The 144,179-nt window shown below is 41.9% G+C and overlaps 3 protein-coding genes across 3 annotated transcripts; all 3 read left to right on the top strand.

Moving 5' to 3' along the window:
• The first annotated feature begins 27,694 nt into the window (after nucleotides 1–27,694).
• On the top strand, nucleotides 27,695–73,045 carry CPEB4 (cytoplasmic polyadenylation element binding protein 4). Its single transcript, XM_075164382.1, has 8 exons — nucleotides 27,695–30,684; nucleotides 40,701–40,782; nucleotides 60,334–60,507; nucleotides 62,940–63,029; nucleotides 63,661–63,779; nucleotides 64,681–64,795; nucleotides 65,006–65,187; nucleotides 68,609–73,045. Exons 1-8 carry the CDS (start codon nucleotides 29,563–29,565, stop codon nucleotides 68,834–68,836), a joined length of 2,112 nt encoding a protein of 703 aa, XP_075020483.1. The 5' UTR covers nucleotides 27,695–29,562; the 3' UTR covers nucleotides 68,837–73,045.
• A 1,126-nt stretch (nucleotides 73,046–74,171) lies between these two features.
• Nucleotides 74,172–93,283, top strand: C15H5orf47 (chromosome 15 C5orf47 homolog). Its single transcript, XM_075164851.1, has 5 exons — nucleotides 74,172–81,514; nucleotides 83,134–83,235; nucleotides 84,701–84,803; nucleotides 87,359–87,408; nucleotides 87,782–93,283. The coding sequence occupies exons 1-5, from the start codon at nucleotides 81,053–81,055 to the stop codon at nucleotides 87,806–87,808; spliced, it is 744 nt and encodes a 247-aa protein (XP_075020952.1). The 5' UTR covers nucleotides 74,172–81,052; the 3' UTR covers nucleotides 87,809–93,283.
• A 4,930-nt stretch (nucleotides 93,284–98,213) lies between these two features.
• On the top strand, nucleotides 98,214–136,162 carry NSG2 (neuronal vesicle trafficking associated 2). The gene is made up of 5 exons (XM_075163909.1): nucleotides 98,214–98,448; nucleotides 99,009–99,159; nucleotides 112,669–112,788; nucleotides 132,491–132,601; nucleotides 134,183–136,162. Exons 2-5 carry the CDS (start codon nucleotides 99,031–99,033, stop codon nucleotides 134,372–134,374), a joined length of 552 nt encoding a protein of 183 aa, XP_075020010.1. The 5' UTR covers nucleotides 98,214–98,448; nucleotides 99,009–99,030; the 3' UTR covers nucleotides 134,375–136,162.
• Nucleotides 136,163–144,179: the final 8,017 nt, after the last annotated feature.

Raw genomic sequence — 144,179 nt, 5'->3', positions numbered from 1 at the left:
GCCATTTTTTTTTTGGCTTTGAGAAAATTATTTTTTTCCTTTTTCCATCCTTTTCCTTTAGCGTGTCTTCTTAAAGCAGTTTTCTTCTAGCTTCCTTGATTAAATATATTTTCAGACGTCCTGCTTTCTGGAGTTGCATCTGAACCAAGATTGTAGACCTGAGTGCTAAGCGTCAGGCTGAGACAAAACACTGCTTTGTCTTTGGCATTCACGTTTTCTGAGACTGTTTTGTTGAGACCACATCAAAATGTGAAACAGAGATCTGGACTTGTAAGTGTGAAAACTTGCTTACTTAATTGCAGGTGGTTTTGAAGGGCTGTTTATAAACACTTGAAAACTGAGTGTTACAAGAGTTGCTCTGATTTGCTGTGCCAAGTAACAGTTAAACTTTGAAAAGTCTCAGTGATTGAGAGAAACGAAGGGTTTTGGCATGGAAATCAAGCTTTAGTACCTCTAGGCAATTGTATAAGACCAAATCTGCTTGGCCTAAAGTTCACCCCCTTGGTTTTGGGGTTTCACACTACTCACACTGAAATGCTTGGTCTGCCAAAGCAGTGTCAAACCTTAAACATTCAAAGCACTTCACGGGGTGTTAACCACACCAGCCCATACCTTTAACGCAGCAGGAAATTCGCACAACCAACCCCAAATGCTCTACGCACAGATTTGAAAGCAGGAAAACTTGAGAGTCTAATTTGAACTGGGAGATGAGAGGAATCGACTGCAGAGAGCAATCGCACGTGCTCAAATGCTGCCTCTTAAGCGAGCGCAAGTCGGGCTGGAGCAAAGAAGTGCCAGTGTCAGGCAGGACTCTGCTCCCAGCTCTGCCAGTGACTCACTGGGTGACCGTGGGACAAGTCACTTCACCTCTTTGAGCTACAGCTTTTCTATCCATAATGTGCTAGCGTGAAGCTTAAATAATCAATGCCAACAAAGCTTTCCTAGAGCCTCAATGAAAAATGCTTCCCGAATGTGAAGCGTTATTACTGCTGTGCCAGAGCGGTGCAGTGGTTTTGTGCGTGGTCCAGGAGGCAGGAATAGCGAGCTGGGGTGTCTGGCCTGCCCGTGACCTTGCAGTTTCTCACTTTGGGCAATTTAGGTCAGGTCCCTCTTTTCCGCTTCTTCACATTATCTTCACACAGTTGTCTGTGAGTCTTACTACAATGGGCATTTATTTTATTCCACTAAGTAGCTCTAATTAAATTAAGCTGCCTCTATGACCAACAGGTCAAATTTCTCAACTACAATTGACATTTACATTCTTATTGTGTCTTCCTTATTGGATTAAGTCTTGATCAAGGAAAATCATTTACTGGGGCAGCATCCACAGAGGGACAAAACAACATTCTGTAGCCTGTTCTCTGCTTGTGTGGTTTGAGAGGCATTGCAAGCTGTAGGGTGATACAGGCCTGTTTTCTACAGCCATTTGCCAACTTGCTGGCCAGCGGTCAACACCAATTTTTCTTGACTGAAAGCTGTTAGCGTTCAGGTATATTTATTTCTAGGCTTGTATGTTCTGCCTGCGTCACGGATGTTTATGATTTTAGCTCCTCTGTTCTCTCCAAGAATTTCCTATTTCGTTGGCAGTTTTCACAGAGGCCAAGGAGAGACCATGTCTTGACAATAAATTCTCTTCACAAACTGGGAGGGACTTGTAAGGTCAGAGCTGAAATATATATTACATATATTGTATTATGTTTATTTTTATGTGTAATACTTATATATATTCTGAGTGTTGAAAAATCAAGACTTGATTCTGCAGCCCCCAACTTCTCTCTGCAAAAGAAAAAGTCTCCAGGTTAAAAAATGTCATGAGCTCTTGCTTCTCCCTCTTTTTTTTTCTTTTTTTTTTTTTTTAATAGGGATGTTTGGGCTGAGTTTAAAAAAGAAATTATTTAACTTCTGATTTATGAGGCTTAAGGGTCATGTTTTTAAGCTTTTCTTTGCAGTCATGAGACCTAGGAAAAAATGAAAGCTAAGACGTTCAGTTAATGAGAAGAGTGCAGGAGTTTAGACTTCATGAAAAATACCAAATTCCTCAAGGCTTGCAGGAAAATTGCTAGTGTTGTCAACCTCAGCCATCCCCCGGGGAGGGTTGTTAGGAAACACTGCCCCGGCTTCTACTCCTAATAAGTAAGGATCTTTTAGGGGATCAAAGAGAGCTGGCTGTGTCACTCCCAGGGCAGCAGTAGACCCCAAACCTTTCTGTCTCTCTGTAAACGAGGTTGCATTACTCATTGCAGTGTTACAATCCCATCCGAGGGAGAGCGCAGGTTCTCAACTAGATTATAGGCTGGCACCGGTCCAGAGACAAAACTTTCTGATCCCGAGGGAGGAATTTAAAGCTCTCGGCCCCGCTGTGCACATCCACTGCCTGACAAGGTGTTTATCTGTCGGTCTCCCGCAAGCCTTCTCCATCCCCCGACTTTGTGGCAGGAAGCAGGTCTGGTGCCCCAGCCGCAGCTCCGAAGCCTCCTTCCCGGCTGACACCCGAGATACCACTTTTGCTCCTTCACCAAAACTTTTCTGACCATTATCAGGGTTCAGTATCAGTTCTCCCAAGTGGCACCGGGAAGTAATTCTGAGCAGATGAACACCTGCACCCCCAAAGGCACTACCACCCTCATTACAGCTCACGGGCTGAAGCAGCACCCCGTGGCAGCGATGCTGATGTGACAAACGATGTCTGCCCAGGCAGCTCTTCATTTCTATGGTAACGCTGTTCCTCCTCCTGTTTATGTTCATCCGCATGTGCACACACACGTCTGGGTTGTTTATCCCTGTCCACACCAACAATTACACCATTCTCAGCCCTTCACCAGTTAGTCCAAGGAACTAAAAGTGTTCCTTCTCTTGCCACATTTTAAAGTCCTGTAACAAAGAGGAAACATGAACACTTGGGCCATGGGATTTCTCTGAATTATTAATCGTGGGAACAAAAGAGCAGGAGGTTTCCTCGCCAGGACTAGGGCAAGCGGAGCACAGCTTCTCCTTGGGACTCTGCAGGAGGAAAAGGTGATGGCTCTGCTACTAATGGACTGGTTTAGCCAGCTTTTGATTGTTTTGGATACACTCAGGGATGCTGCAATGACTCAGACAAAATTGCTGCTTTGTCTGAGAGACACGTTTACTTCTCAGGGTAATGAGTTGATCTCCGCTCTGATTAGATTTCACTGCAGTACTCTTACCAGTGGGTGTTGGCAGGAATGGGAGTGGTGGAAGGTTTAACTCAAAGGAGAGAACAGAGAGGAACCTGCTCTGCAAAGGCATATTTCAAACAAACAAACAAAAAAGCATTAATTGCGGCGAAGGCTGATCATACATAACAGCAACCTCTTTCCACCTTCGCTCAGACAGTTTCTTCAGCTCGAAGCAGGCTGCTCTCTGGCAGCTCTGGAGATCAGCAGGAAGCAAAGGTGATTTACAGCCCTACCAACACCTCCTTCTGCCCTCCCGCTCCAGCTGCGCCGGGCAGATGCATGGGTCCTACCGGGGGGGTGAAATTCCCAGCGCAGAGGGTGCAGAGAGGCTCCCCCCACGGCTCACGCCCTGCGAAGGCACCGTGTGGGGTTCCGGCCTGCCTCTGAGCACGAAAAGACCTCGGGAAGCTTGGGATGGGGTCAAGTTGAAGCACATCCAGCTGCAGCTGGGAGAGGAGCCTGGCGGAGCTCACCCCGAGCTCCAGCCGCCGAAAGCCCCGGTGAATGTCACTGCTGCTCTGTATTCATCTTAAATATTATGATTCATTACAGTACATGGGAGAACTTTGTCTCAGGCAAACATGACATAAGAGTACAGCTGGGTGAATAATACCGGTGACATTTTCTACGGCAATTAATTACAACTGAAATTCCAGTTTGATCCGGCCCTCTTCAAAGGCCCTCTCCAGGCATTCCCACACAGCTAAGTAGTCCTCGCACTGGTACGGGTGGAAATACTGAGCTCACGTACGCAAGTGCTTGCGGAGAAGCAAACTTTATATGGGCTCACCGTGAGCTTTCACGGTGGGAAAACTCCCCAGCAGTTTTATTTCTCACATTACAGAGCAGGAATGAATTCCAGCCGGATGCCTGAATATCAAATAATGATTAGAGGGCTTGTCAAATGATTTTGAATAATAGACAAAAACGCTGCCCACTCACGGGCTGTTTCAAATGGAGGGAGAAAAGAGCTTTGCTTGCCAAGGTCTCTCGCAGCCCGAGCGCGAGAAGCCAGCACTTCTGTGGGGTGCTCATAGATGGGTTTGCCAGCTCAGGGAGAAACCACGACAGCCCGATCAGACCCTAGCATCATCGGGGCCCAAATTGTTGGTCGGTGTCTCCTTGCTTCGCTCACCACCAACGGCCAGGTCAGCTCTCCACTTCTGTGCCAGTGCAATACTTCCCACACCAACCTCTGCGGCCTCCGAGCGGTCAGGTCTGCGCGTGAGTCACACAGCGCTGGCGGGTGCCATCGCTTCGGCTTGGAAACGATATTTAGTCTCTTGAGCTTTCTGATTCGCGTGTATTTTAGTCTCAAACCCTGCAAGACATGGGGATCTTTCCTGGCTCGTCACTTGAGCTGGAGCACCTCTCGCCCTGGGCTCCCCCTTCTCCGGGGTATCCCAGAGAAATGGCGGCCTTCGTACACTATCCCAGTCCTATCTGCCATGTCTGCTAGGCTGTAGAGTGCTTAGTTCCCTTCTATGTTTTGCCTTCTTCTTCCTTTTTAAAAAAATGTCTACCCTACACCCCCATCCTTTTTTTCCTAGAGCCTCTCTTGTGCTGGTAGGTACCTTCAAGGCTGTCCTCTACCCTTCCACTTTCTTCCTCAAAATCCTCCTCAGCCCAGAAGTGCACTGAAAACCTCAGCAGTGGTTTGGCAGCTGACGTGCTATCCAGAAAACCAGGCTTGTTTCCATGTGGTCTTTGCAGGGAGCGGCGTGAGATGGTTTGCCTCCAGCCCAGCTGTTCCTTCTGGCAAGAAGGGAAGATTTGGCAAAAAAAAAAAAAAAAAAAAAAAATCTGAAAACCAAATCGTTTTGAAAAAGGCACAGAAATGTCCAGACCATTTCACTTGACATTTCAAACAAGGCATTTTTTTTTTAATCCTTGTTTTGATTCAGGCTGACTCTTCATTTAAAAATGTTCTGGAGTTTGGTTATTACGAAGTCCAGCGGGAAACATTTTTGTCCAGTGCCAAGCTGCCTCTTTTTAACTTCTAAAATCTCAGACAAACAAAATTAATCATTCATGTTTACAGAATTGTCAGCAAACTGAAAACTCCTTTGCTCTCCTGCTCCCTTGCCTGGTCTCTCTGTACCCACTTGTTCTCTCATTCGTACCTCGCCACGTTTTTGTCGGGAAGTGCCGATACACCACTTAGCGCAAGAGAGCCTCTTTCATTGCTGAGGCCCATTGGGCACTGTTGTATTACAATAATAATATTAAATGGCTCGATCCACTTCCCTCTGAAGTCAGTAGATGTCCAGCGTAATGTTTCTTTCCCTTTCAAGTCACATGATAAAAGATCTCAGAAATCCTTCTTTACTGTGGCTTTTCTACACCTGTGCTGCCCAGCGCTTCAGCACAGAGCTCATTAGCTGCTACCAGAGAGATGAATGCTGACCGGGGAAAGGGCTGAGTGCCAACCTGTCAGATGGAAATGGTTTCCAATAATTCTCCAGAGGGTATTTGCTGGGAGCATGCAATTGGTTGCACGGCAGTACACTCATTTCAGCCTATATCTGGAATAGTACATTACTATACCAAGTCTTGCTACTGGCTCCTTGCGCCAACGGGAATTTCTTCTTTAGCATTTATTTAAGAGTGCACCTAGCAAGCTCTAGCTCTGAAGCCCAGTGAAAAAGAACACAAGAAGTTTTACTAGGGTCAGGGCAACAGAGATGATCCCTTTCTATCACAAAATGCATCCGAGTTAGGGTGTTCCCCCAAGCTCAGTGTTGCTGTGACTGGGTAAGCTGTATGAGCCCAAGATGGGAGAACCGTGCGTTTTGCTTTGGTGGGCAGGTTAGTTCATGTTGCAGTATTACCGGCTATTGCTGTTATGGCAAAGGTTGTAGCGAGGTGGGTGTCGGTCTCTTCTCCCAAGTAATTAGCAATAGGATGAGAGGAAATGGCCTCAAGTTGCGCCAAGGAAGGTTTAGGCTGGACATTAGGAGAAATTTCTTTACTGAAAGAGTGGTCAGGCCTTGGAACAGGCTGCCCAGGGAAGTGGTGGAGTCACCATCCCTGGAAGTATTTAAAAGACGTGTAGATGAGGCCCTTAGGAACATGGTGTAGTGGGCATGGTGGTGTTGGGTTGATGGTTGGACATGATGATCTTAGAGGTCTTTTCCAACCTTAATGATTCTATGATTCTATGCCTTCAGCTGAGGGCATGCTTCTCGTGTAGGGAAAGCGTTTTCTCCCTCTCCCCCTCTCTCTGCATGTTCTCCCTCAGCAGTGACAAACCCAACCGCCAGCCCTTCCCAAGCGAGTTCTGTGTGCGAGCACAGGGGATGTGTTTATTCGCCTGCGGAGTAACAAATCTGAGACTTAATCAGGCTTCTACTTCTTTCATTGCCCGAGGAAACCTGCAAACCTTAAATAGCTTTTCTGGTCTTGTTCTTTACATTCTAGAGGGGATTTTTACAAATCACGGAGCGTTTTGCTTTGGTGGGCAGGTTAGTTCATGTTGCAGTATTACCGGCTATTGCTGTTATGGCAAAGGATCAATAGCATTTTCCACTGTGAATGTGCCTCCCCTCTTTCTTCCCCGGCCCCCCCCAGCCTTTCTGACTTTGTGGACTTTGGCTGCAAGGCAAGCAGTTCCCTTCACTTTGGGAAGCTGCATCTTCTCCCACATAGAAAATGAGTTTAGCTTGGGATTTTCAGTGCAGCCTAAGATGTGTAGGTGCACAAACCCCAAAATTAGATTAATCTAAATCCCAAAGCAGCTTTGAAAAATTGAGGTCCCTTTTATCACTAAGGGACTTAAAAGCAAAATAAGTTGGTGATGACTTCAGATGCCTGATTTGATGTCCAGAATATTTTAGTTTGTTGGTTTTTTATGTATTTTGGTGGAGTGGATGGATGCCTCAGTAACAACTGGGTTAACCACCCAGTCTGCCAAGACGGCTGACAAAAGGGTTCAGACCTACGCTGACGTTTGGACAACACTGTAAGAATTTGGTGGCACTGAAGTTGATGTTAAGGCCTGGGTCTGAAAAAAGCAAAACTGGGGAAGAGCAGGCAAAGTGTATCACCTGGTCCTCTTTCGCATTACCGTGTCCACAGATGGACAGGAGACGTGTCAGAATCTGTCACTGACCCTCTTCTGCTGGACACAGACATGAGTGGGTCAGACCTCTGCCAGGCTGGGGCAGAGCAGGGTGCTCTTGTGGGCAGCCGAGTCGGATGCAGAAGTGCAAAGCAGCAGGAGATGTTCTAAGGACTAAAGCTAAAAGCCTATTACGTGGGTACGGCCAGAGGCAGGTGAGGGAGAGCATTACTTTCCCTGGCAGAAGTGTTTTGACAGCTGTGGGAGCTGGGAACTGGAAGAGCAGGTAGAGCCGTGTAGGAGCTCAGGGCTGGAGAGCTGGTACCTCGGCAGGGCTGAGCCAGCCCCTGCTGCCAGCAGTTCTGTGTTTCACTGCCCGAAACTTCCTACCCAACCCCCCGTCCTCACCCTGCATCTTCCACATTCTTTTCCATAAGCGCTGCGTGTGAAGGGCATGGACGTGAGGGTGTAATTGGTGGGAGGCTGTGGAGCAAGAGGAGGAACAGTCTGTATGGCTTTGAACAGGTAATACCGGCGGCGTTGTGGCGGAAAGGAGAAGTTTGCTACAGGCAAGTCACAAGGCGATTTGTGTTTGGGTTAGTTTTCTCAGTGTGGGAAGAGAGGAAAGGCTAAAATTGAACATACAGCAGAAGAAGTGACAAGCCTTCGACATAATGTTGAGTCAAAGACTGAGTCAAGGAGGAAGCCAAGGCTCAGACTGGTAGAGAAGGGACATCAGTACTTTCTGCAAAAGAAAACGTGAGAAGAGAAGGTTTGGGGGAAAAGACGGAGCACATACTTGGTTGCGTGGCATAGGAGGACAGATGTCCTGTGCTATGACTGTGTGTCACCAGTGAGTTACCCAAGCCCTGGTCTGTCTCACAGTAAGAGGTACATGTTGTTGTTGAGATGGGTAAAACCCACCACTGTCCTAACATGGAGCCCAGGGCTCAAAAGAGAGAGAGGCAAAAGCAGAATCTCACCACTAAACATCTCCAAACGCAGTCACTCACAAAGAGCTTTCCGAGTAGCTCGGAAAGTTATTCCCAGAGGCGATATTCCTCAGGGGACTGTCACAACACTCGCTCACTCGCCGGCTTCGCTTGTGCATAGTAACAGGTGAGGAATGCAGAGTAATGTTTTTTTCTGAAGATAACTGGGAAAAGGTGAGTTGTTTCAGTGGGGATCTGCAGTTTTTCACCCCAATCAACAAAACCAACAACAGGACCTGAATCAGGACCATCCTGTTTTGAAAGACGGGCCCTGGGAACAGGAACAGGTACACAACCAAACTGGAAATCATTACAGTACAGGCTTGCATGTGTATGGTTTAAAGAAGGCATTCAGGTCAGTCTCCACCCAGGAGGGATCCAAGCACACTCTGTACTGGGAAGGCAAAAGTCTGAGCCAACTATGTAATCATTCTCCACCTTATCATTGCCCCAACATGACTAATGAGCTAGGGACAGTCTGGAGGGAATGAGGAACATGGAAGCAGCAGCAAAAACAAAGTAGCTGTTTGCAACCCTTCTCGTTCTGAACAAGTGCACTGAAATTATGCAGCAATCCTTCCCACAAAGCGGAGGAAATGGCTCTAGATTAGGTGTTAGATGATTTTTTAATTTCTCCCCCCAATTAGCAGTTGTTTTTTTCCAATTTGGGGGGGGGGGGAGGTGAGAGTAGAAGCGTTGTTATTTTATATTTCAACTTTGATCTGATCTTGTCTCAAGACTCCATTTCAAATTCTTGTAGCAGACCCCCGAAGTCAAAAGGAGCTTAGTTTTATAACCAGAGTTGCTGGTTATGTACCTCATGTGCTTACTACATAACGCGGCCCCGTTGCTTAGTGCTTTGAAGGCCGGGTCTGAACTAGGGAGATTTGTGTGAGCAATCTGCAGGGCAGGGACGTGCTATGTCTGCCAGGCGTCAGCGCTCCTCATCTTTCTTTTCAAGTGGTAGATCCCACAGGTTAGGGGTGAAGATCCTCCTATCCAGTTATTTATAAAGTGTCTTTTGACAGAGCTGTGAGTGAGGGAGAACTTGGCTGTATTGTCAGTGACCAGAGCGAAAAAGCCCTTGCTTTCAGGAACACTAAATTAACTGCAAAATAAATAAATAAAATGAAGAGCGCTCTCTCGTTATTGTGCTGCAGGCATCATTTATTAGATGCTGCTGTACTGCGGAGTCCTTATCTCTCCCTCCAGATAGTGTAAATCAGAACTCCTGTTGCTGACACCCCGAGAGTGTTCTCATCTGTCAGAGATTTAGCCGCCCTTTTCTTGTATGTTTTCCTAGAGAGTGATTTTTTATTTCTACTTTAACCCTCAGCATACTCATCATTCATGGATTACACACTCAGGAAATAAAGGGCCAAGGAGGGATGCTCCAAGGTCTTTTGTTGCTGTTGATGAACGTTTCTTCCTGTCCTTAGTGAGAGGATCTCTGTCAAAGGCAGATGCTTCAGCCATGTGAAATAGGTGGTGCTTTATGCAGGCTCTTCCCGATCCAGCTGCAGTCATCAGCTTCACCCCCCCTGCATTGTGGCTTTCGATATTATTCCTTTAATGGGCTTAATGATTTTTCCACTTCTGAAACATGAATCAAATACACAAATTACTCTTGGACGTACTCGGAAAAAGCTGTGATTTTATTTCACTCCAGTGACTTCTCTCACTGAGAAGCAGTGGTACCTCAGCCAGAGGCAGGAGAAGCAGATCCATGTGGAGGGGTGATCCATCTCAGCAGGTAGTAGATTTGGTGATTCATCACTGCTTTACCTCGTTTAAATACACTTTCCATTCATCCTGATGACTTCCTGTGGAGATGGGACCAAAAAATCTATTTTTAATTAGTTAGTGGCTCTCAGACTTCAGTGGGACTCTAGGAAATACGTTATCTTCTCTGCCCAGTGGATCCCTCCCCGATAGAAACGGACTTTGTGCAAAGAACTCCCTTACTTATAGAGCATGGACTTTATGTGATAACTCTGCTTTTTGGTAATATTATTTAAATACTTGTGTGCGTACATACTTTTATGACCTTTCTCATCCTTCTTCCCTTGGGTCTCTCTTGTCAGTGGGTCTCTTGGCCTTATTAAACTTTATGTCTTTCTCTAAAGTCACCCCAGTGCTCTTCCCTCCCTTAGCCATCACGCTTATGTCATTCATAACTTATCTGTGAAAACTGTCAACAAGGAAACAGTTAGTTTTGAGGAAAAAAATGATAATGCCTTGTCTCCAGTAAGACTGTATGTTAACTATTTGGGTAAAAACCCCCAGATTTTGTTTGCAGCAAAGACGTGGGTTTAGTTTGATTCTTCCTTTCAGCAAAGGTCCTGAGTAAACCAAATTGCTGTATCTATTTTTATCCATTTTAAAAATGTCTGTGAAACAGAGATGTCCTCAGGTTCTACTGTCCAATGAGAAGAATAGAAAGAAACTTTATGAAGAGCTCAAACAAATTAAAATAAATGTAACATGTTGACAAACAATCTGAGTTGTGGTGTAGGCATTTAAAAGTGTAAATTGATCGTATGTTTTTGGGTTGGTGATCAAGGACTATGAAAAATTAAATGGTGCCTAGCTCTATTACAAGTGTTATGACAGCTAAATGACATACATGAATGCTAAAAGGAAATTGGTTTTTATACACTGTATATACATTCATATATATATACACATCACTTTAAATATGAGTAGAAGTGTATATTGTATGTGTGTGCTATATATATTCTGGACTGAGATATTCTGCTCCAATCTTAGTGCAAATGAACAGTGTCAAAAAATCTGTTTTTCATTCTTGGATCTTTCAGAGACAGATTCAAACAGCTGTTTTGTACCCAGAAAATATTAGTCTCGGGAAATGGAGGGTCACCAAATCCAATTCCCTTTTATGGTGATTTTGATCCAGCTGTATTTAGTTTTCAAAATTTCTTAAAAATCCAAACAAAGCACCCATCATTTTAGGAGAACTTCACAAGGCAGCTCTGAAGCCTCCTAGCAACAACTGCTTAATTATCTCTGCAGGTTGGTGTTCTTGTTTTAAGCGTCGGTAAAGCAATCTGTCACCAACCCGAACGCTCGGTGCCGTAATTCCTGGGCCACTTTCTGGTGCTCAACAGTTGCCTGTTGCAACACATTTTGCACAGAGAGCAGAGTTTGGCTTGAAGATCTGCAGAACCTTGGATGAATTTCAGCCCACAGCCTACAGTAGTAGTTGACTCTGGGACAAGCCACATACACCTCAGGTAAGCTGCCAGAATGAAGTCAAGGCTGCACAAGAAGAAATAAGCCGGTGGCTCGATAAGTCAAACGTACCACTTTTACTATCCTGAAGAACCATTTGCTGTGATGCCCAACCATAACAGCAGACAGATAGCTTATTATTTCAGGTGCTAGCAGATGACCTGGGGACACTTGAATTCCTTTGCTACAGATTTATTGGGCGAACTGTGTCCAAGTCAATTGGGTTGAGGTACTAAAAGACGTTTAGATGCTTGAATACTGTTGATACCAAGACAAATTAGATTCCCAGTTCTTGTTTAGGTGCCCACCTAGTCTGCCTCCACTCCTACTTGTCAAACGTGTCCTGCTCCATTTCCTTGCTTATTTTTCATAGGGTGCCAGGGATATAAGACTGCGAGGCACCTGCTTCAGTGGTAAGCAGCCATTTAGAAGATGTGTGTACTTTCCCTGATAGGTCTAAACTGATACAGCAGGAGATCACAAAACCGCAGGTTAAATTGGGCTGGCTTTTAGTAGATTGGGATGTAGCTACTTTTCCTTACTAATTTTGTCTTGTACTGTAGAATCTGTTTAGTGTTTTTTCTTTTCTTTTCCTTTTAAAATCATGCCTTTAATACTATGATTAAAAGATTGTTTTCAGAATGCAGATTAATTACATGCAGTGCAGTTGGCCTGGATATGGTAAGAATTTGAAAAACATCTCAGAGGCATGCTTATGCAATAGAGAGGATCCATACAAAAACTACCAGGACATCAACCTCAGGGATGGTGCAAGTACACTGCAACTGCGCTATTTAAACTGCACTGTATAGCGCAACTGCACTATATAAAACTGTGTTGACACTGAAGCTCAGCAAAGGTATTTGTAAACCTGTCAGCATGGTCTGGCTCGTGTGATTAAATACTAGTCAGTGTGTCCTGCTGTCACATTAAACTTTGGCATTTACTGATAATTGCTGATTTCCATATGTTGTTGAATTAGCGATATTCTGCAGCTGAAAACATGGATAAAAGTGGAGGAATGATTCAGATGCAAGAAGTCAGCAGAGTCAGCTGTCTGTAATATAACCTGGAAACACAATACGGCTTAGAAATGGGCTTGTGTGGCCCGAAAGATATAGATAGAATCTTTTATCTCCATCAGATATAGGCCAGAGCAGCAAAGTTCAGATCTAGTTTTGGATCACTGAACTAGTTCAATAATATCCAGCAGGAACCTGACCCCACCAGATACCCCGTCTGTTTTGGGGGTTTTGGAGATCTGCTTCTCTTGCACACTTCTACCCCCATTAGACCAAGTTACACCAGTGTAAAGTGTAGAACTGGGTCTAGATCTACCATCCACAGAACTGGGGGACGCAAACTGGAAAACCACAGAGAAATCTGCCTTTTTAGTAGGTGGAGTTTAGGCTGCAGCAATGGAAGACTCAGTTCTGTTACCGAAAGGTTTAATTATTGTATTTATTTTTATTACTAGTGGCTTTTAGGGCACCAATATGTTGTGGGGTACTGTACAAACATGGGAAGAAATGGTCTGAAGAAACCAGAGGGGAAAGAAGGGTTAGAATGAGCTGAAATATCCTCTAAGGTAGAGAGGACGCCGAGGTATGCAGTGATTTGGGTAAGGGAGCAATGCATGAGACTCTGGTGGAGGACACTTGACATTCCAAACTCTAGGACTGCAGATACTGGACTTTTCATGTTTCTGATGGGGTTTTTTTGCTCCTCTCCCTTTACATGGCACACCTTCCATTTCTTTTTCAGAATTTCAGCTGTAAACTTCAAATTCTCCTCCACATCCTGCCTTTATCTGATTTACATCCAGGAGATTCTGTGCATCTCGGAGGGCTGACGTGCCCTGGCTTAAACTGGAGCTGCCCTGAGGATCATTTTATATTTAGTAGCTCCTTATGAGCTGCTCTCATTTGAAGCAGCCCAGACTGCCTGATACAGTATTTACTGTGGAATTCTCTCTCTTGCCTCTCCCGATCGCAGTGTAATGACAAGGCTGAGCTTGAGAAGGGGCCAGGGCTTTACCCAAAGTGTGCCCAGGTAGCAGAGCCTTGTGGGGCACAGTTCCTAGCACCTTTATGCCATCAGAGTAACCCACAAGATCTGTGGTGAGGGATGAAATTCTGTCCCACAAAATCTGTTGCCAGGAGAGCACAGCTATCAGCTTGTATCATTCAGAATATACCTGTATAAAAGATGCAACCAAGTGCAACCTCCGATATTCTCCCCTCATATATGTTGGGGTTTTTTTTCTGCATTTATTACAAGTTGGCCCCTTCTTAGAGTGGCGTATTGATTTGGAGGGCTTAAGAGAAAGAGGTCTTCTGCAGGAGTGATACAAATGCAAAATCACCTGGCTTCTCCCATCCTTTGGGTGTCAGCTTTTTAACAGGGAGCTTTCAGAAATCCACTTCTCAGTTTTTATTCAAAGGTCCTGACTTTAGTATCGAGGTGCTCTGATATGACCTTTGCTCCCCATGCCGAGTCCTTGTGATAGCGATAGGGTGAAGCTCTGACCTGCAGCCTTCCTCTTTCCAAAGGAAAAGTCAGCAGTGAAGGTTCACGGGACTGTGAAAGACCCACAGCTCTCCCTCCAAACACCCCACTGGGCTCCAGTCTGCAGCAGACAGGCCAGTCCCTTTTAAAATGGTCCCTATTTCAATGCTGTGATGTTTTTAAGTATGACAGCGTGGGGGCGGGAAGCGGTGTATCAGATGGAGCAGTGTCTCAGCTCTCGGCATCGTGAGCCTGCAGAATAAAGAAATGGCACAATATTGCCTCCACGGAGAGCAGCCTTTCCTGGAACATTTGACTGAAGCAGCGACGTGGTAACACAGACTCTGGTCTCTCTAGATTGTGTTCCTGGAAAAGCCGTTCAATTATTGATAAGGGTCGCACTAACATCACCAAAAGACAACGAGGCTTTTGCTTGCCTTTAATAATTTCTTAGTCAGCAGATCTTTCACTTACAGCTCAGCAGAATCGGCATTGCAGACACATCAGCTGAAATACAATATGCATCTGGAAAGACAGACAGGCGACTGCCCAGCTTTTTCATCTGCAAACTAGAAAGGAATGTAGGGCCGGCACCGCAGGTCGATTCTGCTCTGCAAAATGCTAACTGCCGTTATGGAGTTGGCACTACCAGGTTTTCTTTCCTGCTGATAACGTTTGGTCCTTGTTCATTGTTCAGAGCTGCTCTTGAGTTCCTCCTCCCCTGCTTATCGCATATGCTGGAAAGGAGGATTTCCCAATAAAGGTAAAGAGAAGGGACTGATACTAATGCTCCAGATCTAATTCAATTTAACAAGCCCTACTCTAGCTGGTAAAGCTGCTGCTGTTTTGTTCAAAGCATTGTGCTGACAGCTTATGCAGGGAGGGGCATTAACCCCATCTGTTCCTTGTACAAGGTTTAGTATTCCAAGAGAACTTTTTTAATTAGAGAGAAAGCTTTAAGCCTCAATGTCCCTTTGAGACCTGGGACTGTCCTGGGTTTGTTTCTGTGAACATGCCCTACAGAATCGGCACCAAGTGGGAAGCAGGGTGAAGTTCTCGAAGACCCTCATGAGATTCTGGCACTCTTAAACCTGAATCTGTAGCGAGTTTGGACCAGAAGTTGAACTGCCACCTAAAATAAATGTCCCTTTTTTAACCTGTTTTATTCTTCATAGACATTTCTGAGTCTTCTGGTAGCGGCTGCCATTCACCTAACGAATGGGATCGCTAGCCGCCTGTGAAGTAAGGACACTAATGATTAAGACTCATTAGAAAATGGAAGAGAGAGACTCTCGTATCAGCAGATCTGAATGTCAGGCAGGGCTTCCATCGGCTTGAAAATGTGAGACCTGTAACTTCCCAGAAACTCAGGCGGTGCTGCAAAATCAAAACCGTGCACCCGTGGCACGCCTGGGGAAGGGTCAGCCTGGTCATGGAGGTTCACTTCAGCCCTTCCATTTTGTCTGAAGGCTCTGCAGCCTCAGAAGGTGTCAAACCAACTGCTTCTCCACTTCCACGCAGTTTTAACAGCAAGAGGTACGTGCGTGTTTAAGGAACCTGTTTACCGTGCAAAGGTAAACAGTCAGGTTCCATTTTCACAATTACTCCTGTGTTAGAGGTAGATGCAAACATTGGGTTGCCAGCGCTACTGCGTCACAGATGCAAACAATTTTCATCAGGGTGAAAGCCCGGATGATACCACCATGGCAACCAATTTTAAATAGAAACAATAGGCCAGCTCCGTCACTGAAATAAAGGCACAGGACCCGAGGATCTGGTTCCATATTCCTACAACAGACAATACATTTTTTGAGCATTCATATTTTCTGTGTTTTTATTGCTTCTTTCCTCAGAGCATCTCAACATGCTGTTTGCAATTTAAATGCAGTAAATACTACCAGAATGAAGCTAACTCTGTGGGGCTAGCAGCAGTCAGAAAACAGCATGGTGGATAAAGGAAGTTCTTGCCAACTTCTTTATCTTTCCAGCTACAGAATCTTTAAGTCCCATGCAGAGAAGTCAGTCCAGTTTTTCCCTTGAAAATCTCCAAAAAATAAACAACAAATCATTAACGTTGGAAAGATGAAGTGCTGAATCATGCCTCCCACGCTTTAGAACTTGTGTTCCACTGAGTCTAATTATTTAACACTTGCTACATAAATCTTTGAGCAGTCTCTTCCAAGAATATTCGTGGTGAGGGTTGAAAAAGAGAAAGTTCTAATGAGCAGTCTAGCATGGGGACAATAGTTGTGGTCAAGCTCACCGGAGCCTAATGTTGACTTATCTCATAGGAATGGGATCTTATTTGGCCCCAACTAACCTCAAGGAAACTTGAAATTGCCGTGATAACAGTGCAGTCAATATGCAGCTGTCTGAGCGTATAGAAACTGCAAGAAAATGTTGAACATGTTTTTAAGCATTTTAACTGGCGTCTCTTGTGTATCTGAAGCCAGGTGAAAATATGTTAAAATCCCACCAGATCTCTCTCTCCCTTGTTGTAGCCAGCATGCCCTTAACGGAGTCAGTGAGTATAGAAATAGGAAACTACTTTCTGCTTTTGCTTGGGTGTTGAGGATGGGGAGTTACTATTTAAAAAAAAAAAAAAAATTACTAACCTACAGCAAATTCAGGAAGGGCAGGTAGCAAGTACTCCACAGCTCTTAATTCTGAGAAGGAACTTCAATGCTTTGGCATTGTTTTCCCCTGTGCCATTCTTATCTGACAGGTACTATCAGTTGCCAGAAACGATGTGGGTTTATTCTGTACTTTGTATTCTAATACAAATGGAGCTGAATACTTGTCATAGTCCTTTGGGCAGGGCTCCTTACTGCTGCAGAGTTTAATATTGAGATTGGCAACGCTAAGTTAGCTGATGTAATCCATTCCATTACAGATATTTACGGCACACCATATTACAATACAAAGGCAGAGGTTTAAAGACTAGAAAGATGTGACAGCCAAAAAAGCCAACCCGTTCAAAACTGAGGCTGACACTGCAGGGGTCTATTCCCCTCACTGTACATTCACAAAAATTTCTTTTAATGCCATTAGGAGCATACATGATGCAAAATTCAGATCAGGCATAAAGCAAACGGCAACTCCGCCGACGGCAAACAAAGTCACTGTTACACACACCGCATCTGACTGTGGATCTGTCTTTAACATTAGCCAGTGACTCATGATCACCAGCATTTATTGTCCAAAGTCACTCCTAGGTTTCCCTATTCTTTGGCCAAACATCACAAGCCTTGGCTTATTGTAACGCAGGGGGAAGGAGCGGCATAGAGGAGTGTTTGTTCCTCTTTCTAGCAGCCTCTTTATGCTCCTGCAGTAGCCCAGGAGCTGATACAGTGATCTGTGAGTAATTACAAGTCAGAAAACTATGTGTAGCTTATTTATGCTTTCGAAGTCCTGGATATTTCCTTCTTGAATTTCTTGCTTACCTCTAAGCCTCATCAAGCCTCATCAAGCAGCTCTTTAGGATTCGAGGGTAGAAGCTGAGTGACTCCCTACCAGTTTAAGAGCCCATTTCTTTCCTACAGTTCTCCTGGAGGATCTGCGGCGTCTGTTGCGCAGAATCAGCACTTTCCTTAGTCTTAATGGAGCCTCTTCTTGTGGAAGACACTGGAGAGGCTTCGCATATAACTGAGGAATTTCTATGACAGACCATCGAGGAGATATACACCCCACACTGCCTGGTGCTTGTGATTTGAAGTGAAAAAAATACTGATAATGTGGTATGAATGCAGTGCTGTGTTTCCGATACAGATGGGCCCAACCCAAGAGCTTGTTTCCCTGAATTTCTTAGAGTTCAAGGGAGGTTGGAGCCAAAGTGCTTAACTGAACACTCTAATTTTGTGTTTAGTTTTATTTGTCATGGAAGTGGCAAAATTGGCTTTATGAAACAAACGTTGTTTGCCATACCATTAAATCAGTTTCTTGCCTTTTGCAATGGCTTCTCAGTGCTGTTGGTAAAAATAATGTTGCTTTTGCAGTATATCATGTAAAGTGATTTCAGCTGCATTTTTTCCATTCCTGACCTCTGCAATGCTTGCGTTTTAGACAGTTTTATACACTTATTGATTACCTGATGTACTGTTCTAATTTCTAGGAAGTAAGAACATAGCCCTTAAATCATCCAGACTCTTTGAAATGTTTTAATTTCCTCAAGTAAATAGAGCATATTTTGCCAGGAATCTTAAACGTATGATACATGGATCTGATTCCACTTTTACACAGGTCTTGTATAACTCCCTCCACTTCAGTGAAATTACTCCTGATTAGCATTGAGAATCAGGTCCAGAATATGGGGAGGAGAGTGGGTTAATGCAATTTTTTCTGACATTGAGTGCTTTAAAAGCACTCTGAGACTGTAACCCATTACCATTTCTCAGTAAGTGCCCTCTGAGAGGATTGGGAAGGATTGAAGAGTTTTCAACCAGTAAGTCACTTCAGGTCTTTCACAAAACAGTTCAGATTTAGCCATTTCTAGCTACTGGCTATTTGGTGATTATGTATAGCTGGTGGTCTCAGCCACCGGTGGACAAGTGTCCACACCACAACCGCTGCTATCGAATTAGCTCCCTTGCTGGCAATCTGGAACGAGGGCGAATGGAGCATGGGTCTGGTTCTCTTCCCAGGCTTTGCAAGTTTTCCTGTCAATCAGGAAGGAAAGTGTTTTACAAAAATGCTTTACAAAAGTGTATTATTTGCCTCATCCAGAATTGTCATGCTCCAGTGCCTAAATACGAAGGCTGATATTCTCTAACAACCCCGTCAAACTCCCACACCCTAGATGACTGCTACAAGTTATAAGCACTCCCAAAATAGGGCTGGATTTTCACAGTGATAATTGAGAGCCGTAACTTTCCACCAAGGAGGCTCTGTAGGTGGGAGCAACAGCAGAGACAGTAGTATCAACAGAGTTGAAGCTTTTTACCAGGATGTTATCTAATTTTATGATAGTATATATACTGTAATCCTATCAACGTATAGCCTTTCTTTAGTGGATGTCTCCTGTACACAGTTATGGACCCATCTTTTGCCAGTGTGAGAAGAACCCTAGGGGAGCTAAGAAAAAGACTTTGTCCTTGTGACTGCCCTGTGCCCTGGTTCGGGAAAATGTTCGTATTCAGGACTGTGCTTAAGCTTTACGGACATTGTTGAATCATACTGGCTTCAGTGGACTGATGACTAGAAAAAAATGTTCATGCAGGGTTTTGTTTTCCTTCAAAAGAACTGAAAAGGATACTTAGTGCCACCACTACTAAGGAAAACCTTAAACCACCACCAACCACTCATTAGCTCAGTTCTCATGTAAATATCAGAATATTTAAATGCAAGTTAAATAACAAGAAGCTAAACAGAGCAATATTCTCAGTCCCTGTAAGCAATAATTGTTGTTCTTTTGGGACTACATGATCAGAAAGACTGAATCAAAGAACACTTGTGGGTCACATTCTTATCTGGTACACCGCCACCTCCATCAAATAATGCCAGAGTTGCATTGCGACAATTGCTATTGAGATCAGAATCTGCATATAGATATTGTGTCTCTCAAGTTCTAAAAGTACTGTTATATTTCAAGTCAAAGAGAAAAGAGAGAACAAATAACACAATTTATTGCTGCAGATTATTTTTATGCCTGTGTGCTCCATTTAAGAGAATAATCTGTAAATGACTTATTATCAAGAAAAGTTATTTGTTTGCACTAATCAAGCCTTAAACTTGGAGGCATAATATGGAACTAATTATTTTTAACTAACTAATCAACATGTTTCATTCATAAGTTGGGATTTATCAATATAGCACATGAAAGGAGAGAACATATTATTATTTCAATTTAGATAATATGCAAAAAGCACTGTGTTTGTAATGACCTGCTTTCACTGAATATAATCAAGCTCCAAAGCTCTATTACAGGCTGGAAATAGCAGCAGCTTACTTTAATGAGATTTCTGGCTCTGGGCCCCAGCTGTTCTACGCAAGGCTCTCCCTTTGCTCTATGACCTACCAATATGTGCTGTCACCAGTAATGAGACAGGACCTATTTCCTAACATGGGGAAAAATTGGAAAGCATGAGTTCATTCTACTCTGTCGGTGGAAACACACCCTCTTTCCCCTGCAAGGCAGAAGGAGGGGAACACTGAATATGCAACATCCCCCCCCTCCCTTGCCAGTGGAAATATGACATGAAACCCATAAGGTAGAGAACTCAAAGGTAAGACCGACCCTCTCCTCCTAACTCGTCCCCTTAGCACGTAGAAAACCAATATTCATTAGGCACATACAGAGCATGTCTCTCCCCTGTGAAGTACCCCAGCAGAGGACTTTACATTATCCGCAAGGCATGGGGAAGGGGGAACGGTAGCAGTCTTAGGCTCTGAATTTTATGGATTTTGTGGAATTATGCTCATCTCAGAGCCGTGTTGGGAATGTGCCAGGAGCCAAAGAGCTGCACTTAATTTGCCTAAAATGGAGCAGATTACCACTGCTCTCCTTTTTAATAATGGAGATGCAGCCTGGAGACTACAGATTCCAGCAAGCAACGCTCCAAAACGAGCCGAGCAGCCCAGGCGCTGCGCTCGAGACGGAGCATCGCACACCGGGACCCAGCCGCGAGGGCGACGTCCTGAAACGCCGCAGTAAGGGGTACTGCGACTCCCGGCTGGAAAAAAAAGAGCAATCTCATTTTGGTCACTCTGAATTGGACTCAATGTTGTTCTCTTTGCTTTTTTATTATTGTATCCCACACGCCCCAGAAATTCTGGTCTTGAAAATGTATGATTAGCTAACATTTGGGGGGTTTGATGCTATTTTTATCCTTAAGCTCTCACTTGGATTCATTAACACTTCGCATGTGAATCTGGTTTTTTTTAGGACAAGAAGCCAGTGTTTTTTCCCCTGAATAGCATTGTTAAGTATTTCAGGAATCTAAAATCCAGAAACTATTTCTGTGCCCTGAATACAAACCTCTTTGGAAAAAACCGACGAACATTTTAGTCAGAAAATTGGAAGGTGTGTGCTTAATGCACTTTGAAATTAAATGATTTGGTGCTTTTCAATTTGTCTTTTTGCCCTTCCCAAATACCCAAAGGCACTAGCCCACTTTGTAAATGAATAGGCTATGAAATCTTATTTTGAGAAATGAAGGTGTCACCGAGTTGCAGTAAAAATTATACTTAGCACCAGTGCACTTCATAAGCCCTGACTAACTGGCCCTTGCAACAGCATTCCTGATGCATTCCTCCTTTATTAGTAGGAATTAAATAACCAGTTATTTTATTTTAGAAGCGGGGGAAAAAAAAAACCAAACCCCAAGAGATTGAGAAGCTAAGTCTCCATAGCATAAACAGCTTCTTTCCCATTAAACGCACTGAACGACTACTGCCTTCCAGATGCCTCTCGGACAACCGGTGGGTGCCTGTGGGCAGGCTATCCTGGCACGCCTGGGGCTGGCTCACCCACCGCGCTAGGCTCAGCCTCCCAAATATTTGGAAAAGGGCACGCGGGCTGTGCCCGAGGCTGTGGCTGCAGGGTAACTGCGTTCAGGGCAGACCAGCCTGTCCTGAAAGGGGTTTGGGGCAGCCCTTAGCGTACAGGCCAGGCGCCAGAGAGGTATCTCCCTCCTGCTTCCCCCACGGTCGCGATGCTGTGATGCAGTTGTGATCAAAATTTAGGAACTTTCAGCATCAGAAATCCCATCTTAGCAGAGAGATAGGCGAGGCTCTCTGCGAAAGCCTGCAGTGGGCAGAGAGATACCCCTCGTGCGCTTTTTTCCTTCTACAGTTTCAGAAATAAAATTATAAAGTTAGCTTTCAAATTTGCATTTTAAACCTCCATATCTGTGTGGAATTTTTTGTCCAGCTTGAGGAAGCTTAAATGAAAAAAGAAAAACGCATTTCCAAAGGCCGTATCACCAGGTTTTTAAGTACAGTGGTAAGAACACCACCACTGTTGCAACACTACTATTTCCTCATTTAAATTATTTATGTATTTATTGTATTTTACATGAGCCATGGAAGCTAGAGGCATTTTTGCAGTGTCGGGTCATTCTGAAGTACATTCCATACAAAGAACAGGGCTGGAAAATACAGTTGTACCTAATATTGTTCATTAATATTACATAATTACTGCACACAAAATAGTTCTCTGGGCAGTGATAAGGATTTTTTTCATAAAGACTAAAGACTCCAAGGCAGTGTGTTCCATTAGGGGGTTGCTTAACGTATGAGGGTATATCAATATACAGTACCTTCATCCAGTTGCAGAAAAATGACGAAGCCGGCTTAGCCAAATGAAGCCATTAGCATGTATAATGTGTTTTACACAAGAGTTAAATGGCTTACCGGGTTTATAAAATCACACTTTGATATTGCAATGACCAAGCTGAGATATGATCTAGCAAACAGCAGTTGCAGCCGCATCAGCACAAAAATGAACTGTTGGATTTTCTCTGCGGCCTAGAGAACATTTTCTGCAGTCTTTGAAAATTGCTCTGAAATAAAAAAAAATTCTCTGTGTGTAGGCTAATATTAGCTACTGACAGCTTGCCTAGAGTTTCTAGCTCAGCCTTCCTGGAGCAATTGTTTAGGATAAAATGTTGATGCAGCTTTTCAGGTCTGTTGGTTGCCTTTACTACCATTGAACGTGAGCAAGTCCTGTGTCTTATGCGATACATTAGACCTAAAGTAATGTGGAAGAACACCTGAGTGACTAATAATCCCGTAAATGATCCCTTTGAATTTTAGTACAGCCACTGCACCCCTCCTAAAGGCCTTACGATCCAAGTATAGCGTTAATTTTTACTTTTAATTTGATTTACTAAATTGTGTTAATATGCCGTAGACTGTTGTGTGGACAAGACACAACCACCATTATTACTATAAAAACGGAGATCTGGACAACCTGATAAGGCTTTTGACATTCAAGAAAACATTAGGCTGTGTTAAGTTTTTGATACATAAGATCCGGTTGATAATTTTGGTCCTAGAAAAGAGATTCTTATCCTCTTTCTGCTCCTTTTTTTTTTAAGGCAGAGGATGACTTTAAATGTACGGCAGTGAGACCTGAATTCTCAGTCTCCCCACCAACAGTGTTAAATAGGTGCATCAGTCTGATGTTTCTGTAATCGGCAACATGTGCAGTGTTATGTTTGAAGTTCGTGTGTTGAGTCACCGAGGGTTCACCTTCCCTTCCAGATGACACCGTGACAGCTGCAATCAGCAGATGCATGAGAGATGACAGTCCTTTGATTTTTAAAAAAGAGGGTTGCTGGCAAGGCATTTTCCATAAGGAGTTCCTTCTAAGCTCTGTAAGTCATTTCACTTCTTAGCTCAATAGGACCTTGATTTGATAACACTCAGGGTGTATCACAAACCGCACATCTGCTCTCCCGGAGTCTCCTAGGATGAGTGGTGTGACTAAGCTGCAGGGGCTGCGTCTTGGGGATTCCGTTTTTTTCAGGTTTAGTTTATCTGTGAGCTAATTCTGGTAGATTATCATTAATGAGACCACGTCTTATGGGTCATATGACCTTACCAAGGCTATGCGGTCCACCTGACAATATTGTTCTGTTTCGCCCTGAAGATTTTGACCTTTGTTGTGTTTCATTGGGTGTGTAACACTGAAAGGTGCTACACCAGACCCAAGAAAACCACAGATCTCAAGATTGTTTCTGACTGAGTAAAAGTGAGCAAACAGATTTCTCTACACCAGTTCAGCCGTCCTCAATTTTTCCTGTGACCTGAGTCACAGTCGAGCACTTATTGGGTGACGTGTTACGGTGAGGCTGTCAGAATAAAAGCAGGCTAAGAAATCTAATCCTCAGAGGAGAGCAATATGTTCCCACTTGTGATTTAGTCTCACAGTGGAGAGGTTGTCAAGGGGTTTGCGATCCTGGAGATTGATTCTGGGGGGAGCCTGCTTAGTGCACAGTGCTACTGGCAATCGTCAGCTAAAGCTGCCTAATGATGTCAGCCGGAGGGGCCAGGGGAATCCTCTCCTGTAAGGTAGCCAGAAGAGTTAAATTGCTTCCAGAAATGAATCCATTAGGTGCTGATAGTGATTAGTGTAAGGTACCATAATGACTAAAAGTACTTCAAGTGTAATTCAGTCTGAAATCCCTTTCGGGTGAAAGGTGTTGGATGCATCACGACTGAGCTGCAGGTACCGATTTGGTGGATTTGCAGCAAACCTGGGCACTGAATCTCACCGCTATAGGTGAGCAAATGCTACTGAGAAAACTCTCCCCCTTCCTTCCCAATGAAAGTATCCTCAGATATTTATTGTTGAGGTAAAGGGAAATTTAGGGTTAAATTTCTAAATTAGTTAGATTCACATTATTTAGATGCCCAAGGGTTGTGGTTTTTTTTTTTTTTAATTATTTCGATCTTATGTTTCAAGTTTCATCCAAAAGTTAGGTGATGGTATAAGCTACAGGAAAATCAGCATGTCACTTGCTACATGATAAAGGGTTGATTTGACTGTGCAAAGATTTGAGCTTATGGCTTGAGTGATTTAAAAAATCTTCTTATACCATTAGCTATACGTTGAATTACAGCAATAAGAAAGTTTTTAGGAATGCTTGTCACTATTTTAATGTGTCTGTAATGAAAAGCAACAACAATAATATCTTCATCACTCCATGGAAACTAGCTTGATTTTGCAGTGTTAGGCAGCTGGGGGAGGAAGATTCTCTCCTGTAAAAGAAGGTGGCAAATGAAATTCTATTGCTATTAAAAGTAATTAATTTTAAAATGTTTGACAAATTTTTAAGCTAATCATGTAGTTGATTTGATGGTTAGTTTCTGCAAAACTTACATGACAATTCACAAAAAATCCTGTGGGTTTTCACGCATTCCAAATAAAGCTCAGACACATTATTTGAGACTCTCTTTACGTCATCCAGTCATCAAAGTGGCAACTTCCTCACAGGTTGTTAAATGCACTTATTTATAGACATTACTCACTTTCTTTAGTGATTTATTCTTCTTTGCCACTAAATGTAGTGACTGCAATCCCTGTATATTGTTCAGGCATTTTTCCTCAAAGAGGCTGAATAAAATGACACAAATCCTGCTGGGCAACCGATACCATCAAAATGTCAGCCATTAAGAAACCTCCCGTGGTTTCAGCAAACCATGTTTGTCAAGCAAAGTGATTAAAGTCAGATTTTGGAAGTTCTGTTCATATCACTCTAGCTGATCAGCATCTACCCTAATGCATTGCAAGGGTGTGCCTGAAATTAAATTAGGGCCATCTACTCAGTCTTTCCCAAACTATTCATGTAATAGCAATCTACTGCTGGAGCCAGGTTCATAGCTTCTTGACAGAAGTGCTTGTTAACCCCGAATCTGATGATGATGATGATAACAACAACAGTATGACTAGAAAAACACAGAGGAAAATAATACTTAATATCAGATGGGTCCACATAGGTTGCAAACAGTAAACAAAAGGGGAAATTATACCCAGTAATTACACGTTCACAATGATGTTTTCACCATATGTAAACAGGTCTATTTTCACACACGGAAACAAGGTATATATGATTGCAAAGCAAAAAGTTTATTTAATACTGTTGAGAAATACTGGGTTTGGTAAAAATATCTGTATCATCCAAACTTACCATCAGGTGACTGAGTAGGTTGGAAAGAGTCTTGGAAGAAGCAGTAGTGGACATTCCACTACTAAATGAAAATTATTCAGGAAATGTTTCTGCATGTTTCCTTTTCCACTTGATTTTTCTACTGGTGTATCTACATGTAGCTATTTTAATTTCACTATTTTTTGTTATTTAATTTTGAACTATATTTTATTTGCATATTTTAATTTGTAGATGTGCAAAAAGGGTACTCATCCCAGAAATGAACTATTTTGCAAAACAGATCTGTAGTAGACAAAAGTTTTGATGCTTGCTTTTGAACAATCCACATTCCCATGCAAGAATAAATTTTAAAGCACATGTCAGTTTTGGTTATGTCCATAGACCACATAACTGTACATACAAAAAACCAATCAGATGCGCAATGCGTGGTGTTAGCCATCTGGTAACTGCACTAGAAATAAAACTGGAATTTCACTTTGTATGCCTGGCACCTGGGGACAACCAAGCCCATTGCTTTTACACAGATTTGCTATCCGTGATGAAGTAATAACCACTAAAAGTTTAATAAATAACAGAGCTATATAAAATACCTGCTGAATTAATATTTTATTGCTGTAATATGCATTCACTTTCAGTCCAGAACTTCCTAAAGTATACTAGAAACTAGTATTGGTTACTGGGACAGAATTTCTCCCTGGGGCAATCCCGTCCCCAGGTATCACGCGCTCGAGCCAGCTTTACACCAGGCCGAGGTGAAGGTGTGGTGGTCCAGGAGGCACCACACGAGTCATGCAGCTACACGAGTAACGCAACAAAGGTCCTCTCTTCCCACCACCACTCCAGCTCCGAGAGCTGCACTTCAGTGCGAACGCGTCTCTGTAATCCCTCTCCCCAAAAACACCTCCATTTATAGTGCTTAAAATGTTGTAATGGCCTCATCCATCATCCTGAAAGTCGAGACTCGCTGGCTGTCACAGCTCAAACCTCTTGTCCCTTCACGGACAAATATGTCTGAAAATCAGAAGAATGCCCCTTCAGCCCGTGCGATGGGTAGCCATTCCCTCGCGCTGGATGGGGAGGACGTGGCCGGTACGGTGCGGGCCCTGCAGCAGAAACCATCCCTGAATAACTCCAATTTACTGACCATTTATTTGCTTCTATATGTTCGTATCTTTCACTAATTAGTTTTTTGCCTTTTTGAAAACCAACGTAACACAAGTTATTTGGGAAAGCCTTTAAAACACCTAAGTGAGCTGGAGTTTCAAAGGACTTTCAGAATGACAATCTTGGAAAATTCCCGAAGTTTTTCACATTATCTTTAATGCGACCCCAAATTGTATCTGGTTTCCATGTTTCAGGAGCTAAAAAACAAGCAGAAGTCAGGTATTGCGGTATTTTCTCCACATAAGTTGCCCTCTGAACGTTTTGTTACATTATTTTGCTGACTTTCCGTTCCACGAGTGAGATCGCTCGAATGTGGTGGTGCAGGCCAGGGCAGTTTAGGGAGGGGATGATTCGCGCGAGGGGCCTCAGCCCCTGGGTGCCGAAGGGCGTTACAAACAGGCAGCTTCGGGTAGGATTTGATTTTTCGATATTAGCCCTGATACTACAGCAGGGAATGACTGTCAACAGGCGCCGGCTTGGGGTGCCCCCAACCAGCCCGGCCTGTCAGGGCCCGGCTCCGCCGCCAGCCCTGCGCCGAGGAGGACGACCTGCCCTGCACAAAGATGGCCGCTCGCGGCGGGAACTGCGCTCCTCAGTCCAAGATGGTCGCCCCGCCGGCATCCGTCTGACCTTTTGCCCTTACTTAGGATGGCTACCAAGCTGCGGGCGACATGCCCGAAACAAAGGTGGCGGCCCCAGCCAGGGTGTTCCCTGCCCCTACCAAAAATGGCGGCGCGAAGCGGCAGCCGGCGGGGGGGGCGGGGCGGGGCCTCCGCCCGGGGAGCCGGGCCCGGGGGCGGGGCGGGGGCGCGCCCGCCGCCGAACCGGAAGTGCCGCGCTGCCTCCTCCAGCTGGTTGTCATTTCGTGCGGCAGCTCGGTCCTGAGGAGACGGGGCTCGGCAGCGGCCGGGTGGGGAGGAGGGAGGCACCGGCTGCGGCACCGAGGCAGGAAGCGGCGGCCGCTGGGGGGGTGGGGGGAGGGGAAGGAGACAGAAAAAAAAGAAGAAAAAGAGTCAAAACAAGGCGGCAGCACCAGCAGCGGACGCTTCGCGCGGAGGACCCGTCGCGGCCAGGCTCGCCGGCTACCGAAGCGCCTCCCGACTCCCCGGAGCCGGTGTCGCGGCAGCCCCCCCCCCCCCGCCTGTCGCCCTCGCCCGCGGAGCCTCCCCCCTCCTTCCACCTCCCGGCAGCAGCGTCCTCCGCGGCGACCCTCCCGGTGCCCGGCCGGTTTACATGAGGGGGAAGGAAGCCCGCCTGGAGCCGAGAAGACGCGCAGCAGGGGAAGGACTGCTCCGAGGAGCCGCCGCCGCCGCCGCCGGACCCCGCGCCCCGGTTAGTCCGCCGGGCCCCCCCTCCGCTGCGCCCAGCGGCCGAGACCCTGTCCCGTAATCTCCGGGCGATTTGGGAGAACCGGTTAAACACCTTCCATGGGGGAGAGAGGAGCCCGGCCCCCTGCCGCCTGCACCTTCCCCTCCCTGCCGGAGGCTGCTCCTCTCCTGAGGTAAAAAAAACCCTCCTGCCTTCCCCGACACCAGGACTCTTGCGAGGGAGGGGGGACACCGCGGGGGGCACCCCACAGAAAGCCGGGGCCTGGCGAGCCGAGCCTGCCTGCGCCGCCCGCCCCTGCCCCGCTGGATGCCGAGTCCCTGAGGAGGAGAAACACATCTAACGCATATCCACCCGGCCTTTCAGGCAGGGGCCCGCTCGTCTGCAGGGAGCCCACGTATCTCGGTGGAAGCAGGCGAGCCCCGCACCAGAAACCACCCTCCCAGCAGCAGTGAGAGCAAGAAAATCTCCTTCCCCTTCCTCCTGCACAACTCGCTGTCCCCTCCCTTCCCTTTTCCCAAGCGCTGAATGCTGATTTCTGAGATGAAAATCTTCCTCTTCGGACAGCCAGGACTCATATGAAGGACTCGCAAATATTGGATCATAAATAAGAAGCGAGTCTGGCGAGCTCAGAAACCCAGCCCAAAAGGAGCAGCATCCAGCATCCACCCTTCTCCTGCACAACTCACTCCCCACCCAACACACATAGAATACTAATTTCCTGAGATAAGATCTTACCCCTTTAAACAACCACACACGCGCATACACACACACACACACAGAGTGTATATTATTACTAAATATAATAGGTTAAACCCAGCAGCACGGGAAAAAGCCTCATCTGTAACTCACTCCCCCTTTTCACCCTTCTGAATGCTGAGATCCTGAGGTAAATTTTTCCCTTACCCACAGCAAAGACTCTTTTTGAACAGGACACAAATATATATTAGATTATAGAGATGTATTAAATTATTCCAGATTTAAATCTATTTTTTGCTGCCAAGGGGTCGGGGGACCAGACATCATTGTATATTTTTTTTTTTCTTTCCTCTTAACTCATTTATGGGCGAGTCAAGGCTGCTGAGGAGGAAAAAAACAGGATAGTTAGAATCTCTTTATCCTTATTCCCCAGAAGCTTTTTCTCTCATTGCTGTGCTTTTCCTTTAGAAAAAGGAAACCTCTTATTTTGTGAACCAAAGATTTATTTTTCCCTTCCTCCTGGCCAAAGGAAGGAAACGGACACAAATTGACACATTTAAATAGTTGAAGAGATCTATCTTTTGCAAAAAACAAACATCTTTATCCAAATCTGAAATAAATAGGGTGGAGGGAGAAACTGGAATATCTAGCTAAAAACAGGATACTTGCTAATCTCGCCTCAGAAGAGGACAAGGTAAACACTAAACATCAACTTGTTCTTACAGGGAGGATTCAAACCCTAAATATAATAAATGGGGGATTACGGGTTTGGAGTGTTAGTGCAAAACAACACTGGAAATAAGTCAGCTTTTCCAGTCAGATTTCATCCACATCTGCAGCCTCCACACCATCATCAAAATGCAACCCCCAGCCCTGCTGCTTTTATAAATAATAACACAGCTGCCAATGGCAGTAGTGCTGGGTCAGCTTGGCTCTTTCCTGCTCCAGCTGCCCATAATATTCAGGATGAGATTCTGGGGTCAGAAAAATCTAAAACTCAGCAACAGGAAAAGCAAGAGTCCCTAGAAAAACAGCAGCTTTCCCCTGGTCAAAGTCAGGAAGCAGGCATGCTCTCTGAACCTGAGAAAGCTAAAACTGAAGAAAATCAGGGCGATAATTCTTCAGAGAACGGCAATGGAAAGGAGAAAATAAGAATAGAATCGCCGGTGTTAACAGGATTTGATTATCAAGAGGCTTCGGGGCTAGGTACTTCGACGCAGCCCTTGACATCCACTGCATCTTCTCTGACTGGTTTTAGTAACTGGTCTGCAGCTATAGCTCCTTCTTCTTCTACAATAATCAATGAAGATGCAAGTTTTTTTCACCAGGGAGGGGTCCCTACTGCCTCAGCTAATAATGGTGCTCTGCTGTTTCAGAATTTTCCACATCACGTCAGCCCTGGCTTTGGTGGTAGCTTTTCCCCCCAAATTGGACCCCTCTCTCAACACCACCCTCATCACCCCCATTTTCAGCATCATCACAATCAGCATCAGCAACAGAGAAGGTCTCCTGCAAGTCCTCATCCACCTCCATTCACACATAGAAATGCTGCTTTTAATCAATTGCCTCATTTGGCTAATAATCTTAACAAGCCACCTTCTCCATGGAGCAGCTACCAAAGTCCATCGCCTACACCATCTTCATGGAGCCCTGGTGGCGGCGGATACGGTGGGTGGGGTGGGTCCCAAGGCCGAGACCACCGCAGGGGACTGAACGGAGGGATAACACCCCTGAACTCCATCTCACCCTTAAAGAAGAATTTTGCAAGTAATCATATCCAGTTGCAGAAATATGCTCGACCCAGCTCGGCCTTTGCTCCAAAATCATGGATGGAAGACAGTTTGAATAGAGCTGACAACATTTTTCCTTTTCAGGTGAGCATACTCTGTTATATCCGTAAGAAAAATAACACGCAAGTGTATTAAAATGCCCTAGAAAGGGTCGGGGATTTGAACAGTACAGTCTGATTGTACGACTTCTGTGCTTGCAAGTAAAAAAAAATATATATATGTGGCTAACTTAAAATGCCATAGTGTGAATTTTGCTCTGAGCTGTGAATCCTGTTTTTTTTTTTAATAGTGGTGGTCATATAAATATCTGTTGCCCACCAGACATCTGTATTAACCAGTTTCCTTCAGCTTAATACTTACACACATTCAGAAATAGCTGATGAACAAATTAAAAGTAGCAAGTAGATCTACAAAAAAGAGTAAGGAAAAAAGTGCTGCCTGATGAAGTATGAAAGATCTGAGGCCTTCTGAAGTATTTGAGAATGTACCACATCTGAGGAAAAAGTATTGAGTGATTGTATTTTGTTTTACAGTATCATACGGACTTGTAGTGCAACATAATTTTTGTAGCATTTTTTGGAAACTTTGATTTTTTTTTTTTACATGATGGTAATCAACATAGTTTGCTTTCCTCAGTAATGGCAGCAAATTTTGGTTACTGGCCATTAAATCATCACCAAAAATAGATCTGGATGAGTTTCAGTTTGTGGTCTCCTATATTTTAATATGGCCTTATCCTGGCAGGAGGCAGGTTGTCTGGCAGTTCAACCTCTCCTTCTAGGCTGACTTTTTATGAATTAGAAAAGAACTGCATAATGTTGAACCTAATTTGCAGTAAAAATTAAAACACAAGTACTCTTCTCTTCATCTGACCACTAGTTAAATCTAGCTTTTGTGTGTGTGTGTGTGTGTCTTTTGTAAACTCCAAATCCAAAAACCCAAGAGTTCTTTTACATTTAGTGGGTTATTTTTCAAGATCTTCAAATGAGGGCAAAAGTAAAAATTTCAAAATGATCGCAGTATTTCTAGCCATGCTGTAAGAACCAGCGTGACCTACTTTAAAATAATTCGAAAGATCTGTAGATAAAAACCGTGCAATATGTCTCGTGTTATAAACCACCCTAAAGAAATGGAAATACATTTAATAATGAGTTTGTGGATTCAGACGTAGGAACAGTTCAGTTCTTCGTAAATTGTTCAGTTTCTGTTTGGTTTGCAGGGCCTGCCTATGCAGCCTTCTGACAACAGAGCAGCTGCTGGCAATAACTTTCCATTAGAGACCTTTTTTCTACTGCAGAGCTACTAGCTGGTTCAATAGCAGGTAGAGCCCTTGTAAATTTAGAATGCATAGTAATAATTGATTTTAATGTCAGGATTTGTAATTAATATAATGAACCTGTGTCCAGCATACCAAACTTATACACTGAAACCATTAGAAAAAGGGACACAGCTGGAGTCGGTCTTTTTTCAGCCTCACTGCAGCGAGACTTGGCTCACAGTTTAATTCATTCTGTACCCTGACACATAGCTGATGTTCAGAGTGACAGAATGAGATCAAGTGTGTCCTTGCTGCTGTGTATAAGGCCCAGATATATACGGTAGAAATGTGCTTGGTTTGACATCAAGGAAATTTCAGGAAATTGCAAAGTCAACCTTGACTTCTGGATTGTGTTCCAAACATAAAATATCAGACACACGTATTTTGATCACGGTAGAGAAATAATTTTTGTGTAGCATGTTGGTATCTGTTTACATAAACACTGAGATGAAGCTGTACATGTCAAGACCAAGTCTGACACTTCTTCATGCCAAGAAAAGGAAAGTGTTGGAGTGAAGTGCTTTCCAGTCTGTTACTATCACTTCTGTGAAGAAAAGGGCAGGGCAGCAAAACAGGACTTCAGCACTGCAGACCTAGAAAGATGCTGATTAATTTTGAAGCCATCTTGGAAACTGCTTTTTATAACTTTTTTTTGTATAAAATCTTTCGCTCCTTTGGTCACTTAGTCATTTGTGTGTTGAAAGCGTACTGAATTTTTGAATCGCTGGAAACAAATGATGTAAAATTTGACCTTTGATGTCTTTTTATTTTTTCTTGATTATGCTGATTGTATGCCTGACTCAAAGCAGAAATAAGGAGTTTTGCTTATTGTATATTTGTGTTCATGCATACACATAAGAAGTATCCTTGGTGATGCAATCATGTACTGGACAAGGCTATTTTGTTACTGGAATCTTCTTAGATTCCTATTTAGGAAATAATTGAAAGCTGTCTTTGCTGCAGCAACATAATGGAGTAATTTGATATAACTATCCCTTTCATTTAATATTTATGTTTTGCTGCTTAAATCATTAACAAGTGTTGCTGCAATCTAGTGAAAATTGGTTTCCTTAGAAGGCAAGATGTAAACCAGCAATTGCAAATATTTGGGGATCACTTTTTTTTTCCCTCAAAGGTTGTCTCTACTCCAAAGCTTGGTGAAACACAGAAGTCTATGTTTTGATGGAAATCTTGGGGTAGCCAAGTGTAAGTGCTCGTTTCCTCTTCAGAGAGGACAACATTACATAATGTCCCTATAAGCCACTAATGTGAACTGCTGCTCACTTGAAATATTTCTGCCCGTGGCCCTTAGATGCTTGCGATGAAGTGGGCGTTCCAAATGGTGCAGATAAAAGGAAAATACTGTGGTGATCTGTTTGATAATCTTGCAATTTGATGATTGCTTGCTTGGTATTGCGAGCTGCATGCAAAACATTGTGCTTTTTGTTGTAAGTGGTTTTCATCTGGAATTCTGTCTCATAACATTTCAGAAGTAGCATGTCTGTAGGAACCTCTTGCTGCAGAGATGGAACTGGAAGTAAGGTCGGAGAAGACTGTTACCAGATCTGTTAATGAAATTAAGTTTTGATATTGTGCTTTAGCCACTGGGCAAGCGTCCCCCTTCAAAGATCTTTTGAAAAGAGAAAAGCCATTGTTCTTTGTGCGTTCATTTGCAAAGGAAATGGTCTCCAAACGAAAAAATGGTTCCTGAATTTAAAAAAAAAAAAGTCTTTTGGATACAACAGCCTTCCCTGAGAATTGATAAATGAAAATGCTTTGACTGTGACTATTGCATCTTACAAAGTTACTGATTTTTTAAATAAATCCTTCTACTTCTCTCCCAGCAGCACTGACAAACTAAGTGCTCAGTAATTGCATTTTACTGCAGCATTGCCCTCAAGATTGTTTTGGCTTTCCTTTTGCTGTGTACTTGCACTTCCTCATGAGAGTGGAACATCCTGCCTGTTATGCAATGCATAAATCTTGCTTTGATAGGCACTTCCAGGTTTCCAGACCTCATCTTCAAATGTGTGATGATGTTTTTTAAATTGGTCTTTGAAGGCACAAGCAAGTTAAGCAATAGTGTTCAGCTTTCTGTAAAAATACTTAAAAATAATTTGTGTTTCTTCCTGGAATCAGGCTTGAAAATAACTGCCCGTTTCAAAGAATTTTGTACATGAGAGCAGTTCATTATATCCACTTGTTCAAAATGTTTTTTCCTTTCTTCTACAGTGGTTAGTTTCCAGGTATATAACCTCTTCCAAATCCACTGAGGGTCTGTGCCAGAGAGACTTTCTCTTCCCTCAGGCAGATATGGAATGTTTGAGAAAACACATACGTGATTACAGAATGTGTTCTAATTTTGAGCTATACGTCATGATTTGTTTGCCCATAGAAATGGATTGATTTAATAAGTGCATTAAACAAATTCACAGGGAACTGGAATTAAAAAATAACCCCTTGAATGCGTTTGCCAATCTTTTGTCTTGAAAGAATTTTGCAAATAAATTTCTTTACCGTGCCTCTTTATTTTAATATTTGTTCTTTGTTTTTGAGGAACCTTTTCATAAGTCATGATGGCTGGTTGCATAAAATGAGGCTACTTGTTTTGCAGAAAGTTTTGCAGAATTTTATTTTTATTCTAGAAACTGCAATTATTCCAAGAAATTTCAAGCTATCATTTTAAAATAGAATAAATACTTGGATTTTTAAATGTCTGTTCACCTATTTTTTCTATAACTACATCAGCTGTGTAGTAATTAGTGTTTTGTATGCTGTTCCCCACAGCTACTGATCTGTGGAATTAGAAGCACTCTAATGTGGTATGACACGCACAAGTTAAGTACTGTGGAAGTTAACACTGTTCTTGTTTTATAAACTTACTACTGACGTTAATACTTCAGCTTTGGCCCTCCTGTGCGTTTTTGACCTCAGGGTTTCTTTTTAAAGAGAGCTTTTGTTAGAAGCTATTTGAATTATGTTTGTATTTTCCTAAGATTAAAAGGAGTACTCTTATTAAGCATTTTGCTTTGAAAATTGCATACTTAGCAGCCCAGCACAAAGATTGAGAACACAAGATATTGTGGAAAATAATTTCTAGAAGATACATAAAAAACTTAATATGTGGCTAAAATAGAATCAGACACGTTACTGGAAATTTTTATAAAGGTCTGTAATTTCTAACACTTAAAAAAAAAAAAAAGTTCAAGTTTGTCTAAACCAGAAGTGCTCCCTCCCAAAAAAAACTCCTATGTTATGCGTCACTTAACTTTTCCAGCTTTTTCTTATTGTTCCCTGGTGAAGCTATAAAAGATGATCAGGGCAGCATACAGCAACATCCTTTCAGGAAAAACCTGTTTATTCAAAGCCTTTAATTCACTGCATACTGGACTGGGAGATGGAATACAGCATTTGCAGGGTGGTGGGAAGGAGGAGAAGCTTACCCAGAAGCATAATCAAGTCTAAATTTGCTTCGCAATTAAAACAAAAATGTGGAACTTGTATTTAGTGCCTACAATATTACCTTTCCCTACACACTTTAGTTTGCCTGAGACACAAGGCTTTTTAATTGTGGGAAATATGTACAAGGTTTCAGAAAGTTTCAGGCTTCCCGTGCTATAATGAGAGTAGCAAATGTAGTTGTGAGTTTTCTAATTTTCACAAGTATTCTGGTTTGACAAAGATTTAAATATATAAAATAAGTCCCAGTTTTACAATTACACCTACTCCGTAAATACTGATTAATCATCTTCAATAAATTGCTTAATGCAATGGCATACTTTGCATTATTATTGATGCCTTGGTCTTCAGAGAAATCATATTTTGTAAGATTAAGCACAGCCTTAGTTACCAGCAAGTGCTCATACCTTGCCAGGCTTTACTTTTTGTACAGTTTGGGTTTTTAGCATTGGGAGGCCCATCGTGGGAAGCACCGAGTAGAAAATCTCAGGTTCTGGAATCTTCATTGTTCGGGTGATGATAATGCTATGGGTGCAGATTAAATATAATGAATCTGCACTTTAATAATTAAGTTAGATGTACATTTTTCTGATGTACAAGAGAATTTAGGTATGGGATCTTTAAGTGCAAAGTATGATCTTCCTGTGCATGAAAAATTCATGGTTATTTTCTTTTGCATAGGAGGGTGTCCCAGTATATATTGTACATGCTTAGTACCAAGTGACTTTTTCTTTGGAATGAAATGTGTTTGGACCTTGAAAAATAAAATTGGAATAGGAATTAGAATTTAGGGATTTCCTATTTACAAGTGGCTCCATTTCTTACAAGACCTCTAAACGTAAAATAATCTGTCTGGGTGCTAGTGGGGAAACCACTGTAGTCACAGAGGTGCAGTGGTTTGCCCATTCTGTATGACTCCAATGACGAAGTTGTGCGTGAAGTTATGAGCACTCTACATACTTATAAATGATTTCTAGACAGTAGGAGAATCAGAATAATTTTATTTTTCTGTAGACAGAGCTGGCCAGTGAATAGGTCAAAACTGTTGTGTTTGCTGTTGTAGAATATTTACAGTCCCGATAGCGCTCTCTCAACTAGATCTGCTAGCTGTCACCTCTTGTATATTATTGTGAAAACAATACTGCTTATTCAAAATTATGTTTAATGAATGTCTTTTGAAATGTTGGCTGACATTTTAAACATAGTCATGTATTAAGATTGCAGGTTGATTTGGGTTTTTTTGGTTGGCTTTTCTTTTTATGGCCTTATGTTCAACCTGATGTCTTTCTACCTCTGTTCTGTTTCCCCGGGATAAATGTGTGTGCCCTTTAAGCCCTCTGATAAAGCAAAATTTTAGATGCCCTAAACAAACTCATGAAAGCCAAGTTTTTGTGATCAACCTAGGTAAATAATATCAGGCCATAGTTAAATTATTTTGTTACTGAAGTGTACATACTCTGCTTTATTCCAGGGTAGTCATTATCCCTATATCTTTTCTTTATAAATAAATTAAAAAGTATACAGTAAGCAATCCAGCTCTATGGAAAGCACTGTAACTTTGTGAATTGATCCATTAAAAACATCACCATATTGTTATTAATTCTTTCTGCATGAAGTCTCTTGAAGAAAACATCACTTTTTTTCCTAAGTACAGCATGGCTTAAGTGCTTTATAACTCATAACTAACGTGTATCTGAATAGCTTACATTTGGTTACCAGTTAATGATCAATATCTTGACTGTTACAGCTTTTTTGATGTTATGAAATTAAATGTATAGTTACACATTTCTTCAGCAATATGGCCACTACCACTAACCTGTCATCAGTCTTTTTTTTATGTTAGGTATATAATACATACATATATTTCAGATATAATATGTGTTTCTGACAAAATGTGCTGGCCATCTTGGAAGTTAAGACTGGCAAAATTTGTGCTACTGTTTTCAAAGCAGTCTCAGAATAAAAGCCCTTTAAATTTTGTAAATATTCTACAAAACTACCAATGGTGACTTTCTGTAGTAGTGTGGACCCTTTCAGTGTCAGGGCAAGTAGGGAACTAAATCAATGGAGTTCTTTTATAATAAACACTGTGCAAACCTCTCAACCAGTTCACCATGGCATTTTGGCTGGTCTTTATTTAGGACATACATGAGACTGACATCTTTTCATTGGATAGATGTATACAGGTTTACTTATATACCAAGTTCTTGAATTACTCTGCATTTCCAGAGAGGTGGACTGCTGCATTAATTTCAGGAATGTATCCAAATTCAGTGTAACAGCAGTAGTGGCTCTTAGTGTTGTGCTTACTGTGGTTTGCTGTCTGCTAATTAATAAGCAGAGACGTGGAAGAGCAAACTGTTTCAGACAACCCAGGAACAAGACTGATCTTCCCAAGGGTGTTGGGAGGCGGGGGCAATTCAGCACCATGAATTGACAATGACGGGTAGACATGCTGTAAGCACAGAGTCTTTTTGTTGGAAAGATAGGCAAGAAATAGATAGTAATATACCAGCATTTTGAGGGTGCTCTAGCCTATGGCAGTCTTCTCCATTGCTATGACAAGTTACTGGAACCACTGGAGAGCCTGAGTATTTTAGCCAGTCCTCCTTTTTAAGTGATTGCTAATAGCTGCAGGTAGAAATATGATCAGCTAATCTTTTGTACTGATGCGCAGGGTTGTGTTTTAAAATGTTTGCAGGATGATTAGAAGCTTATAGACTTTATACTACAAAAGTGACGGCTAGCTGGTTCCCTCAGAAGGGGGAAACTATAAACTCCTCACCATAAAAAGCTACCATTGGAGAATGTGGCGTCCCTATCAGCTAACCAGTTCAATTCCATTTTTTTTCTCAAATGTTTGAAGTCTCTGTTCTCAATATTAAAAACTTAATTGCAGCAAAACTCTGTTTGTTATTCAAACCAACACAACACAGACATTTTAGAAACAGACTATCTTCAGGCTCACGTTCTCCAGCGCATACACAGCACAATAAATGAGAAATTACTCAGCTTGGGTTTCTCCCGTTGTGTCTGTCAGACAACTGAAATGGTAAGTGCCACAAATTCAACAAAGACTTGGAACTACTGAGGTTCTGCACTTTGTGAAATAAGAATTTTGTAGCTGTTCATGGGTTGGACTTGAGGTTAATTCCACACAGAGAAACACAATACAGTATGAAAGCCAGAATGGAAGAAGGAGTAGCTATTGAGGGATGTCAGGTTTGTAGAAAATGCTCCCACCTGTGTTTTAGGCTATTTTTGTCATGGTGTGAGGACTGCTGAAAATGTAGAGATTGCCTTCTAGCATCCATTCCTGAGTTACGCAGCTGTTAGGTCCTAATGGGTCCAGGATGCAGACCCAAGGACTGTTACTCAATCCTGCTAAGGTATTCTAGTGTAATTAAGAGTTTGAAATAGTTATGAACTAGTAATGTATAAACCAAAACAATAAACTAAATGCTACTAGGAAAGGAAGAAACCAATAGGAAATACGTGAAAGTAAACCACAGAATTTAAATGCTCATGATAGTTTCTCTAAGGTGCCTCAATTACCTCGTAATATAAATGATCAAGGAAATAAACACTGTGGGATAGACAGGGCAGCGCTATCCTTTTTATAGCAAATTTGATATTGGGCTAGACTAATAAAGCAAATGGTTTCAAACTCAGATCTTTCTAATGCTATTTGAAATGCAGCACATCCGGGTAGAAACACTTCCCCTGTTCTGTGTCAGTAATAAACTGTTCTGTAGAGAGGAAAACTATCAGAAAATTTCATTGAAAAATAGTATTTTTTTAGTGGTCAGAGTGTAACTTATGAACTTGGAAATGGATCAGGACTCTAGGATCTAGTGGATTCCTGCTGTTAAAATAGTATTAGGTGTTTAAAGTCCAAGATGACTGATCATTGTCTGATATAAAGAATGCCTCTTGCAACACTGCAATCAATACTGGTTTAGCACTTCATCTCTGGAAGTAAAGGACATTATAACTTGAAACACAACAGTCTTTGTGCAATACTGTTTTTTACTTCATCACTGGTTTTAAAAATGATCAAAGCTGGATCTTTGTGCTTTGGAGAAATTTCAGCTTCACAGCTAGAGTTAGGAACAAAAAAAAATATATTCACTGCTGTAATAAGGATAGTTATAGAGAAGCAGTTTAGAGCAAAGTGTCTCTTGAATTGCTCACGTTTTGCTTTCTTATTTGAACAGGTACTTTCTATGCTTGATCTCAGTTCAGAGGTGAATCTCTTAGAACACGACTGAAATAAAATCTTTAGAACTGATGTTAGAGTTCTTCTTGGACACAAAAATTAAATTCAAGGTGGATTAATAGAATTGTATAAAATTCTATCCAGGTGTTTCTACAAATGTCCAAATGTATAGATACATAGATAATATGGATAGGTGAATAATTTTGGGAATGAGAGCGATTTTTTGCCTCCATTAGTGACCTTTTATGATCCTGTAAAGATTTCAAAGTTTATATATAATTTCAGTTATTCTGAATTTGCTAATTAAAATAATGCAGTGCCAGGATATTTTATAGCGTCAGATTTGTAAGATGTGGAATTTATTGTTTTAGTTGGGAAAGTCTGAACCATACATGTGTTAAATGGTGGCTTTGGTTAATATGAAGGAGAAATATTTGGTAAGTATACATCAAATGATTTGAGATAATGAAACAGTAAGGTACATCAGACATCTTGCCTCCCATTTGTTGAGTCCTCCTTCCATTCTAGTAATGTTTGGAATACCAAACTTGTGAATTCAGGGAATTAAAAATCAGAGCATAGTTGTCACCTAGTAAACCAGACTATTTGAAACACTCTTGCTTTTATGGAATACTTTGTAATTATGCAGAATTTGAACTGACTGTGCAGAATTAGATTATTTCAGTTGTTGAGGTAGTAGTTTAGGTGAAGGAAATTCTATGTGTTGCTGGAATTTAGATTTTCTTAAATTCGGGCTGACATACCTATTTTATTGTTTCTCCTTGCAATTCTGTCTCCCAGGATATGATCTTTACTTCCTAACTGTGAAATTATTTTTACAAAGTTTAACTGTATAGCAAGGAATACAAACTAGATATTGAATTGGGGTTCTTAAATGATTGGTTATAATAAATATAGATCAGATTCATATTTAAGAATATTCTAATTTTTAATATTCCTGTATCAGACTGTCTTTGGTGGTGTATGTGTTTTTGCTTAATTCTGCTGTGGTAACATAGAACAAAACTGAAGTTTTTATGTTTCAGATGGTCTTGTTTAACACTGTATGTTGCCTAAACTGGCTTTGTTTGTATTTGCTTGCAGGATCGCACGAGGACTTTTGACATGCATTCACTGGAGAACTCGCTAATTGACATAATGAGAGCTGAAAATGATTCATTGAAAGGTAAATTTAGAAAGAGACTATTTCCTGCAGTAAATAATTGGGAAGACTTGCTTACTTAGAATAAGAAACTTCAGTTTTGGTAGGAAAAGTAAAGTTACGTTGTGCACCTAACACATGTCGCTCAGCTTGGGCAGGCCTCCTTTTTTTCAGTTGTCTCTAGATGAAGCTATTGCAACACATGAGCACTTGAGTGTGTTTTGTCTTTATACAAAACAATGTGAAACACAAACATAAGCTGATCTTTTGTGTAAGTTGCCAGTGTTGTTTTTAATAGATACAATGTGTGCAGCCTGTAAAAATGATCAACTTAAGGAATCTTGTGCAGCTCAGTGAGACGTAACTTTTTGCTTAATAGTGTTTTTCTGCTGAAGTTATAGTTCTTTCTGTCTTGGGGAAGAATGAGGTTTATCAAAATGTCATTTTGAGAAGAACACTGAGTATTTAATCACATTTTTTTTTAGTTCTTTACTTCTCTTTTTGTTGCTGCCTTGAATTGCAGAATTCTTTGTACCATTGGAAAAGGAAAAGGGAGGTTGAACTGACTTGCAGTTGGGATTTATCTTTTTTTTGTTTGTTTTTTTGGCAAAGATAATCTTTCTTTGAAAATACAAACTCAACTTACAAAGTATTCAAAGCATTGTCTACATATTTTATCTAAAGCTGAATAGAAACTGCTTATGGTATACAATTCAGAAGTCTAGTTTCTTATTCTTGTTCTGTATAATGAGTAATCTATGTCAGTTCGATCGTTACTTGTATAAGTAAAAGTAGTCAAACTCTGACTTATGCTCATTATCTAAGCATTCAGTTTTGTTACCAGTCATGAGACCACTGAAATAACAAACCTGCATTTGTGGTTTCAGAAAGTAAATTTCCTTCGATATCAAGGCTTGTGGTGTTAATGAAATCTGACTTGTTTTGTGATTCTTGCTCAGAAGACCAACCTTTGACAAACTGGCAATAACTTGCATTTGTTGCATTCACCGTGGTCTGAAATGCAGCTTGTGTTTCACATCCCCAGTACTGTGCAGCAATTCAGGGTGACGAGAAACACCAAGAAATACACTTTCCTATTGAAATGACACGGAGAGCTTGATGTAGATAAAAGTAATGACAAATTAATTAAAAAACCAAAATACATTCCCTCCTTATGTGGTGGGGGCCAGGCTTTTATCAATGACAAGTAGTAATAGCTTTCATTTGTTTTATATGCCCTCAGCATTGTATACTGAACCAAGAATCAGGTGCCCATCCTTGACTGCAGCACCTGGGATTTGCCCTGAGACCTTCTATTCAACTGTCAGGCAGGCCCAACCCAGGTTTTAGTTACGGAAATCAACCCAAGGTGACATGGCTGTAGAACAAATAAAATTTCCCTTTAAATTTGAATTTAACAAAGTCAGGTTCATATGTATTTATATTCAGCAACTAAACAAGGGTAGTTCTGTAGAGTAGTATGATTTTTAGTTTAAATGCTTTGAAAAGATTCTTTGCAATTGAAATCTTTCTTTTTGAGTGCTTACCATGTTTTAAGAATGATGGAATAAGTGTGTCAGCAAAGAATATGTATAGTTCTGATACACGTTAATTCCTGCTTCAGCCTGATTGTTAATCCCTTCTGCAGAGCCATCTATGGTTTGTCTAAAGTTCTGTGTGTGTTGTATCATACTGGTCGGAACACAGTAATATCAATCAGGTATTGTTCTGGGAATTATTTCTTAAATTCTTTATAAATTGTTCTGTTTCATGGTTAATATAAAAAAAAAGCCTCAAAACTGAGATGAAAAATTTAAGTGATCCTACGTGACATACTTTGTTGTGAAGTCTCATTTTTCAAGGATTTCCTCAGCACAAACATTGTTTGCTTATAGTGAAATACGTAGTACGCTGAATTTGACTGCTGCTTATCTCACATAGCAGACTTGATACAGTAACTTATTAGCTGTAATATACTTAGGAATGGATCTTTATTCAAACTAGCATCTACCGTGTTGTGGTAATGCTGCAGTGATTATCTGTAAGTAGGGCGGGATTTGTAAGGAAAGGAAATACCTTTAGTTAAACCAGCTGATACAGCTGGAAAAAAATTGTAACTTGCTGTTACAAAACATATTTCAAGTCAAGTCTGAAGAAGGGCTCATGTGATCACAAGCCTTTTGTGGTTTTTTTTCCGTCTGTATCGGTTGGTGTATGATTATATCTTAACCTAGATTCAGTCTCTCTCCTGTTTTCACTTTTCTTGCCTCACCTTTATTTAAACTGATTGAAAGGAATCTTTAAAAACCTTGGATCTAGAAATCTTAAAATATGACAAATTATGGTTGTCAGTTCGAATCTTGCTTGCCATTTCAAACACCTGCAGTTAAATAAGCAGATCCATAAGAAGTTTTTTGGTTTGCATTTTAAATGGGTTATTCAGTGCATACAGTGCTTTTAAACTAAAGTTGGATACTCTCAGAAAGGAAAAGCTTCTGGGTTTGAGACTTTAAAAATAGCCTGGGCAAGACACTAATAAAACATACTATAGAAAGCAATCTCAGAATGGCATGGAAATAATTTAGATGATCTAATAGGTCTCACTGCTATCTTGTGAGTCTTTGAGAGGCTTTAATATTGACTCAACACGAGTTTAGTATACAAGACTACCACCATGCCCTTTCATATTGTAATGGACCTCAAGAGAAAGAGGTACTATGTTAAAATATACCTTCAAAACAACTTAAAGAGTATGGACATGATAATAGATACCAATCACAGTTTGAAACCCCCTGTCTCTTGGAAATAATTTCTATCTTTAAATGGTATGTTCAGAGCAGCGGGTTTTTGATCCTATAATAAAATTATAAGTAGGAGTTCTTCAAAATTTAACAAAATCCATTCACAGTGTGTACTTCTTGACTGCTGGTGATTAGCTGTGCTAGCCTTGGATTTGTTCAGGACAGTAACAGTTATGTTCTTGGGTTGTCTTGCTATATGAAAGAAATAGTGCTTCCTGCTTGAGGTTCAAAGGTGAATCTTAAGTATCATTGATTCAGTACATTCAATATTACCTTTTAATGCTTTTGATAGGCATTTTTTTTCCCTCTTTTTAAGGTATATTTTTATCCCTGCTCAAATCCTCTTCCTTTGCTGAGCAGCTGCCGTTTCAATATGTTATTTTTATCCACATGAGTGAGTGTGCTGCATGCTGTATAGCCAATGACAGCCTGCAGAAGCCTTTCCTTGGAGACTAATTGCACCTTTTTTACAATGTATTCGGCCTTCGTGAGCTGAGCCTAGGATCCAGAGACTGATTTTTTGAATCTGTGTCTTCCAGATGGCAATTTGAGCATTACTGTAATAGTAATAGATTGACGAAATATTTCCTTGTTAAGTGACACTGAAATGTCTTTAAATACTTTATAACTGCAGACTGTTTTATTACTGAAATATCTTATGGTTCAGTTCAGGATACAAGGTTATTGCCTGGAAATTATGGAAGGTGAAATGGATTAAAGAAGCAGGCCAGTACATCTGCTTCTAGTACTGTGAAGCACTCCTGTAAAATTTGGGTAATAGCTCAGGATCTGCATGAATGCTATGAGTGTGAAATAGTCTCTAAAGACTAAACATACTTATGCACAAAAAGGAAGGTTTTAGAAGTAGCGTAAGGTCAGAGTATACATACAGACACTGGGAGAGAGTCAAATAGCAGCTCTAAATTTTAGACGTGGAAAGCCAGAATGATGAGAACTGGCACTCAGTTTTCTCTGAGCAAGTGGGTACACCTAACTGTATTTTTAAAGCAATCATCAGCCCCTTAATATTGATCTGAAAAACTTATTTCAGATGTGAAGAAAGTAGGGAAACCTTATAGAGTGTTCTTCGACGAAAGGGATCAAAATAGTTTTGACAGCATTTTCTGAATATTGGCTAAGAAACTGAACTAGTTGTTTCTTTTCTAGCTGTATGGATTATGCAACATGTTCATGTTAATTGAGTAGAATGGGCCATTTGGTTTCCTATATGATCCAAAAAGTTAATGAGAATCTGGTGAGAATAAGTCCCAATTTTTGCCAAGGGCTAAATAACAAAGCCTATGATTCTTTTTGGGGAAGTGGTCCTTTATACATGCACAGGACAAAATCTGAGCTGTTTTAAAGTGTAAAATAATAGATTTTGAGGTTTTTCTTAAATTTTAAAACCATCTTTGTTTTCATAGCAGTGAGGAATGCTTGAGGTTGGTGGCTAAGATAACCTTTCTTCCCTACACTTGTTCTGTGCAAAGATGTACATGATCTAGTTACCGAGTTCTGAAAGTCAAAGGCCTCTGGCCAACGCGTACGTCTGTACTGACGCTGCAGTCGCCTTCGTGCCGCTGCTGCCTCCTGCACGGGAGTGAGCTCTCCCCGGGGAACCGTGGTGGTCCTACCTCAGACTTCTGAGAGCAGCATCAGCGTTTGATCTCGTTTGTGTGCCTTGTCTCAGAGCAATCTTACCTAAAGATTATTCATTTGCAACTTTTAAAGTATCCAACTTGGGATGAAATGAACAAAAACTTTCACTTCTACTGCACCAGGCTGTAGACAATTTTTTTGTACACAATTAGGTTTGCTATGTTGAAACTGTTGATGAATGTTGAATGTTTCCTACTCAGGATCTTCTTGAATTTTACCTCCTATGCAGTAACCAGGAAAGGCTAACGGGATTTGCAGACTTGACTGCATATTAATTAAGAGGAAAACCAATTGTTTTATTATCTCAAAATACTGCTGAACTGGGTCTAATAGCAATAAACCACAAACCGTGCTGATGTAGCTGTGATGGGGAAACACTGTCTGTGTGAACTTTATTTGAAATCAGCAGCTCCCGTCCCTGTTGCAATCCGCTATTTTCAGCTGGGTTAGAGTAGAAGTGGTGTAACTGCTACTAACAAGTAAGGGCATGCTTTCTTTCCAAATGCAGGTAATACTCAAAATTTTGGGGCAATACTCAATATTTTAAGTTTTTAGTCTTTTGGTATGCTTTTTTCCCCAGTTCCTCTCTGGGCAATTGAAGTGTTTGTTGATGTATACCCACCTTTCCAGCATTTGGGGTTTACCAGAGCCTTTCTTTAGAAACAGCCAACAATCTAGTAAGAAAATTAAATCCCCTGGGCAACAGGAACGAACAGAAACCTTCCATTAATAAACACTGAGATCAGACCATGGACTAGATTCTAACCTTACAGAGAAGTCATCACAACCATACATAACGTATGATCTTACATTCATTGGCTGTTATCTAATAAACTTCCAGCTTTCTCATTTAAATTGACATTTGGTTTTGTGGCTTGAACTAAATGCTTCTTTGTAAGAGATGCTTTATTTGACGAAGCTTAGAAAGGCAAAACTTGATTTGGAAGAAAAAATCATGCCTCAAACTTGCAAAAAAATAGAGGACTTAAACATAGATGACATGCGGCGAGAAATGACAATAAAACCCCCCCACACCAGCTTTTCTTGCGAGGGGACACGTTTTACCGACGATCCCCGCCGCGGTGCCCGAGCCGCAGTCGGCAGCTCGCCTGGCACTACCAAATACTGCAACGAGGAGGTGAGCGCCTTTTAGTGACACACCGCCTGAAGAGAAATTTTTTCAAAGCGGCAGCCCTCTGAAACACGGCTTAAAACACTCGGCGTGAAAAGCCAGCCCCCTCCGCACGGCGCTGCGGTTTAGAGGCGGCCCTCCGAAGGGAGGGGGTGTAGAACCCCCCTGCAGTTGTTGCCTCTGTGGAACATCCCGAGCGCTGCCTCCGGGGCGGCCGCCGCTTCCTCGCGTCCCCGGCCCGAGCGGTCTGCGCCGCGCATGAGGGTTTCGCAGCGCCAGGTACCTTTGCTCTCCTAGTGCTCGTGTTCGGCTGTGCTCAGCGACAGGCGACCGTGTGCACTGCGTCGTAATTGTAGCCGAAACTTTTCCCTTTGCTGTATTTTCAAGCTGCTGCAAGTTGACAAGACTTCTGTCGTAGTTGGGAGGGGAGAGAGGAAGATATTGCAGAGTTTTACCCCCACTGGCAGGTTCCAGTAACTTTCTTTGGAGCGCGGTCGTCTTTGAGCTCTGATTTAAAGGTCACCGTTTGTGTTGTGCTTCCTGAAGGCGTGCTGAAGCCTGCGTGCTCTGCTCAGTTTGTGTAATACCGGTATTAAACAACAATGGAGACTTTTAATATGGCTGTGTTCTTAAAGTCACAGGCAGGCTCTCTCTCGCCTCCCCCGCCTCCCCCCCCCCCCAATAATTTGGGCATTTGATTCCTCACCTACAAAACTCACAGGCCCATTAGCAGCGTGAGTGCCCTGGGTGTGAATTATTTCTGTAGCAAGAGAAAGCACCTGGATGTATCCAGGATATTTTGGACAGTTAAAGCCTTGAAACTGGACTGATTGCTAAGTTATCAAATGATTGCCTGGTTTTGTGGCGCTATATGCCGTAAGAAAATGGGCTCAATTTTAAAAAAGGTTTTTAATTTATAGCAGTCTGGAATTGGCAGCATTTAGGTGGATGTAAATGAAACGAGAATTTGCCTGTTTCTTGGAAGACGTATGTGGACTGGAACACAGGTTGCCTTGAGGCAAAGCTAGAGTGTAATTTAGGTTAAGACTTTTGAGATTCTTTTCCTGATTATTCCTTGGCTTTGACATCTTACTTTTCTGTTATCAACTGCGAAAAGCCAAGACCCATTTATACTATCTCAGAAAACATTGTGCATTACCTAATAAATAATTTAAACCATTTGTATCCATGTACTCCGATGCATATGATTTAAAAAATAAAGCTGTAGTTAAGTTACTGCTGTTCAGTTTACTGGTTGCTGCAGTTTCTCATATTACGATGAAAACTGCAAAAATCCCAGGACAGGGATGCAACATTTAAGGTGGTATAATAAACATTTTTGCAATTATCTGGAATAGTTTGGGAAATTACAGCACAATCCAAATTATGTAGTGAAATGTAGCAGTTTAGTATTTCTTTTCAATGATAAAAAACATCAGTTGGAAGAGGTGAATTACTGTTGACATTAAATTAATTCCCTTGCATTTATTGAAGTGGGAAGTAGTTTGTAGGTTATGGTACTCCTCAAGTTTGGGGAATTTTTCAAAATGTTGACATTTGTTTGTCTTTGGAACTGCATTCTGAACTTGAGTTTGACTTATGTTAAATATATCTAGTGTTAAATATAGTACTGGACGAAAATAAGGTAAGGAAACATACTGTTGGTTACTTATCCTGGTACTACTTTTACACAAGAATTACTGAGTAGTTTAAACTTTGTGATAATACCTGTGTTTTATAGAAATACATGTCTTGATAGTGCAGATTTCAAACAACTAGATGTTTATACATCACTAGTGCAGGATTTTGAGGTAGGGTGTTAATTCAGCTGAGGAAGAGCAACACCTTGATTTATGCTCTCTGTCTAAAATGGAGCCATTGAGCAATAAGCTAGAGGGTATTAATGTAACTACCCTTTGAGGCCAGGAAATTCCTTCCCTTGCCACCACAGAGTAGTACAAATATCCCAGGGTTTTCTGATCCTGGTCCAGCTTTGAAATCAGTGTTAGGATTCCTGTTAACTTCATGGGAGTGTGAGACCTACGTTTTTTTTGTCCAACATTTCTTGTAGGCCCCTTGCCATGCCGTCCCATCTCCAGAGTTCGTATGGAAAATTAAATGCTTTTCATACTCCTTAGGCAAGATACTTCCTAGGAATGTATGTGCTGCAAATGATGTGGCAGTTAGAGATTTTTAAAACACAACAAAACATTGAAATACTGCTAAAAATTTTTGTGTCTAAGTCAGTGATTTGATCTTGAAAAGTGTTACAGCCAACAAAATTGTGCCAAATTCTATGATAGCAGCCTTGCTAATCTGATTAAAACCTTTCTAAGGTTTTCTTGCTTTCTTTTTTATATTTTTGTCTTTGTTAAATTAATTCCATCCCTTTTTTTAGAAGTGTGTTTAATCTTCTGCCTTGTTCATATTACCGTCCACCAAGTGGTTTTTTTTTCTTTTTTTTTTTTTCTTTTCTGAATTCTTGCTTTGATAATCTCTGACCATTCTGGATCATCTTCAAAGCAGCCTTTAATTTGGAGCTGTACTCCAGGAGTAGTGTCTGTTCCTTGTTTTAGAGGACAGAGGGCTCGCCTGCGTCCCCTCCCAAACTGCTGAAACTACCTGTCTTTCGTCTTTTTGCTCACTTTGTTCACTTTTTTCCTTGATGTTGAATTGTTAGCTCTTTGAGTCTTTTGTTAGCCAGGTTTTGCATAGTCTCTACCATCATGTTTATCAGGCTAGAAATGGCATGAAAGGAGCAGAAAGAAAAGCCTGAAGTGCTTTTCTTAAGCCTGGAGATAAAGAAGAAATGGGAGGTATAATGAGAATGGGGATGAGTTTTGAAAAAAGATAAGGAGGTGGCAGATGAAGCGTAAGTGTAAACGGGAACAAGGTCCTAGGAAAGTCATACAGAAACACGTTTTAGTAGTGGGCAGTCTTTGCATATACCCAAGAGTGACTATGCAGCAGCCTGAAATCTGATTTTTGCATCAATTACTTAAGATATTTCGAGAAAAAATTGTGATGCATATACAATTTGTGTATTCAATATCTACTTATTTTAATTCAGCATTGGGTAGAATGATGAGAACTATTGATGAGGTGAATCTGAAAATACATTTTAGAGTAGATTTATCCATACTTGGCTTAATGTATTGTTTGTTGGAATGCAGATTGGTTAACTGTGATGCTAGTTTTTTGGATTTTGTTTTGTTTTTTGGTTTTTTTTTTTTTTTTTACTATAATGTTGACAGTTGGACTTTTCGGATGAGTGGAGCAGTCACGTAGCGTCTCTTGATATGCAAATGTCAAGTGTCTTTAGAGGTACAGGGAGTGGTATTCTTTCAGCTTTAATTAGAAATCCTATTAACAAGAATCCCAGCCCAGCAGTCAGATTGGATAGGTATGAGAAAAGGATAAATTTTGTGTATGGAGTGTGGGGATACTTGTGATAGGTAAAATCAAATATATAAAACAATTTATAATACATTAATAAATTCCCGGTATTTTATAGTAATGTTACATACAAATCTTCGTATTGTCGTTAGTGCACAAATGATGGGGGAGATGGGGCTAGCTGTCTGAAGGCATTCTAAAGAATGTCTTGGTTGTTCATGTGTCATTTTAAATTGTTATAATAAATTGTGTTGGTGTCTGGTCCTGTATGCCGTTTTGAATCTAGGCAGAGGAAATGAAGTGCTGATTCTTTCAAAATACAGTTTTCTGTTTCTCTTCCCATTTGGATTGGGTGTGGGGAAGTGTATAGTACAGTTTTTTCACATATGTTACTGGAAAAATTAGTGTCTTGTCTATGCTGGTTACTGTAAAAACGAAAAATGGAGAGATGTTATGCTGCAGAGACTTGAGCGTGCTTGATGTTGACTTGCTTGTGTTACTATTTCCTTATTGTTTGGGAGTGAAGTAAGAGGATGCTTAAAAAAGGAACAAAGCCCTCATGTTGCATTCCAGGCTGTCTTGTGATCATTCCTTCCACAGACAAAAATAAGTTGCTTTGAACCTATTATTGTACTTAAGAAACTCTGGTTTTAAATCTTGCAGCATGTAAGTATATGCCAGTGTAAATCCAGTTCCTGCAAGTCACATGCAGGAATTGCATTTCAGGTTATTCATTAAAGCATGGGCAGAATTCATGGTATAGGTATGATGGTATAGACAGATATCAGCATCTCTTGAGGCGAAATGCTACGTATAAAGAATCCCGGAACACAGCGCATGTGAACCATGACTGCGAATGGGAGGTTTGTGAAGTTTTTGCACCTTTTCCATTGTTTTTATAAGTTGTTCAATAAATTCTATAATAGGTTCAATAAATTGTTCTTGTCACTTACAAAATAAATTCTGTCTAGCGATTTTTAGCATATGACATCCCATTCTTTCCTTTCCTCCTGTCAGAAAGTCCATCATTAGTATGTATTTTGGAATTTACTGAAGTTACCACATTTGAAGTAGTTCTGTGGCTGAGAACCTGATTTGCTTTTTGCTGGCAAAGCTGTGTAATGCTTTTCCTTCTCCCAGTTGCAAACTCTGCCTTTCATTTCTTATTTTTAAAGTGAATATAGTAATAGTTTAAGTGTTCAAAAGATAAATGCTGCCAATTATTCCATATCATAAACTGGAAGATGTATTGAGGGGAAAGATTGGATGTTTTTATAACCTCTTGTCTATTCTCCAGAAGTCATACATTAATATAAAATAAAGCTCAGTGCCACCAGCAGTGGGGTGGCTGCTTTTCTGAAATCCATGTATAATTCCAACTAACAGCCGGTCTCCAGCAGAGGGTTGTGCTCCAGGATTTGCTTTTCTGCTTTTGGTTTCTTATCTCTGACCCTGTGGGGGTTCCTGGAGGAGCGGGAAGAGTTATATGCAAATATGTATGATATTTAAGGGTTCCACTTAAATTGATTTGCAGTAACGCAGTGTAATGTAATTGGAATTACAGAAAAAATATTGATACCTTGTAGACAAAGCTGTAGCTATGTTTAGGATTTAAAGCAGGTTTGTTTAAGAGAAGATTTCTCTGTATTCTTCTGTTTGATAGAGAAGAAAACTTCAAAGGTAGCTTTGAAGCTTCTGTATTTTTCAGAGGAGTGAGACTGAATTTGGTTTGTCACCTTGCGTGAGTAGTTAAGTGGTTGTTGAAATGTATGAAAGATCATCTCTTGAGGTTCAGTCCGCATGGCACTGTGTTAGTCTGGCAGACTACCTGAGACCATCAGCAGCAAAGGAATGATAATGGTGCTGGTTTTTAAAGCTCTCACACAAACCTAACTGCAGTGTTTTCACAGTTAACCTTTTTTTGTTCCTATTTCCCCTTCAGACTTGCGCTTGAATGGCACGCTGGAAGCATGTCTAGGACTTTTTGTCCTGTTGCTCAATCCGGAGTTAGCTTGAACTTCTCACAAAGGTGGATTTGAACCGATGCTGGGCTGGGCTGGCTGAGTTGGAAGCACGTGTGCCTTTCTGCCCCGGGTCGTCCAGTGGCAGAGTCTGGGTACCACTGCAGCTGGCTTTGTGCAGTGCATGGGAATAAGAGCCATTAGGTTTTTTTTTTTTGCCCCCAAAGATTATTCTTTTCTGAATATAGCTGCACAAACTCTTCAATGAGGCAGTTTTGCTTTGGGCAGATTAAAGCCTTAAAAACTTGGAGCTCATTGCACAACCCTCGGAAACAGTAGCTTTACTTTCACTGTTTCTCAGCTTCTCTCTCCCGCGGCCCCCCCAGTTATTTGATGTATAAAGTTGTCAACAATCAAACTATTAGAGGTTGTTACGCTGATAATCTGCTTTGTGCCATACAGTCAGGTTCTACCTTTTTACCATGTGAACCCAATTAATTCAATATAATCACCGGTAAAACAGTGTTACCATCAGAAGAGCCAGCGCTAAAAGGCCTTTATAGGTAGATTCTCTTCAGGGTTTTAGAAGGAAAGAAACTGGTTTGCTTTTGCATGTTGGTTGTGTTTTGTGGCAGTGGCCTGGAATTTAAAATGAAAGATTCTAGTCAGATGTGTACTTGAATGCTACGGAATACCAGAAACTTCATTTCGTTAGCCTTCTCAACAGAAGGAATGGGTAAATACTTGTCTTCAGGCATCTGGCTTTACTTGAAATAAAGTTGTACTTTACAATAGTACTCTAGTTTTTCAGCATTTGTTTGGACATTTTGGACATAAACTATAGAGCTGTATTTCTCATCACATGATTTTTTTTTTTTTTTTTTACATTGTGTTTCGTTAAATTAGGAGGAAAAAATGCAGTTTTTGGCATCTCTGCTGCTTAATTTTGCAGAATCAGTACTTCCAAAGGTGTTAATCCTTGATTTTACTGTGCAGCCAAATGTAGTCTACTTTCCTGATTTCATGCTGACTTTGACATTGCTAAAAGTGACAAGTATGCATTCTCCAGATGTACGTATCAAAGTGTTTAATTTTTGTAAGATTGTCTTAGATTAAGAAAATACTATTTGAACGTTTTTCATTCTTTGAAGTTCAGTAGTGTTTGAAATCCACATAATAGGGAATCTCTCATATTCCTTTTTAGTAGCTTGTTTTTGACAAGAATTTTTAAAACGGGGATCTCGTTTGACAATATCATAAAGATGGTTGTGACTGTAAGATGCAAAGTTCTGACATGGAATAAGTTCACTGTCAGTGTAGATTTGTTAAAATTTTGATCAATTCATTCTATATTGACAGAATTTATCCTGGATCAGGTATCACGTGTCTGTGCCACTCTTTACCATGCATCAGCTGTTGATTCCACAGTCAACATATCATGTGCTCGAGATAATTTGACAGAAGTGAGATTATGTGCTTGAACTGGGCAAAATTTTTGCACACGTGCACATGCCTTATGTTAACAATCATGGAACTGTGGCCTAATCCCTCTGTCCTTAATATTTTAGAACTAAAACCAAGGGATGCATAAAAAACAGTACTTTTTTGCCTCCCATTCAACACTTTATGACACTATCTATTTTCCTATTGAAAATGTCATCTAAGACTTAAGTTGTAAGGCTCTTTTAAATAGGGAGAAGTACCTTTGTGTATAGATACATATAGGTAGGTGTGATTTTTATGTTCTAATTTGAGAAAGTTTATATATATATCTCTGAAAATACCTGCCTTGGTCTCTGAATTACTCCTTCATATACAGAGATAATTTAACCAAAGGTAGGTTAAATGTAGATGTTCTTTATCATTTTAACTTTTCTGCTTTTGGTTTGGTTAAGGATACGATTAGATTCTTCGCTAGAGAAATGGGGCTTGAGACGACCTTACAGAACTTCTTGTGAAATGTACCTGTGGCAGAAACATGTGGTCCATGCATTACGTATGAAATGCATTGTGAAACATGAAGTGATGATAAAATCTAACTCTTGAGTTATAATCAACCCTACCTGCCCTCAGGGAGTAGTAGGGGAAAAAAGGTAATAAAATACTATAGTTCGTATTTTAATGGCCTTGTGCACAGCATTGTCAATCTTGCTACAATTACAAAATATAGTTTAGTGTAGAATAATTTAGAAACAAGGGTTTGCTGTTAGAATGGCAAAACCAGGTTGTACTTCAATTATTTTTCTATAATTTAAAAATAAAACTCAAGAAAGCATAAATATTTTCTATAGTAGATTCAAGGATATTTAGCTCACATTTAGAAATAATCCTGTGAAACCTCGATACTTCTGTTTCTCTAAAAGTTAAGTCCTAAGTGAAATGGAAGACAGATGAGCAGCAAATTATCTCCCTATCTTCTGTTTAGGGGAAGAAAATGACTAGCAGAGTAAACAGTTTCAGTGAAAGTTTGAAACTCTGTGTTTGTGTGTTGATCATATTTGCCTTCCAACATAAGAAACTGGCCACCTATGACCATCTACATCTAAAAGTTTTTTAACTAATATGGAGAGGTTTCAAGATAGTCTTAGAGGAAACCTTATTATCCCCCTTATTTTAAAAATCTGGACTCTTGCACTTTTCTCCGTTTATATAATACTTAACAAATAGCTGATGATGGTATAAAGGCCTTGTTTTCCCTTCTGCTCTTTACTGCTTTCATCTGCAAGAGTTGTAGCCCATTTCCCCTGTAGTGTTCCCTTGTTTGTACCACAGGTTCTTGCTTGTCATTTTTGTCCCTAAAAATCAGCAGTTAAAATCATTACATCATTCATGAAAGCTTATGAAATTGGGATCACTTCAGCAAAATCTTGTTCAGCTTGAATATTTGTCCTACAGCCTGTATGATTGGTGTAGAATATGAAAGAGTATACGCAAATTGACCTAAGTTTCCTAGCTTTCCTGGAGCTGGATGGTGGGAAGCTGTCTCAGTGGTAGAGCTAATGCCTGGTGGAAGGGTGTGATTGGGTCTTACTTGTTCTCACAGTCAGGTTATGTAAAAAGTCAACATGAATATTTGTCCCTTTTAAATTTCAAAAATATTTCTCTAGTAACTTCAGTGATTAATGTGCATAGAAACCTTGGAACTCACCGATGAAGCTAGTCTGGTTTGATCTTTGAGAGGAAGAAGTGAGAGCGTGTCAATGACTAATGTAAAAGATTGCACTGTGTTACTATAGTGGCCTCTGTGCCAAGGTAAAGAACAGAATCCCTGCCTTAGGAGCTCTTGGACTAAAGATATAAATTAGGTACAGAACTGGACAGGTATTACATTAACCTAGACTTTAAATGCCTTAAACCAACTATAGCAAGGTACTCAGAATAAGGGTACAACCATAATTTAACTTCGAGCATTCCGTCGCTCTGTCCATTTCAGGGTTTTATGATGTTTACATTAATATTATGTATGGATGCTTGTATAATTCTCCTAGTTGTAACGTGGCCTTAGAAAGTTGTGATGATGTTCGCAAGAGATATGGATCCTCTTGCTCGCTGGTCCCTTTGCTTTAAACAGTCTGCTCTTGAGCTGATCTTTTTGTGTAACTCTTCCACAGTTAATGGCACAAAATACACCTGAAATTGCTATCATCCTGCAGAGTGGAAGGCAGCAGGAACCGTTAAAGAGCGCCAGGTGCTCAGCCTGGACACACTTTTTGCAGGACAACCTTGTAGTAAGTTTGGGATTTAAGTGATTTAGGACTCCTGCATACATTTTTCATACTTCCTCAGCAGAATATCGTTGTCATTGGGAACTGTGTACTTTATACAGAATTGCATGTGTGATTATACACAACATGCTGACAGTCTTTTTGGTGCTTCCTATGGAGAGAAGAAAGCTCAACACATTTAATTGGAGGTACATTAGACATAGAAGATGTGATTAAAAAAAAAAAAAACACAAACAAAAAGACAGAGGGAGATGGCGAGGAGCCCATTAAGTGTCTCAAATGAAGAAAAGACACAAAAATTTGAGTGGGTTGCTCATTCATTAAGTTCCTGAAAGTGAAAGACAGTAAAAGCAGAAGATTTTTGCAAAAGATCATTGGCTTTCTATATGGCTTTATTTCTTACATAGAAAGGAGTGTTGCAGGGAGGGCTGAGGTGACAAAATAATTGAAACAGCTGCTAATAACATTTTAAATTTCAGACTGATTTTATCGGAAAAATATTTCTGCCTAGGTTATTAATAAGCAGTTGAACCGGTTGCATAAACACTTTGTATTGTTTAGATTTTGTAACATAATTCTTGCTCAAATATCATGTGAGATTAGTAAATCTGTCGTAGGCCCTTTATGCAATTATCTGAACTGTTGAAGAAATGGGGAAAGGAAAAATAGATTTGAGGAATCCAAACCAACATTGTAGTTGTCTCATTTCTCAGCCAGGGACAGGCAAGCATCCTGATCTTCAGAATTAAATCTTTTTCTTTGGTTGGTAGCAGTTACCTTAAGGCTTTGTTTATATTGCAGCTTAGCTAGGGTAGTCCCATAGCAAAGCTTTCTCTTAATATGAAATTATGAAAGCCAGAGACAGAATTGGTAGATCACAGTTAGCTGTCTTCCTGGCCTGCCAAAAGAGCATTCTTTAGTTTCATGTTGTGTATTACATTGTGTGAAATTAATGGCATGTGATGAGCTCTGAATTCAATGAGCAGAGAAAGTTTGTATCTGTGCTGCACTGGGGTAGTTTATAAACTGTGGCTCCTGAGAAATGTTTTGAAATGTCAAATGTTGGTATTTTGTGGGTTAGATGAAGCAAATGCAGAAAATAAGAAGCAAATTAAGAAGAAAAAAAAAATCTTAGTATTTGGTTCTCAAAACCTCTTCAGTAGTATTTGGCACTGGAAATACTTCCTAGCTGTTTGCTGAGCTTTATTTGTTGTTTTCCGCACTGGTAAAGGAGAAAAATCCTATTGCCTTGAGTGACACAGGTGGCAAAGCAGTGAGGAGTCTGCTGACCTAAATTGTGGTCACACATCCGCAGTGGGAATCGTATCTCTGCTGCATGCTTTGTTGCCCAGAATGGGTGTACCGAGTGAAGGAGTTTGTGTGGGTTTGTTAGTAATTTAGAAACCACAAGCAAGATTTTTATGGCTTTATAGGCAGAGCTGGTTTTGAAGTACTTGATGTTTTCTAAAACGTGCAAAGGCCTCTGAACTTTGTCAGAAATGCAGTAAGATTGCTGATTGCTTTCCATGAAAGACAAGTTCCTTAAAACTTTCTACTTTGAGGACTATATGAGCATCTTGGATTTCTAAATTCAAAATTACCATGGAAAAATTATACTTGTAAAGGCACTCAGCCATTAAGATTCTCCCATAAAGCCAGTACCTGTGTGAACGCTCGAGAGTATGCTCCAGTCTGAAGACTAGGGCTTCATTATTTTGTATTCTTGGTGTTCATTGTGAGTATCTCTATCAGCAAAAGATCAGAGAAGTAAAATGATCTTACAGATGTTAAATAATCATGAAGTAAATTGGATTGATATAATTTTCTTTTGAAAGGAAACGACTCATGTTCTGTTGTGGTTTACAAATATTTAAATGCTTAAACTAATTGTCAGCCTCAATTTTGAATGAGGAAGCAAAATAAAATGCATGATGCGCTCAGAGTTTCTCATAGTACTTGCCAGGAGAAACCAAGTTTTGAAAACAGTTGGCCTGCTTTCAGACACAGATTTTAATGAGATTAAAAGAGAAAGAATGCGCAAGTTTGATTAGAAAGTTTGGCCATACTCTGACAATGAGTCCTGGAAGCCAGGACAGAAAAATGTTGTATTTTTTAGTGGTAGAATTGATTTGTTTTGGAAAATGAAAAGTAGGAAGCAGCGGGTAGCTGTCGAATAATTACAGCAAAGTGTACTACGTTAGTATGAGAGAATCTATACTGTTGTACACGGACTGCAGGAGGTCTGAAGGCAGTTTTAGTGACCCAGACGTTTTCTCTTTAAGTTTTTCAGCTGGTTATTTGCCAGTAATAATTTAACGAAGGATTTTGTGGGTTGTGCAAAGCTTTTATAGCAACCTAATTTGAAAACAGAAATTAACACAATAGTCCTCCACTTTCCTTGTATTAGGGCTTTTCCTACAGTTCAGATGAAGATCAGTATTAGAGTATGCTTGAACTTGGCAAGGTAGAGCACATGGTGTGCTGCAGTATGTGTCAGGAGACCCGGTGCGTGAGAAAAGATCCATTTACTTATAGGCATACACGCAGCAGAGGATTAAGGAATAGATTCAAAAATAAATGTGCAAATTAAGAACTAAAATTGTTTTCAAAAAGTCTCTTTGAGTATACATACATTCTTTGTCAGCCTCGTGTCAACATGTTTTATCGATAAGTTACAGAGATGGTGCAAGGAAGGCATGGTATTGTGGGCGGTGGGGGAGGTCAGCTTGTGAACACCATTTTAAATGACTTGGAGTCTGAAAAGGCTTGAGAATCACTGAGTTAGTATAAAGGCGATAAAACAAGGTCTTTTGGTCCTTATAACAATGTTTGAAAGGCTGTTTTCTTTCTCATTTAACATGCAGCAAGGACATATGGGAGAAGGCGAGGTAACAATATTCCTATTTAATTTTCTAATGTTGACAATGTCTCATGGGAGAAATAACATTAAGTTGTTACTAGAGGGCAAACTCCAAAATTTAAGATTATAAAGCATCAGTTCCACATAAGTTTACATAGTCTGCATGCCATAAGTAAACATTTTAACTGAATTAGGTAGTACTCCACAGTAGTACTATTGAGGCTGAAATTATCACAATCCTTACAGTGGACATCATCTATATGATTTGTTACACTGGAGGGGTATGTTGCTGTGTTTGTGTGTATGTTATGAATGCCAATGCTGGAGAAGTTTATTTTGGTTCTGCTGGGGGCTGATGGTTTTCTTGATGCAGCACAGACTATAGTGAATGTATGTCCTGGCCTGCTAGGTTAAAGAACCAGATCCTGCAAGCTTGCATGTTGAATTATCTAACAGCAGTGGTAATGCTGATGAACCTGAAAAGGTTGTTTAGCGATGGAGAATTACTCCCTTCCAACAATACCTGCAGGATTGGGGTCTTAAGAGATGAAACAAAAGACGTGTGCATCAGTTCATTAGGGAAAACAGATAATGTTTAAGTCTATATTACAATATTTTTATCATAGTAGGAACCAGGTTTGCCTAGCTACAGAAATAGGCCTGATTATAGTTGATTTTTATTTTAATTAAAGGTGTACAAAGATTCTTGAAATTTCAAATAAAGCAACCTTCCATTTTTTTATTCGTGTAAATTCTATGGACTGTGGATTTTATTGTATTTTTTTCTTCCAACTTGCTAGCTGTTTGATTTTTGCATGGAAAATGTCTGGATATTGGAACTGGTCAAATTTTCTGGTTTTAAGATGTTTTCTTTTTTAAAATAAATTTATTTCAAAGGAAGGAAGCAAGAGCAGGATAAATTAACCTTACCAATACATTACTGTGGTAGATTGTAATGAATTCTGATAAAGCAGACATAGTATATTGCATCATAGGCAAAAGGAAATGTATCCTAAAACTTGTAGCACACCTCATTTATTTGCTTACTTTCCCTATATATATTGACTTATTCCTAAAATGCTCCTTAAATGAGTAGAAGTCTATTCAGTTTGTTGTCTAGATATTGAATACTGTAACTAAAGGATAAATTCATGGAAGAGATCAGCTTTTGTGCTCTATTTATGATATTATACAGTTGCATTTACAAATCAAAGAATCTTATTTAAAAGTAATAAATATTATTAAGGAAATCTATGGTAAAGGATTATCATAGAAGAATATTGGGCTGTGAGGAGGAGAAGCATGCTTTCAACATTTTCTCTTAGAGTGAGTCCATTAACGAAACTCTGTTGTAACATCTTAAGTAAACTTGCTTCTAGGAATGACACAGTATTGCCTAGTTTTCAGACTTCATTTGCAGTAAATTACAGCGGGTCTTCCTGTTTTTATCAGGATATTTTTGTTATTTACAAGTGGGTGGTTTATGATATGTTTTCATATCAGGTAATTTAAATGTGTAATATATTTAGCTGGTAGAATTCTTGTTTTCCCATCTGCACTGTGAAATTGTGTCTACTCATTGTAAGAAGCTGTTCACTGGAAAATTATATATATGGCTTAGGTTTTAGTGATGTCTGCTATTGGGAAAGTCCCAGAAAAAAATTTGGCTTATATTCTCTTCTGTTTTTACACCTTTTTAAAAGAAATCTAATTGGAAACACGAAATATTATGGAAAATGGTCAACTTGAGCATCCATTAGAAATACTGTTTTGTTTCAAATTTTCATTAGTTGTAATGCGGTTATGAAGAAGGTAGCACCCTTTTCTCTGAAATAATGCATTTGAATTATTGAATGATATTGAAAACTATGAGGGTCGTATGAAATTGAGAACATAACTGCTCATTAAAAGGGAAGATTGCAAACAGTTCTACGGCTAATGCAGCAACTAGCGCATTTTTTAAAAATTATTTAAACAGCGTGTGCTTTGTTCTGTTAGTATGTTTTTTTTCCTTCTTTGTTTTTTTTAACCCCCTCTTCAGGTCAGTCTTCACTGTTTCCAATGGAAGACGGGTTCTTGGATGATGGACGTGGGGATCAGACTCTTCACAGTGGTTTAGGATCACCTCACTGCTTCTCCCATCAGAATGGAGAAAGAGTGGAACGATATTCCCGTAAAGTCTTTGTCGGCGGACTGCCACCAGATATTGATGAAGGTACGCCCAGAAAATCTTATCCAGAAAAGCTCCTTCTGGCTTAATGACAAAACTGTGGTGTGAAACTTTTTGTCTGTTAGCTAATGAATGATTGTTTTCTGAACTCTACAGAAAAGCTTTGATATGTAAATGGATCTTTGCATGTTACCACTTTCAGTCCATGGCAAACGTGAGATAATTCAAACTAGTTTAGGCTATAGCGTTATTCTGTCATTGAAGAACAAAATCATGTTACCACACATTTAACTGACTTTTACAGTATAAAAATTACAAAAAAAGGGATAGTGATGCAAAAATAAACAAGTAAATATCACCTGTTGAAACTCAAAAATACATTGCAATCATTTTATAGGCACCAGAAGACAGTAGTAGAAAAAGTACTGCTAGTAGTTTTATAAAGTTTGTATGGCATAGTAAGTCATAGCTCTTTATTTGGATGCTTATGTGTAGTTCTCAGAAGTTGTTTTCAGCAATGATTATGTCCTGTGGTAGCTTCTAATGTGTGCATGATGAGGGCTCAGACAGGAATGAATCTGTACAGAGGCAGTTGCATACAGTGAGGAACCAGGAATTTGTGGTGGGTCCATCATACAGACTAAGGTGACAGAATATTGGAGTTGTTATTTAAAAAAAAATATATATATCATGCACAAGTGTTGTGAAGCTTCATTTCACCAGAGTTCTGCAGTCGGTTTGTATGAGCGTGCTGGGATGGTGGTTAAAGAACTACAGCAACTGTAAATCTGAAAAGTTGCTTTTTCTTAATCACAGAATCGTTTTAATACCTACTTTTTGTGTCAGGGAGAGTGATTGTAATGCACTGCAGTATGTACTACTGTGACGTGACAACCTGACTTTCATGTCAAACATAAGAGCTACTTTATTATTAAAAGGTCAAATATAACATGGTGTTTATAAGAGGAAAAATGATCTTACAGTCTCTCTCGTTGTTGTTGTTGGGGTTTTGTTTGTTTTTTAACTTTATCACCTTTGTTGTTTTAGAAGCAGATGACCACATGAATAGTTTGGTCTCTGTGGACCCTAGCTATTGAAGAATAGGACCTTTCCTAAACTTGTGCTAGGAGAGTAGCTTGAATTTTTCAGAGTTGCTTCTGTCAGTGCTCTTCCTGTTAAATGCACAAGTGTGTATTCGAATAAAGAGTATACGATTTAAAATCTACATCACAGCTGAATTTTTCAGGTTTTTTTAATCCTGTTTCTAGAAAGCGTTTTATGTATGTGCTTTAACATTAAATTTGTGTTAAGTGCTGTTCTGAACGGAGATCTATTTTAAGAATAGACATGTAGTAGGTATTGTTCTCCTTGGTTTATATCTTCATCAGCATGTAACCTTGACACATCACGATTGCTGTATACGTTCCTGATGATCTGTAGTGCACAGAGAAGCTGTCCGTACAGTGGATTGTCAGTTGCTATTTCATTAGTAATGTCATCAAAGAGTGTAAACAAACTGAAAAAGACACAATTAGTAACACCTTTTCAGATTTCTAACTGAACCTGAGGATGGTGAAAATCCTCAAAATTGTGTATTAGGAACCCCCAAAAGTGTGCTAGTATAGAAAGCCCTGTAATACCATAAACAGAATACAGCTGAGCAGCGTGCCAATTTAGATGATGCTTCAGCAATGTGAAGTTTGTTCTTTTTGTTTCAATTTTTTAATGAAAAATTCTTGTCCGGGAACTTTAACTAGCGATGGTTCAAGTGTTTGTGGAGGAGGAAAAGGGAATAATCACTCAATTTCAAGAACAACAGAATTGCAACTAAAAGACTTCTATGGGACTAACATATGCAAATTTATACCAGTAATTTGAGGTCAAAGGCAGTATTCAAATGGATGCAAAAATTGCTCCTTGATATAGTAATATGTTCTTGCCATCTCTCCTACAAAATTACATAACTATGTCCTGCAAGTTTACTCTGATAGTTTGAGGTCAAGCTCAGATAGTGTTTGCACATGTGGCACTGGCATGTGATACGAACAGGCATGGCTGGGTCTTGTGATAGTCCCTTCATTTTTTTCCCATCTTTCTGCAATTATAAGGTATATTGGCAGAGCTGATTGCTTACTACCAAGTCAGGAAATTGTCTCTAAACTCTTTGTGGGAGAATAGTTGAAGCTGTGTAGATGCACTGACTCCATTTCTGCGAATTAGTGGGTTATGAGCTTTTATTTTTAATCATCAGTAGAAAGAAAAGCTTGATCTTTGACCTGTCTTGTTTTCTAATGTGTGTTCTGACTCGTCATAAAGCTTCCCCATCAGCTAGTAAGCATTGCTATGAGCTGCTGAACCTTTAGGGTCACAGAATGTTTATTTATAGGATGAAGCTACCTGAAATCAGTGTTCTTCAAATGTCTTCCAGTCAATTTATTTTAATTGCAATTTGTGTCTTTTTCCTTCTCTTTTTACAGATGAGATCACTGCTAGTTTTCGTCGCTTTGGACCTTTGATTGTAGACTGGCCACACAAGGCAGAGAGCAAATCTTATTTTCCTCCTAAAGGTAAATAGCTGATAACCAATAACATATGAGCATTTTAGAATCATTTGTCTTGATAAGACTCCATTTTAGACAAGATTTTTGTGACATTGACCCAATGTTTAGGGGAAAAAAGGTTGAATCCTTGGGATTGTTATAAACTGGTGGAATTCTGAATGTGGCTTTGCAATTACTCTGCCCTAAAAGAATTCTTCCTTAACTTCCTGTCTTTACTTTATTCCATTTTCCTTTTTCTCCCCTTGTTGTTCTTCATTTTTGTAATAATAGTCAAGACTAGTCCTCTTTAAGGGGACTAAATGCCCTCCATAGAAGCTGGGAAGGATTTGTACCTTATATTAACAACCATCCTGGCAAGTTTGCCTCTACAGCTGTGGCTTTTGTTCAGTTCATACTGGCTTATCCTTTTCGAAGGAAATGGGGAGAGAGTGTGCTGATCAGCAAGCTCTCTGCTTTCCTTCATGTCTCTGCGGAGGACTTGCAGGAGGCTGGGTTGGAAATGTGTGAGAGCATCTTAAAGTTTGTCCCTTACTCTATGGTAGCATGATGACATGGTGCCAAGCATAATTCTGGGTTAAATTATTATCCTATAGGCAAATAGACAAAAGAAGTTATGTATTTGTTTTCCCTTTTGTAGGATATGCATTTTTGCTGTTCCAAGATGAAAGCTCTGTTCAGGCACTGATTGATGCATGTATTGAAGAAGATGGAAAGCTCTATCTTTGTGTTTCCAGCCCCACTATCAAAGACAAACCAGTAGGTAGAATTGTCAGAGCCTGCACAATTCCTGTACGATAACCAGAAATTGTTCTCTTCATATGCCTTTTTTCCTTTTTTCTGTCTTCAGAGTGCTAATGTTTAAATTTCTTTAAGGTGTCAAATTAAGTTCTCAAAGAGAAGACCAACTTACTTATTTTTAAACTACACATTATGAAGGTTTTTAGTCTAGTTAGAATTGATATTTTTTTTTAGAAAAAGGTCTGCTAAATTTCACCATTGCTGATGTAATAAATATATTTCCAGACAGGTATTTTATGCTTCTTATTGAATAAAATGTAGAATTCATATTGTCCGAGTGTTGCATGTCACATGTTTTGACAGAGACAAATCCAAAAAAACGTAATGTGGCATTGAACTGTAGATTTTTGGGGCTGCTGCGAGTCTGTTTATAGTTGGAGAGACTTCTGCTATATTCCTGTACTTCAAATTTGGCCAGCTGTAGGCAAATATAAAGCAGCTAGTTTTGCATAGTAAATAAACACGCAACTTTGCGCACTGGAGCCTGTTGCATTGAGATAACGCTAGTCTAGTGCTTACACTTGGCTAGAACAACACGAATAGCGTAGATATGTATGCACCAGTGTGGTTCATACAGCACAGTTCAGTCATGATTAAGTAAATGTGTAAGTAGAGGGTGAGTTTTTTCCCAGAAATTTGGGTAACAAGGAAGTGGTGAAATTTAGTATGATCAAGTGGTCTGTCTTAGCAGAGCTTATTACCATTTCGTTTTGAGAAATGATTGCTGAACGCGTAGAAAATGAATTTAGAAAGTACAGCCGTTTAAGAGGTTTTCTTCTTTGTAGGACACTATTGTAATTTATATTATGAGATACTTTGAATTGTGAATGGTTAAAAAAAAAAGGCTTTTTGTCCATAGGTTCAGATCCGGCCTTGGAACCTTAGTGATAGTGATTTTGTTATGGATGGTTCACAGCCTCTTGACCCACGAAAAACCATTTTTGTTGGTGGTGTTCCTCGGCCTTTACGAGCAGGTACACTGCGTGTTCCGCAGCGCTGGGCGTGTTGAATATGCAGTCTGATTGGGGGAGCAACGGGGGAAACAAGTTATTTCAGCAAGGGAAGTATTAAGTGTTCTTGACACTTATAGTGGGGGACATGAATACAAATGGACTGTTTCATTTGACGCTTTTAGAAAAAATTACCAAGTCTGCTCCACTGTTTTGTTTTCCTTTTTGGTTTAGTGGAACTTGCAATGATAATGGATCGACTGTATGGAGGGGTGTGCTATGCTGGAATTGACACAGACCCTGAGCTGAAGTACCCAAAAGGAGCTGGGCGGGTTGCATTTTCTAATCAACAGAGTTACATAGCTGCTATCAGTGCTCGCTTTGTTCAGCTGCAGCATGGAGAGATAGATAAACGGGTAAGGTCTTCAAGCATATTCTATTTTCGTTCAGTGCTTTCTCTAGAAATGCTTTTCCATGTAAATGTGTGCCATTGTGAAGACTCTAAATGTTATATCAGATTAATTGCATATTTAGGGCTAGATTGTGCCACTTAGATACAACACAGAATAAAAATGAAGGACTGGTACAGAGCTGTTGCTTCTGGAACGTGGGAGGCAACTGTGAAGCAGACTTTCTCAAATTGCTCAGCATAATGGGAAGCATGTCAGCTGCCTTGCCCTTTATATGAATATTGCACTCGTCATATACTCCCACTGCAAGTATTTGCACTTGTAGTGTTTGTATAATGTCAGGGAGTAAGGTATCTGCCAAGGATGGAGCAGTTCTTACTCTTGTTCTGCATCTTTTGAGAGAGTGGGCAGAATCTGGCCCTAGTGTTACACGTGGTGTGGTAGGTGTTCCTAAAGAGCATCATAGTAATGCATTGTAAACTCGTTACTGTGCATTACAGCCTCACAGTCATCCTCCACAGCTTACGTAAAGGCTGTGTCCGGTTATTTTATTCTTTTGTTGTTATAAATTTATTATTATAAATTAAAGGAATATGCCAAATGGGTCTGCAGTTTGCTTGCCTCTGCCCTCTCACCTGTATACAATATGACTTTGCCAATTACAGTGATCTTTGGGCTGCAATTTTGAGAAACTCTCAAAAGAAGAGAGACTTACATCTACTGTTCTGTCTAATTCATGCTTTGTCTCTGGATTTTTCTTACATGACTGTCATTATTGATCTTAATTTTATAGTTACTACAGAGGAAAACCCCCAAATGTGGCTTATTAGCTGATTATCATTTCACTTCTGCTTTGGCTATAAAGCTTGGGTAGAAGAATTGTAACAACAATTTGACTGTGGGCCTGCGAATTGGAATGTCTTTGTTCTAATCTTGGCTCTGAAATAAATTCTGTACGGCTTTGAACAAATAATTTGGGCCGCCCTTGTGCAACTTCTGGTTGCATAAGCAGACACTTGGGTGAATAGGTCCATTGAAGCTGGTGGGACTACAAATTTAAGTAAGTACTTGTGAACTCTAGCAAAGATTTTGCAATCTATTTCCCCTTCCTTCTCTCCCCCCACTCCTTATTTCCCCATTTTGTGTGTAGTTAAGAAGAAATGTGGGAAGATAAGTGCTCAGAGGATTCATTGTAAGAGGGCTTGGGTGCATGAGAGATACAAAGGAGCAACAGTGGCAATACTACTTTTATGAATAATTTTTTCTAATGAAGTTTTTCTGTAAAAATAAAAATAAAATTAGTAACAAAAAGGGATTTCCTGTAAAATTAGGCAAGGAGGTGCTGCTAAAGGGTGTGCCCTTCAAAGAGACAATGCAAATTAAATGCTCAGTGGCCTGCAGCACCCACCACTGCAGAGCTTCTGATGAGTGCTGCCACCCTAAGCATGCCTGATGAAGTTGCTGTAATTTAAGCTATTTCTCTGTAGTTCGGCAACCTCGATACACCTAGCACAAGTAATAATTGCAGGCCATATTTGGCACATGCACTTCAGCACACGCTGAATAAATGGGCTGAGGACTCTGACTATTATCTGTGGGTTGCAAACTTGCACAAAAACCAGTGCCGCAGTAACAGGCTAAAGCAAGCAGAGGTGTAATTACCTATGCTGTAGTTCGGCCTTTGTATATGGCTGAGTAGACATAATAGAGCAGCAGAATTGCCATGTTAAGGAGGTATGCATAGCATATTTGTAGGTTCTCCTCTTAGCACTTGTAGAAGACAACACTCATCAATGAATACCCAGCCTCAAACTACATAGCAAACTAGGTGATGAAGGGAGAATATGGTGTTAGGAATATTTGTCTGCCTCTGCTCTTTTACAATTTAATTCTTCTGAGTTGGCATGGAGCGGTGTTTGAGAAACAGAACTCTAGCAGTGGAAGAGGAGAAAAACTGAGGCAAAAAAAAAGACTGCTGTACTGTCTCCAAGTAGTTTATATGTACTATAAGCACAAATGGCATCAAACTACTGCAGTGCCCTGTCTGAACTGTGATAAAATTGGGTAAGTTTAAAAACACAGGGACTTGTGAGTGTCCTTATTGGAATGAGCTGGCATACCTCTGAGGTTTGTGAGATACAGAAAGGAGCCAAACGTAGAGATATCAGGTTAACAGTAGAGACAAGAGTCACAGTAGAGACACGAGTCACAGTCTGGATATTTGGAAATGTTTGTGAAAACGCCTAATTACATGAGCTTCAGAGAACAAACACTTCTAGAACAGGAACTTGTACCTATACTTTTTTAACGTTTTGGGGTTTTTTTAAGTTTTGTGTTGCACTTCTGATGGACCTTTCACAGTGCTGTAGAGCGAAGGAATGGGAGTGGAGGTGATTACTGGTTTTGAGGTGAAACTGAGCCTTTAGGGGATGGCAGTACTGCACTTGTGATTTAAACACATAGGCATGTCTAAACGAGCTGTGCTCTAGCCAGCTTGGATACTGCGAGCAGCAAGCTTTGCCTTGCTGTCACAGAGAAAGTGCTCTGGAGTGCTGTGAGCAGGGTTTTGTAGCCCACAGTACAGCAGGCTTGGTTTTGGTATGCAAATGCCTAGATTAAAAGCTAGTAGCCTGCAGATGTTGCAGTGTAGATGTATCCTTGGAGCACCAGCTGGCAAGTTCCTGTGAGTCATTATCAGTTAAGAACTTGAAGAAATTTTTCTTCTCCTTTCTTGTATGCTGTTGTGAATTACTGCTCATCATCTGGCCCTTAATGCCAACAGCGTAGGTGGCCATCAGTCCCATTTTAAGCTTTTCATTTGATCCCAACAAGATTAGGTAGGTTTCCTTTTGCTGAGAGGACTAAGCCACAGAAGAAGAAAACAGAAATGTGCTGTTTATTAAGATAATAAATGAAATTTTTCAAACTTGGAAATTCAGACATTGAAATTTGCAGACCACATGCATATTTAATCTGCAGTTACAGTGTTGTGTAAACAGTTTACATTCCTACCTGAAAAGGTAGGAGCTTAATTGTGCATCACCGTACTTAAAAATAAACCCTCAGAATTCTCCAGGGTTTTGATGTGAGTCTGTGTATCGGTTCTATAACAACAGATTGACTGGTCCTTTCTGTAAATCAGTGACAGCATGTGTGGTACTGATGGTCAACATTGGCTTCTGGGTTTTTTTAAGGATCAAAGGAGGACAGTGGGAACAGGATTGTTCTCCAGTTAAGTGCCTGTAGTTTTGGGTGTTTAATGATGATGATCATGTGTAATGAGGGGGAAAATTCTTGAGTGTGATGTTCCCTACTACAGAACTGTGATCGCAATCCTGCTAGAACACAGATAGTAAATAGTGTGGAATTGTCATTATCTACATTGTTGTTAAGAATTGTAAACTTTCTTCTCATTTTCTGAATACAGGTGGAAGTTAAGCCATATGTCTTGGATGATCAGCTTTGTGATGAATGTCAGGGGGCCCGTTGTGGTGGAAAATTTGCTCCGTTTTTCTGTGCTAATGTTACCTGTCTGCAGTATTACTGTGAATATTGCTGGGCTGCTATCCATTCACGCGCTGGCAGGGAATTCCACAAGCCCCTGGTGAAGGAGGGAGGAGATCGCCCAAGACATATTTCATTCCGCTGGAACTAAATGATCACTGCAGTGCTCATATGCAGGCCTCAAATTAAGTGCACTCTTCTGTTATCCTGATTGTCCCTACCCCACCCTACCCTTTCTCTTATTCAAGATAGCATGTCCTTTTGTAGTAGTCTGTAATTTAACAATAGTATAATGAAAGAATGACCTATAATATGGGTATTTTGTAGAATCTTGTCATTGAAAACTGTATTGGGAACTCCTTTTCGTATTGATAACATGTTGCGAGTTGCATTCTCTTGTCTTTACTACCGAGAGAACACTTAATTTCATGCAACATTTTCTTAGAGGAGAGAAAAATATTAAGAAAAGAGAATTGAAACAATAGAGTATTTTGGGTTTTTAATTAAATTATTGTTAATAAAGAACATAAGAATACTTTTATTAAAATAACCGTGTAACAATAACACTATCAGTCTGTTCTGACACTTTTCCCCCAGGGAAGCCTGTTTTTGCCTCTCTTTTTGTTTCGACTTCGGATTTTTCCAGCAACGGATGAAGTTAGCATTTACCTACCAACAGGAAAGAGCATGTTTAAAGCAACAAAAATGCATGAGCAAAGTTGAAGCAGCATTATAATAATGATCTTTTTTTAAAATCTGTTAAGGGTTTTGAGGCTGAAATTTTAGCTCGGTATGTATCTGACCGTGCCTCTGACTACCACCCACATCCAAATTACTAATGAGATAGGCAGAGCTTACTATATTTTCATCAAAATGATTACATTTTAAGAACTCCTGAATGTAAAAGTTGAGTAAAGTTACTACTGAGGGGGGAGTGCACTTTTTTTTTTCTTTAAGAGAATTCAATTGTCTGGTTACAGCCCTAGAAATCCTACCAAAGCTAGAGTAATGACAACTAGTTAACTGGCATTTCCTCTCCTGAAGGATAAATATATAGATTTTATTTTTGATGGCTATATATAACTCTATATCCTAATATACTAACATTCATCAGGGGCCAGCTTTTGCTCTCCATTTTGACGTGAAAAAGTAGAAAACCTAAAGATACCTCAAGGATATCACTGATTTTTACTGAAGTTTTGATATTCCATTGTGTCACACAAACTAAAATTGGCTGCTTATTCGTTTCCCATCTTGGATGTAAAGATAGTTTTAAATACCCTCTAACTTAGTGGTAACAGAAGGCATGAACCTAAGTAGTTTCCAAGTCTTGTTTTGCACTATTTTCTGAATTTGTGCATGAAATGGTGCAAGCGTGCATATGCCTTTCTTACTCTTCCTGTAGAAAGAATCCCAACTAAGATTCCACCTCTTCAGAACTTAATATGGGGAAATAAAGAAACACAGGTATTTGAAGTGCCAACATTGCTAAGTTAATGCCTGCTTTATTATGAATAAGTTCTACCTTGAGAAGCATTAACACAGTACATGTTAATTGAATGATAAAGAGTGGGTGCAGGGGTTTAGTTTGAAATAGTTGAATGAAGGAGTAGTTCTGAAAATTATTTTTATTACTTTTGAACTAATGCCCTGGCCAACATCTCAAGTGATTATTTAGCAGTGTGCAAACAAACAAATTCAGTGGCAATCTTCTGAACTGCCCGAGTGGCACGGTACCATCCTAGATTCTCTCAAACCAAAGACTTGCCTCAGCACTGCTTGGAAAACATCTGCTCCGTTAGAAGCCTTTGTCGGCCCCCCTCATCCCGTTCCCCCAGCCCAGATTATCTTTATGAGAAGCAGTTTTTATTTTCAATACAGGCTTTAATGAACTATACCTTACCAAGTTCCAAAGGTCAAAATGGAGACATTTGCTGTCTACTAGTCAAGTATAGAAAGGGAGCTGCTTTTAATGAAATCCCTGAAAATATTGACAACAGTAATGCAAATGCAGAGTGCTTTTGTGTAGATTGTCAGGGACTTTTTTTTCTCTGAAGTACATAATTATAGTTGGAATGTTCCTTTAATTTTTTTAATGCTTGTAGGTGGCTTGGGGTGTGCTATTGTGCCGATCCTACCCAGTAAACAGGTGAGATGGGTTACCATTACAAGAAATAACACTGTTTGAGAACTAGCTTTGAATAATAATTTTCCCTTTGTACATGACCTGCTGAATTTCGGTACAGTGTTTTTGTAGCTAACTTATTTTGTCATGCACATAATGTATATTTGTTATGCACTACTTTTGTATATCTTGTTTTTCCAACAGTGAGCATTTTTAGGCACACTTTTCACTGACGGGATATCTCTTTATGCAATACCTCAATTTTTCATATTGCAAAGAGTAGCTTTTTGTACTTTTATTACTGAGAGATCTTCATATACTTCATTTTTTAATATAAATAATTTTAATAAATTTTATTTTCTTATATTCTGCTTTTTATACATTTCAGTGCTCTGCATACATTTTGAATTATGGATGTTGTGCACTGGCAATGCTATTTTAGAATCTGCAGAGAAAAGAAAGCATGTTGCTTAAACATCTTAGCCCAGCACCAGGTATTTGGTGTACATATAATTTAAGAAATAGTATATGTAAAGTTGAGAATTAAAGAAGAAAAGCATGAAAGTGACAAATGACACTGTCTTTAGACCCATGAAATTTAAATGCATAAATATAGTGTAGAAATTTAAAAGTAAAGAAACATCAAAATTGTCTACCGCTTCTTACTAAGTTTTTAAAAATTATACACAAATGCAGACGTTTTTGGTGAATGTTTAGCCATTTTTAATATTAATAAAAAATTGATGTTAGGTGTTTGATGCAGAAATGTGTCTGCTCTTTTAAATTATATTTAAAGAATAAAAGAGAGCCTGCTAAGTGGCAGGCATGTAATGTTAGTATGCATGACTAATGTAAGAAATTGTTATTCTACTAATATTCACTTGTGATTGTGTGACAAGCGTGTTTACAGATTGTTTGGTTACACTTCGATTTACAGGGCATAAACAATTATATACATTACTCTGTACTTAAATAGTGATTACATGTCCTTCTGATTACATGGGATTTGTAGTTGGGGTTACCATGTAGCTCCAAACATAATTAACATGTAATTAGGTTACCAGTCTTAGGGTATCACTTCAATTTGCAAAGGGGTTAATAAGCATGTAGTTTTATCACACTAGCATGGCACTGGCCATGTATTTACAATGTAGTTACAGAGTAATTACATGGTTATTTTTGCAATGTAAAATAAAGTGTTTCTGATTATTTTATATGTAAAGGAACCCCACTGCCCCGTGCTTTTTGGTATAGTATATACTTCTCCATACACAGACCTCTGCAGAATGCAAATTTAAAACTTGCAGTGAATGAATTTAGCGTTTTATAAGGATGCTGTTGGAAAGACTTGATAATTCACCCCTTTTGTTTTTGAAGAGTTAAAACCTTCTGTTAAAAGGTGATTTAAAACTTGAATGTGATGAATTGTGGCAAGTTAACTTCAAGTTATGTGCAATACCTATTTCAGACTTCTGGAAGATCTTTGCAGTGTAATTCTTTGTTTTTAATTGCAGACATTTAAAAATGTCATTTTCTACTGTTCTAGTAAATCCTCTTTCTTGCTGGTGTTTCTAAAGAAAAGAATCAGAAATCAATCTTTCTACTAATGTAAATTTGAGATTATTTTTAAAAAAAATGGAATAAAAGGTTTTGGTCATTTGCTTTATTTTATTATCTTATTTTAAAGCTACTGTGATAGCATTGTAAGAATTGGGACAATATTGTATTCAACTGTTTTATTTTTTATATTTTTAAATTTTAAAGTATAATTAGTTTTTATAATTTTCATCAGATTTTTTTGTTATATTTTTTGGAAGTGAAACTTTTAGCAAGTGGGTGTCTAGTTTTTACTAATCCCTAATATGTTTTTCCCCCAATGTATTGCTCATATTATCAGAAGGAAAAGTTATTTAAGTATGTCAGTTAATTGTACTACTTGGCTGAATTTCCATATAGTTTTTACTGTGTATGGGGAGGTTGTAGTATTTATTATAGCATTTTAAATAAGGGTAATTCATTTTTTATTAAAGTCATTTTCACGTTTAAGTTCATATTTTTGTATGTTCTACTCTAAGTTATATAACACAAGTTACTTTTTTAAAGAGTTCATTTGTTGAAGTGCTAGTGAAAATTAATGTTATTAAATAGTTTGCAAATGACTATTTATACCAGTATGCATATAATTTTTAAATATTTGTAATGTGAGATGTTGAATGAATAAAACTTTTAACTCAATGTTTCTTCTTAACCTTTTTATTTTAAGCTTCCTGTAGAAACATGTTCCTTTGTGGCTGAAGCTCATGGGGCTTGGGGAAGTGATCTTGATGAAGTGTACAGCACACATCTGGCTATATGATGTGTAAAGTGCTTTAGGCTAAGTTCTGCTGTCCTGTTCTAGTCAAAACTTGGAGCATGGTTTTGTAGGGGGTGTGTGAGGGAGGATATAACGACTTGAGAGATGCTGAGTACCCTGAACACTGCATTAAATTGGTACAAAATAAATGTGCGATGTTGCAAAAACGGAAAGGGTGATGTCTAGAGGACTGTAGAATTGCTCTCTGTTGAATCAGGCTGTAAGAACCCTTTTTACTGCTTGTGTCCAGACATTGTCTTTAGGGAATGTTGAATGCTGACTACTTAATTTTGTGAATTCGGTGCTTGTTGAGTATTCGCTAGAAATCATGTGTAGCTTTGGAAAAGCCTTTCAGCAGCTTCAGCACCGCCGTTTCTATTTTTTTGCACAGCCTTCAGCATATCAACCTAGCCAAAGAATTGTAGTTAGATAATTTGTTTCTACTTAGTGCTCTCCGCTGCTAATTCGTAGGGACAGAGATGAAAACCAATACTGGTTACAGCTGCGAAATCAAGCTAACTGGGCAGGTGGCACGTTCAATGAGAAGAATACCACTGAGGCACATGTAACATACCATGGAAGTCAGAAACCACTGTGCAGCTGGGACAAAAAGATAACCAGACTAGGGTCAGAGTAGAGCCAAGCAAGGCATGGACAGACAGGGATTCTTTTTTAATTGTCTCATGGTTGTGATCTGATACTAACAGAAGGAAGAAGTCTGGCATTTTAAAGAGCTGGCTAGTGTCAGCCTTTAATTTAAAATATCTAAACTTGGAATGTCTAAAAAGTATTGTGAAGTGTTACAACTTTATGTATCTACCCTTCAAGGACTATTCAACAGGAACCGTGCATAAAGGATTCAAGAGTTTTGCATCCTCAGTAGGCAGGAATTCCCCAAACTTTGTTGGTTTTCTTACTTCGATACAAACAGCTAAGCTTTAATGAAGTATAATTCTGATTGGTCTGGAAGTAGCTCTGCTAAGTGGAGCCATGAGTTGGAATGTGCACATGTACCTGTGAGAAAAAACTGCTGCCCAAAATAACGGTACTGCATGCAGTAGGAATCAAACTGTGCCCACTGCACTGACCAGCACTTTGCTGTTGGCATCTGAGCTGCTAATCTCTTGTGCCATCACCTAAGGAGTGGTGGTGTTAAATAGATGTTGAATATCATTCTTTTCTGTGGGTGCTTCAGGAAATGCAGATCTTACAGAATTGAGCTATAATGGGATTAGTTCTGCAAGATGCTAATCACTTCAATTCCCGCTGGCTTCAGATGTGCAAACTTAGAAGCTAATGCCTTTAGAAACTAGTTTTTAACAAGAATAAAAAGTTTCGCTGGTGACTCTGTGCAGATACTTCCAATCCCTTAAAATGGCTATTTAAAAATAAACAGAAAATGCTGGTATGCTTTGGATCAAAAATCCAGAGGCTAGAGATGGATTGCCTGCCCAGTGAATAACGAATTCCTCACTGCTGCCAGCCAAACAGCACTGGACAGTATTGACCAGTTTTTCGCGTGTGACTTGGCTGGTAGCGGAAGCATTATCTCTCCGTTCTCTGCGTTGGTCTTGTTTGGAAATTGTCATAGTTCAGCCTCTCCCAATGTGATGATAAGTTCTTGACATTGTTCTCAAGTGCAGATGGTCTTTTAGAAAGCATGTGCTTATCAGTGGTTTATCTGATAATGTTTTTTAACAAGCATGATAGACTGAAAATTTCGTCCTGGAACATGGGGATTTTAAGTCTTTTGATACCATGATGGCGGAATTAGCAATGTCCTTCACAATAAGGCACTCCCTGACTGATTTCAATTCACAAATGCTGTAAAATTAGAGATAAATGTTTATCAGGATGTAGCATCTGATTTACAGTTGGGAATGTATATATTAATTCTAAAATTTCCTATATGAAGATTGCAAAATACTTTGTTGAATGTTTAATAAATGGAATTTTATTACATAGGCAGAGGCTAAAAAATTCAACTCAATAAAATGAAATGCCAAAGTGTGCAGCGTTCAAAACTAAAAATAATCACTCTTGGTAGTGATGGCCTTGGCTGATTCTGAATTGCTGGGAAGTAACTTTCTAGGAAAGATGATATAACAAATCCCTTTTGGGTTTCACTTTGTCCTGAAACTATAAATAAATGCTACAGGCAGACTCCAGAAGGTGGAGGTATGCCTGCTGGGTGGAATTTCAGAATTCCCACAGTACATGAATCTCAACTATTTTCTTTCAGCACAAACTGCTCGTCGAGCACAGTCAGCCACCAGCTTTCTCTTGGGTGCTACTTTCACTAAATGAACTGCTACATTCCACATCAGTGAAGAAACTCCGTTTGGGTGGTGATGGATATGACCCATCTAGTACAGATTTAAAGGCTAAGGTATATTTTAAAGAGAGTCTCTTAGCTGTCAAGTTGTTGTTGGACAGTTTCTACTGTCTGTCCCAATTCTCCAGCTGCCGTTTATTCAGTGCTGTGAAAGCCCACTCAGGCACAGTCCAAAACGCACATTGCTTGCCTACAGGAAATCTAAGACAAATAATAGCCTCAGAAAGGATAGATGAGGAAGAAACACTGACATCTCTTCCTCTGTGTAAAATAGCTGATTCAGTCTGTCAGTATGAAAAACAGCCTCTGGGATAAGAATATACTTGCAGCTGTCTTTGCAGTCATAGAAACTGAAGGGGGCAGGGGGGTTGAATCGGTGCTCTAAATACGTTACAGAACTCCCCATTTAAGACGGGGAGAAAAGCTTTCTGAAGCCTGATGCTCTGATTAATGCTATCAGATATCACCTGTTTTCATGACACATGAACTATAATTGGCTGACTTTTTGCAGGGCTTGCCAGAGAGACAATTTGATACTAAATGTTAATTTATTTGAATGTATCTGTCACTAAAGGAAGCTCCCTCAGTCACTGAGGAGCTTGTTTATGGAGCTTGGGAAACCATAGCGCGTACTATTCTGTCCAGATTCCTTCACAAAATTTGCTAGTCAAAAGTTCTCAGTCCTTCTTGTATATATAAAATATGGAAATATATAAGGTCCGTGTTTGTGTGTGTTTTTCTTCCTGAAATTTAATTTTGGTGGGTCATGAAAGCTGAGATTAAATACTCTGAACACAATGCACGTAAGGGGTAACTGTGTAGAACACATTTTTGGTTTTGCATTAATGTTTAGAATGGACTTAGTCTTATCACTCTCAGCTATGTGGCATTTTTTTATTCCAAAACTGTATAGTAGGTTGAGTTGCTTTGCTTTTCACGTGAGTGAAGAACATTGATTTTACTTAAATGGCAGACTGATAGTGTAAATGCAGTTCACACAAGCTGTGTGCCTTAGTAACACAGTTTTGTAATCTGTGGAAAGGGTAGCAATTCACACATAGAGCAATGCATTTTAAAAAAAAAAAGTCTCTGCCAACCTTCTCCAACCCAACGTTTGAGAAAATGTTTGCTCAGTCTAAATCACCATCTCACACCGCTGCTGACTCATGAACCAGGATCAGTTTGCTTAGTGATTGTTTATGCCTTGCTATGCATGTGAAAGCATTAAGTTGTCAATTTAGCAAAGTGTCATTTTTCAAGACAGTGCTTGTCGCTTTAAGCACAGGCCCAGTACTGGTTTGTGATGGAGTACATTCATGCCAAGTGTTTTTGAATTTTCTTTCAGTGAGTTAAATGCGATTTTTTAGGTTTTTGAGGAACATTCTCATTGTAAGCAGCAGGCAGTAGCCCCCAGCTTTGCTTCAGCGAGCCAGCTGTTCACAGGCAGATGTTGCTCTGTACACACTGGCAGAATCAACTCAGCGCTTCAGTCGGTGGCAAGAAAATTTGCTCAAGGGTTGCTTTTACAGGGGGATGTCTTTGGAGGAATGTGATGGCAGAACAAAGCAGTGACTGCTTCAATTTTCTCTGCAGAGCTAGCAGTCCTTGGAGACAGTAGCCCTGCTCTGTTCCTTTTCTGGCAGCATCCTTCTGTCTCGGGGGGTAGGGAGGGACTGAACGTTCAGTAACTGGAACAGTTCTGCAAAGACCCTAGTACATTACAAAGTGGACTTACTGCTGCGGAAGTTCAGTGGTATTTATACTGTAGTCAAATAGCACTGTCTCATATATGCAGAGAGATGTATTGGTGATTATGTTAGCCTGCAGGCACACTTTGGCCTGAGATCATGTTAGATTTCAGAAGAGAGACGAAGAAAACGTGAGCTTTCTGTACTTGGACAGATGGTCTTAGAAGACCTACATTACTGCTGAATCTGAGGATGATTTAGTGATTTTTACTTTTTATATCCTGTACCGAATCAGTGTTCTTCCAGGATGTGAGAGAACAGTATCTGGAGGTTTATCACAGATAGGACTAAACTTCCCCATCTGTGTGTTCACGTCGGGTCTAACTGCACATTCCCCACAATAGCAGTAGTAACATTTAATATCATAGTCCCTGCAGCCTGAAATTTGAAAGAGCCAAGGTAAAGTTTTACTATCTCTGATTTGGAAACAAAGGATGTCGTCATTAAATACCAGTAACTTGCACATTTGTGTGGAAAAATGAAATGGGAGAAACTGAAGTCCTTACCCACCTTTTGCTGTTACCTACTTGACTACAAATCTTTCCCAGAAACAAGGCTGTTTAATTCTGGTGTTATCTTCAGTGATCATTTTGCCTTTTTGAGTTTCCCCATAGTTTTATTTCAGATCGGGAATCTCTATTTAAATATTGTAACACAAAGTTCTTCTAAGCCAAGGTTTCAGTCTCATTGACTTGGGTTTTGATTATGAAGTCTATGGATCTTCTTGGTGATTTGAAAATCTCTCAAGGGGAGGCTCAGGCTTTCATGTAACAAACTTAGTTTATAGTCTGCTAAATATTTTTATGTGCAGCACGGAGAAATGGGAAAATATGCCTCTCCTTATGACTGGTGTGGATGAAGTGATTCCCACATGTATGGTTTGTAAAGCAATCTGAGATATGCAGGTTCATTAATATGAAATGCAGGTGTGCTAAAATGGCAGCTGGCCATTTTATCTCTCTGCTGCACTCTGTTGTTGCTTACATAATTAACTGTGAGATCCATTGTAAATTATGAAATTTCACAAGTAAGCAAAAACTGAAGGCATAATGCATTGCTTCAATTTAGCAGAAGTGGTGAGTTTTGTTTTTATAATGATTCCTAGTTATACTAATAAATGGTCCCCAGTGTATTCTGTAAAGTAACCACATTCTAATAAAATACCTCACTCCAGCGACTCTTAAATATTCTGTGAAAACGAAGGAGATACAGTAATTGTTTGTGCTACTGCTGAGGGTGTAATTAACAATGTTTGACTGTAGCTGTTGTCAGAATTAGCATACTTTCCATATAAAAATCCCTGTTAACAGTGTTAAGATTCGTATTTCAGATGTATTCACGATTTGCAGTTGATCAAGATAATGTAATACTTAATAAGCAATCTGCCTTGCCTGAATTATGTTGAATCATGCGAGTACTTCGTTTAACTCCATTGCAAAGAATCCTCATAGAAAAACAAATCTCCAACAGCAGGAGTTTCCTTTTTGCAGGAAATCACTAGAGAATCAGGGAATCACTAAATGTGCGTGCAGCAATGTCCCATCGGCTCCTTCCTTCCTTCTCTGTGGCATAAGCTCTAGGCTTGCTACCACCAAAACCTACCTTCCTCTAAAACAATAGTCAAGGGTAGTAGAAGATGATGCATTCTTGACCAAAGTAAAACTGAAACAATAGAATTCAGGATTTGCATTGCTCTGAGCAAGTTCTGAGCTGGAGAAGCTGACATTTGAATACAAAACAAACGGCATGATGAGGTGCAGACTGAAAGCTAGAATCTGGTCTATTTTAACTAGACAGTTGAACTTGTGGTGAAAAACAGATTTTTTTTTCCGAAGTGACAGAGAAATACAGAGGTAGTGGCTAGCTGGTAGTCAATTCACACATGTGGAAAGGAGGATGAAAAACAGCGTACAGCTAAAATAGCTGAATTTTTCAGTTCTGCAGATCGCTTATAGATTTTAGGTGGCATTGATTTTTGTCAGTAGTAACAGATCCTAAAAGGGATCTGAGCTGAATTTGCATTTGAAATCAAAGTCCTGGCAATGTGCTGGTGGGAAGAGTGGACAAAATGTGCCACGCGAGGCATGTGTATTTGTATGAGCAGGGTGGAAGCATATTCCGTAAATACAGGTGCTGTATTTGGCACTGACTGGCAGCCCTAATGCCCTGACGGGGCCATAGGAAGGAAGCAGCCTGCCAGTGGGCAAAGGGAACTCCTGCTCAGGAAGATACAGCAGCAGGTATTCATGCACAGTGCGAAGACAGTCATGGAATGAAAATGGGTGCTGTTTAGGTTTATGGGTGTGTGTTCAGGGTTATTTTGAGGTGTGGACTGTGTCTCGTGTTTCAGCAAAAGGAATGCTTTCTTCACCAGGGCTTTGTGATTAACGGACGTGACAAAGTTTGCGCTCCAGGATCAGTTTTTAATGAAGCTATTCGGCTGCCTCTCTCTGGGCTTAGTATCCCCGAATGGAACTCGCTGGCTGCTACCTCACTAGGCCAATCTGTTAGCTCAGGTCTTTGCAGAGGAGGAGGGAGTCCCTGGTGTTTGGGGTTTTTTTGAGATCACAGCTGATCTCAAGGCTACTGACTCGGTCGTATTGTATCTGTGACCTCCTTTTTAGCCCATACACTTTGGAGCCTGCAGTAGATGCCCTTTTACCACTGGGAAATAACAAATTACTCTGGCGAACCGTCAGGCTGTGCCTCTGGAGATTGTTTTCCTCTTTTTCAACTGCATACGCAAAATGCCGCCTTCTGAGAGTGTATAAAATAGCTGGAAATCCTGGGATACTTCGCAGCAGAGTGCTGTGGGTTTCTCCCAGCCCGGGACTCCCGCTCTCCCCGTCGGGCCGCCGCAGGAGCCGGGACCCGGGCTCGTTCGGTAGGTACGGCTGCCACCTCGTGGGGTCCGCCTGCACAGCACCCTGCCCTGCCGAGGGGACGCGGGGACAGCCGCCCTGCAGACCTCCAGGGCTTTCGGCCTCCTCCGAAGGCTGGGGAACGACTCCAGCGTGCTTCGTTGTCTTTTCAGACGCATTCGCAAGGGCGACGGATAGTCAGCACCATTCATGTTGCTGGTGCTGCTAAAACAATTTAAAAAAAGAATTTACTCTTTCTAATTCGTAATGCTTTCCCTCCCCTGGACAGCTAGGTGTGCTGAAACTCTGGGAAATAATTCGGAGCAGTATTTCAGTGCCAAAGCAAAAATCAGTGGGACTTGTGCTCTTAAGTGGTTTGAGAAATCCCACTTGTCGCTGGCCACGTCTCGTAAACCCGCTGCTGCAGTGGGGCACGTCTCTCTAAGCACCGCCATGGGAAGGGCTCCCGACTGCGGTGGGCGTCCTCTCGGCACCACGCAGCGCGCGTGCACGCCTGCTCTTGCTTGAGGGACAAAATGGCGACATGCACTAGCAGGTAAGCTGTCTGGAGTACACCGCTGTGAAAATTCATTATATCAACGCAAGGACTGCATCAAAGAGATGTCACTTGTTCCTCATCTGTAAATCGCAGCAGAGACAGATAATACATCACTGCCTTCAGACTGGAGTCCCGTATATCACTTTATCAATACCTTGCATGAAATACATCAATATATGACTTCAGGCAGCATACTTTGTGCTAAACCCTAACTAATGCTGGCCAAAAGCAACCTTGTGGAGCAGGTTACTACCGTGTGTATCAGAGAGGGGGAGAGAGACTGGGATGGTACAAGGCCCGCTCCTATCCTGCACTAGGCTCGTTGTTCCTTCCTGCTCAGAAAACAGTTATTTCTCCCTTTTTCGCCATCCAGCCGGGACACTGAAATGGGACGATGGCGACCAGACAGGACGAGGCAGGAGGGGTGTTCTGCAGGTCCCCCTGCGCCATGCCTGCCCAGAGGAAGGGGCCGCCGGTGCCGTGCACCCCACAGTCTGGTGGCCGGGACGCCAGCCCCCGCCTCTCCTCAGTGCCCTGCCTCGGCGGGGCCTCGCTGCCGTCCTCCCCCGCCACGGATGGAGCCCGGCCGCAGCCAGGGGAGGCCGCCCCTGCAACTCGTTTATGTCAACAGCTTCGGCTCCCACCGCTGCGGCTCCGTCATCCGCTACGGCAGGGGCTGTCGACAGGCCGAGGCGGGCCGGGCTGGGCCCCCGCTTTCCCAGTCAAGCCCCACGGGGCAGGCTGGGGGGCTGAGGGCTGCCCCGGCGCCAGGGGACAAGGCCGGCCCTGGGCCGCCCGCTGCTGGTGGCAGGGCGCAGGCGGGGGGGAGCTGTGGCGTGGCGAAGCCTGTCAGCCGCCATCACTGTACGTGTCGTTGAGCTCCAGGGACCTCTGTGTGCCTGGGCATGGGAGAGCACAGGGCTGAGCCACCGCCATGTCCTTCTCTTCTGGTGGGAAGCCATTTCCCTGCAGTGCGTTGTTGATACTGTCCCGCAGGGTCTTCCCTTGCAATCGGACTGTGCACGCTGAGAGGGGAACATGGCACAATTTTTTTGTTAATGTGCCCAGTACAGTCGGACTGGGTATTTAGGCAGGAGGTAGAACATGGTGTTAAACTTACATGAGTGAAAAATAATATTTTTGCCCCAAACTCTTACACTGTTGAGCTACAGTGTCTCCATCCTGTAAGGTGAGGTGCCTGCAGCCTTCCCTGTCCCTTCCTGTGATAGCAATAAGGCCAACACCAAGCTATGTCCAACAGGGCTGCTCTGGTACACACCACCGAACTTTTGGGTCCTTTCCGCCTCTTCTCAGGAGATTCCCACCTATCCAGAAAGCCACTGTGCTGCTGGCTCCCTCATTGCTGTGACAGCCCGAAGATGTTTCTTAATTTTCTTTCTTTGTGGCCGGGACCAAAGAAAGTTGGGATGGGCATGGGCGTGGGTGCCTTTTTTAAAAAAAGCAAACAAAGAAGATTAGGCAGCTTTCCACTGGTTGCGATCTGTTATGAAACATAGCTCTGCTGCACAGGATGAAATGGAGTGAAAATGGAGAACATGACCTGGCTTCTGGAGAACAAGCTGGGGTGTGAGCTGGAAAGGATGGGTGACACAGATAGGGTGGTCCTGAATTTTACTAACTTGTTGCTCTTGAGTTGTTTTCATTTTCCTCCTCCTAAAAGCCATTTTTCTAAAGATGACAAAGTGAAATGTTACATTAGTCTGTAATTAAAAGCACCCGTTCTGCTGGGTTATTATCTAAGTGATGCCAACCTGTGGCTCGGACGCAGCCTGTGGCTATCGGTAACTCGAAGCCTTGCTCCTGCGCTGTGGCTGCCTTGGGTATCTGGTGGTGGGGCTGTGGTGGCCTGGAGCACGCTGGTTTGCCTGAAGCCCTGCTGCGGCCGGGGACGAGCCCGCGGCTGTGACCGCATTCAGCATCCCCCCGTGGATCACCCTTTTGCTCAGCTCATGCCATGCCCTGCCTGCCCAGCAGCTCCTCAGAAAGCTGCCGTCCTCACCCCACTGGGAACTCACACGAGTCCTTCCTCCTTGTGGCTATGTGTGTCTTGAGTTCCCAAAATCAACCTGCCCTTCTTGCTTCTGTTTTTTAGTGCTAGCAGAGGTGATTTGTCTGGTTTCTTGCCTCAGTCTACTCACCATTTCCTCTTTGAGCTCAGGCAGAATTCTAGTAGCTGCCACAGCAAGGGGAAAAAGAGGGAATTAAAAGCTAGTTGTATTGCCCAGAAGCCTGTTGTCTTCAGTTTTGAAAGTTGTTTTGTGGAGTTTGTGAGACACCCCCTTGCCCTGTGGTTATAATGGAGAAAATAAGGCAGATGACAGTAAGCACGATGTGAGGACTGGTATCCTGTAACCTGCTGGGATCAGAAATAAGTATCCCACTGGAAGATGGGGAATCTACAGCTTCCTCAGGAATATATTGTAAACACTTGCAATATGCTTTCTAAACTCTCTTCCTAGGTGATCTTCGAGAGGATAAGGCTGACACCTTTGACTTTCCCTTCCCTTCAAGAAATGTTGATAAAGTAATTAAACGAAAGAAGCAAAAGGTATAAAATGTGAGAGCTGAATTAGCTGCCTTTGTATTTGAGAAAATCGCTCCCTGCTTGTTCTGTGTATGTCTATGTGAGAGCATGAGGGAGATAAAAAGATTGAATTGGTAGTCTGATACTGAAAACCTTACTTACAGAAAAGAAAAATGGTATTATTCTCCCTCTCTGGAGGCTTTAAAATTCTGGCTCTCATTCAATAAAGCACTTAAGTGTGTGCTCACCTTGAAAAATGAGAGTATGCTGTTGACTTAAAGCCTGTACTGAAATGCTTTGCTGGATTGGGGCCAGGGTGCTGCACACCTTGCTGGGTGAAACCTGGCAGGGAAAAGCTCTGCAGCTCCTCCTCCTCTTCTGTTTTAAGCAAAGAAATCCCACAGGTTACAAATAAGGGAAGGCAAGAATCAGAGGTATTAACACTATACTAGTAGCAATACGGAATTACTTTCTGTTTCACAAATGTATTTCTTGTTCCTGTTCAGTAGGTTCAACAAATGCTTGAAATTTTAAAAGGCACATTTATTAAAACAGTAACTCATTATGAGATTTTGTAATGTGAAGTACAAGTAATCAGCTCGACTATAATATAGTAATGTCACACATACTTGATTTAAAACCAGCAAAATACTACTGACTTCAAGGGAACAGCTACTAACATACAGTAATATCGCTCTTCTAGTACATTAAATAGTCTTCAAAAAGAATGAGGAATATGTATTATGTTTTAGCAATAAAAGTCCATGAGAAAGGAATTATCTTTAGATTTAAACTAGTTTCACAGATGGGGTCCAGCAAAAGTCATAACGTTAGCATGTTAACAGCCATTTATATGTTAGGCTGCCGCTGGCTGAATGCCTTTGTCAGCAGTTCCAATTTCATATTTTCAATGCACAAGTTTGAAATGTGCCCACTATAACGGAGCTTTATGCCTCTAACATAAAGGTTATCAACACCTATAAAACAGATTCATATGGATTTGATGTGAACTAGGCAAGGCTAGTTGCTATTCTGGAATCTGAGCATGGGATCCAAATTATGCTGCTGTTGAGGGATTACATGAAGAAGTTTTTGCTCCTGGAAAAATGAACAATCTTATTCCCCCCCCCATTTTGGATGACTTTGAAGAGAGTTTAATGGCTCTACACACGTTTTCATAAGCTCTTCTTATCTAGAAGGGCACTTCACAAGTCCTGGATAAACAAGAGTTCTAGGCAAGAAAGGAGGAGGATATCTCATGTGGAAAATCGTGGAGTAATTTATGTATGTTTTTTGACTTTTAAATAGAGGTGATTCTTCCAGCATATCCCACATATATATCCCTCCTCTACATCTCCCCTTCCCAATCCTCAACAAAAAACCAGTTGGACTTCATAGTCATGCTGGAGAATTCAAAGTTCTGCCCTCTAAATGTTCTAATGCAAACTTTTTATATGCTTCACTGAGAAAGTTCAATTTTATCTTTCAGGCCAAAGTCTGGCTTAAGGTCTGGAAAGTAATTTCAAAAATGCTTGAAGAAAATGAAAAGTTCAGAAGTCGACTCTTGACTTGCAGTCAGTTTAGTGGAGAAGGTAGGCAATGAACTGATAATGTTTTATTTTGCTAGAGAAAACAAATTATTAATGCAAGTGCTTTGACTTAAGATCCCTAGGTTTAAGGTCCATTCAGCTGTTTGTTTTAGGTAGTGGGTTTTACAAATCACAAATTATGGAATTCATTGCATATTTTAGACACTTGTAGCCATATTTGAAAACTCCTTGTGTTTCATTGAGGATCTTATATGTATTAATTTGGAGGAAGGATGGCAGAAGTGTTTGCTGCAGTCTAACATTAAAGACATGAACATAAAATATCTGCAAGTTTTTCTGAACACGGGAAATATGTAATTAAACTATTATTCACAGATTGGTCTAAAGCAGTACTTGTACGAATAATAATTTATTTTTTCACATAGGAAAATAGTGGTTGGTTTCATACAGACAATAAATAAATTAGATGCTCCCCAAAGGTAGCTGTAACACAATTTAACATAACCATTGAACATGTTCTCACACTCTGCGCTGAATACAGCTATTTCATTACTGGAAAATGACTCGGGAATTAAAACTGGTGCTCTGCACTGAGACACTTCAATTAGAGACGTTGTAGTTGCTGCCCAATTTAAGATAACACAGTGTATGCTTACAAATGTAATTGGAATTTCTGGTCTAACAGTCTGATGAGTTTTTAGGAAAAAGAATATACTAATCCATGAAGAGTTACCAGGCAAGTTAAAAAATGGCGTATTCACCCCCAGCGCCTCTGTTTAACTTACATTTGTGTTGATGGAAGTTTTCCGCATGTAGGCATGTTAGGCTATATATCAAAATGTATGTCCATTGTTGCCAGTATCTCATTCTTGTAAAATGTTGAATGTTGCATACTGATTAGATTTCCACATACATGACAAGAAAATATTCCCTCGAAAATATTCTTCGTGAGAACAAAAGAAGCGCAATTCTCATTCAAAACAGAAATCTGCCTACCCCAGTGGATGTCCCCTGCGACCTGCAGTGGATGTTATTGGAATAGTAGAAGAAATTCCGCAATACGCTGCAACAACATATTCCGCAATTATTCTGCAAATATTCTGCATTATGTGGAAAAGCACTTCTTCTCTTTGCTTTAAAACCAATTCCTGATTAATTTGGTTATTATGAGATGCTGAGTATTAATTATGTGCTATTCGTATTCTTTATACCACCCACGATTCCATTGGCCTCTGTCATATTTCTGTTCAGTTCTCTCTCTCTCAAGCTGAGAAGTTCCAGTCTACTAAATCTCTCGTCTTACGGAAACTGTTTCCTGGCTCTGATAATCCTTATTCTCTTATGGTTTGTCATCAATTGAAATGCTGTCTACTTCTCTATATGGTGCATAGTTCATCCATATTGTTGCTCATTTGCTTGCGGTAATGAGAGTAATTCCTTGCAACTGTTAACACTATATCTGACTCATGCCTGTGTAAGTGAGCACCTGTGAAATATAAGAATTCCAGAGGGTTGGGCAGGGGTACCCTTCCTCCTGAAGTCATCCGTTCCTGCTAGCCAGGAGAGATTTGGCAGAGGGGGTGCGTGTCTGTCGCAGGATTTTTTCCTCTATAACGCCTGTTGCAGAAGCCATTGTAACGCTGGGCTTCTCTACCTAATGGAAAGGTTTTGATCTAGCAGCTACCACGTACTTTCTCCTGCAGCTTAGATCATTGCAGAAGTTTTTGTGCACAGCTATTAATGTATATGTAGGACTTAGCAGTCACTGAAGAAAAAAAAAGTCTTCCAGGATTTTTGTTTGCTTGCTTTTAAGAAAAAGGAAAACAAGAGACAAGGAAAAATCTTTAATATATTATTGCCTCCAAAATTTCCTGTTACTGTAAAAAAGCCGAGAATTCTACTGATACACAAGATCCCCTAGGTGGATTTACCATCTCAAAATAATGGCTGCTAATCTGCTTTTCTGTTTGTTATGGATATGCAGTGTGCTGCTTTGTCAAGCTGGTATTTATGGACAGGGCCCATTCCCTTTTCAGATACTCATTTCTTTTTGTCATCTGGAGGGAGAGCGTTATCTTTATGTATAATTTCCAGTGACTTAAAAAAAAAAATCCAATCCAACCAACCAACCCCCACCCCCAACACTTACTCTATCCTTAATTGTAATTGTACCTCATTTTTCAGGAGCTTTAATCGAGAATCTACTATTAACCTCTATTTAGGTGAAAACCATCAATTCTAATACCTTCTTTCTAATTAGCAGATTTTGCACAACATCAAATCAAGGAGATAAGTCTCCTATTCATCTGAAATTTTCATTAAACAAGAAGCAAATTGAATAATTCTAGCAGACATTTAGATATGGATCAACAAATCTGAATAAACTGGGTTCATTTTTATCTTTTTTTTTTTTACTAGATTAATAAAGCTAAAAAATGAATGCTGCATTTTATTGCCTCTATAAATAGTTTTCTTGAGAGAACAAAAATCTGCTTGAATTCTAATGCTACCTATTTAATCCTTGGAATGCTGCAATTAAGATTAGATTCAGTGTGACTGAAAATGATGATGTGCCTCCACATAATATTCTCCCACAGGCAATGATATGAACCAAAGCTCACAGAATGAGGCATCCTACCTGGACAGGGTATGTATGCAGTCCATTAGTTGCCAAGCAAGCTTAAATGCTAAAATAAACAAAATAATCATACAAAAAAGACACACTGATATTGTTTAATGCTATTAATAAGTACCAGTTGTATACTTCAGTATTACTGACACTGGGCCTAGTTGTTTTTCAAGATTTCAGTCATGTTTGGGAAGCTCTGTCCTCAGCAGGAAGGGCTGTGTGCATTGCCAAGGCGGGGAGGGTGGATTTTGCCTTTTTATTGAGCTAAATCCTTCTGTGATGGTCTAAAGTAAAATCTGAAGAATCTGAATAGAGTCTTTATTTGTCACGCTTTATATCTGACTTTTTTATATTAAAGGCAATGCACCGCTTTTGTCATTTTTTTCTCTAGGAGGAGTCCATCTTTGGCTGGGTATAGCAAGAAAATAAAGGAAGATTCAATCCGAAAGGAAATATAGAAGTAGTGAAAGTTTTTGCTTTGATCTAGTTCTTACTGAAGTCGGTGGCAAGACCGCAAGTGATTTCAGTGAACACAGGTTCTCTGTTGTTTGTTTGGTGTATGTGCTTCTGCTGTTTAAGAGGTTTGTTTTTACAGGGGCTTAAACAGCTTTGTTGTGAGATATTTATTTCAAGTCATTGTCTGGTGTTTCACTTAGCTATTAGTTTTCAAAAGCTTTTTAATGAGCATAATATTGTGACAGTTTGCTTGCAAAAGAATAGAGATACACATTTAGCGTTGACTCTGTATTTATATCTATTTTTTTGTAGCTTGTCAGAATCATAAACAAACACAAATTCAGTAAGGCAGAACGGCACACAAGATATAAAGAAACACTGTTTTTCTTACTGATTTGAATAATTTTGACTTTATTATATTAAAATAATACACAATTACCCTTCTGTTCATTCATCCATTTATACATGAATCTCAGCAAGTATTTTGAATATGATACCAGGTGAATGTTTTCTGTGTTACTGTTCATCGTGAAGCACATAATGATATCATCATAATCAGAAGGTATTGTTTATCTAGCTGACTTCAATAACATGATATAATTTTCTTCTGTTATGGAGTCTCATACTTGAACTCTTGATTGACTGTTAAACCCTTTTAAACTAGCAAATTGTGTAAATGGAACATGGTGACTGCATAAAAATAGTATGTGTATGGATTTCATCTCTGTAGATAAAACATTCACCTGTCACAATTAAACGTCCTTGGTTTCAATAAAAGGATTGTTTTCTCATTGCATAATGTTTTAGTGCTTGCAGATATAATGACTGGAATGTCAGAGTGCTGAGCTTTAATAACATGCTAGTGATTGTGTCATTAAGCAGCAAAGCATTTGGAAGGGTTTAATCTCTGTTTTCTTAATAGTAAAACTGCAAGTATATAACTGGAATGTGCCTTTTTCATGACAGCTCTGGCATCAAAGTTCTTTTCTGATTTTACTTAAAATAGTTGACATTTCATCTTGGAAAAGGAAGTGAGAAAGAAAAGTATTCAATCAAGATGTGATCATTTTTCTGGCAGAGCAAAAATGTCATAGTTCTTTGGTATTTTCAAAATACATGTTTGGAGTCACACTTTTTTTTTTTTTTTTTTTTTTTGTACTAGGGGAGATGATCTCCCTGTTCCCACAGTTCTATCAATGAAATGTTTGCATGGAGAGTATTTAGTTTATAATTCTGGATTGTAAATGTAGAGTTGTTGCTCTAATGTTTCTTTTTTTGTAAATTACAGCTGCAGTTGGTACCTCTCCTGGCACAAACTTAAGGGGCCCTGGAAACAAAGCTTTTCTTCCAGGTGCATAATTGCTACTTTTACAGGATAGATGAGATGCATTAACCTAAATCGCTGAATGAAACTCAACCAACTCATTAAGATTCTTTGGATAAATATAGAACTTTGTCTGTGGGACTATGCTAAAGAAGAAATTATAGAAGATAAATATAGCCCTAGATCATCCCTGTCCATATATGTCTTACAATCTGAAAAGTCTGTGGTTGTCAGAAGCTGCCAGGGCTATCTGATAGTGGTTTACCTGCATGCTGCAGCCACTTCATATGTGTAAATGACCAGAAGGTGCAAGGGAAGACTCAGACCCTAGAAAACAGATTTGGTCTTTTATTGGTACACGGGTGGGAATGGAGGGGTGGTAGCTTCCCCTTTGTGTGTTCAGGGACCAGTGAGGTGTGATGGTTTAGCCCCAGCATTGCCCAGCTTCAGTGGCTTTGCTAGATTTTGTAGGGACACAGAGTAGCCCGGACTTACGTGCTGTGCTGCTCCGTTTTCTTTCAGGTGTGCTTTGAGGGGGAGGGCCTATGCAGCATCGACTTTGCCATATGGCTTTATACTTGTTAACATCCTGCTAATCAAGAGAAAGAAATTACTGTCTTCCTTATTAATCCCAGAAAATCTGTCTTCTTGCCTACTTGTCTTAGCCCTTGTCCAACATGCCTTCGCTTCGCTTCCAGCTCACTCCAGAATGCAGTTCGTGTCCAGAGCGGAGGCTGGTGAGCAGCAGTGCTTCTCAGCCTGCGAGGCGTGTGAAACCGCGAGCAAGAGCCAGCAGCCCCTTCCCCAGAAACCCTGTGGTGCTGATGATATAATTAATTGGTTGGGATCTACTAATAGAAAAGAACTTTCAGTTGGCGATACTTTGAAAGGGATCTTGCATTTCAAATCACTTTCGGCCAGAGCAGCTAATGCAGTGGGGCAAAAAGATATATGCTGATTTAGGTTAAATTCTAACTCTTCGGGTGATGAAGTCTAGCTTATTAATGTAGGGACCAGATTTCAAAGATACTGTTATGAACAAGGGTCATCAGAGTAGTTAAGCTGCTGAAAAAAGAGTCTGGAGAAAAACCTAGCTCAAAATACACAAACCAGGCCAGCTGACACATACACTGTCACCATCCGCTCAGACCCCTGTAGTAATGCATTCTTTTTTTTTCCTTCATATGACCATTTAAGTGTAAACTGCAGAAGAGAAAGTAATTGTTGTGTTGCATTAAAATATGCTTATATGATCCAAGTAAGTAACATCTTCAACAAGAAAAAAAAAAGGGTTGGTTTATACAGGAAAAACTTTATTTAAACCCTCTTTGTTAAAAGGAGTCAGAAGTAAATAAGGGAACCTCAGGGCACTAGATCATATACTTGAGATTCAGAAAGCAACTGATCCTCCTCTGAAGTCCTTAATCATCACTGCAGAACCAAAAACAAGTGTTATACCATCCTGCTGTGGTTCCTGGGAAGCAGTGTTGTTCTTTCACATTCTTCAAAATGCATATCAGTTACCTGAAGTTTTTAATAACAAATCTCACTTGGAGTGTGAACCGAAGCAGATGTGCAAATACAGAGGTCACGCTTTGTCTTTGCTTTGCCTTGTTCTCAGTACATGATTTACCTTTCTACAGAAAGCAAAAACTCCAGCTTATTCTAAAAGTTCAAAAATTTTTCATCTCAACCCTATGACCAGTTGCCAAGAGATCTGAGGAGTTACCTTGTGGTATAGAGGTGGGAGGGAGCAGCCAGGCACACAGAGTAACTGAAGGCATTGCTGCTGAATTCTTGTTATCTGTAAATAATAGTGTCAGCCATGATCTCAAGATCTTAAAGTTGGTCTGAGTAAGTGTTTTGTACTGTGTTTTCATAAATACAAATGACTCTATATGAAGGTAAGCAATGGAGAATAAGCCTTTGGTTTTTATATTGCTATTCCATGCTAGTTAAAGAGCTGTTGGTAAAACAAAGTTTAGCTGGAAATAGCACATCTGCTGGGCCTGAAATGTTTTGATTGAAGTTAGCCCATTCAGTGCGTTCTTGCCAAATTGAGCTCCCCTGGTTCCTGGAGCACTTCTTGGCAGGTCAGCCCAGAAAATGCAGCCTCCTCTGTCTTGGAGTAGTCTGCCCAATGGCACCGAGGACTGTCCAGGGCTTGGGGGCTTGAAACTCCAGCCGGTGGTCTTGGGCTACCGCTTCCAACCTGCTGTAAGGCTAAAAGCAAGAAAATCCTGGGAGCTTGAACTCCACTTTGATTTCCATGTCTGGAAGCACTAAGAGGCTTGGCTGAAGCAGGACTGCCGGAGCTCCTGCACTCCCTAATGTGGAGCTGTGACTTTGGGCAGGTTTCCCGGGGTAGTCTTCAGCATCAAGGCTGCACCGGAGCCAGAGGGTCTTGGGAGCTCCCACAGCTACTGTGTGGAGCTGGCGTTTGCAGATGCTGCTGGATTGCCAAAGACTATGTCACTGATCAGCCACAGGCTTGGGAACTTGGGAATTGTGTTTTCTAAGTGTTTTGATGTTTCTGAAGTGATCTTTCTGGGAATTTCCAGTTTGTGGGCATTTTCAAAAGAGTTTGTTTCCTGCTTGATTTGGATCAAAGCCACCAATTCAGATAAAATCCCATTTCCTGCAAACTGGAGGCTTGGCTTGCCAGACAGCTGTTCTGCTCATGCCCCATCTGCTCTGGTATTGTGATGAATCAGATTCCTCTGTCCTAACAGCAGAGGTTCTGCAGTCCCATGGCCTGTGAGGTTATCATAACTTGGCCATAACAATGTAATCAATCATCAGGGTTAATAATATTTCATTGCTGATTCCTTCCATGAAAAGATTTTGGCTCTTAAGCAAAAAACTTGAGAACAGGATGTGGAGTTTCTAACATGGTCAGATTTTGGGAAAGTATAAGGTGACCTTTGTCTTCACTGAACATTTACATCCAGTAAATGTCTTTGTCTTTAGGGCCCTCTCTGGTAGTCAATGTTCATGTTTTAACTTCAAAGCTTCTAATACAATTTTGCATGGGCTCTGACTAAAGAATAGCCTTCAGCAGGCAGTTCAGTTCTGGTTGGTTTTTTTGGGAGGGAAGTGACTGAAAGCAAATTTTGGGCATATGTGACATTTTATGTGTGCAGTAGGCCCTTAAATATAAAACAAAACAGGATGCAAATTTGATTTATAGCTCTTGTAAATAATTCTCAGTGACATGGGCAGGTTTGTTTATTATGTATATTTTCATTGCATAAGCGCTTATATAACTATGAGGATAGGAATTTGCATAAAAACCAAAGCAGCCATTCTTTGATGAGTTTAACATTATAGGCTTTCCAGCAAATTGAAGTAGCAGGGGAACCTATTGCTTAAGTGGAAGCTTAGTTTATGAGGAAAAGAGCAAAATTTATTGAAGCGTATTAAGGCCACAGTGAATTTTTAATAAATATTCACAGGAAGTTGCTCACTTGTCAGTGACAGCATCGCGGCCATCTGATCTGATGCAGAAAAATTCATGTTTGAAAGTTTCTGCCTGCCTAGTAGCTAGTGAAAAATCAATGTGTGCAGCTGCAGTTTCATTTTGTTAGAAACAAAAGATATGGAGGCCCCTAAGGAAAAAGGGAGTATGCCTTGATCCAGAGAAAGGCTGAACACCTTCTGGAAGATGCTGAGTACTTTCACCTCCCATTGACGGTGGCACCTCTTAGAATGGACTATATTGTGTCTTCTGTGCTGTACGTATGGGGCATATTAATGAGAGGCTCTCTTCTTCTTCCTCTGAATTGTGAAACCACGTGTGTCTCATCCGAGTGGTTCGGCTGAACTGTGGATGTTGCTGGGCGGCTTGTGAACATGTCTGATTTGTGTAGTCTCCCAGAGATCATGACAAGAATACATTCACGCTGTGAATGGGTGAAATTTATTGCACGCCTGGCATTCCTGCAGAGACAAGGAATGGAGGCAGATTAAAGCAGCTGTGCAGGAAGGTTCACTAAGGCACTGACAAGTGCTCCCTCTCTTCCAGAATCTTTGTAATCTCTTGTATTTTGAAATGAATAAGAAATTAACGTGGCTTTTTCCCCTGTTCTGCTGTTTGCTTATTTTCTTGTTCCTAATGTGACAGGAAGTCAGCAGCGCCCGTGTAATTCTGTGTAATGGATGAGCTCCTCCACAGCAATGACTACAAGTAGTTAACCCAACTTAAAATGTACATGATCGCTTTTTACATCCCTGGGTATTTTAAATTCCTTTAAAACTCCTTTAATTCCTTTAAATTCCTTTATAGAGTAAAAAATCTTGATTGTGATGCTAATTTGTGGAGTGATCTCCCAAGGAACAGAACAGAAATGCCCTCCTTGCTTGACTCTGTCGTCCTCGACTGAGCAAATCAAGGGAGGATGAGCAGTGAGGAGCAGTTTGGAGATGAGCAGGGAACAAAGACTTGTCCTTTTATAATCTCTACAGGTCCGCAATTCATTCAGGCAAGCATTTGAGTGGTAATAATCCCATATTTTGGGTTTAGGTTGAGGTTGTGGTAAGATTCCTTCCTGTGCTGATGTGCTCTGTCTAAATGTTACTTTCCATCCACGTCATGGTGTTTCCTCCAGGAAAACACAGATCTGAATTCTGACTGTATATATTTGTTAAGTCACAGGACTCCGATCAGGGCTGGATTTGGCCTAAACTGTCTCCTGAACTTCTGTACTGGTTTTCATTGTTGTATTAAACTAATTTTGAAAGGAATTAGTAATTGCTACTGCCTGTACACGTTTTCAAAGACTTTCATTGAAAGCCTGATCCCAGTTTTTCAATATATGAAAACAGATAAAAATAATGTTACTGGTAATAATGAGCAAGAACACTATAAGGAAAAATGCACAATGTGCAGGAGATATATTTTATGAAGAGAGATGAGCATAAGAATTTCATAGATCAAGGGGCAAGTAAGTAATATTCATTAACATTGAAGAGAAGTTGATTTTTATGTTCAGGCTTGAAGTGGGTAGTGGTTGAACTATTCTGTGACTGACATTTTGTTTACAAGTTGCAGAATTTACAATACAGTGAAATGTTATACCCAAGCCCTATTACAAATATTATGCCTCTTAACGACAGCCAATAATCTTCAGTGTAAACTGATAATGAAAACAGTAATTCTGCTCTGATTTGTTTAACTGGAAATAGAAAATAATATATCGTGGGAGTCTTATTAAAAGAATAAAAAGAGGCATATATTTTTGTTGACAGAAGAAATATATTGTTTATTCCTCTGGGGTCTCATGTTGCTCATATTGCTGCTTTGTCTTATTGCCAGTCACTGAGCTGCTCTGTGTGGGTGGGAATGTCAGACTCTGCATTCGCTCCATAAGAAAATCTGTATATTAGTCTTTGATTTCCCATATTCAGTTGAGTTTGCTTTAATGTTGTCCCCAGAGAATGTTCACTTTTAGGATCTTACTGGCAACTTTAGGCATCTATTTTTTCCATAAAGCATCCTGCTACATAAATTTACTCCTGTTAGTTTGTCTGTTTGTGAAAGAGGCATTTTTCAAAGAGGTATTTTCAAACTGAAATAGAGCATACTGACCCTACGTAGTTACAGGGCTAGTTCAGTCTCATGGAGGAAATGGAAGTTATTGGATGTAATGCCAAGGAGGGCTTTGAGAGATTCAGCATCTCTCTGCACATCTCCCTCCACCACACTGCCAAAATTCTCAGATGGTGCCACGGAAAGATGTTGCTTAAAATGTACTTCTACCCTGAAAAGTCATAAGGCAAAAGCAGCATCTGCTCACTTACTGCAGGTTCTTGCTGCTAGTACTCACAACTAAAAGTCTTCTTTTAGTTGGTGGCTCTAACTGCCGTGCTTGAATGCTGGCAATGTTGAGCTGCATTCTCTGGGTTATGTGGAATAAATCCAACACAGTTTAGTTCTGTTTAGTTATCAGTTGATTTGCAGCTACATGAAAGGTATTTTACAGTGGTAGTAATGCACAAGAAGGAATGGGATTCACTTCATTGCGCCTTAGCTATGTTACTCTGAAGAGTATTCAAGTATAACCAACAAAAGTTAATACATTAAACTCTGCGAGCATATCAGTGTGTTCAAGTGAGTAGACATGCTGAGCAAGCAGATAACCTTATCTGTAACCTTATTTTTCATTGTGTAACCACACTTTCCATGCGTTTGCACAAGTGATTATGGAGATTTAACATCAGTGTGTTTGTGAATTGCTGCTTAAGACATCTCTTAAGTCAGAGGATCTGCCTAGGTGTCTCTAAGGTAGTATTTTGGCTAGCAGGATATTTGTTACTGATGTTGATGTGCATGAAAATAATTTGGTTTTCAGATCACAGAATGCATTTGCCAAGCTATTAAAGACATCACTTTGCTTTTCAACAAAGAGCTCTCATGTCCCTTGGTCATTACCAGATAAAGGTGGAAAACCACAATGCCATTTCTATGGAGTTACAATGCAATGTTTCCTTTGCATTTTTAAATAATATATCCTAGTCCCTCAGTTGAAAATAGCCATTTTGCTGACAGTGGAACTAGAGTAGTTCAAATGTATGCATTCAGTGGAAGATAACTGTAGAGTCTGTGAATCCCTTTGGATGGTCAAATCACTTCAGATGATATAATCTGTAATATATTGAAAGTTGGGGAAAGAGTTGCTGCAGTTGCACTTTCTTGCTTGGAGCATCTGCCCTACGGGGAGAGGCTGAGAGAGTCGGGATTGTTCAGCCTGGAGAAGGCTCAGGGGCTCAGAGCCAGCCTCTTCTCAGTTGTGCCCAGTGACAGGACGAGGGACAACGGGCCCAAACGGAAACACAGGAAATTTCATTTAAACATAAGAAAAACTATTTTCTATGAGGGTGGCTGAACACCGGAACAGCTTTACCAGAGCATTTGTGGTGTCTCCATCCTTGGAGCTATTTAAAACCCAACTGGACACAGCCCTGAGCAACCTGCTCTTGCTGTCCCTGCTTTAAGCCAGGGGGGTGGACTGATCTCCAGATGTTCCTGCCAGCCTCAGCGATGCTGTACATGAAAGAAAAGAAATGCTCTGATAGGAGCCTGGTCCAGTGCCCCGCTAGGACCAGAGGCTTCTGCTCGGGATCTGGAGAGCGGGCAATGTCTGGGACAAGACTGGGCTTCTGTCATCATTTGCAAAGTATGTGCTTTTGGATTTTCTTACAACCTCCACATTTATCCTAATTATCATCCTGAGCCAAACTATCACAGTGACATTTATCTCTGTGTAGAGCATTAGCATGAGCATGAGCAAAGGACTTTGCAGGATTTATAACTTGCTATATATTTGCACAGATCCTAGCCCAGATGGGCATTGCTGCTTGATTTCTGGTATTACTACAATATAAAATAATTGTATTGTAGTAGTTCAATCAATAATCTTTAGTGAGTGTTTTTACGTGCTTCTTCAGACCTATAGAGCCTAAGTCCCACACTTTCCCTTATCTGCGGGATGCAACCTGCCAGCTTTCTTTGTAAGTATCTATTCCTGGTCCGGTCTGCAGTAACGTGGAGTTTAGTTACAGTGAAAATCTGGTTGAGTCTTGAGCTGAACATGCCTCTCATGGGTGGGATCTGAGGGGAATTCTGCTACTGAGCTTAAGAAATCTTTCCTGAATTTCCTGAATATGAACTCCCAAAACCTTATGACGTGATCAGTTTTTTGCAGATGATTCTGAGAACATCAAAAAGCTACCTGCTGACAGTTTTTAACACTGAGCAAAAGTTATTCGAAGTTAAGTTTTATATATGGCAGAACCTATTCTTAAAAACAGAAAAACTCTCTTGGATGAAATTTTCTATAGAAGATTGGCCTTATGCAGAAATGTGATACAGAAAATTCCAACCCAAGCATTAAAAACCGGTGAAGCTACTGGAAGCAAGCTCTTTAATGGACCCTGTAAGGTGATAATAGTAGAAGGTAGTTTTAGCTGCCCCAGCTCTACTGACTGCTTCTCAGTACTTCTCACTCTAGACATTGAACTGCCGCGCTGTGAACAAGCTCGTACCAATGCATTAAGCGCCTTTCACTTGCTTTGCCAAAGTATGGTTTTAAATTAATTTTCACAAGTGAGTTCTAAAAGGCTTTATTATGGCAACAGTTCACGCCTTTTAGGAGTATATTTAGGTCTTGCAAAAGATGCCAAGTTGCAAGCTCTGGAGGCAAATTCTATATTTATAAACAAATGAGGCTAAAGTCATCCCAAAGTATCCTCTGTCTCCAAGCAAAGTGCTTCAGCCTAATCCTGCAGGAGCTGGTGACCTCAGGGATGCTGGCGGGTGGGCGCGTGTCTGCGGGCAAGCAGCCTGGCACAGTGTGGCCGTACCTTCTGGCACGGTGGTGATGTGTGGTGTGTGCCAGCCTGGCAGGCTGGCTTCTGGAAATAGGAGGAGTGTCCCGTATGAAGCCAAGCAGGGCCAGCGGCTTGTTCCCGTCCTGCTGTTCCAGCATTTGAGTGGGCACCAGAGAGCAGTGACTGACCTTGTGCAACGCCCTGGTGAGGGACACAGCGGTCAATGCCAACGTGGGCCACAGGGGGGGAATGGCGTGCCCACTTGACCCAGTAGCAGCACCAGTCCTGTCTCCTTGCAGCACCGCAGCCGCCCTGGGACCCTCTGCAGCCCCCAGCCCTCTCTGTGACCACATCTGTGCCTGTGCAGTGCGCTGTGGAAGTGTCACAGCTTGCTTGTGGCCCTCTCGGACCTTTATGCAACCGTATTTGTGCACGCACGACACATTCCTGCAGCGCCGGAGCTGCGGCGGGGCCCTCTCCAGCCCACGCCCCCCGTGCAATGCCTTCTTGCAGCTCCACAGCCCACCCGCGGCCCCTCCGCTGTCGCACCCACGCCCACCCCCCCCACCGCCGGCCCCGCGCTCGGCCTGCAGGGGGCGCCACCGCCCGCCGGGGCGCGCGGCCGTGCGCGGCGGGGACGCCAGGGGGTGCCCGAGGCCGCGCGGCGGCGCGCGGGGGCGCGGGGCGTGCGCGCGCGCGCGCGCGCGCGGCGGGCGGGCGGGCGCGGGGCGGGGGGGGGGGAGCTGCCGCCCGCGCCCGCCCTCAGTCGCGCTTGCGGAGCCGCAGCCGAGCGCAGGGCGCAGCGCTGTCCCTTCAGCACCGCTCCCCCCGCGCGCCTCATCACCGCAAATAAAAATTAACGGAAACTTCCCCCCCTCACCTCCGCCTTCCCCCGCCCCCCCCGCCGCAGCGCCCGGGCCGAGCCGCCGCCAGTGACCGCGTGGTTTGCAGTAAGTAGGGGCTCGGGGGCGGCGGGAGGGGCGGGGGGGGTGCCCGCAGCCCCCCCTTCCAGCATCCCCCCCTGCGGCGCGACCCCCAGCCCCGCCGATCCCGGGGGAGCTGGGAGGAGGGGACCCCCAAGGTGCGGGGTTTGCAAGGGAGGGTTTCTGTACCCCCAAGGGGGCTGCAAAAAATAATGGGGGGTGGGGGGCGGGCAAAAGCACCCCGGGGCCAGGCTGCCGGCGGGAGATGCGCCCCGTCCCTTGAATGTTTGCGGTTGTGTTGGTGGTGGCGGCGGTCCCGATCGGTAATGCCGTTTGTGGTGCCGGTGCGTTGGGAGCAGCCGTGCTTGGGCTCACAGCGGGGGTTTTCAGGGGTATTTGTGGGGTGTCAGCGTAAGGCACGGCAAAATGCGTGTGTGAAGTCAAGTCGTGGTGTGGTATGCGGTGCGTCTAGAAACCCAGGCGTAAAAGCCCAGGTAACCGATACACTAAGTCAAACCGAGCAGGGTAAGGCAGAAATCCTCCTCTTCCCGCTACCCTTGTGACATTGATCATCTTGCTGGTTTTAGGTCTGGAAAGCAAGGTCCAAGCATGGTGAAGCTGGGGAGTAATTTGAATGACAAGAACAACAAACAACCATCCAACGAAGATGGTTTTCAGACAGTTCCTTTGATCACACCTTTGGAAGTAAATCACCTGCAGTTCCCGGCTCCGGAAAAGGTAAAACAAAATCAAATGGCGCTCCTGCATGATTACACACACATACGTGCCCCTTGGTTTTCACTGCCTTGATGACTTATTGGTCTCTGATGATATGAACTGTGGCATAGTGTCTATTCAATAAATAAAAAGGGGTTATCTTTTGTAGTGTGTTTATCTGTTTTAACATGGCACATAAGCACGCAACTGTCCCCCAACTTCTTCCCTCCTCAAAAAAATCCCAAATATTCCTTCAAAAATACAACGGGAAAAGGCTTAGCATGTTTCTCTTGCAAGTGCTGGAGAAACTGAGGAGTAGTTTACAATGCGTTGTTGTTATTATCAGTAAGATTAATTGCCTGCATTGAGAGTAATGTGATAACTCTTCTGAAATAAGCAGCTATTTTAATTATCTCGGTTCAGGTTTGTCTTCTTCTCCATGGCTTTGCAAAGCTTATTTGGGCATTGAGGATGCTGATTTCTCTGAAGAGAGCGGCTGAGTTCCCCCATGCACAGGGTGGTGATGGAGCAATCCAGGGATTCGTTTCCCCGATTGGCTCCAGCCGGGGGACAGCTTTCTCCCCTGCCCACTCAACGTTCTCAGAACTGAATGCAGCACTAAAACGTCCAGAAATGCGCATCGGCGATTGGCTGCGGTTTGGTGGTTGGGGTTTTTTAGATGCAGTATGTACTAGGAAATCTTTTGTCTATATCAATGCGGTGACGCTGCATATCAATATAACCTGGTGAGGACATGATGAGACCGTAAAAATCCGTATGCCCCAACAGTCCTTACAAAAACAAAGCCTGTCTGCAATGTAGTTCCCAGATACCACAGAGATGGAGCCAACTCCCCCAAAAGTACAGAAAGAATGATTAGATCTCACAGGATAATGGAATGATAGTAAAATTAACACTGATGATTATTGAACATATATCCTGGTTTTACTGTAGTACAAAATGAATTTTCTCTAAATACATTAGGAGAACGTGATGATGGATGTGATAAAACTGTCTAGATAGACAAGCTATGTTTATTTTATGATAGAGCTGAGTCAATTGCCTTGACATCCTGGGAACAGAGCCGTGCCAGACAAAGGAGCTGGTTTTATTCTCCATGTGCCTCATGGCAATCAGGAGCCGCTTCGCTGCATTCAGGAGAGTTACACTTCCATGAATTGTTGTGAATGAGAGGCTAAACCAGCCCTTATCTATGACTCTGATAAATAAGATTAAACAAAATAATTCAGGCAAAGCATCATAAATGTCGGAAAAGCTCAGAAGAAACTGTAGATGTGTAAAAGTAGCTCATTTGATCCTAGCACAAATGGCTCATTGAGATCGCACAGTATCACACGATGTGAAATTTAAATGACTCATGTATCAGGTGAGACATGGATAACCTAACAAAAATCCTTTCAAGCTGATGAAGTGGTAATGAGTGTTCTCACGACCACCACGTTCCAATTGCCTGTTGGTGAACAAACACTGGAGTCTATTGGTCTGGTGTGATTCCTTGCTGATTTTTCTGTTTAAACATGCCTACATCAATAATTCACATGTTGTTAGGTTACATTACCTTCATTAGCATACATTACTGTCAATGCATCTACTGACATCCATATTTTTCTTTGCTGGAAGAGTGGGGTGTATCTCCAGGAGTGCTAAGCGTGATTCAGAACTCAATGGTATTAGAGTCAATGGTATTGATTTCTGCAGGCTGTGGTTCAGTTCCCGCGTGCAGTAGGCCAGGAGTAAACGGCGACTGGACATCCATTCACAGGAAGGAGAAGTTATTTATGATAAAAGCAAAATAATTCACGATCTCTTTCCTTTGCTCTTTGTAGAACAAATTCTGTTGGGGTGAGTTCACCCTAGGGCAGAGGGTCTGTTTAAAGACCTGCTAATAAGGAGCTGAGCCTCAGGTGAAAAGCCTGGGCAAAGGTTAAGTGATAGGGGGAAATTTCAGCTTTGTACTTAGGAAAGCAAAGCTGCTTCTGAATTCGGTCAGACTGTGAGCCTAAGGAAGAGTAGACATGGATTTCAAGTCTTTCAGAGTGTATTCTTGTTTGGACTTGCCTTGCAGTCAGGAGGCAGGGTTAAAAAAAAACCCCTAAAATCGATTTGACTTTTTTTCCTATCTATTCCTAAAACCTGCCAGCAGTTGATTTTTAGCCTGGGAGAGTGAGAACACAAACCAAGATGCTTTCTGTGCCTCTTGCATGGGACGCCGCATAAATGACCAGAGCCAAACCAGGTTTGGTGTTGGGGTCTGTGTGCAACAGCTCAGAAGGGCTTTGCTCGCTCGTTTTCTTAAATGCAAACCCGTTGCTGCTGTAACCACAAGGAGGCGATGCTCCCAGCCTGCTCCCTGCCTGCCCGTCGGCTGCTGAGCATCACATCGTCTTTGCCTCTGCAACAAAGAGCTGGTGCGCCTGGCGTTTTCCAGTAAGTGAAATCTAAAAAAAAGAAAAGAAAATGCCCCACTAAATACTCCCTTTTCTGGACTTCTTTTCACCATTAGAGGGTATCTTCATTTAAGACAATGTGAGGTCTCAACCTGGATCTAACCTTGGGTCTGGGGCAATCCAGGGTGCATCAAACCCAGAGCAAGGAGGTTTGACTGCAGCGTGGGGCTGTGTACTTGCTCTAGCTTCAGTCTAGTAAAGGAGGTAAGTCTGTCTGGTAAAGGAGGAGGAGTACAGGCTTTGGCTCGCGGTCCAAGAGTATACTAGGTCTGTGTGGGGCAACCCAACTGCTGTTATTACTGGTGTACAATAATGCCTTCACCTGGTGTATGTATATTGCATGGTTTGCAAGCTCTGTTAGTTTATAGGCTTTTTCCAGTTGAGTCTTAGACACCTGCATGCAAGTTGATGACAAACAAACCTGTTGTTTGTCAGTATACTTACCTTTGCAGATCCTTAAAAGCACCCCACAAAGCCTATGGAGTCTGCAGACTGAAAATTTTGTTTTGAGGGCTTTAAATACCTGATTTTTCTTCATTTTAAGGATATTTTTGTAACTGGATCACTTGAGAGTTGCTCGAAGTGACTGTCAGCATTAACCTCTGTAGGTGTTTCACCATAGCTTCATCTCTTTCAAAGTGTCTCTGCCTCCCCTTTCAGAGAAAGAATATAAAAATGAGGCTTTTGCTCATGTGATGTAATCCCTGAAGCCCATCTCTTTTCAGATAGTTCCTTGATTATAAGAAATCATGTGGGGGGTGATAGGGAGAAACACTTTCTTAAAGGTATGCTTCAACTTATTGGCTGTCCTTTTGGGGATGCTTTCCAAACAGCTTGTTTTTCAAAGTGCTGTGAGCTTAGCAGCTCCCCCTGACTTCCACCTTGATGCTGCTGGAAAAATCCAGGCAGGAATTCAGGAGGCTTGAATTTGGCAACCTTTTTTTTAAAATTATTGGCCATGGGACTGACTATTCCTTTTTCCACCAAGCGAGGATGTGTCCTCCCAAGGCTCCTGCTATTCCTCCCACAGCATCAGCATTCTAGTCGTTCTGTCAGCAGTTGTATTGCTGCAAGGGGAGAAAGGTACCTGGTACAGTAATTTCTCCCCTAGGGTGCTAAGCCTGCTGTGTATTTATATTTATTGACTATCTTCAAGCATTTCCCCTGCCCCCTGTTCTCTTGCTGGGTTGGCATTTGCAGAAGGCAGAGACAGATGCTCTTAAATCATTTTTGCATGGCCTTTTTGCTGAAATCCATCCATGTAATAGGAATAATAGCCATCACCGGCGACAAGCCCTTGACCTGGCTTTTTATGTCTCTGAATTTCATTTCTTCTTCGTATTCAAAAAGCAAAAAAATGAAGTCCTTTTTCTTTTAGGACCAAAGGGGAAAAGGCTAGCTGTTCACTTGTTTTCCTAGGCGTAGACAAAGTGCTTCGGCTGTAATTGTTACGTGTCTCTGCAATGATAATGCTAAAAGATATGCAGCTTTTCAGGGACCATGCTGTTCCACTGAAATTTTAAATGAGACCGACAACTGGGGACCCCTTGGTCTCATAGGTTTACTTCAGTATACCAGCAGGAAATGCCTCTGTTCTGGCAGTAAAAATCCTAATTTTACATAACACAAAAGTGCATGAAAGCTATTGTCAGGGCTGAAAAAAACATCCGGCATCTCTTTTGTGAGGAAAGCTGCAGAAGGCTTATCATGTGGTCCATTGTTCTTCATTTTGAATGCATCTGGAGGCTTGAGAAATAATTTCTCTGGTGACAAATTCCTGCCATCCAACCCAGAAAAGAAAAAAATAGATGTAACTGCTCTCTTCAAATGCTTTTCCCATCCCATGCTCCTGCCTCTTGCCCTCCCTGGCTGCCCCCTCTCTGAGTGGCCGAGGCCATGCGTTTACACAGAGTAATCAAGAGTTCCTGAAAATCAGGAGGGTCCCTTGTGTTCACAGCCTGTCCCTATTGGTTTAACAGAAAATAATGTTTTGTCCTGGCCAGCTGAGCAGGCATAATTAATAGTACGCTGGATGAGTGCTTTTGTACCTAGGGGACTACTTGCAGCTCTCTCCTGAAATACTGATGCCGGTCTGCCCTCTGCGAAGCCCAGCAGCGCACGGCGGCTCTAGCCAGCCCGAAGGCACGAGCTGTCAGGGCAGCGTGGAGCTGGTTTTGGGGTGCTGCTACATGTGGTGGGGCCAGCGGCAGCTCAGCCTTCCCTGCGCTGTCTGGGAGGGCTCCTGATGCAGCTGGGGGCATGGGGCAGGCGCCTGTGCTCCCGCTCCCGCTGCTGGTGAGTTTGGTGGGATGGAGCAAATGGCAAAAGGAGAGATGGGGCAGGGCTAGTAATCGTGACAGCTGAAGGAAGGAAGAGTAAAAGGGAGGAGGAGGATGCAAAGGGAAAGAAAGCGTGAATGAAAGGAAGGGAATAAAAAGAGAGCATTGCAAATATGAAGGAATGGGCAGGCTCTCTTGCCTTTCCCCGTCTTTTCCTTTCTCCACTTGGGATACTCTGCCTAATCCCCACAAATACCAAAGTCTGAGCCTTCCTCTCCTGTGACATCTGTCCCCCTTCTGCACCGTGCAAATCCATTTGTCCTCTAAATGTGTATTTGAATGTAAACACTGCCTCTGCTCATTAAGCTGTAATAAGGATTTGCAGCAACGCTCACTCTGGCGGTGCAGGGGTTCTGGGGTAACCTTTTTGGTTTTGTTTGCGTGTCTTGGACAGCCCTACTTGAGGTTCTTGGCAGTTCATGATCCTCCTCTTTGGATATAGCCACAGCCCTCGCAGACACCTGGGGTAGCGTTCAGCTGCCTCACCTGCGTACAGATAACGTGTTGCTACTGCAGCTCTTGAGTATGGAAAGTCTCGGGATTTATTTAGCCTGTGCAGAAATTTCTCTCCTTAACTGCACTGCTATCGGTGTCTGAATTGGGTTGTTTAAAGATAGCCTATGTCTGTTTTTGTGAGCTCCATTGCCTCTCCTAAACCCAGTTATGTCTGCACTGCAATTCCTAGAGCTGCGTTCTGCAGAAACAGCAGAAATGGACACAGGAAAAGTGTGGTAGGGTACGGCTGTTTGGCTAAGCCTGTGGCAATCTATTCTTTATTCTAACGTGGAAGTTCATTGCTGCAGGTGGAGGTTATTTCAGCAAGACCATGAAGCGAACCCTGCATACTTACTGGTCTGGAAAGCAAGATTGGGTAAGATTCTTGACTGGTGTAAATCAGTGTAGTTTGGATGAAATCAATGGAGCTCTGGCCAATTTACCATCACTACAGCCGAGTGATTGATTCTTTTGTCTGCTTTGCTATACCCTCCCCTGGCTGAACCTACTGAAATCAATTTGTGTCACCCCTTCACAGCCTCCTGTGGGTTCCTGACGGTTATGGTCACGTAGGGATTTGTAGGGAGACTTAAGCTGAACAATTTCCAAGCTCCCTTTGTGCTTGTGAGCTATGCCTTTCCCTTCTCAGCTGCTTTCAGCTCCCAGTGCAGCCTTTGCATTCTGTGCTGCCTTTCGTCGGTGGTGCCAGGGCTGATTACATTTGCTGTCTTTGTCCTTTTGTGATGTTCCTTATGCCTGGAATATCCTCCTGGCACTGATTCAGGAGACCACTTTTTTCTACCACCCTCTGTGCAATGCATTTCCAGCACAACACCCATTAGATGAGCTGATACAGGGGAAAAAAAAAAGCAGACTCTTTCTACTGACTGTGGCTTTCTCCATTGACTATGGATTTGATCCCCAGGCATCCTTTTTTTCTTCTCTTCTTTTTTTTTTTCTTTTTCCTCCTTATTTTTGCTGCTTGATATTTCAGGCATTTCATGTGCTCAAATAGTGACTAGGATCCCATGGGGTCTACCATTACATACATCCCAAATGCCAATTTTAATACTAATCTCTGGGAAGTCTGCCTGCTGAGATGTGTTCATCCTGTAGATTTGGAAGCACAGCTGCCTCTCCCATGGGATGGAACATAGTCATGATTATTTGGGAAGGTTTTTAAAGACCTGATTGTCTAAAAATCTGGGAATTTGCAGCATGGTGATTACCAGGTAGCCTGAGATTACTGGTCCACCCAGTCCAATGTGTGCTGTTTCTAGCAGTAGCCCGTGCAAGAGTCGGAAGGAGCTACAGGAGATGCTGCAGTAGGCGTGGAGCTGCTCATGTCTATGAATGTTTCATCTTAAGCCTGCAAAGAAAGAGATTGTTTTAAGCCCTGAAACATTATTTTTCCATCTCTTTTCCTATACTGCTAAGTATTTTAACTTCAGCTACTGTTGGCAATGGGCACATCTCATTTGCTCTTTGAAGCTGTCTGTGTGTGAGGATTAGAGCTTGTAGGTCACTGGAGAATTTTGTGTGTGAGCAGCTGGTGAATTTTAGCCATCCCCTGGCTTGTAACACATAAGCATAGAAACCGACTCAGTCACAGCAGATTTAGTGCCAAGACTGGGGGTCACCATTTCGCTATCATCACTAACCTGGACAGCATGCTGCAGCTGGGACTTGGTCTAAGGTCCTTCTCAGCTATTGATGCTCAGCTGGGTAATGAAGGCAAAGGAAACCACGATGTCGGTGCCAGTGATGGGTTTATATTTTCTGATCTCTCTCTGCAAGGAATGAGGAAAGGCATGTATTTGGAAGCCAAGAGTCTCATTTTCATTTAAAAGTGAGCATGACTAACCCACGTGGAAACTGATGGGTGTGTTACAACCATTTTGTGGGACTACAAAGTTCAGCTTTGAACCTGGAGGAAACCTTTCTCCTTAGTAGGAGAAACACATTTTGTTTATCTCTTCTGTCAATCTGAAAGCCACTCTGAGTGAGAGACTCTTCATTATTAATAATCCTGGGAAGTAGTATTTTAAATTTTTATGGTTTGCACTTTGCAGCACCTGAACCACAATATATTACATGCACTGTGGCAATGAAGTGGGAATTACAGCAGGGCTGCATGTCCTTTTCCAAATGAATAATTTAAAGTTTTCACAATGCCAGTTATGTTAAATATTATTACTCATTTCTTCAGGGAAAACCATAGAGCTCAAACGCAAATATGAAGTGGCGATAAATGATGTTACATTTAGCCAATCTGAGACAAGACTCAGAATTCATATCAGTTCATTTTCTGAAACACTTACTTCATCCCATTGCAGGAAAATCCTTTTTAAGGTTCCATGCTTAATGTGATATTTTTCCATTTGTCACGTTTCATGTCTACTCTGCTCCTTCCTCCTGAAAGCAAATGCTTTTAATATAGTCCACTTGGTTAGAAGCTTGCTTTCTTTTGCTTTCAGCATCCAAAGTACCTAGGGAAACCTAGGTTTCCCAGCACTCTCCTACTGTTTACTTTCTCAAGGTTGTCAATGATGGATTTCCTGCTGGTGTACGCAGACTCTCATCTGTGGTTTCTCACTTCAGCACACCTATAATTTTCCAAAGCATCACTAGAGAGAAGGTGCCTGGTCCTGCATTCATTAAAGCCGAGGAAAGGTTTCCTATTGATCCAGTGGTATCACGAGCATTAAGCCTAGAATAGTAAGTGCATTTAGGTTTAGGATTTGATAAATGTATTAGCAAACAGCATCATTGGAAAAATCTTGCTTATGTGGAGCAGCTTGATAGATATGGCACGTTGTCCTGTCACGTTTGGGTTTTTATAACTTTTACAGGCCATTCTCTATAGTCCGCTACTCAGGTCTTACAGAAAAGCGTTTGAGGGATTGGAGTGAGGAACCAAAAGATGCAAGAAAGAGAATAGGAAGTAAAAACCTTTCAAGACATGGAGAGTGTTATTACATCTGCTAAGCCAGGGTGATTGAGGACAACAATTCTGCAGAGAGCTGCCATTTTCCATAGAGCGTCTGACTTCCTACCCACCCCAGCCATATCTCTTGCTAGCGCCTAATCCCCAAAACGTTATATTTATATGGAGAATGTGCTGGAGCTACTATTACCGCTCAGTTAATGAAAACCTGTTAAGTAGCAGCGAGCCGTGATCTGTCTTCCTGACTCAACCACCAATTGCTGGTGTGACTCAGCACGTTACTAAGCTTCTTTTTTTTCTCTTTTTTTTTCCTACTTCTCCATCAGTAATATGGGGATACTGGGGTCACGCTGGTATATAAAGCGCTTTGAGTGGTCTGGCTGAAGAATGCCAGAGGAGCCCTGACATCGGTATCGTAACTGGCTGTGGGCAGGTGATTGAAGCCAGCTTAGGCTCTGATCTGGCCAAAGCGCTTAAATGCACACTTAACTTTAAATATCCGACTAAGCTTGCTGATGTTAATAGGACTACTTGCATGCTTAAGTGCTTCGCTGAATTAGAAGTTAATGACTTCAAATGCTCAATAAACTTAGTTTTGGAGGAAGCTGCAAGGACTGGCAGTGTGGATTCCCGTAATTAGCTGTGTCTTTTTGCTGCTCTGTGGAAGCCCTTTTCTCTTTTCCTGTATTTTTACAATTGGTCTGCAAACTTCAGCTGGGAAGCAACTTTCAAAGAACAGTTTTATTTTGGATGTAAAATGAAGGAAGTCCCGGATAATTTATTTGTGTCCCCTTTATTGCATCTGTCATAAACAGCACAGTCTCTCTGCAGTTTAAAGGTGGAGGACCTCTGGGCAATAGTGTGAAAACTTTAAGAACAGGTTACAGCAGCAACATAATGTGCAGGGAGATCCCCTGAGCTAGTATTCTTCTAGACTCCATCCACAGTACTGGCTTTAAAGTGCTATTAAAGCTGGCAGGGAGGCTGCTCTCTTTGGTGGACCATCACAACGCACAAAGTGAGGCACAGGCATAAGCTGGTGCTGAATCAGGGCCTAGATAATGAAACACAAAGGCTGACAAGTGTCCAAAAAAGTTCAAAGGGTATTCATCCAGCTATCGCCAAGACTCAGACAATCGAAAAAGCCGATGGGACTGTTCTTGCTTCTTAATATTCATTTGCAGCTGTGCAGGTTGCTTCATGAGATGAATAATAATAACCATAATTCTCTGCCCCAGTAAGCTCATGGTTAGGGATGCCAACCTAAAACAGCCAGACCCTTCTCTCCATGAGGAGTGTGAGTTAAGACAAGCCTTAGGGAACATGCAGAAGGAGGTGAGGGCTCAAGGAGGCACGTGCAGAGAATGGGCAGAATGGTGGTGGTGTGGTGGGGGTGGAGAGGGGGCTAATTGTCTATTTTGGGAGTATTCAAGAGACTACTTGTCCGTTTAAGCACTGGTTCGATTGTTTGTATTTATTGTCTGTACTCATGAGGCCAGAGCAGAGCCAAGCCGTGCTGGCAGCTCTAGAAGTTACCCCCTTATTTCTTTTCCACCATAACTGCATTGCAGAGAAGGGAATGAGGAGCTGGGCACTTCTTTCACTTCAGTTTGCTTTGAATTGCAACCTACACAGGACCCCAATTTTATACTCCCTTTCACCGGTTTCAATCGAGAATAACTCTACTGACGTCAGCAAAGCTGCAAAACGGACAAGAAGAGGGAATGGGGATCATTCTGTTTGCTGTGGTTTGTAATAAATGCCAGTAGCTCTCCCAGGAAACCTGTCGTGGTGTGAGATGAATGTACCTTGTTTGCATGGAAACAGTGGGATCCTGGGCTCCGATGGAACTGCCCTGGGGCAGCCGGTGATAAATGAATGCTGATCGTTGCGCTGACTGTGGAGTCAGTGGGGTTTTTATTACTGTACATCCAACAGCAATTTGGTTAGAATTTCTGGAAGACTTTACTGCCAGGAATTTTTTCTCAGTGACAAAATGGAAAGAAAAGGTGAAAAAGGAGTGATGGCAGGGAACAGGGGGAAGGCAAATCTTCTTTCCCACCCAACCCAAATCAGAAAACCGGAAAATGAAAACAGAACAACCAACCAAAACAGCAAAAACAAATAATGCTAAAAATATGGAAATTTTTTTTTTACAAGATTAATTATTCCTTTTCTAAATTTGCACTTAGATTAATCCTTTGTGCTTTAGAAAAGTTCTTTTGGGTTTTGACCAGCTTTCATTTAAACTTGTTTCAGAGACACTCGCAACTGACACATGCATGGGAGGCTGTCAGCGTAGCAAATGCTCTGCTAAAAACTGTGTGTGTGGGGTGTGCGTGTATCCACGTACTACCATCTGACAGCGTTCGCTCCTGTCTCTGGGTACTGCTAAGGTGGCCCTCACTGGGGTGGTCTCACTAGTGCAGGAGGCTCAAGGAGCGCGATGAACACAGCTCCATTTCCAGAAGCCTTTGCGTGGGCTTCCTGATGGCAGCTTGTTGGATGGAGAGGGGGTGAACGTTGCTGCAAAAGTGGGATCCGTGCTCAGGCTTATTTATTTAGACTGTAGGGGACTGAACAAGAGGTAGCTCTTTTCTTCTAAATGTGCACACCGTGCCCTCAGCAAAATTGCATTTTTATTGTTACTGACACAATATTGAATGCTACCCCCACACTACAGGTTTTCAGTTTTCTATTTGTCCTTTGTCATTTTATTTCTGTGCTCTCCTTTAAAGAGGAGACCTTACCGACTGCCCTGTCTTTCTTCTGCTGAGTAATTCCACCAGGTGTCTGACAAAGATACTTCTGGAGAGCAGATATTTAGCTTTTGCAATGCCAAAAGGCATTTAGCAAAGGTACTTCTTACCTCCTCTACTAAAGCTTTTTGATACCTCTGCAAATTTCTCTGCAAAACACTGACCAGCAGGATGACTATGGCTCTGGGCACACACACATTTCGCTGCTGGCACGGTCAGCAAATTGGGTTTCAAATAGCTTCTGATCTGGCTGGGGACTGAGCTTATTTATTCACAGACGTGATAGACATTGCTGCTGGACTTGAATCTGATGCCTTGTGAAGGGCGTGTGGGTTTCAGTCTCATGCTGTATCCCTGTAGACAGCATAATTCAGACTTTCCTACTTACGGGATATTGGTTGAATGTAACGACAGTTAAAAAATACCTGTAAGAAAACTGGCGTTAGAGACAAAGAGAAAATGTAAATTATATATAGAAACAAGTAAGGCTTTTAATTTTTTTTGTCTTATATTCTTAGCTTCTTGGTCCTTCATTAAGACCTAACGTTAGTTTGTGGAAAAGCCCTCATACATATTTAAAGATTTTGTCTAAAACTAAGATTTATATCAGGGAGCATGAATTTGGGAGAATTGGATATTGTGGCTGGTAGGTTTGAAAACAGAATGAGTGCAATTTCTGAGCACTGGTTGGCAGGTGTTGATGGCTGACACTCTGTAATTTACTGTACTGGGTTTACAAAAGGCCAGCAAGGAGGCTGGAAGGCTAGGGGCCAGCTGCACAGAGTCCTGAGCGCGCTTGCCTCATTTTGAGTGAGAAAATGAGGTTATTGCTTGTTTGTAACTCGGAGCTAACCTGGGCCAGCTTGTCCTGGCTGGAGAGGGAGCTTTGCTTTATTTGGTCCACAGTGTGCTGGGCTGCATTTCAGAGCGTGGTGGGGTTAGGTTCAACAGCAAGTTCATAGCAGGGGTAGGGTTCATCCCAAACCTGCTGAATCGAGCTTGTCCCCCTGTGTCATTGCCCATTGTCTATGTTGTGTCATCAGAAATCCCGAGTTCCAAAATACTAATATAAATATATTTGGGTGGCTTTTTGTCCTCTCTTCTTCCCAAGTTTTAATGTTGCAAATGCTACTGTAATAAATGTTATTGAAAGGGATTCACTGAAGGATGTAAATATTCATCAGTCTTTAATGATTTGCATTTGAATCCAGAAAATTGGCTTATGACTCCACGCTGATTTTCTCTCACTCTGATTTTCACGTGGCATTAGGTGCAGGAGGATTAAATACCGGGGGTTTTCTCTGGTCCAAACCAGACTTTGCTATCTTCATTTGGAAATAAGTTCTTCATTAGCTGGTAACTCAACCTTGTGCATTGCTTACTCTTTTTCAATCCTTCAAGACTTTTTCTTTCTAACAAAGAGCTTTAGGATCACTCTTGTCACTCTCATATGAACCAGCCACCACTCCTGGAGTATTTAATTTTCACCTTGCAAACCACACCAAATTGCTATAACGCTTTGTGGACCTCGTCCCTGGGCTGGGAATCCTGTGCAGAAGCGCAGTGGTAGTGTCTGCTCACAACCACAGCCCCCTCTCTAGGGATGAGCTCCAGCTCTTGGGCGGTGCTGAAGACAGGGCCATTTTGTCTTCTCTTGCATTTTCCAGCTAGATTAAGGTAGTGTAGCTATGCTGGGATACTGCTATTTTGCTGCATAGGCTCATGGATGGGTAGTCTTTGAAGATTCCCATGTCTAATGGGATGGATACGCTCACTCCTCTGAAGGGCTGTTAGTTTCAGAGCACAGCCCCGATGCTGGTCCCCGCTGGGAGCAGTTGGCATTAGGTGTTACCTTTTCTGTGTTTGCAGTGGGTGGATTTTACCCAAAATATTTCGGGTCATTCTGGGTATACAATTAAATTCAATGTAGATTGACAATGCAATTTTGGTAATTTGACCGTACCCTTTTAAAAGCCGCTTATGGCTTCTCCATTGGCATAAGTCACCTCATTTTTATAAGATTAGTAGGACCTGGATTAGTCAGCAAATGACACTGAGGTCTTCTGGGGAAAACCCAAGGTGATAGTATGAGATTAATCTTGATAATCTAGAGCCTGAATAAATGAGACGCCAAATGGCCTGAATTTAAATTGGCTTCAGTGGAACGTGTTACGACGGGGCTTTTAATAAGTGAGGCTCTTTAGGATGGGCAGTTATTCTGCGTGTTCTGCCTGTTGAATATGATATAAAAATTATATGCCTGGTCCTAAACAAAAGTGGGTGTTAAAGATTTTGCTGTCAGCTATTTTAAGACTCAATGTGATAAGCTCACTATCCTAGGTCTGTGTATCTTCCTGACTATTTATCGTCTCTCTTAGTTCCTGAGCGTATGATGCGTTTGTGTTAATTTATGATTCTAAGATACTTGTGTAGATCCAGGCGATGGATTATGTAGAAAAGCTTAGATAACAAAGAAAATGTATGCTGTGTGCAGAAACCTTAAAAGTCTTGATATTTTCCAGGTAATTGTGAAAACAAGAACAGAATATCAGCCTGACCAGAAGAACAAAGGAAAACTCAGAGTGCCCAAAATTGCTGAATTCACAGTCAGTTTCACTGATGGTGTAACAGAAAGACTAAAGGTAAGAAATGGTTATTCTGCTGCCTTCTGATGCAAATGCCATTCATTTTAAAATAACTGAATCAAAGTAAGTAAAGTAAAGACATAATGAATTTAACACTCTACTCATCACTAGGGTCAAAGAGAGGTTTATCAGTGTGAGTATAAGGGTTTGGGTTTTTTTTTTAGGACGTGCATGAAACTAACTAGATCTAAAGTAGGAAATGTTTTTCTTTTCCCAGGAAAAGTTATGAACATGTTTTCCAGCCCAAATTGAAAGTAAAGCATGCTTGAATCTTTTTTCTTCTCAAACATTTGTGTTTAAAAAGAAAAAAAAAATCGCAGGGAAGATTGATTGAAACAATTTGTTTCATCTTTTAAAAATTCATTTGTCTTGTAGTCAAGCAACCCTTTCTGTATTTAAAATACTTTATTATTATATAATTATATTATTACAGATTAAAAGCCATTTCAAACTGGATAAAAGAAGAGATATTAGACAAGTATGCAAGCATATCCTGTCCTGTAACCAGTTTTGGTTCACAGGAATTGGAATTTTCTGATGAAAAGTGAGAAATTTTCAATGGGCTCTACTCAAACATGGAAAGGAACTCATGAATTATTGAGTGCCCTCAGTTCCTGTTGACTGCAGCATATTAGAATGGCTCAGTTACTCCTAAAATTAGACTCCAAGCGCGTAGCTGCTAATGTTTTCTCCCTTTTCATTGAGAAGATATGGTGCTTCTCCTAAACCACAGAGCATGAGGGATAAAAATGTGAGATCTGATTTCACATTTCAAAGCCAGAGGAAATATCAATGATTTGAGTAGAGAACAGAGAGTAGGCAGTGCCTAGCTATAGTCCGGCTCCTTGAAAAGCTAGGATGGGGCTTATAAATTTTTGTGAAAGGGTATCATCCTCGACAATTAACAGGAATTGATTCAAAGATCTTTCATATGATCCAGTTGTTCTTAGTTTTGCAAGAAATAGAAGAGTTTATTATAATTCTTTTCTAGTAATTTAGAAGAAAACTATAACTTTTAAAATTGTAATGTGATCCAGGAAAAATTGTTACCATTCATCCTTGATAAACTTCAAGATAAGGCTTGTTCAGCTTATTGAAAGCAGAAATGTTTAGCTTCTATTTTGAAGCACTACAGAATGTGTTTCTGTTTTTTCCAGAAATTCATATATTACATATATTATTCATATATATACATACATATATAAACTAACATATCTTACACAAGGACAATTTTGTTGCTTTCATCCAGGATATTTAAAGCTGCAGTTTATTCTTAAGAGGTCTGTGAATAAATGTTTGTAGCTTCTTGGTTCTTTTTTCAGTGGATGTCACATATTTTGATCTAAATTACTTACCAGGGGCTTACACGCTGTTGATTTTGACTGAATTCTTCACTGATCTTATTATGTGCATAGTACCTATTTACCACCAATAGCGACTCTCCGTTGGTACCACTAGTAAAGTAAACAGCGAATTAGCCGTGGTTATACCCCCAGTCCTGGAAACCACAGCAGAGATTTTCCAGTGTGAACAACGTACAAATGAGAACCAGACACAATGCGCCTGAGAAACAACAGTAAATGTAGAGTCTCCTGGAAGCGATATGTTGGCTTATGACCCGCAATAAATGGCATTATTGTTGATATTGTAAGTAACGGTGCTTCATGGGGTATTTAAAACTTAATCCTGCAGCCCTCAACAATGTTAACATCGGTGTCAGACCAAGTTTTAATTCCATCAAAAGATCTGGCCTTGTTATTTGTAAAAGCAATCAAGAACATCTCATTCCTTACGCATTGTGTATGCTGGAGGCCCCTAAGTTAGATACATAGCTCATCCACTGCTATGGATAAATCTCATTTCATCTACTCCTTCTATAGGGTATCTTATTTCTCCCATTCTTCAAACCCCCAACTTGCTGTTGCATTCCAACCTCTCCCTTTCAATGTATTTTTTCCCTCCCCCTTCCTGTTTTCGGTGCAGTTCCCCCATTGCTCTCGCCCGTGTGTGCACGAGGACGGCAGAGCAGCAGGCGCGGGGGAGCCGGGGGCTCCAGCTGCGTGCACAGCTCTGACAGAGGTTTAACTGCCTTCCCCTTTGCTGCGCGGTGGGGATGGCCTTGGGAGCTGTGCCTCTTCCTATGCAGCCTGGCAGCATGACAGTTTCATTTTTAAGCTATTTCCTTTCCCTAAAGTCCATATGATTTCCATTCTCTGCTCTTCAGTGTCAACTTATTAATCACTCAGCCTCTCGTCTAATACTGGATAAGACTATAAGCCTCTCCCTGCCTGCTATTCATAAGGCTTCCATGTATCGTATTAAGTTTGTAGTATTATTTCCTGACAAAAATGAGCTGAGATAATAGGTGATATTTCATTACCTTTTGTACTTTTTTTTTTATTGCACCACATTTTTATACCGGTGCATATTTTTAGTGAAGTTATTAAAAATACTGCCCTCTGGTTATAAGCAGGCTTATTATCTGGTACTGATGAAATAATTTTACATTTGTTTTTTGTAAGAGGAAATAATAGTAAATACTTAACTTTTATTATCTCAGTTTGGCTGCACTTTTAAAAGCTTAAAAAAAGATAATATAAATGAGATCATCATATTTTCTTTTGCTGGCTGGTTGTTTTCTATAGCCTTCCAGTATGTGGTGCGTTGGAAATATCCACACCTTCTTGCTAACACACTGATTAAAATTAAAGTATTCATCTATACCTGAGCCAGACTGCTGGTAGCTATACACTGGCAGAAGCAAGTAAATCATCCCACTGATTTCTGCAAGAGAAATAGTGGAGGGAAAGGCCAAAAGCCCATACAAATGTAGACGGTCCATTGGTCCACTGGTTTAATGCACTCCAAATATGAGATCTGTAGCCAGTAGCATGTATGGGAAATGCGTGTTCTTCCACGCTCTGTACAACTAGTGTGAGTCCACGGCAATGCTTGAATTTAAGGGTTTTCATAGGGAGCCATTTTGCTACTACAGCTCTACTAATCTGCGTATGGGGAGCAATGTGTCTCACACGTGGCACCTGTATGCTGGGGAAAGAGACTGTACAGTAAGAGGGTGCAAAGGAATAGCCAAGAGGTCCTCTCCTATCTGCTGTTGCACTACTTTGCCATCCTGGAGAATATGAAGTGAAGTGTCTTGTATTTTATTTTTCACCCAAAGGGTAGAATTATCATCAGTTCAAACAGAAATATGGCAAAGTGAATATCATTAATGAGTGTCTATGGAAAAATGCTGCTGGACTCCATATTTATGATGTGCTCCCCACCCACTAATAACCTCTCTGGAGGGGTTTTTAACATTCCTGTTTCAGTCTATGAAGTGCTTTTCTTTCCTTTCTACTTCTGGTCACTTGGTATGGGAACGTTCTCAGTGAAGAAGGCAACTCTTCCCAAGTTCTTGTTTTTTTTCTGAGTCATGTAACTGCTTTATACAGAAGATCAGGATCTCTGGGGGAAATTTTGGGACCATATGAACATGGCAGTCAAATCCACAGATGCCCTTTATTCTGCCTTTTGGGTATCTTTTATTGAAGAGGCTAATGAATTATTAGACAACTTTCTCGCATGAGCAAGCCAAAGCCAGAATCTAAGCTTATGCATGCATATTTTTCATCCATCCAGAATAGCACAGATCTGAGCTCTTTAATTATTGTAAAGAAGAGACTGTCCCTAGGCAACAGTTCTTATTTCACACTACCTCTTCCAGGAATTTTAGATAGCTTCTGCAACTTGTCACATCTCCTAATAGATGAGATTATGATTCTCTATAGCTCAGCACACAGTGTCCTGGAATTTTGACCAATTACACTTATTCTTCAGCTGGATGAGTCACCCCATACATACTTTATAACAAATGTTTAAATAGTTGTGTGTAGATGGGTTACAAGAAAATGATGTTAAAATAGCGTTATGGTTGAGCCATCCATACATAAAAGAAATTTCTTTTATCGTTTTACTCCTCTGCAGAGCAGCAATGACAACATTTTTTCTAAGCTGACTGCTAGTGATTTATAGACCTTGCCTTCTCCAGACTGTTTATGCCTTTGGAGTGTGTCCCTCTAGGAATTTTTTGAACTGCAAAGATCTTATTTTGCAGTAACAATGTATATCAAGGTTTCTCAGCCTGGAGGGGAATAGCGTCTGGTGTTTGCCTTCCATTTTGCACGATTTGAAGGTAGTGCATCTTACAACACTTTGCCATCCAGTGATGACACCAAGGTGCACTAGAAAAGGACTGCAAATGTGATGATGCTCTCATGTTCCTTTGTGGGACAACAGATCTAACCCTTTGCATGCGAGGTAGGGCTTACTGCTTCTTTTTGCCAGTGATATCCTATGTTACAGCTTTTAAGAACAAACTCTCATATGCAAGTATCTTTATGCCCATGAGTTTCTGCCCTTATTTCTTTCTATCAATACTGAAATGAGATCAAATGCTCTTTTGCTTTTCAAGCAGATTATCCATTGAACAAAAAGTCTTGTTACTTCTGGAGGACAGGGTTTCCAGTGACTCCTTTTGTCTTCTAACCAGTCCAGATAAAACAGAAATCAACCAGAAGCATTTAAAAGGTGAAGAGTGGGTTTCTACCCACTTTCTTGATTGTCATGTAGCTGAAGTTTGTGTTCAAGACATCAGCACCCTGCTTAAGAAGAAACAAGCTGGAGAATAATTGCTGATGGATTTTTTGCGTGAGCCAGTCAGACCCAGTGAGTGTAGGTAGATCTGTGCTAGCCCTGAGTTTGCCTAGATTTTTCTGTCTCCAAATAGCACCAGAAAAGGTACTGGAGTGGTCTTTCAGCAAAGGCTTACAACACAGAGCGTCGGGTTGACACAAGTTGCCTGTCGGTTACTGATTTTGCGCAAATTGCTCTCTTTATTACACAAGTAAGTTCATGTGCAACCAGTTTGACCTCTGTTATCACTAAATGCCATAGAGCTATTCATTACTGCCTTTTCAGGGAGACAATGGTTTAATGACTATTAGCTGGGTGATAGTTATCTACCATAGTTACCTGACTTCTCAAGTCTTCCACAGTTCTTTCCTCTTCATGGATCATTTTCTTAAGAAAGTTGAAGTTATCGGTCTTTCAGAGTTGGAATAATTAAACTATATACTTGTCTTTAACAGAACAAGTTGGGAGTGGGTGTACGGGGGAGAAATTGAGATATTTAAGATGTTTTCTTATGAGCAATTTATCTACCTGGAAAAATCATCTGCAAGTATTGATCATTACTTCACTGAAGAAGACTGGGAACTTCACTCTTTTTGCTGCAAGTTGGCAAGATCCATTTTCAGAGTCACTGTGTAATCCGTGCCTGTTGAGTATGCAATGACAATATATTTCTTATCATTAGATCAACCCTCTCCTCCCTCCACCCTGAAACTGCTCTGATACATGCAGATCCAGTATCCAGTGGATGTAATTATTCACCACACTTTTCATCAGGTTCTTAAAATATAGTGGAACCCATTCAAATGTTTCTGTTATTGAAATGCTCATACTGAAACAATTATTTTCCTCTGACCTAATGTGAAAGACTTAGAACAAAATCGGTTTGTCTCCAGCCACACCCTACAAAACAGACATTGATGCAATAATTGTTCATTATTAAGAAAGATTTTTCTGGGCCAGGGCTAGGGCTTGATTTGCTGTTGGTAACAGCTTTGCTGAAATGAAAGATGCTTCCCCTGCTTGCACCACTAGAATCTGACCCAGGGTATTCAGCTAGATTTTGTAGTGGAAGGATCCTCGTGTGACAGACATTGCAGTTCAGAGGGAAGGAAAGTCCCGGGCTTGTATGCTTGTGGAGGAAGGTGGGGAGCAGGTCTTGATCGCTTTCTTTCTGTAGGTAAGATCCGCTGAGATGTGAGCACAAGGTGTCTTGTGCAGTGTGGTGCAGAGAATTGCTGTGTGGCCCCTGGACTGCCAAATGACTGCACTGTGAGCATAGCTTTGAGAGATGCCTCATTTCCCTGAATGCATACATTTATCTACCCTGCCCTTGTTTTTAAAGGGCACATATCCATTGCAGCTGTGCAGGTGGCAACTGTCCCTTGCTCTGCTGCACACACCCCCAGCCCCAAATGTGGCATTCCTCTCTTTCTGCTCCTTCCGCTCCCCATTCCCAAACTCCCCTTCCATGCCATGGTTCCTGCAAACTGCTCCATAGGATGTTCTGCTTTCACCTGTAGGCTATTGCTTTATGCTTATAGTTCTTCCTCTAACCTGCAAAGGAATGAATCCCAGAAAAATGACATGGGGCTTTTCACTGTGCCCATTGAGTAGCTAAAGAAATTTAAAGATTCCTTTAATCGTTAAGTTACCACAGGGCAGGAGTAACTCATAGAGAAAGGACTCCTCTGAGTGTGAGCAGGACAATTTTCCATACTGCTTTTTAATACTAACAATAACAATGTTACCATGGTGACTGCCAGATCACATCGGTTATCTGGAAGATGCAGAGTGGCTGCTGAAAGATCCCATTACACTGACTAATGTGAGCGGTGCTCGAGGGAGGGAGCATGCTCTAATACACAGAGATTTTTCTCACTTTGGTGATAATTGCTAATGTGGCTGAGATGTTGTTTCCAGGCTGCACAGCACTCGGATGAGCTGTGTGATCCAGGAGAACAAGCGACAAAGCGGAGGAGCATCAGGCACAGGGTAGCAGTGGCAATAGCGTTCAGGCATCTTGTTGCACTGGCACCAGCATCGGGGACAGTTCAGTGTTTTCCTGTTGAGTCTTGCATTCAAAGAGGGGCTTGGAGAGGTGTCAGTATGAAGGGGTTGATTTCAGTCTCCAGAGACCGATTTGGAGGCTTATTCAGTCCCTTTGGGGGTTCTCAACTATCATCAGGCAATCTCCGTTCCCAGTGGGCTCAGATGCAGCGGGCATGTTCTTGTTGCAGGGGTGTCAGGCAGCCCTCGCTTCACCAAGTCTTCTCCAGACAGCGATGGAGTGACTTGTCTCTGGGTCCGCACTTTGCCTTGTCTTTGGAGGTCGAATATTTCCCTCTGCAATGCAGAGGGTCACAGTTTCTCCTTTCTCACAAATCCACTGCCCAGCCCTGCCTGGCCTTGCGTCTACTTACGTCTGATGCAAACTAGCACCTGTGTGGATTCAGACTCTCACTTGTGTGTTTGAAAGGAAGTGAGAAATGTTGCTCATCATCTCTCTGCCTGAGCTCGGAACTCATTCTTCTCCTGCTCTGGCTGTAATGGAAGAGAAGAGGATAGGTCCTATCGGTCCTAGTTGGTCTCACAGCTTGCATGGAGGTAGATTGATGGAGCCATTTGTGGTCATCAGTGACAATTCGGAGCTGTGAGGATGAACCGAATGTGGATTTGTGGCTCAGCTGCCAGAAAACAGATATTTCTGATCACGTCCCCAGGTATGGTACTATAAACCCTGCAAGCTTTCCCCTGTCTGGGTAAAAGTCTGTGCTTTTTGTAGGAGTTCGCAGCTAATACCTGGCTTTCTGGTACAGGTTAGGTCCCAGGAAGGGACTCTTCCCAGGAAGAGTTTCCATGTCTAAAACACACACAAGAAAAGTATATTTTGGTTTAACTAGAATGCTCTATATGACTGGCTTAGGGATCACCTAGCAAAGCAAAGAAAAAAAAAAAAAAGACACGGCTTTTATATGAAATGGATCATTCCTTAAAGTGTATTCTTGTTTTATATTCTTTTTACAGAAACACACACACACATACTCTTTTGCAAAGTCAGAAAAAACGCCTCAAATATATTTTATTTTTGCCATCTGCGAGCACTGACAGAGTAATCAGCTGAAGAGATTTGTTCAGGGTTATTTTTTTCCTTTAATTGATTTTTGGAGAGAAGAAGAAAGTTAATTGCTATGCAGAAAATGTCTAAAAATGGAAGTCACAGAGAATATTCACATGACTAAGGGTTTGTGGGGTAGACCTGCTGAATCTAAATTCTCCAGACCATGATATATTGGAGGAACAAAAGAGCAACAGAGCAGAAACCTCAGCTGACCCTTTGCTTTGGAACAAAATGCTTGAAAAAGATTTTCATAAGCGACTGCGTGGAGATACCCATTCTGCTAATTACAAAATGTAATTGCAGTTTCCATTTAGTCTGAATGATTTCTTACACTGCATCTTTGTTTTCAACAACACAATGCCATGTTTTATTCTGGTACCTCTGCCACCCCACAGTAAACCCTATTTGTTGGGTAATTTTCTTGTCAGCATTTGAGGTGGAATGAAATATGCTTAATGCTAGTTTGGCTAATGTAGCAAAAGGGACCAAATGGGATGGAGGAGGAAAGAGTTTTCAGCTGATTGCAGCCAAGGCAACGTTTATTGACTGTCATGAAGTGCATTTTGCGTCTTGTAGCCAAACCACAGAATGCTAAAAAAAAAAAAGAAAAAAAAAAATCAGGGAAGTTAAATGCTTCACTCATACTTTTTTCCCCCCCCATCTAATGTTTCATTCTCTCTATTTATAAAGCAGCACAGGCTGCTGATTGAATGTTAAACAGACCTGAGCTCCCTCTTGTTAGTACTTGCAGATGTATTAAGCCTGTTGGGCCAGATCCACGGCTAATGGAACTGGCCTCATGCCTTTGAAGACATCATAATCAGCTAGATTATTCATTTTTGTTGTTTGTTTTTAAAAGAGTAGCTTTTTAAAGTCATTTGCAGCTATAAAGCTTCACATTTCTAATTTAAAATGGAAAGGCTTTTAATTCTTAAGTTACCCAGGAGACACTTTGCTCACCAAGTCCTCACTTTGTCCTTGTATGAAGCACCCACATAATAAGAATAAGTTTTTTAAGAGAAATGGGTGTACTGGACCATGAATGCTGCCATATTATTAGCTTTTTTCCCTGACCTGTGATGGTAGACATAGATGCTGAAGTGCATGTGAATATGTTGACCTTCTTGAAGGAACAAACTTCCAATTGATTTTTTTTTTTTTAACCACAAGCGTGCACTGAACAAAGGTGTTTTAATTTGTGCAAGCTTGACCTTCGATGTCATTTTATCTAAGAAGTCCGTGTGACTGGGGAGTGGTAGGGGAAAGTTATCTTGTGCCCTGGCATACAAAGAGCTTAAATTGTTCTTGGCATTTTTAAATCCAGTCTTCTTTTGTTGATGGCTGATGAGGAAAATGGTAGTGTCAGATGTAAAATCAAAATATAAGTAAGTGATGGGAGCAGCAAATACACAAGAGAACATGCCTGGAGGAATACCATTTTGTGCCTTAGCTCAGTACATCAATACTTGAGTCTGAAAGGTTCACTTTGAAAATTGCCCTGCCTGTGGGGGAAGGTAATTCATAAAGCAAACAGACCTCAGCTTTTCCCCAGAACAGCCTGATCCTTGGCCGTGGGATGGTGTTGGTGCTGGGGTGGTTTTGCACACAAGGGCCCAGAGAAAGCCAAGCCTTTGGAGACTTAGATGCTTGCAGCTTTAGGTGGATCTTGCTGGAGCGTCTGTGAGTAGCAGTGGGGAGCAAGCTGTGGAGCTGGACCTGAGTGTGTCAGGTGCCAAAGAAAGCCAGCAGCAGAGCAAGGAACACAACCTGCGTTTCCCAGGTCTGTTGCCACGTGCTAATCCCTGAACCCGTTCTTACTCAGGGCTCCTAATGCTTTCCCTGCACCAAATCCGATGTGAGGGAAGCAGGGGGAGGAGATTATTTTGCATGTATGAGACACTTCAGAGGTTGAGTCTTGGAAGGCAAAGGGTAGGCAAGGAGACATTTTATTGACGACTTGATTTATCTTGTATTCCTGTTAATGCATTTAAAAAGGGCCCTTGATGAGCTGAGGCATCCATTGTCATGTCCCACGTGAAGTGACAGGAGGAAATGTCACAGCCAAGGCTTTGCACAATGCAGTGCGAAATTGCAGCATGTCACTGATGAAGGGTTAGCCGTGGAGATGATGTAGCTGTCTACTGCAATCCCACTAATTGAAAAAACATCTCAAATTAGTGATCTGGAAGGAAGCCTCTTCCAGCATTGCTCAGCTCGTGAAATGGTATGTCAGGTGTTATTAGGACCGTGGGTCTGGGAAGAAAAGCACCTTTATAAGCAGTGTTCCTGAGTCACCCCACTTGTTTAATTTTGGGTTTTTGCTTCTTTTCATTTGAAGGTAGCAGAGTCACAGAAATAAGGAGGGAAGGCTTATGACAGTTGAAAAAGGAAGAAAATATTCTTGTAGGAGGAGGGGAAAAAGACCTTTAAACACCTGTATGGTTTGCCAAAAAGGCCATGTATTTATTCGGTGTTCCTGGAAGCAATATTATACCTTCTGAATATACCAGCCTATTTAATGAAGGATTTTTTTTGTGGCATTAAATGGCAGAAAAGAAAAAGCAAACCAAGTAGAGCTTTTTTTATTTACCTAAGTGGAAATTCACTAATATTCAATGGTGGAAGCATCCTTATTGAAAATGGCATTTTAGAACTTCCACAAGGAACAGGGGCTTGGAAACTGAGCCATGAATTTTCCTTTCAAGGGGTTTGACTTGGCACAGAAAGACGTCATGCAGATCGCAGCTGGCACCAGACACAGTTAAAAAGATCTGAGGCTATTAGTGCCTAAACAGCCACTAGAAATTATATTACATGATGGAGACTGGCTAATATAATTGAGCCAGCTAGTTATTGTGTGCATAATTTAATTATTTGACAAATTGCTTAGAAACACGGTGTTCTTGTTCTACACTTGTGCTGCACTCACAGTATTACAAGGCGCAGAGCAGAGGAATTGCTGGTGGGTACGTAGTCATCTCGGAAAATAGACGTTTCTTTTTAAGATTTGCAAACTTGGAGAGGTTCACTGGTGTAGTCGTGGTGGGGTGGTGTATGCAGAGATGGATAGAGCCAACGGGGATGTGGCTGGGGTAGCAAACCGGCTCAGAGACAGCTAGTGCTGTTTCAAGTGGATACCTCTGAGACTTTAGGGTAGTTGGAGAAATTACCCTCTCTTTTCTCTACTCTGTGAATCTTTTGGACTTTGATTGCTGGGCTGTGTGGGCTGAAAGGAACCCATAAATAGTGGAGCAGATGTGAGATGTTTTTGGACCCCAAGATTATACCATCCTCATCCTAAGTGTTCTTAGGAGAATTGGGGCCAAGTTGGTTTACGGTTATAAATACTAAGATAAAGGACCAAAAAAAAAGCCCTTAAGCTTTGTGTAAGAAGCCATGCATCACTAAGGAGTATTTTCCCATAGCTCTGAAGATTTAGGTACATGACTAAGGACATTTCCCTCTTACAAAGCATCTCCTATGAGATGCTACTTAAGAATCTGGACACCATCTGGAATAAAGCTGTACTGTAATAATAAAGGACAAATCCTACATCTTCTTGAAGAGTACCAAACGAATATGAAGACCCAGTTGTGTCACTTTTTTCAGTTCGCTTTCCAAAATTTCAGAGGCTAAGCTGTTGCCATAAAATCAGCAAAATCAGCAACTTATTACAAAAAGATTGTTAAAAATCAGAAGTGAAATGCCATTTTCGAAGAAGTGCAGCCTAATCATCTTTACCTGCAGAGCAAATCAGGCTGTATAACAGGGTGCTGAGCAATGCACCACACCATTTCTTTGGCTGAGTCTAAACAGTAGAGCAGCTCTTCCTGGGGTGTATTTCAGAGTCCTCATCCCCTTGGTCGATCCATCTGAGTGACCTGTCAGCCTGTGGCTCCCTCCCTGCCTACATGCTTGGGTTTTCTTACATTAGCAACCTGGATTCAAATGATGGGGTGGTTCACGCTTGGATTTCATCCTGGCGTACAGGTGGGAGGCAGCCAGGATAGACAGCTGGATCCGGGAGCTGGGAAGTGCTCCTGAGTCTTTCACTTTACCTGTAGCTTTCATGTCGAGATCTACTGTTGTCAGTCTTACATCTAATTATCAGCTGGAAGAAATTATGGGATGAAGGGGAAAAAATTACCCTCCTGAATTTTTCACTGTCAAGCAAAAATCCTTATAATGAGATCATGAACCTATGAACGTATACTGAGATGCCCTTACAGCTGACACCTTTCTACTGAGCAGCAGGAGCTCTGGGACTGGCCCTGTGGCAAATGGATTGATGATTTTGTGATTTTTTTTCTTGCGTGCAAGTTGTCTAGGTTGTCAATGGATTGATAGGTTTCCAGGTGTAACTATGGAAAGAGCCTTGTTGCCTATCCAACCATAGCTCTTATGCCCTTCTATGAAAATAATCTTGACAGAATTTCTGCCAATTTTGTTCATAACAAATTTTGCCTCATTCAGAGTCTTTCCTCTTCTAAAAAGAGAAAATCAAACCCAAGATAATTTCTTCAACTGAGTTGCCTATTAAAGGTCACAAAATTTCCCAATACCCAGCAACACTGAAGGTATCTCGGAGAACCAGACGTGGCATCGTTGGTGGCATCCTTTCCTGACAAACTTGAACGGGAAGAGGGTGAGACTGCAGCGCAGGAATGGACAGAGGCATCTGGCTTCTGAGGTCCCTTATTCCCATTACAGCTGCTAAGACTAGGAAAACTGTGCAGAATTTTGTAGGGATTTTTCCATGGTAAATGGTCTTTACTTGGGAATTAAGCTGTAACTTCACAGTAACACACAACTCTACACTCTGAGAGCATTAACTCTTCTCTGGGTGCTGCTTGTCTGGCTGTTTTTTCTATAGACGTCAATGCTTTTCCTGGTTGTGGCATCTTCTTGGCTGTACTCCTATTTTGAGCATATATGAGCATGTATATTGCATGCTCTGAGCAGTGGGAAAGGTGTCCAGAATCAAACATTTATTTGCCAGGTTTAGAAAAAAAAATCACGCTTGATATCTAAGAAGTGCCACCCACACTGATGAAAATCCCTGCTTGCTGGCCTCTCACAAGAGTTGCAGGAGCACAGAAGAGATATTCTGCGCTGCTTTCTTCAGGCAGATTGGTAGAAATCACATAATCTGTTTGCACCCTGAGAATTGCTCCACTTTTAGGTGGCAAATGGAGGGTGGCTTCAAACACCCGGGCACCTGGGGCTTGTGCCTTGTCCACAAACAGCAGGCAGTTCTTGCTGAGTTCCTCCAAAGCTGGACTGAATGCAGCTGTTTTCCCCCCAAAGAGAGGGCAGCACAGTGATTTTCCAAATGAATTTCAGACAGCAGATGATAAGCCTGCTGCCTGAGTATGAGCAGTGATGGGATTGAGCTTTACTAGAGGAGCACAAGGATTGCAGTGCTGTACCAAACTAGCTGAAACTCATTGTAATGACCCAGAGGCAGATGTGTCAGAGCAATGTAAGAAAACCCAAAGTGGACCATTTCTTACCCCTCTGAAGACATCTGGGCCTACAGAAGGTGCCTACTGATTTTAGTGTCCTGTAGGAAACTAAAGGAGATATAGACACCTGACTGCCTTTGTGGATCTGGATCTGAATGACTGGTTCATGCCATCAAATACGAGAACTCGGTGGGGGAAGAGGGGGCTGTGCCTTTTGTTTTATTAAGCCCTCCTTCAAGCCATGTGGAGGCTCTCCGTATGAATGTCTAATCTTTTTGGAATCTTACTGAGCTCCTTCTGCTGACCATATTGTACAGAGTAAATTTGTTAGATTAATTGTGATTAATTTCATAGAATAATTGTGGTTTGGGTTAGAAAAAACAACCCTTTACTTCTTCAAAAGGTGTTGCTTCACAGTTTTGTAGGATGTCGTCTTCTGTGTTTTGCTGTGAGGTGACTTGTATTTGAATGCCCATGTTATTTTTGCTCCCTATCCAATTTTTTTTTTTTTTTACCATTTTTATGCTGAATCCTTGCAATGTGTGACACCATCAGCAGAGCCGGTGAGCAAAACATAAAGGTGGAATGACAAGCCCTGACACCAGGGCTGTGATTGTAAGTTATGTTCCTCCAGCTGCTAATGCAAGTAATATGTGGCTTAAGTGGGAACAAAACCACCCCCCCTCAACTCACCAGCACAGGTTGGATGCAGAATACTAATAGAGAGCCGTCTGCATCCAGTCCCCACTGGGAAAAAAAATATTTGTCAACTCAGTTCAAACAGCGCATAAATTTGAGGGAACTGCCATCTGCTGACAGACCCTACCCCCACCCACACTGCCTGAACATCCTTCCTTATGAATATCTGCTCTGTGCAGTAGCATTCCCATCAACCTCCGTTCAGGCTGCCTTTCTCCACTTCCTTTTTTCCCCCAGGTATTTCCAGGGAGTTCAGGTTTCCCAGGACTCCCAGGCACTGAAATACCTCACTGGTTTGTGTGACAGTCAGTACCAGCCCAACGCTGGTGTGTGGCTACCTGCAGGCTCGGTAGCTCAGCAGCTTATCAGTATTGCTGTCAAAGCCGCTACGGCTCCATTTTTGGAGGGACCAGCAGCTCCCCACTCTTGACTTCCATGGGGAGTGAAGGGTGCACACCTTCTCTGAAAACTAAGGACACAAACTAGAAAACTTTTGCCAAGGAAACAATAAGAAATAAAAATGTAGAAACCTTGCAATGGAAAAGGCTATTAAAAGAATGCCCTGCTGTATGGATGTGGCATTGTTCTATGGTTTGCTTTTAAATAAGGCTTTTCATTATAGCTAGAGAGGGTAAAAGGGAATTTTTGATGAAAAAAAAGAAATCATAGGCAGCTGTTGAAATCAAAGAGAGTAGGAAGGATACTTCGATGGACAGCATGAAAGCCAGGTTAACTGGAACACCATTGCAATTGGATATCATCTCACTGGAACAAAAACTAGTGGCAACTTATGTCCTATTGCTTGATGAGGATATCTTTTTTTTTTATCTGTGCTGTTGTGAAAATGCAACATGTACTTCACCTGTGGGAAAGGTGGGGAGGAACCAAGCCAAGTGCGCTGCTGTTAATGGCAGGTTGACATCATCCTTCACTGATGCTAAAAGCCTCTTTCCACGTTTTGTGGAGGATGGGGAGTTTTTTGGTGCAGTAATGACGTTCTCTCTTCTCCATTCCAGCAGATACTCCCTTCTTAAGGGAACCTTTGGGAACCATATAAGACTTTGGACGAGGGGCGGGCAAATCCCCCCCCCCTTCTTTTACCCACTCGAGCAGTCACACGTGACAGATTCATGCCTGCAGCACTTCTAGGTTTTATCTGCTCACTAAATTTTATTTCCCCTCTGTGAGTGTTCATATTGCTTAGAGACTGCCAAGGTTCATGTTAATCATAAAAAAAAGTGGAGGTTTATTAGGTATTGCAGCTCTGTGATTCTTTGGTGTTTGAATGTTGATGAAGCTTTGTATGCTCTGGAGGTGGATCTTGGCTCTGGCGTGGCAAAATATCTGGGGGTGCATTTTTCTTCCCTTTCCTCTGGGTTTTAACATCTTATGTGACATTTCATCCTAGAGCAATTTTACACTATGTATCATCATGTGTAATATTGTGTCACAGTGTAATTTTGCAAGTGCATGAAACGTCGGGAGGGAGGTGAGAAGGGGCTCAATTAAACCCCGAAGGGAGGGGAGAGCTCAGCCGAGGGACCTGCTCCTGGGAGGTAATGAATTGGGTGTCAGCATTTTGCCAGAGCAGAGCAGCAGAGCAGAGGGGAATTTATTATTTTTAGGGGCTCAGTGGGCAGACAAGAGGAAAGGAACCAGTCAAATCGCATTACTAACGGTCATTTCCATAGGCTGTGCATGTACGTGGGATTTAACAAAAGAAGGGACATTCATTCTCGCTCCAGACAGCTCGGTTCTTTCTTTTTCTGAAGGCTAAAGGAAGAACTTGGCTGTTTTAATTGGCTCAGAGTGAGAAGCCTTCAAAGCAACTTTGGTGGCAACTCGTGGGGACGGCAGACACAGCGTCATTCCGTGTGAGGAACACATCTGACAGTTCAGGGATATTCCCCTTTCACAGCCTCTTCTCCCTGCACCCAGGGATCCCTCTGGGATGGAGGAAACGGGGATGCAGAGGGGGAGAAAGCAACCAGGCAGACGTCAGGGCAGGAGGACTCATAGCACGGGGTGTTTGCGTCCTGCTGGTGTGCAGCATTGCTAGCCCCGATGATGAAGGTTGTATTTACTAAAGAAAGCTAGAGGATGAGCAACTTCTTATTTCTCAGGAACAAGAGGTACTTTCTCACTGGGTTATGTTCTATGCATTCCAGGTGGCATTTGGTGTAATTTCATTGCCCTTTGTCTTTTCCTTTGCCCTGAGCACAAGTTTGTTCCTTCAGCTTAACCCAACAAGATTTCTTTTTTCATTGTACATTGTATTTAGGGCACAGCAACCAAACAGGAGAGCTGAACATTTCTTATTTTCAGGATTTCTAGCCAGGGCTGCCCTCTAAACATTGGCTTTGGTAGAGCGAGATGTACATCTTGCTTTAGTGCCTTGAAACTAACCTCAAAGGGGACTTCTGTCATTGTCATCTTTGTATTACTACATAAATTGTTATTGGAGGAAGTAGCAGGCCTAACATGCTCCCCTTTTAAATGGGGAAGAGTTGGTGAACAGGTATTCTACAGGGGGAAATGCTCTTCCACATTGGCCTGCCAGAGCTGGATTGTGGGGGTCTTTTTGGAGAGGGGTCTTTTTTCCCAGGTCTCCTGTTGGAAAAAGTAGACAGTGTTGGGTTGGCATACTTAATCCAGGAAGTCTCTCCTTTTGACTATACTTTTTCAAAGTAACTTTTTTCCATTTTTTCAGGTGTAATATGACTTCTTTTTGGGGCAGAAATCATGGCAAATTCCATTTCCATCTCTCTTGAATCCAGCTGAGACTTCTTCCTCTTCAGCACTATGAAAAGGGTCATGGCTTCCCCAGGTTGGGAACCCATGGGCTACCATAAAGCTCGTCTGAAATATTTCTATTCAAACTTACAGGCAAGTGTGCTTTGATGGAGAGGAGGTGGAGCCCATATTTTCTTGGTCAGGCTAGTGCAATTCATAGAACTGTACTCCTTTCCTACCAGCTACCTTTTCATCACACCAGGACTTTCTTACACATGTTCTCTGATGAGATCCAGCAGTAAGTGCTTCTCCCTCCGCGGCTGCCTTTTGCTTAATTGGACCATTTTGCAGCAGATTAGGCCCCAAGGAGGAGGTTAATATGAGTAGTTATTCTAAAAGGCGGGTTGGGGCTTCAGTGAACCATTCATCACTGGAAAAGCCTGTTAGCCCCAATTTTCTTGCCTTTTTATACTTTATTCTAAAATATTCTGACTTAACAATGAACTTACGAATCTCTCCTGCTAGATATAGTCTGCACACCTCTCTCTTTCCTGACTTTTGAACTAGATGTGTTGGGTCAGATTTAACACCATAAATGCAGATTTACCTTGACTCTTTCTTTTTGTCTTGAAACAGCCACCAAAATTGTATCTCTGGATCTTCTAGCATTGCAGGTGGCGTTGCCAGGACTGCTTTACCTTCTCTGAGTAATAGTCCCAATGTGCTGTGTTAGATGTAGGAATACATCTCACCAGGCAGTGCATCTTTCTGCAGGATTGATGAGGATGAGAAGTCTTTTCCTGTACTGCAAGCGATTACAGTGGCCCCTTTGAGTCTGTGCAGGGATTGCATATCATACAGGTTCTCACAATTACAGCTGCTGCGATGACCGAAGGAGAGAATTAGAGCAAAATTCAGTGTGAACTGATATTAAGCAATTAGAATATCTTTATGACACAATATTACTAATATTACATAATATTATTGTTATATTAATAACATTATATTGCTGAATTCTGAGATGTGGCCAGCTTGCTCTTTATTAGCTGCTGTTCCTGACAAGGCTGTCCAGAATACTGTAGGAATTATCTCTGTATTTCCCCACTTTCTACCGTCACCGGTCTCCTATACATTAGCTAAGGAACAACTTCTGCCTGTACCTACTATTCAATTTCCTTGAATACCCATACAAGAAAACAAAGAGGATTGTGACATTACTGTGACAACAACAAGGTGGATGAAACGTGAATGACTGGATGGAGCTGAAAAATTTGTGGCTTTTCCTTGCTGGGGCAGTAAATGATAATGATTGCCTTTAGTACAGGTAGGTGCAGCTCTGATATGGAGACGGGGGCATGTTTGGAGGATGAGCACATGCATGGTACGGTGGTAGTGTGCTTGCAGGTAGGGGCATTAGCCAGGGGCAGGCGCACAGTCCCTGCCACGTCCTACCGTCCTACCATTGCGGTTCTCTCAGTGGATGGGTTTTGATGTGACCAGGGAAAATTTGCAGCCCTGGGCTCAGCTTCTGGTGCTATGATGGGACGGTGGGATTCTGAAGCAATTCTGAAGATTGAGGTTGTGGGTAGGAAAAAACCTCATTGATTGCTATCCCTCCTGTAAACCCATGCCTGGCCTCAAACTTTTGCTGTAGGAACTTCCTCAGCGTGAGCTCTCGCAGGCTCACCGAGCACAGGAACATTGCAGCCCCTTCCCCATGCAGGCAAACGTCCTGCAAAATGCATGCTGCTGGCGTTCAGTCCCAGCGAGCCAGAGCTGCCGCAGCTCCCTCCCCGTGCTGCTGGCTGTGCAACAGCTTTAAATGTTTCCCCTACTGCTGTTCCCACCCCCATCATCTCTGTAAGTGAGTTCATTCGATTAGGAACTCCAGTTTGCATGGTAACACTGGAGCCCCAGGGATTATGATATTTTTTTCATGCCAATCCAGATCAGTGTGAGACAGCAGTCTCGACAGGATGGGTTGCTGTAATTTAGGCAATAGAAGTCCGGAGCCATTTATGCTGCATTTGCAGAATTACTAGCTGGGACCCAGAAAGCTTCGGGGAAGGGGAGAGTAAGAGTGCATTTGGGACCCTTGCTCAGTCCTTAGGAAGGACACAGCTCAGCTAAAATCAAGGATCAGGGCCTCAGTCCAGACATCTGAATGGGGCCAGGAAACTTGCTGTGGAATGAACTATTTAAGAGGGACTTGGAAGGGCTGGAGAGAAGGGAGCTACAGCAAAGAAAAAGAATGGTGCAGCAAAGTAACCTGCTTGGGAATGAGGGGAGCGGAAATATTTGAGCCCCAAAGAGGGTATTGTGTCCTGTACCTCCAATACCAGCAACTGCTCTTGGACATGCTGCGGGATTTACATGCTGGGCTTTGTCGGTGGTCGGGGTATTCCCCTTTCACAGCTTTGATAAACAGAGAAGGATTCCTTTTCTCCCACCCTCCTTTCTGCCAGGTACTTGAGGCACAACTTATCCTTGTCGCATCGTCCAGAAGGCACAAAGGGATGTGTGCTACAAAGGCTTCATTCTTCGTACCTGCTCACCTACCTCTGCTATCAGAAAAGCAGGATCTCGCCATGGTCACAAGGCACCTTATCTGCACAGAGTAGACCCCGAGCGTGGACTCTGGCTGCTGGCGGATCCTGCTGGGCCAGCAGATGATGCTGCCAGTTGAACAGCTGAGAGCATGGGAACACAGAGCCTCCGAGAACACCAAATGCCTCAGCAAAATCTATACATATGCAAGGGGTTAAACACAGGAATGTGCACTCTTGAAGGTCTGGGGGGGGTGGAAATGATGTGAGAATTCAGCGCTATTGGATCTAGCATTCATTCAATTACCATGCTTAGTTAAGTACTGCACAGTGGAGTGAAGACTGCAGTCTGTTAGGATGGCTGTTACTATAAGTCATTTAATTATGAGGTTGCTCATATGCCATTTTAACATATGTAGAGTAACGTTATCCCTCTTTTGTAGGTCACTATTCTCATAAGTCTGGCTCTTGCATTCCTTGCCTGCATAGTGTTTCTTGTGGTATACAAAGCCTTTACTTACGACCACAGTTGCCCAGATGGATTTGTTTATAAGGTAAGAAACTTCAGACGGATGAATTGCCTGAGATAATGATAGACTCTAATTGACTGCATGGTTACAGTCTAGTCTGCTGTTTTGACCGGGCCAAACAGAACATTTGGCAAGAATGTGTTGAAATGGGAAAAGTGTTATGGGAAATGTGGACTTGCATCTGCCTCCATCAGCTACTGTTACACTGTAATTGTTGGGATTAGCATTTGGTGAACGCTACAGACAGATGTTCAGGAACAATCCCTCGTATTTGTGAATGGATTTATTGCAGCTGGAATCCTGCGTTTGCTTCCCACACGTTCAAGTGACTGAGGTTTACTGGCATACGTTTTAACGCAAAGCAAACTCCCAGAGTGCTGGCTGTCGCGAGTGAGTGCACCACCACACTGGCACATGCGTCCTTTGTGAAAGAAATTCGAATTTGTCCATGTAGTTCATTTTTAGGTGCTTTTGAGCCTCTATCAAGAACAAAACCATGTAACTTAATTGCCAAAATCCCTCTACCCAGTGATTTTATCTTCAGTATTCACAGAGAACTGTTTGCCTGGTCTGTTGAGATTTTTTAAAAAAAAAAACAGTTTGCAAAATAGTTCACTGATTCCTTACTGTGGATAAACTCACAGGAGTCTTGACCACACTGGGGATAGTCTGTGGGCTGGAAAATAGAGTAGGGATGTTGGTGTATTAGTCATTGTGAATTATTCTCTTAGGTTATATAAAAATGAAGTTAGGACGGAGTCATGAATTTCAGAATCAGATCCAAACCTGAACTGCTGAAAAGATTAAAGGTTTTGGGCTCAGATTTCAGCTAGTCACATTGAACTGGGATTTGGGTATCTCATAATTTAATAATAATTGTACCTGGGGCCCTTTGTGTCCTTGGTGCTATTTCGACTCTGGTGAATAGCAACCAGTCCGACATTTGTTACCCTTCGATTGCTCTTTTACAGCTGTTGCAAAGCAAATTGTTTTATCTGTGCAGTCCTTAGCACACAAGTGTCCGCGCTAGCGCAGCGGAGATGCGTGGGCAGTGTCTGCACAGACAAGGAGCTCTGACGAGGGCTGGCCAGTTGGGCTACGCTTCCTACCACCCCCGACCAGGGTGGTCGTCCTACAGGTCAGAGATAACACACACTGTAAGAGAGCAGCACGTAAGCAGCTTACTCTGCCTCTGCCTATCCTCTGCTTGTCTGAGGATTAATTCTGGACTTCGCTCTACAGAGCTTTCAGTCCAGCACGTGGCAAGAGCTGCTCAGCCAGCCCTGCTGGGGCTCCAGCAAGGGGCCTCGGTCTCTGTGCACGCCAGTAACGTACCAAACCAGTCAGACCTTCGTTTCCCATCCACGGATGAAATCAGCCTGCAATCAGGGTTGCCAATAGCAACAGGTTTTGAAGGCTGCTGCCTGGCTCTAAACTTTGTGCGTTCCCACGGCACTGGAAGGCCGTCGGGGCTGCGCAGCAGATGCTCTCACTGCAGCAAGTCTGGGTCAAACGTCATCCGTGCAAACAGCTAACCCTGAGATTTTGGAAGCGAGAGCCTGATGGGACCACTCTTTACTTCTCTTGCTTTCTTCCCCTTTCCAGCACAAGCGGTGCATCCCGGCCTCGCTGGACGCCTACTACTCCGCACAGGATTCCAACTCCCGGGGCAGGTTCTACACCGTCATCAGCCACTACAGCATGGCCAAGCAGACCAGCTCCCGGGCCGTATCGCCCTGGCTGTCTTCAGGATCGGTGAACCACGAAGCCAAGGCTGCCAAGACAGAAGGTCATTAAAGTTAACAAGTGGTGATGGGCAAAGTGGGAGGGTGGGGGGGACAACACCGTGTCTATACTGCATTGCTCTAGCTGAGGGTGCTGTGCTAACAGCACAACAGGAATAAATAAAACCCAAGTGCAGGAGTCATCTTAATGGATATTTCTTTTCGTGCATTGTTCTTGTTGATTTGTAACCGAGTCGAGCTCTTGTACAAAGGCATGTTTGATGTTGACTGTACCTTACGATGTAAAAATATTTTTAAATCATTGCTTAACTATTTGTTAGAAAAAGAAATTAAAAAACAAAAAAAGCAAATTAGATAAACAGCCAGAGAGGATAAAAGCAGCGAAGAGAATCCCGCAAAGTTTTATCATTGCTGGAAAGCTGTGACATGGCTTAACATGCAGTGAAGGAACAGCTGAAATCCTTTTGAGAGAGAGGGTAGAGAGAACCTGTTACAAAGACATTGTGATGTTGTTTAGCTTGCCAAAGGGGGGGATATGTTGCTGCCAAATTGAATCTAACGTCAGTGTTCATTTGCTGATAGAGAAATACGAGCATCCCCTCCTCCCTCCAACATACACATGTGCAAGCACACATGCACAGGCAGCCCTGCATGGTGGCCTAAGTAAATCCAGAAAGATCTAGGCTTTTGTGATGAGCCACCACTGTGCTGGTGATCTTGGCTGGGCTCTGAGGCTGAAATCCTGGTTGGCATTTGGATATAGAGCAGGATGGAAGCAGACGGAGGCTGCCATAGTGAAATCAAGAATATACTTCTGAGCACAGGGCTAGGAGTCAGGAGATCAGGGCTTTATTTCTGCTGCTGGCACAGATTTCCTGCGTGACCTTTGGCAAGTTACATGGGGCTTCATCCTTTGGGACCTCCCTCCGGAGGGTCACCAAGAGACAAAGAAATGCCATTATAAATGGAGGAGCCTCTCAAGAGTGGTGATAGTATAGAACAGTATTAAGCCTCTAACTTTTCAGCCCCTAATTTTCCCTCATCCGTGAAAAGGGATGCTTCTGCTTCCCTCCTTCAACTTCAGATACTTCAGTATTTAATGTCATTCTAGGTAGTTAGAGAAGGATGGCCGTAGCATGCTCTCAGAGTAGAAGGGTCCCATCAACTCTCTGCTTGCAAACACAGGCCAGACCCCAAGCTTAATCCAGTCCTGGCCAACGTAAAACATCCTCTCCCCCCAAATGGCATGTACAGGTAGTGCAGACTGGTGGGATTTAAAAAAAAAAAAAGGATTTTCTTTTTTCAGAGCTGCAAGCTGTTGCTGCAAAGCAGCTCTGCTCCTCGGTAGCACAGGCCGGGTGAGACTGAGCAGCAGGAGCAGAGTGCACAGGGAGGCCAAGGTTCACATTTGACTCGGGCTGCTTTTTCAGATTTGTGGCTAGACTGGGATGGAAATTAGGAACTGGCCCCTTCTTCCCCTGCATTGGGCAGTTTTGTCCTCCATTTCGCATACATAGACACTAGAGGGTGTAAATGAGGGCAGAACTCCTCAGTCCTAACAGGCATCATGATAAATAACTGTATAGTGTAGCTAAAAATGTAGTGCCAAATGCCATTGTCTGATTTCCTATCCTTCCTTCCCCTTCCACCTGTAAATTCATTTCTCACTCAAAATGTACAAACCACCCCCTCCACCAACAATCAAAACTCCAGCAAACCACTGAACAGTTTATAATTTTGTGGTGTATTTTTTGTCAGTAGGTAGCAGAGACTGAAGTATTTTTTGGTGTAATTCTTGAACTTTTCTGACGGGATTAAAATAAAGCTAGATGTGACTGAGCGTCTCTGTGGCTCCGGCAGGTTTTTTTTGGTGACTCGTGCTGTGGGCTGGGAGGTGGCGGGTGGTGATGTGTGCGTGCCTGGTGCTGCCGAGTGTGGCTGCAGCGGAGATCGCGTCTTTGCACAGGACCTGAGGTGACTCTGGCTTTCAGGAGGCATTTTCAGAGCCTGCTCTTTTCCCCTTTAATCACTGAAGGTTTATTCCCTATGTTCCTGCCCGTTTTTCAATTGCAAATAGAAAAATAGTAATTAAACCCAAGGTGATTTTCAAAGGAAGTGGAGATGCTTCCTGCTGGTGATTCTTGACTTTACGGAGGGACCTCCCCTCCCTTCCCATTTTAAGGCCAATGAATGATAGAAACTTTGGCTGGCAGCAATGTCTCCTTTGCCATCTACTCCCAATGCAAGTGGAGGATCCTTCAGAAGGGCCGTTACAAAAAGAGCGCTGCAGGGAAATACAGCTGGCAAACCAAGAGCCACAGCTGAACTTTGAAGAAGCTGAGCTCTGTATCTGAACTCTGCAGCTTGGTTTCTAGTAAAACCACTATATTCATCTCACATTGTTCAGAAAGCAGATTGTGTTTCCTTAAGTCTTTCAATTCTTTGAAACAGAATGATACCCTGGCATTTAATTGGCTCATTCCCAAAGGCTAAAGAACGTTTTATAAAAACCTTTGGATGGCTTTCCTTCAAAAAAAAAGTGTATTCAGAGTTGTGAAATTGAGCTACTGTAGGACAGAAACCACTCTGGTGTTAGAGGTCACCACCGGGTACGTGTGAAATGTATTAAAAGGGATTCAGCACGCTTTGCAGAATTGAGTCACAGGATAATTTGACCATGGTATTTCTATTGCCGCTCTCCCAGTAATACTCTAACTGTATGTTTACTTTAATCTAAAAAAAACAGGAATCAGATAATTTGAATTAAAAGGTTCTAGCTATTATTAGGTAAGTGAGTCAGTGGGGATAACCATTCTTATTTAATAAAGGAAAGATCAAAATCTATATGGAGCAGAATGGAAAAAAAAGACCCAAGGAAGACTCATGAGAGAGCAAAAGAAACCAAACAACCCAACTCCAGCTGCAAGTTCCATTACTCTGAATGTTGTTATTACGGTTTTTGTACAAGCTGCAGTAGAGCTTCCAAGATCAACCACCTATTTTAATCACAGTAAAAGAGAGAGAGAGAGAATTGAAATTGTAGTACATTTTCTTCCTATTTCAGTCTCTAAAAGCCGCCTTCAAGGTTGATCGTATGTTTTTAATGCTGATTAAAGTAGCTTATTGGTGATAGTACAGTCTCATCCTGGCTGTCATCTCTCTGTGAAGTCTAAAGCTCCTGCCTGGCTCTACAGAGTAGTGTTTTTGTGAGCTAGTGTGTGGCGAGGGCTCAGTCTCAGCCCTGAACGGTTCCAATGAACAAGAGCCTTCCCTGTGCTTCTCCCAACATTTATGTGATGGCCAAGTCAAGTCAGCTCCGACCTCTTCCTCTGTGACGGACCCTGCTAAAGCAGAGTGCCTTTGGGTGACCTTCTCTGATATACTAGATTGCTGCAGTGGGCTCAGATTTTGAATTCTCCACCAAAATATGCTTTTGGGTCGCTGGGAGTGGAAGAGTTGATTTGTCTTCTGAGACAGTCATGCAGGAGATGGGTGCCTGGACTGTTTGTTTGTCCTATCTGGAGTGGTAGGAAAGGATGAACAAGAAGTGTCAACACATGGATGAGCTCATCTTGTGGGGACAGGGACATACCGAGCAGGCAGCAATCCTGTGGAATAACTGTCAGAACATGTGAGGAAAAAAACAGCTTTATTGAAGGTGTGGTGATGCTGTGATGGGAACTCAGCTGCCCTCAGCCTAGGCTCGGGAAGAGGAGGAAGAAATGATGGCTGTTGGAGCCTGAGAAAGATTGAGAGCAAGAGAAAAAGAGATTGCTACCAGCCAAGACATGGAAGCAAGCATTGCTCTTCTATCGTAACCCAGTGACCCTAAAGCACTATATCCTGCTTGACTAATACAGACTGTCTTGCTTTGGAAAAGCTGCCCATTGTCGCTACAAACACCTGCTGACTGCAGCGTGCTCTGGGGGGAATCGCTCCACCTCCGATTCAAATCCTCTTGGACTGCCTGCAAAAACAGTGTGAGAAAAGGAGGTGCTGGCGGCAGGACCCCGTGGCTGGCGAAAACAGAGGTGTCTGTCCAGGGTCTTGGAGGGGATTTCATGCTTTGGAGCCGCGTTAGAAAGACAGCTCAAGATGCTGCCAGTGCCTCCGTTACGAGATCAGAAAAGGAACAGTCCCTGTTCCTTTGCATGTGAGGTTTTTTTTTCCCCTTTATCCTCCTCCGTGCTTGCCAGCTGTTTCTGGTTTGTAATAATACCTCAAGTGATAAGTGTAAGGGTCATGCACTGAACTGTCTACAATCACATTTTATACGATTAGTCAGGGTTTTTTTAAAGCACCCTAATTATTACAGTCAAACCGGATTAAGCTATTCCTCTAATAGATTTTCAGTTCCTGTAAGTAGGCCAGAGAAAATGACTTACGGGAGGGGACGGGGGAAGGGAAGGCTCTTTCCTTCTGTCTCTTCTGCCTTTGCTTTTTTAAAATGCCAGCAGTGGCAGGGGCGTTACAGGGCTCCCACTGCGAGCACTAGATGAGTGCCCAGCAAAGTCAGGGGTCCCTGGTACTCAGCTCCCCTTCTCACCAGGAGAGAGGTGAGCCCCCTTTGAGGCGCAAAAAAGGTAAAATCCTTTTGATTGAGAATGTTACTTTACTCGAGAGGGTGGATGACAAGTCGTTTGATGGGTTGTGGGTTGCTCCATCATGGAAAATAGTCCACGACAAGATGAAGTACAGGAAGGTGATAAATGCACTGGCATTATGCCTGAACCGCCCGTCACCCGGAAAGGCTGGGCAGGATTAGTGCTGAAGAGGCTTTTGTCCTGCAGTGAATGGTAAAAGCAGAGCAAGAGGAAATGGAAAAGCCTCTTAACGGCAGGTTACACAGTTCATCCTGGCACGGCCAGTGCCCTGCCCTGCCCTGACGTGATGGGATTGCCTGAGCCTGAGCCTGCTGCCGGTGCAGGAACCGGCATGGGGATGTGCATCGCTTCCCTCTGCCGAGGGCTGCTGCCTGCGTGGAGGGGCTGCTGCGGCTGCCGGCGGTCCCCATTAGCGCAGGGGCAGGGGGTCGGAAACAAGATGCCCCGTGGCTTCCCTTGCTGATAATACAAAGCGTGAGCGCTACAGGTGTGAGCAATAACGAAAACACTGCGAACTGAGGCAGCCATTAATAAAATATTTACACCACTCGGGCAGCAGCATTTTAGATGAGTGCCGAGGCTTTCCTGTGGCAATCGGTGATTGATCGTGACGTTATTACTGTTCCCCTGCCCTCCTCCATCGGCACAGCTTAGTGAAGGCCAGCGCTGGCCAGCTGCAAATGGCCAAGGAGAGTCTAGCCCTTCACAGTCCCAGGGGTTAAAAAGAGCCAAGCCCATGCTACGTGGGGCTGCAAAGCCACAGCAAGCCCAGCGGTCCTTTAGAGTCCGTAGGTCCTTGCCAGCAGGTTGCTCTAAGCAGCAACACAGTGCAAACCTGAGGGAGGTACCGTCTGCTGCGGCAAGAGGAGCGATGCCCAGCGACGATGCCAGCTTCTGCCAGCAGCTTTCCAGACACCGGTTGAACGCTATGGTGGCACCAGGTCTCTGCGGGGACCAGTACCACCTCCCAGCTGGATAAGTGCGCAGCTACTGGTGGCCTTTCGACAACCCAGAAACCCAAGCTCCCAAGCCCTCGCAGTCACTACAGATCTTCTCCGCAAGCTGCTTTGCAGGCCTACGGGTGAACCCTGCTCGTCTGGACAACAGCCAGCCCAGGTAATTAGCTCGCCCTGTCACTCAAACGGAAACAGCGCTGAAGCATTGCGCAGGCTTCTGCTAAATAGTCACTTGTTCTCAACCCCTCCAGTCGTGGCTACATTTCAATGGTGGGTAAATTGATTTCTGTGTATATTTTCTATGCCAGGTTATTACAATTACTCTTCAGGATCCTTTGGGATGAAAGGCTATTATAGAGATGAAAGCTCATTAACAATAAATATAAAGGGTCAAAACTCCGCATAAAAATGTATTAGAAACAGATTCTAGTTTGGAAATGTAAATATAGCATTTGGCAGAGGTCCGGACTGGCTACTCTGGTGTGCAAGACAGCTTAATCCACTGGGAAGATGTGGCTATTTTTATAGCAGCCAGTAGAATTACTGTGTGAATTATGGAGCTTTGGCTCACTGGAAAAACAACTCCTCCCTGCCATCAAGAAAAAAGGAATTACTGGGGGGGGAGTGAAATAAGATCATTTCTTCTGCTGAAAATATAATTTTTGTGGTAGAGCTGGAGCATCTTTGGGAATTTACATGGATAAATGTTAAAAAAACAAAAATAAAGGTGAAGGGAATTTCAAAATTATAGTGGTAGCAATGAAAGTACCTAAATGGTGAAAAAACCCCAACATTTTTTTCAGATATGTTTTCACAAATTCATATGAAGGGGAAGCCGAACCTGTCTTTTTCCAAAAACATTTGACCCACCAACATTTCCAACACTTTCCCATATGAGTACATTGAGCGAACCCCAGCTACCTCACATGCCCAGGGGTGTAAGTGAGCCCTCATCATGCCAGTTTGGGTCATCTCCCCAACACACAGCTTATGGCGGTGCCGTTTTGCTTTGCAGACTCTCAGTTGTTATTGTAGAGAAGCCGTGGTCGTTTCTGTACTCTTACAACAGGAGCGGATCCCTGGGGACTCTGCAAGGAGGATGCAATGCATTGCCATGCACATGGCAATGATTTGGAGACGCAGACTGCTCCATGCATTTAAGCAGGACCAGCATTTCAACCTCGTTAGCTGTCGGGTGCTAATGGCTAAGAGCAGGTTACGGGTTGTACAAGCTCATTTGAGTAGAGTTTTGGTTTGATGCTGCAAGTAATGGGTATTTCAGAGGAACCATTTTTCTCAATCTGATCCTCAGGCTGAAGATCTAGAAGAGAATAACAGAGGGAGAGAAGTGGGTTTATGATTTTTGCTGAGGAAGAGGCAGTGTCAGCAGAAGCGGGCTCCCGCGGGGCTCCGGCATGGCTGTTCAGCGTGAGCTGACTCAGGCTCTGGTTCACGGAGGTGTCGCAGTCGCTTAACCTTTAAAGATGTAGCATTCTCTCCTTGCTCCACGTTAGCCCTTGGCAAGGCATTTTCCTGATGGTTTTGATCAATTGGCACAATCACTGAGAGCTTAAGATGAGTAATTAAGACTCATTAAAGTTTTTGGCTCATACAAATGACATTAATCTGTGCCCGCTCCACATCTGGGCTGTTACCCCAGCTTGCAACGTACCCCATTATCTGCTTACTTCTGTATCTTGACCTTGCTTAAAAAAATGACAATGAAGTGTAGGTTTTTTTTTAACAAAAAAAAAAAGCAAAACATGCCACTTCAACCTCCTCAAACTAAATAAACAAAGAAGGGGAGAAAAATCTATTCTGTTCCTTATTCAGCACCAGGGTTTTGTTGCTTTTCCCCGCTGCTTCCAATCTGCGCGGAACAGGGGTGACCCCCTGTAAAAAAAAGGATGACTTGCCATCTCTTCAGCCCTTTTATTTCCAGAAATATTTTGGCATGTACATGATGGAGAAGCTGTTGATTTTTGCACAGACACATACTAATAACCTGCCTGATGGAGGGAGCGTGAGAAAGGGCAGGAGACTATGAAGGGGAAGAGGAAATAAAACATTCAAGTCCCTACAACAGCTGATATTTTGTAGGTATCAGTGGTTGCTTCTGTGAAAAGTTATTATGAGGGCCATTAAAAAACACGGCAGGACTGCGAGGGTTTGTGTGCATCATCAGAGTCTGAGAGACCGAAATGACGCCTGGGCTGCTGCCTTTGGAGGGAATACGGAAAGGCGCAGCCCGGCTGTCGACGGGCACCTCTGCCAACGTGCGTGTGGGGTGTGCGTGGCAGCACACCTCTAGCTGTATACGCACGAGTGCTCCCTACAAAAATCAACATACAAGCAAAAAGAGGCAATTCTGATAAACCATACGTATATTTTCAAGAAAACACCTCCTCCCATTACTATTATTATTACTTAAAGGGACATACAGCCATAATCCACCTGCTGGAACTAATTCTGATTCCATGAGGATTTACTGCTATTAAAGAAATGGGCCTTATATTGCTTTTTATGGGCCATGTATATCCAGCTTTATTGCTGCATAGAGGAAAACTTGAAGGTCCTAAATAAACTCAGGCTTCCCTGTGCTACAGCCCCTGCAAACACGCCGCAAAAAGACAGTGCCTCGGAAAAACGGGATTGAAGAGCACGGGTGGGCGGCCAAGGGAAGCAGGTGCCTGCACGGAGGTGAAATAACTCGCCTAAGGGCTGAGCAATTCCTCAATACGGTGAGGCTGGGAGAAAACAAACCCCCAGCCTGAACCGGGCACGGGGCAACGAAGAGTCCTGTTGGAGGTGAGCTGGTTTTAAAGCGATGAGCTCGGCGGATTTGCAGCTGTAGGAGGGACCCCCCGCCCGCCGGGGCTCGATGCCCCCGGGGAGGTGTGCAGCCAGCGCGCCCGCGCTTCCCGGTTTATCCAGGGAGTCTCACCAAGGGTTTATTTATTTCAGTCCTTTGCTCCAGCAAATGGCAGTCACTGTGGTGGTCAAATACCATAAGGAGAAAATAAACTCTGCAGGAACAATAAGCCCCACGTACCTGAGCTCATGTTGTGTCTCTGGGCAAGCAGTGAATTGAAATGTCAGTTCAGAAAGCAAAAATATCCAGGACTATTTCCCTTGGTCATCGCCCTGCCAGCACGGCTAATATTGCACCTGATTAAAACGCACAGAACCCAGCTATCTATAACAATTTGATCTTGTTTATTAAAATAAATAAATGAATGGCACTAGAGGAGACGGAGCTGCCCGCTAATCGGTTTGGAGTTGCAGTGAATTTTTGTAGCAGGTTACAGCCTGATGACGCATTTTAAGCATCAGGAATACAGGTAATTCAGCCCACAGTCCGACCTCAGTTTGACGACATCTATGCAATGTAAGCAGTTAAAAAAGAACTGGGTTTTAAAAACAGAAGTTAAAGAAATGACGAACCTTTCTTCCTCCTCCTGCCAGGTCAAAGGGGGAGAGAGGGAGATGCTAAATGGAGCAACGAATTTATTTATCTTTCAGCTTCGTTTTTTTTTTTTTTTCTTTGGGGGACGGCGATGGGATCATGTGTCTGACCCAGCTGAGCAGGCTGCACAGCCGCCTTGCCGTCCTGGCTGTGATGGTGACAGCCCCGCACCACGGCACCGAGCACATGCCTGCCTCGGTTTCCCCATGCGAGGCCAACTGATAAACTGATAAACCACGTTGGGCTGCAGAAGGGAGATTAGTTCATGTTTGTAAACAATATATAGAGGGCCGAAATACTAGCAGACACTGTTGTGGGCTTTGTGTGATGTCAGTGAATGCCTGTGTGAAGTAACGGGATTAAGGAATCACAGGTTTATAGGAAGCATGACGCAACCGATAAAGACACAACAAAGCTCTCCAAAAGCTAAGATCAAACACCCTTTTTCTAAGTCTTTGCACAAACATAGGGTAGAATAAAGAATATATTTCCCTAAAACTGGCTTCTTTTGAATAGTAAATGTGTTCATCATGAAGTTTTCACTTTCTTTCAAGCCGGTTCACCTACCTCCAAATGGTTTTATCCCTACATCAGAGTGCGGGCTCTTCAGCAGAGCACCAGCAGGGCAGAGACAAGACCAAGGGGGCAACAACCTGCAGGGGAGCCTGGGGCACCCGGGGGACGTTCACGGGGCTGACCGAGGAAGGACGGGTCGCAGGGTGCGGGCAGCCAAACCGCCACACTGCGAGGCCACACGTGTTACCCCAAAGAGCATCAGCGGGAGGAGCCGTGCCCGAGCCGCCACGCTCCGCTGCGCTGGGAACAGGTCTT

This window comes from Calonectris borealis, chromosome 15 (genome assembly GCF_964195595.1).
Source record: "Calonectris borealis chromosome 15, bCalBor7.hap1.2, whole genome shotgun sequence".
Classification (NCBI taxonomy): Eukaryota; Metazoa; Chordata; class Aves; order Procellariiformes; family Procellariidae; genus Calonectris; species Calonectris borealis.
Note: the sequence above shows the minus strand (reverse complement) of the source record. Positions and strands in the feature narration are given on the sequence as shown.

What these genes read in the sequence shown, in the direction of transcription:
- C15H5orf47 (XM_075164851.1), top strand. Translation starts at nt 81,053, where the DNA reads ATGGGACGATGGCGACCAGACAGGACGAGGCAGGAGGGGTGTTCTGCA. An exon ending in GCTGTGGCGTGGCGAAGCCT is followed by an intron (nt 81,515 to 83,133) that starts GTCAGCCGCCAT and finishes TATGCTTTCTAA; the next exon opens with ACTCTCTTCCTAGGTGATCT. An exon ending in TTAAACGAAAGAAGCAAAAG is followed by an intron (nt 83,236 to 84,700) that starts GTATAAAATGTG and finishes TTTATCTTTCAG; the next exon opens with GCCAAAGTCTGGCTTAAGGT.
- CPEB4 (XM_075164382.1), top strand. Translation starts at nt 29,563, where the DNA reads ATGGGGGATTACGGGTTTGGAGTGTTAGTGCAAAACAACACTGGAAAT. An exon ending in GCCACCAGATATTGATGAAG is followed by an intron (nt 60,508 to 62,939) that starts GTACGCCCAGAA and finishes CTCTTTTTACAG; the next exon opens with ATGAGATCACTGCTAGTTTT. An exon ending in CCACTATCAAAGACAAACCA is followed by an intron (nt 63,780 to 64,680) that starts GTAGGTAGAATT and finishes TTTTGTCCATAG; the next exon opens with GTTCAGATCCGGCCTTGGAA.
- NSG2 (XM_075163909.1), top strand. Translation starts at nt 99,031, where the DNA reads ATGGTGAAGCTGGGGAGTAATTTGAATGACAAGAACAACAAACAACCA. An exon ending in AGTTCCCGGCTCCGGAAAAG is followed by an intron (nt 99,160 to 112,668) that starts GTAAAACAAAAT and finishes GATATTTTCCAG; the next exon opens with GTAATTGTGAAAACAAGAAC. An exon ending in CAGATGGATTTGTTTATAAG is followed by an intron (nt 132,602 to 134,182) that starts GTAAGAAACTTC and finishes TCCCCTTTCCAG; the next exon opens with CACAAGCGGTGCATCCCGGC.